This window comes from Watersipora subatra, chromosome 1, assembly GCF_963576615.1.
Source record: "Watersipora subatra chromosome 1, tzWatSuba1.1, whole genome shotgun sequence".
NCBI lineage: Eukaryota > Metazoa > Bryozoa > Gymnolaemata > Cheilostomatida > Watersiporidae > Watersipora > Watersipora subatra.
Window position 1 is genome coordinate 66,551,035 of NC_088708.1, and position 144,179 is coordinate 66,695,213.

A 144,179-nucleotide genomic window follows, 5' to 3' on the forward strand; every position below is an offset into this window, starting at 1 on the left:
TTGATCTCTACTAGACATTAAGATACTGTGTGTAGAACATATCATAGTGTGGAGTAATAGGATGTCAGCTCTTTATCTTCATCTATAGGACAACGCATTGTTAAATTATTTGAACACAATATGGAGGATGTATAAACAAATATTGGTAATCCTGCAATCTTACTATTTACGTGTAGGTTGTGTTTGAATGGCTCTTCAGACTAGAACCTGAGGGATGAGTGGCATACTGGGGCGTTTCATTAAGGGACGGAAAAGGGGAGAGACAGGTTCGAACCACCCGGAAGGTGAAGACACCTCAAGACAGGATAATGCCCTTGCGCTCACTCATCTTAAAAGAGTTTTTGCCGACTTTCAGCAGGCAGGTGGTGGTGCGAACATCCAGTCACCCGAAGATAAGCTCTACACTATGGTTCCCCTTTTTAACAGGGTAAGCCTTCTCTTACTGTCATCACCCTTCCATATTCATTTGGATCATGTGATGCTGCGTCAGTTGCCACTCAGCGATATCGTGTTGTCTCTGGTGCTAGCATTTGTAGTGGATTAGCTATAACATATGCTACGCAAGGTCGCACTGTGTAAAAACACAGTTTTTTGTCTGTGTACTATAGTCTGTGAGTGTGCAAACTCTATCAAAGTGTCTAGTGTATGTTTTATGATGCCGATGAAATGTTGAACATGTTTGGCGAGTGCTAAAATGGGTTGGTGTAGGTGTGTATGCTCTAGAGGAGTGTTCAGACTATCGCTAGGTGTTGTTGTTTGTACTAGCGCTTTGTGCCAGCAGGTGTTTAACAATGCTCCTGCCACCGATATGGTTGAACGGTTTCATGATGTGCACCAGTTCAGCTCTCATATTGCAAAGCTGATGGTGAATGAAATAAAGAAACGTGCTGTCAACCTCTCTACTGGTACGTCCTCATTATCAATTGCATTATATTGTACCTTACTCAGTTTACTCAAGGAGACAGCGTGTTATCTTCCCTAAAATAACCTATTCTTACTCTGCTTTATTCTATTAGTGAGATTATTATTATTAGCGGTTATTATTATATTATTTACTCTCCATATATTGCAGAACAAGAGTTGTATATACTCATGGTGTGTGGTGAATTTAATATTACTAAATTATATAATATCAGTTCACATTAAAATGTCCTTTTTATTAATTTTGTTTTCTTAATGTGAATAACACATCTGTTTGAAAATTTCTAAAAAGATAACTAACCTTTGTAATTGGTGTGTTCTGCTTAATGAAAGCCCTGAACGCTGTCCCACATTCAATTGGTAAAGCACCAGGTCGCTACAATAGCTGGAGGCATTGAATTAATGAGATAGCTGTGGGTTTTCATGTGCCGTATTGAAATAATTTGCATATCTACAAAATTTCTAGAAGACTCATCTCACATCGTGTAAAGCCAGACTTGCGCTGAGCTCTAAAATCTTTGTACATGCATGTCTTAGTTATGATCAGTGTATACAACCTTATCTTGAAAGGTCTGTACATTGCCAGCGCTTGATAACAATTGTACCCAAACTCTGTCTTCGAAGATGACTTGTTGTGATTAGGGCCGCTGCCGACAGTTACATCATGATTTCGCACTAATACAGTGTGATTTAGTTCATGATGCCCTTAATGCGAGGCCTCGAGTGCGCGTAGTCCTGTTCATACATCTCTGTCATCTTTCTGACTCCTGTGTTATGTTATTGATACTTATATCATGTCAAGTTATCTTCCGGAATTTGCAGCCTGTTTATAGATTATGTAAGGTTAGCCGTTGGGTTCGCTTCTTATTCATTCACCGGCAGCATTGTGACTTTACCTCCAGATGATGCCTGCTTGGCTATCGCTATTTTCTTGGAGATTGGACACACGCAAAAACCAAGCGATGGATGGCAGCTCTTCACAGCAGTTGACACATTGGCTTCTGGGTCTCCCGGCATCATAGACTGTATGTCAGCAGCCTACCTTGCTTCGACCTTAGTCAAATGTCTCTATCTGTTCTTTGACTTACCTCCTGTCGAAAAAGGTCAGGGCCGTGGTGACCTGACACCCGCTGAGAGCAGACTACTCCTACAGAAAACATTTGTGCAGGTCAGTTTTTGGTGCATCTTCTGATGCTTATGTTTGTTACTATGGTAATAAGTTTTAGTTAGTGTAATCATTTTTTTATGCATGTGTTGATACTGTTATGCATAAATTTAGGCTTGTCGGCATTGAGATTGCTCTACGATAATTATATTTCCGTGTGTCTGCTGATGTCTAAATGCTGACTTGCACAACTTGTGGCCGTCAGTCTAATCGAGTCATCATCTTGTCACTTTTATGCACTCTATTACTGTTAAAATCTCTTTGTAAAATGACTTTGTAGATGGTGCTTAATAAGTGTATTTGATTGCATTATATCAGACTGATCATAAGAGAACTTGCAAGAAGCAATGGTGTTCATGAAAACAACACTCTTAACTCAAGTTTCTTGGAAAATGAACAATAGTGAATATACCCTAGGACACTTATATTTCGCTAGTATTTAGTTTCGTGAGTAGCATACAGACTAAAATTTCGCCGCAACTTAATTTCGCGGCTTTGATGATTGCGAAAATATAGTGATGTGAAAATAAATGCAGTGGAACAAACATAATTAAATTTCTCAGGTCCAGTTCACTGTTAAGAAAAGATTTTCAATTTCGGACTAGTTTGTATTTGTGAACCGCAGGTAGAAATGTGTGGGCGAGATCGATAATGCAATTTGATCGCTTGCTGCCATTTGTTTCTTGGACTATCAATGATGTCTAGGTCCCTGCCGCCATGACTGATGAGGGACCAATATTGATCTCAAGTATTTATAGCACGTGATGGCCATGGCTCAGGGTTGTTATTGTTTTTGGTTGGTAATAAAATTCATCACTACAATAATTATTATTCAATTTTATGACTTTCCCCTACCAGACTTTCATCCCCATCAGCTACAAATTCAGTGACTAAACTAATATCATCATCTTCCTCATTTGTCTTGGCTTTTCCAAAAAAACTTGGTATCTTCATTTGCTTTGCCAAGCTGCTCAGTCGGTGTATTAGCTATAATGAGTTTAGCAAAATTTCCCAATGAGCCCAACCACACAAGAAAATTACCTGCATTTCTAATATGACGATTTTATTGTGGATATCAATGAACTAAGCTATTTAATTTCGCGTTTTTGCTTGTGCATTATGATAGTTTAGTTTCGCTCATGAAATTTTCATGAGAGGATGACTCCACGAAAATGCGAAAGTTAGATGACGCGAATACATAAGTGTCCTAGGGTAATGTCATAGACCTGTACTACCACAGATTGTCGGTTTTTAACATTTTCATGCACTTTTCACTTTCCGGCAATCAATTAAACACTTCATATTGTACCATACAATTTAACTACATATTATAACGTTTAACTACATTGTATAACATATAGAATTTAACTACATTGTATAACGGATGTGTTTAACTACATGGCGTAACATGTAACGTGTTTAACTACATAGTATAACCTATAATATGTTTAACTACATAGTATAACATAATATATGTTAAACTAGAGTTAAACACATTCTACATTATGTATATACCATGCAGTTAAACTCATCATATGGTCTTAGTTCCTACTGCCTCATGAATTCATATGTATGATATGGAGAGGCTCTGGTTGTCAAGTAAAGACCACTTGTTAACACTGACTGTTTAGAAGCTCTGACTGCAATATTTAATTATGTTGTCTCCCAGCAAACATGAACAGTTGGCAAAAATAATTGATCATTAAATCTTCTTACTGAGAATCACTACTGAATTGTTCAGTCTAAGCATTGATCAGAGCTTCAATCTATTACTGCTGTTTTGTTTCCGCTATGGTGCAACTAACCTTTGCATACAATATCTTAAACTCGTGTAGCAGTCTTCTCCAATATGCCTGTGGCCTGTGCACAAATTTCCATTTGAAACTCGATAATTTTTTGGTTTGCACGTATGTGATATACAACAAAGGCTTACACTGAAAATCTCAACCCTCTGTTGATAGAACATACCTTGTTAGCCTTTTTTCTACAAGATTTGGGTTGCTCTGTCTTATTTGTCTTGCAAATAGCAATTCCTTTAGTAGTATCTGGGGAGGGTAAGCTAATATTAGCTGACAGTTAGTAGAAGGGATTTGTTCGACTCAACTACTTCACATTGTCAGACTCTCGTAGAATCTTCTCGAGAGTGAGGATAGACTTTCAGACATCTCTAACGATAAGAAAAGAAGTGTGGAAAATACAAGTTTTGGTCAATTCTTTGTTAGAACAGTTCCTAAGTTGTTCATTGTTTGTTGTGAGTTGATTCATTTACCCTAGGACACTTATGTATTCGCGTCATTTATCTTTCGCGTTTTCGCGGAGTCATCCTCTCGCAAAAATTTCATGAGCAAAACTAAACTATCATAACGAACGAGCGAAAACGCGAAATTAAATAGGTTTTTTCATTGGTAGTCCAAGAAACAAATGGCAGCAAGCGATCAAATTGCATTATCGATCTCGCCCACACATTTCTACCTGCTGTTGGTTTACAAATACCAACTAGTCCCAAATTGAAAATTTTTACTTACTAGCGAACTGGACCTGACGATCTAATCTGTTTGTTCCACTGTATTTATTTTCACATCACTATATTTTTGCACTCACCAGAGCCGCGAAATTAAGTTGCAGTGAAATTTTACTCTGTGTGCTACTCACGAAACTAAATACTAGCGAAATAAATGTGTCCCAGGGTAGCTCATTTTTTGTGACATGAATTTGGCTGATTTCGGTCTAAAATTGAATGTGTAATGAGGCACTAGTGATGCCATGGTTCAGTAGCAACTTCAACATAGTTTAAATAAAAACTACTAATTGTGGCTAATCTTGTTATGTCTCTTTCTCTCGCTACATTTTATGTAAAAATACTAAGTTCTTTGGTCTCGCCATTTGAGAAACATTCTCAAAAAAAATCATCCTATAATCGCCGCCTATCTTTTGTTTATTTTAGATACAGCTTAACCAGATATTGTATTATTTAAAAGGATGTCCTACCAGCTGAGCACAACAAATTATGATATCACTAAATGCAGGCTAGAGAAAACAATCATTGTTTCCATACTTCATGTTCAATATCATCAATAAATGCTTCTGCCTGTGATTTTACACGCTATTTGTATCATACTACCAAGTCTTGTTGCTCAGTCAAGCTTTCAGGCTTTTTTTCAGATTTGTGTAGCTAATCAAAAAATTAATAATAATAGCAATAATAATATAACCTTTCTGTTAGCTGGTTTCATTTAGTTTCCAAATGAGGTACCAAGGTGTAATCAAAAGGCAATCAGACTGCGCTGAATAATGTTATATTTGGTTTGGCGAGAGTGAAAACCTTTTATGAGATCAAACGCTTCAGGTCCCTAGTGGGGCTGCAATCAACTTCTGCCAGCAAATAATTACTGCCATTGTTGTAATCCAAAAATATCTGAACCTTGGCCTTCTATGAATGGTACAGTATTCGTTGCTGCTATTCTAACCATGCAGACAATCATTTACTTCATTGCCCTGGTGCTTTGAGTCACAGAAGTTATTAAGATTAAGCTGGGTAGACAGCTGAGATAATGAATTGTCATGCTTCTTTGAGTGACCATGGAATTATGTCCACCTACCTACTGTACAATGTGCATACAATTTGCACTCTTCGTAGAAGTGATCTTTGTGTGGTTGAGCACTCATGTGAGTGCTGTGATCCTATATCCTATAGCATGGAAGTGCCCTTTGCCATCGAAGAGAAGTAAGACAAGATTTTCATGCAATGTCATGTGACAAAAATTGCTCTAAGATTTATGTGACCAGTTTGCAAAATGCTGCTAGTGAACTGTCTTGTTTTTTGGTTGCAAGCCTTTCTTGTTTCATCTTTGAACCACCTTCACAGATCATGGGTCTATGGTGGGATGATGTATGCAGTAAGCATTTATTAGCACCGTGCATGTCCATAAACCTGGAGTTATCTTCTACGTACTGCTTTCAGTTATGTGTAACGAAACAGTGATTACTCGATGAAAGACCTACAAATGAATCATAAAATATTTAGCATATACCGAAAGTGTTTGTTAAAAGGCCATCCTGCAGTTATTGTATCCTGAAAACATCGAAATATTTATTCATGTCCATATTCGCTGCCTATAGACCTTAGCTGACTCAGTTATTGTGTATAGTTCTGTACCTCCATTAAAGCATAAGCTAACATATTTCTCATAAGTTTATGAGGGCAGGCTGGTAGAATTTAAATGCCTCATGAGTACTCCTTTGTGTGCACCTAAATTGTCCTTTTTTATGATTTATGTGGCTGTCAAGCATAATCAGCACATAACAACTGTTTGTTACTTTATTTCAATAGGTACTCGTTAAGATGTGCACACACCAAACTCCTGCTGACGAGCTGGCTAGCAGCGATGATCTGAAGCTGCTATTCTCAGCCATATCGAGTCCCTGTCCAGCTTATAACCACATGTGGAGGAAGAGTGCTGCTGAAGTACTGATGACCCTCTCCAGACATGGTTTGACTCAGCGGGTTGTACAATATATTCACGGTGGGTACCTGCTATGAGCGTGAATTCCGTGGTCAGTTTATGCATATTTCTCTGTACCAAAGTTTTTAATTTTGCTTCATTGACACAATTTTTCTACAGATAAAGAATGCATCTCTGACTGCATTGGCAACATGCAAAACAACGCTGATTTATCTCCTCTGGAAATTGTGGAGATGTTTGTAACAGTATTCTGTTTTCTCAAGGACTCTAGTGAGGTAAGTCACCCAGCGCTGAGTTAGCTAATGTCTAGTTTCGGTAGTCCCTTTTATATTACTTTCACGGCAATGCTCAATAACCCTGTCAGCACTTCTCATCGACTTCTGCTTCATTATAGGGAATGTTGAATAATTAGATATTGTTTCAGTATTGGACTAACTTCTTCATGAACTTCTATTGCAACAACTCAAAGCATCATACGATAGACCTAAGAGTGTGTGATTTGTTAAAAGTTTGTGTATGGGCTTGTGAACTCACTCTGTATAACTAGTGAACGTTTCTACATGCTGTTATGCCAACTTTGTTGGATGAGGTAGTAGACATCACACAGATCTTGCATCATATTATTGAAAGATAACAAGCAAGTGAGTTGCAGCTAATGTCAAAATACCATGCACTTTGCTAGGTGAGTCAGGTGCTATTGGAAGACTTCCGCTGCTGCGATGGTTACATTTTCCTTATCCAGTTCCTTTTGAGGTTGGAGGAGGACGTCAGGGAAGAAACCGTTCAAGTAATTATCGAACATATCTTATGTTTCAGCTTTTGTAAGCTTTATTTGAATGAAACATTGTTACCCATTTTTGATGCTAAGAATTGTCTACTTCAGTTTGATTTGACAAGATGATTGCTAGTAGACAGAGATACTAATTGCTTATGTAATAGTCTACTTCAGTCTGATTTGACAAGATGGTTGCTAATAGACAGAGATACTACTAGCTTATACAGTAGTCTATTTCAGTTTGATTTGACAAGATGGTTGCTAGTAGACAGAGATACTACTAGCTTATATAGTAGTCTACTTCAGTTTGATTTGACAAGATAATTGCTAGTAGACAGAGATACTATTAGCTTATACAGTAGTCTACTTCAGTTTGATTTGACAAGATGGTTGCTAGTAGACAGAGATACTACTAGCTTATACAGTAGTCTACTTCAGTTTGATTTGACAAGATGGTTGCTAGTAGACAGAGATACTACTAGCTTATACAGTAGTCTACTTCAGTTTGATTTGACAAGATAATTGCTAGTAGACAGAGATACTAATTGCTTATGTAATAGTCTACTTCAGTCTGATTTGACAAGATGGTTGCTAATAGACAGAGATACTACTAGCTTATACAGTAGTCTATTTCAGTTTGATTTGACAAGATGGTTGCTAGTAGACAGAGATACTACTAGCTTATACAGTAGTCTACTTCAGTTTGATTTGACAAGATGGTTGCTAGTAGACAGAGATACTACTAGCTTATACAGTAGTCTAGTTCAGTTTGATTTGACAAGATGGTTGCTAGTAGACAGAGATACTACTAGCTTATACAGTAGTCTAGTTCAGTTTGATTTGACAAGATGGTTGCTAGTAGACAGAGATACTACTAGCTTATACAGTAGTCTAGTTCAGTTTGATTTGACAAGATGGTTGCTAGTAGACAGAGATACTACTAGCTTATACAGTAGTCTAGTTCAGTTTGATTTGACAAGATGGTTGCTAGTAGACAGAGATACTACTAGCTTATACAGTAGTCTAGTTCAGTTTGATTTGACAAGATGGTTGCTAGTAGACAGAGATACTACTAGCTTATACAGTAGTCTAGTTCAGTTTGATTTGACAAGATGGTTGCTAGTAGACAGAGATACTACTAGCTTATACAGTAGTCTACTTCAGTTTGATTTGACAAGATGGTTGCTAGTAGACAGAGATACTACTAGCTTATACAGTAGTCTAGTTCAGTTTGATTTGACAAGATGGTTGCTAGTAGACAGAGATACTACTAGCTTATACAGTAGTCTACTTCAGTTTGATTTGACAAGATAATTGCTAGTAGACAGAGATACTACTAGCTTATACAGTAGTATAGTTCAGTTTGATTTGACAAGATGGTTGCTAGTAGACATAGATACTACTAGCTTATACAGTAGTCTAGTTCAGTTTGATTTGACAAGATGGTTGCTAGTAGACAGAGATACTACTAGCTTATACAGTAGTCTAGTTCAGTTTGATTTGACAAGATGGTTGCTAGTAGACAGAGATACTACTAGCTTGTACAGTAGTCTACTTCAGTTTGATTTGACAAGATGGTTGCTAGTAGACAGAGATGCTACTAGCTTATACAGTAGTCTACTTCAGTTTGATTTGACAAAATGGTTGCTAGTAGACAGAGATACTACTAGCTTATACAGTAGTCTAGTTCAGTTTGATTTGACAAGATGGTTGCTAGTAGACAGATACTACTTGCTTATACAGTAGTCTATTTCAGTTTGATTTGACAAGATAATTGCTAGTAGACAGAGATACTATTAGCTTATACAGTAGTCTACTTCAGTTTGATTTGACAAGATGGTTGCTAGTAGACAGAGATACTACTAGCTTATATAGTAGTCTAGTTCAGTTTGATTTGACAAGATGGTTGCTAGTAGACAGAGATACTACTAGCTTATATAGTAGTCTACTTCAGTTTGATTTGACAAGATAATTGCTAGTAGACAGAGATACTATTAGCTTATACAGTAGTCTACTTCAGTTTGATTTGACAAGATGGTTGCTAGTAGACAAAGATACTACTAGCTTATACAGTAGTCTAGTTCAGTTTGATTTGACAAGATGGTTGCTAGTAGACAGAGATACTACTTGCTTATACAGTAGTCTATTTCAGTTTGATTTGACAAGATAATTGCTAGTAGACAGAGATACTATTAGCTTATACAGTAGTCTACTTCAGTTTGATTTGACAAGATGGTTGCTAGTAGACAGAGATACTACTAGCTTATACAGTAGTCTATTTCAGTTTGATTTGACAAGATGGTTGCTAGTAGACAGAGATACTACTAGCTTATATAGTAGTCTACTTCAGTTTGATTTGACAAGATAATTGCTAGTAGACAGAGATACTAATTGCTTATGTAATAGTCTACTTCAGTCTGATTTGACAAGATGGTTGCTAATAGACAGAGATACTACTAGCTTATACAGTAGTCTACTCCAGTTTGATTTGACAAGATAATTGCTAGTAGACAGAGATACTACTAGCTTATACAGTAGTCTAGTTCAGTTTGATTTGACAAGATGGTTGCTAGTAGACAGAGATACTACTAGCTTATACAGTAGTCTAGTTCAGTTTGATTTGACAAGATGGTTGCTAGTAGACAGAGATACTACTAGCTTATACAGTAGTCTAGTTCAGTTTGATTTGACAAGATGGTTGCTAGTAGACAGAGATACTACTAGCTTATACAGTAGTCTAGTTCAGTTTGATTTGACGAGATGGTTGCTAGTAGACAGAGATACTACTAGCTTATACAGTAGTCTACTTCAGTTTGATTTGACAAGATAATTGCTAGTAGACAGAGATACTACTAGCTTATACAGTAGTCTACTTCAGTTTGATTTGACAAGATGGTTGCTAGTAGACAGAGATACTACTAGCTTATACAGTAGTCTAGTTCAGTTTGATTTGACAAGATGGTTGCTAGTAGACAGAGATACTACTAGCTTATACAGTAGTCTACTTCAGTTTGATTTGACAAGATGGTTGCTAGTAGACAGAGATACTACTAGCTTATACAGTAGTCTAGTTCAGTTTGATTTGACAAGATGGTTGCTAGTAGACAGAGATACTACTTGCTTATACAGTAGTCTACTTCAGTTTGTTGACCCCGTGATATAGTTAACTGATATGTTTATTCAGGCATTGAGAAATCTGGTGCTATTGGTTGGGTCACTGACCACTTGTGGATATGTACAGATCAATCCTGTGTCCGATTCCAGTTCTGTGTTCAAGTTGGAGAATTTTACAGTTCCTAAGCCTCTGGGGAAAGGTTCGTGTGCGATACCAACAATGTAGTTTAAAAAATTGCTAATTCGATAGTAAGGAGACATTTGCTCGCTAGTGATTGCAAGATCAACTTTAATGAGCTAAATATGACCACATTCATGTAGTTTTAGGAAACTGTGTGTGACTAATCGAATTTCATGAGAGCTACAACATTTTGATGCTTATATTCTCTGATAGAAATAGTGCTCCCATAGCATATCACATTACAGTTTGTACGAGAGTATTTTGAGAGAAAGAATAATACCATATAGTGTGTGCCTTTTGTCATCATGCTAATTGGCAAAATTTGGTCTACACAGTATTCCAAGCAGAGGTACTGCTATAGTTTTAAATACATGTACTGATCTATCTTTGCAACGGAGAAATGATAAACATCTACTATTAAGTCTTGATTGGCTTAATGATTTTTTTACAAAATCTGTAAACTTTCACTATTGACTAGTAACATAATTATTTATTCTTGTAACTGTGACTGCAACTATATCTAACTGGCCTTCTTATTCAAACATCTTATTCATATACAGGTATCAGCGTAAGGAATGTGCAAGCTTTTAAAGTACTACAGACTGTCTTTATAAGGGTGAGTCATCTGCCTACCCAGTGGCACGTATGATTCTGAATATCCACAATGTTTTAAGCAAAGTTTTATATTTTTAGGCAGGCATTGCGCTATCTTCTTTCTCTATATTATAATTAAAGATTCAAGCCAAGGCCTAGTATTAATGATTCTCTCTTTTTTATATTAAAATATTCTGTCAATCTTCAACATATCTGTTACTCAAGTAAACAACAGAACTCACTCCTTGCGGAGTTCTTTCTTAATTTCAAACGGTTTCATCGTGTGACTGACAGCATAAATCTAAACTAATTTACAGCCAATTTAACACTATTGATCATCTGGGTGGAGTTATGCTCTCATCGTACTGACAACTACTAGATTTCTCTCTAAATAAAAAGTAAAGCCCTACAGTATATTTAAATTCCTTTGTCTCTGTGTTGAACCAGTAGTTTGAATCATAGGACACATATTACTGAACTTGTTTTCAGTCTAAAACCAGCCACATGGGTGGCATCATACTTGAGGTGATCAGCAGCCTCTTCCACCAGGACAATGCCAACTATTTCATTCTCGAGCCACAGTCAACTCTGCCCGAGTTTGCCGAGACTATCCACAGCAAGCCAGCTGATATACAGAACAAATACTTTGAACTCATCGAGTTTATAGTTACCAATCTTAATTTTGTGCCATGCAAGGAGCTGAATGGGATGTCTCTGCTGCTAAAGGCTAACAGGTGAGGCATCGTAGGTTCACCTCTACGCATTAGTGTGGCTTAGCGACTTCTGTGGTATTGCATGTAATTCGTTCATCAGCTATAGTGACCCTACGGTGTTAGTCTAAGAGACTGCTGCTACTCTGCCTGTTTAGCCACGACATGGAAAAGTGTTCACGTCATTATGAGTGTACGATCGTTCAACAGGGCCTCGTTATTTTTAAAAGTCTCTCCAAGAGCACACAACTTCTGCTGCTCAAGCAAACTGTAATAAGCTTACTTCATGCGCAGTTGTTATGGTTACTGTAAGAACTGAGTCTATCTTGCGTCTTGTGTAGGAACATCGACTGTAGCCTGATATGCATGAAGACTGTTTTGAGGATCCTCGATTATTCGGTTGTCTACAAGAAAGTATTCAGCGAGGTCGGCCTTCTCGAGGTGCTCATAACCTGTCTACACCGGTTTGCCAGCACTGTCAAAGAAATAGAGACTAGCAAAGGTGAGTCTTTCAGCTTTTATTTTCAACAGATTTTAATTTTTGTCACTGGTGCATGCCTAGATCTACATGAAAGGATTTTATAAAACAATCACAATGCCCTTGTGATGTGTGTGCGCGCGGCGGTGTGATGGTATTGTGGTGGTGTGCAGTGTAATGTGATGGTGTGGTCATGTGTGGTATGGTCATGGGCACTGTGATCGTGGGGAGTGTAGTCATGTGTGTGATTGCGCATTTGTGTGTTTTGTGAACATGGTCTTATCCACTTGTTTTGACAATTTCTTTACAAACATAAAATCTATATAAAAGTAGCACGATAGAAAGTTATTGAATATCCGAGAGTTGCGTGATGAAATGTGAGGCTGTAGCTCATATCCATAGCATAACTGTATTGCAGCATTAATCCATGCTGACTGCATCATAGCTCAAGGTATCACATGACTGTTGTATTATGTTGAAATAGCTAATATCCCTGTCACCATGATCTCAAATATTTCAAAAGTCCTGTAGCGGTAATCTTACTAGGAGTAATATCGTGTTTATCTTATAAAATAACTAGTACTTGCACCCTTCCTGATTGAAGGTGGGGAGGTGATGGATGGCAAAGAGAGAGATATGGGCTTTATGGTGATGAATGCCTTAGCTGTGCTCCTCAAGGGAACTAGTGGCAACAATGCTGGTGGGTTATCTCTAATCTCCTTACCAGTCTTTGCAATAATATGTATTCTTTTAAACTATTTTGTACAGTAGACGCTCCTACACAGTATACCTCCTATAACGTAAATTCCACATACATAATGTAAAGAATTTATGTAAAGCTTTTGCCTTGTACTACATAAAAATTCCATACAGCGTTAAGTGTGAAGTCCACGTAGGTTCACAAATTTGATTTGAATAACGCGCGTCTCGTTGTTTGCTTCAAAAATATCGCTTTTCCTCTTGTTGCATGCAAGAGAGAAATCGATTTGTAGGTTTATCCCTATTATATACCCTAGGACCCAGGCAGTCTAGTTCATCGTGAGAGATCGTCAGGTGTGTCGATAAAGCACAGATAACAAGTAGCTGTGCAAATATTCAGTTAGAGTGCCGGTCTACCGATCTGTGTGTCACGAGTTGGAGTATCGTTGAAAGCTATTTTTTATCATAACCTGGAACCTAATCGCCGGACAGACAGATGGACACCACTCTTATTATAGTAAAGTTATACTTTTGTTCTACTTTATTTTAAACACACAAAACATGGTTGTTTTCCTTTTACAAAATAAACTTTGCTGTCTAGAATTAAAAAAAATCGAGGTAAATTGACATTGAAGGTATGCGCTATCCTTAATTCATTGTAAAATTATCTCAATCATGGACGATGAACAAGTGAAAGTGATAAGAAAAGGAAGATTCAAAAGTTATCAGTGCAAACCAATAATACTACAGTTACTGAACAGTCATTGAATTAAAGGGTTAAGTCTAGTCTTTTTCCATGTGAAGAACCAAAGGGGTGCGTTCGGAAAGATTTAGGAACAGGTTAGGCAATTTACATGTATCTTACTGTTCGTATTATGTAAAATCCCTGTAACATAAACGTTTCCGAAATGGATTATTTACGTTGTAGGAACGTCTACTTTACTGATATTTTGCTCTCATTGTGTTCAACTATGTACGCCCAATCATCTCTAATTGTTAGGTGTACATATGTCTGTATGTCTGTAATGGTGGGTGGAGCAGCGTGTTACTGAGAGCATGACTTCTCGCAGAATTTGTCAGCATACATTTTTGTCATGTTATTGGATGTTTGCAATTGTGTAGTTACCAACTTGAACCAATCTACTGGCTGAATCTAAAACCTTTACCGGTCTTTGTTGATGGTCTAATGAGTTTGTCATTCGACAGTTTGCATGTTCTATGTCATTCCCTTCTATCACCTCTACTCAACCTTAAATCTTTGTGTTTATAGTTTCTAGTTATGGGCAGGATTATTTGCCTAGCGCACCACATTTTAGCACACCGCATGTAAACCTGAGCTAGGCTAGAATATGTAGAGTGTAGTTTCAATGTTGTAAGCCGCATGCTTAGCCTGGTGTATATGTATCTGGCATGATATCTGTTTGAAGCTAGAATGTTCTTTTCTGTTATTTTCTGGAATATTGTGCATATTGTTTGCTCTATTATCAACCGTACATGCAGAGTCTTACAACTGGTCTCAAGATGTCTATGGACAAAAGTTCAATGAAGGTAATCAGAGGGTTGGCAATAGTTGTCTCTGTGTGGTGAGAGAGCTGAGCCCACCTTTGGCTTTACGTTTTCTAAACAAATTTATAGCATTTGTAATGACTTCCTCCTTTCTATGTTAATATGTTCTTTTAAGCTAAAAAGTCACTGCCTCAATAAAACCACAGAACTCTCTCCACAAGGAGTTGCCTCACAATCTCACAATGCTGTCATTGCGTGACTGACAATGTAACTCTAAACTAGTTTACTGCTAATTTAACATTATGGTTTGACTGGTTGGAGTTATGTCCTCATTTTACTGACAACCACTTCTGATTTAGTTTCAAGCTCTAGCTTCCTAATGCATATGCCCTAGTGCCTCTATTTGCTTATGTGTGAAGATAGTCCTCCATCTGCTATTTCCTGTGTTGCCATTTTCTGATTTAACATTTGCTACAATTTAGGAGTTGTTTCCTCAATAGTTTCATCCCACTATCTTCAATGGATGTGTCACAATAGCTTGCGTTCTTCTAACATTAGCTTGTTGTTTCTGTTTGCTTTTCTTCTCATACATTATGCTAAAAGTTTATGTTTGTGCATACCGATGGGGCATATTATGGTTTACTTCAATGTTTAATTGGTTGATTTTTATCTAGCCCTTGCAGTCACAGGTATGTGTTGATTGTGTAATACTTCTATGGTTGTATCTATGGTACACCTTTAATTGTGTTGTCGTTATTCATGCTGTGCTGTAAAATTGTTGTATGCCAATTGGAAAGTACATGTATAAATGGTGGCAAACAAGACGGTGGATTTTTTGGCGTTTCTATTGTTTAGAATGTACATGTAAGTTTGCTATTAGATATCTGATGATATTAAATTAACTTTTTTCACTTTTTTGTAATGGCAGTTTGGTAAATGGCTTTCACCTTTTTAGATGTGTTCAGGCAATGTGGAGGGGCGAGATGTGCCCACAATCTCATCCCTTACGAATTCTCAAGGCGACAAGCTCTCAGTCTAGTCAAACAATTGCTCTTATCTAGTGGAGGCGATGATGACTTAGGGACGCTGCTCTGTCTCATGCAGAAAGATCCCATGGAGAATACTCATCTTAAGATCTCAGTTCTCAAGGTGCTGCTGGGATCCGTCTTTTATAATTTGGCCTAGCATGTGGTCCTCACAACCTAAGTTTGACAGACTTTGTTCCTTAGAGCTTAGCTTATTCTATTGGGAGTACTGGGTAGTTTAGATAGACTTAGCAGTACAGTAAAGGATAGAGCAGCTCTGTTAACCCTAATCTTTCTAAGTTTTGGCTTTTATATGTATGACACTCTTATAGTTTATCTATAGATTATTACATCTATTATCTAGATTATAGCATCTATTATCTACATTATAGCGTCTATTATCTAGATTATAGCATCTATTATCTAGATTATAGCATCTATCATCTAGATTATAGCATCTATTATCTAGATTATAGTATCTATTATCTAGATTATAGCATCTATTATCTAGATTATAGCATCTATTATCTAGATTATAGCATCTATTATCTAGATTATAGCATCTATTATTTAGATTATAGCATCTATCATCTAGATTATAGCATCTATCATCTAGATTATAGCATCTATTATCTAGATCTATTATCTGCCATAGATCTACAGTATTATCAACCTGTACATGCAGATGTACGGTTGATGTCCGTCGATGTCTTTATGGAATGCACAGCAGTTTATGGCGCATAACATTGATTTGTTGGTTAGCATCTGTATTCCTTTGGTAGGTAATATCATCAGCTATGGGAGAGAGTCATCGAACAAGGACTATGTTTAGGAAGGTAGATGGGTTTCAATATGTGATGTCTATTCTGGTGGCCATGGACGTTTGTCTAGGGGCTGCTCCAAAGGCTCCCTGGAGTGACCTTGAACGCCTTGCTAAACTCTCATTGCTTCAAGCTATATTCTGCACGCTGACTGTGGCTATGAGATATGAACCTGCCAACGTGAAGTTCTTCAAAGCTGAGGTAAATATTCTTAATTCCCAATTTCATCAGTAACACAGGTACAGGCAATTTTTATTACATCCAACTGGCTGTTTTCGACCAAGTAGCCCTGGTACTCCAATTTTGGTATCACAGAAAGGAATGGCTGCACCCATTTTTTCAGAATCATCTTTTTTCATATCAGAGGCTGATAGGTGGTTTAATGCAGCGATTTTCAACCTTTTTGAAATATTGCATATTATTAAATTCATAAAATCCTGGAACACACCACCAAACAAAATGACACAGAATGACACCCTAATGCAGTAAGACATATAGCTAATAAGTTGTGTAATGTATTTATACACCCATTCAGTGTGAAACCTGTTTTGATGAGCACGACGTGGATATCCTTGCAGGATTAGTAAAAAGTCAAAGCTTTTGGTCACCTTTTGAAGCCTTGAAATAATTGTGCCAATCCAGGAAAATAAATTGCTTTGTATGGGGCTCGAACTCATGGCACACCCAAGATGCACCGAAAACACATCCATGACACACCAGTGACATGTGAGCCACCTTACTGAGCTGAAGAATAATTGTGCAAATACATAGTCTCTGCGCTTTATGGCCCAAAAAAGTGCACTGGTGGAAAATCACTGGTATAATGTATATCCTACACCTGTTACATGGCTGAATACATTGGATTGTTGCAGTATACTAGCTCAGCTGTGTGCTTGACCTAGCCTCGTTGCTATGCTGATTATACCAACATTATATCCTTAGGTGCAGTACTCGAGTCTCCTCACAGTTCTCAGGCTTCTCGGCTGCTTCACTAACAACACAGAACTTGGCCAGTCTGATCCCGATACTACGCCATCATCTGACCCCGTGTTTCAGGAGTGCTTTGGCTCGGCCTCTCCTCTTCGTACGTTCTCAGCGCCAGCACCTGAGAATGTTCCAGTATCTTTGATGGACTGCTGCTTCTTGTTCAGGTGTCTGTATGATATGGCGGTCGACCATTTCGACAGGTTGGTTCAATAGAACAAGTACTTGTCAGTACTTGTCGCTGTTTCTCATTGCTCATGTTTTTTTGAAGCTAAACTAGATTTGTTAAAGCAGGTAAATGTCTCAGTTGTTATATTTAGTTACTATTAACACTCTGATAGACCTAAACAACTATACAGCAGGTACACGTAGACAATTATGATAGTTTAATACTATAAACAATTTTATGTAAACATTGGAAGTAAATTAGAAAAATTGGCATACTTCGCATGTATATACTAATATAATATATAATACTAAATAATAGTAATAATTTAGTAATAATACATATATATACTAAATTTCAAAAGCGTTGCAATACCATGTTTCATAAGTTCTGTTTTAAAGAGCAGCAAAAAGAGAAGACATACTTAAAGAGGGATTGGATTTAAATTGTATGACCAGTTAGTGCTGCCAAAGCCATCATAGAAATATTGGGGAAATCAGCTGACCTTGAGATAGTTTGCAGGTCATTGTGTAGTTTTAAGAAGTTGCTGAGGATTTTAGTAGTATCTAGATAAGACCTGTTATATTTGCTGCATTCGTAGCCAGCAATTCGTAGCCAGCAAGCAGATGGTTGGCTTCAGAATACTGCGTCCCCTCAATACGCATCACAAGAATTAGAGACTAGATAGTACATGAGCACTCACTGGTTCCTTGTCATAACTATGGTACTCTATTTAGCCATATGTAAGTCGTAGTCGTTTATACTTCTGTTGCAATATGAAGACATTACAATTTTGTCTGTTTAGTTCTTGCAAATAGGTAATTAGATTTGCTTGCGTTTTCTCCTCTCAAAATGAATGAGTTGTAAGTCTTCATATTATAAACCGCCTTTTTCCTTTGTTTGTTTACTGCACTTAACAGGCATACTTTCATTGCAGTCTCAAGAAAAGGTAAATAAGTTTAACTTCGCTCTCACCAACCTTTAAAATCTATATGCTAATTTGCTGACAGCGCTGCCGGTGCTGCTGGAGTGGTCTCTCCCTCAGAGACATGTCATTCGGCTGACACATGTGAACAAGCAGTCGCATACTTCAAACCATTCTTTGTATCTTTGTAAATATTTAGCTGCCTACTATTTGTTCATGTTCATCAGCCAAGTGCTCTTCATTCCCTGTGTCCGCAGCTGGTTGTTAACAATTATGCGTTTGGATATGAAAGCCGTTAATGCTTTGTTATCGTTTTTTCATCAGCAGCATGCTTTACTGTGTGACCACGCTGTCGTTAACATCGTTGTTAATCTGTGTGCCGTGACTTGCTACGTATTCCAGAGGTGATATGAATGACTTGTACCGGTACTTCCTCCCTGATTGGTTGTTCCGACACCAATATTCATGTTTTCTTGCCTAGCCTTGAAACTTGAGTTTATGAGATTTCCATGAAGATTCTTTTAAACATTGTGCTGAACACTTGGCAGTGCTCTCGACATCAAAACATGTATGAGCTGTGAAAAGATATCCTATGAATATGCCTAAACAACTTATGAACATAGTTGACATAGATTTGGTTAGTGAACAAAGCATATTAGTAGAGCAGGAACATAAACTTATCTTTCAGCCTTTTCCTTCGGAGGGTGGGCTACTCAAACAAAGATGTTTTATAGTCAGAAATTTATGCTGAATTCAATTATAATGTTTCTACACCTATGTGTTTGCACATTTCTGAGCTAGAGACCACTTTCGAAATGGGAGGGGGCAACTCCAAGTTTGGTTGGAAAACCTTATATATCAGACAAAGAAAACTATTTTATAATCTCAAAAATTAATAAATGTTTTTATTTGAGATTAAGTGAGTCAATTCTCAGCATTCCTTAACCCATGCCATGTTTCACTGTCTCGCTTAGTCTGTGAATGAAGCCCTAGTCAGAGTGACTAAACTTCAATATGAGACAGCCAAACAGTATTCAAACAGATGGTTAATATTAGAAGAAGAGAGCATTCAATGTGAAATTGCTCAAAGAGTGCTAAGCATTGAGAACTTCGATGAGAGTTCAGACTTGTTGTCATTATGCCTGTTATAAAAAGTATTGTAACAAACTCGTTATGGGAAGAGCTGAGAAAAGACATGAGAAGAGACAGAAAGAATGTGATACAGCAGAAGAGGTGAAATTAGATATTTATAACTTTACAAATTCATGATGATTACTCCATGATGATGGTACTTTGGTGGGAGAAAAAGAAAACATTTTCATTTTTGTCTGCATATTTTGTGAGCAGCAAAACTAACTCTTTGCAGTTTACATGACGTGTTATGGCCTACAATTTGGACATAAATTTATTGATAAATTACATGTATGATCCTTCCTTGGTTTTTTGCATATGACCACACAAACTACGCTAGATATGGCACGCTGTACTATGCAGAGATGACTAATTTGAAAGTATAGCGTAGCAAGGTGTATGAGGCTCTTATGAAGAAGGGGTATTTTACTTATCAATCACGACATGACTGTCCATTCAGCTCTATCGCTTGTGATCAATCTATTGAGCAAACAGTTAAAAGAGACTCAAAGTCTCATGTTGGAATCATAGGGTTTACCAAGAATCATCGGCCTCTCAATGCTGGACTCTATCTCACCCAGAATGAACAGTTGTACATACAGACATGAAGAAGATGCTAGTGCCTGGTGATTCGGATGCCGCAAGTTATGAGATGAGTGAAAAGGCTTGAAAGGCTGATGAGGAAATGAGGGAAGTCATGAAAGACTCATGTAACAGCAAGAATAAATCTGTTTGCGTTTCAAACCACCAAGCTATTACATATTACCAGTGGTGCAAAAGCCTCCATTGAAGTGAAACAGGATCTTGAAATGGCAAATGTGATAGGAGAGAAACAGCTTTCAGAATTGGTCCAGAAGAGATTAAGTACCCAAGAGATTGATTTCAATGCATCCATCAAGTCAAACAAGCTCAAAACCTTCACCACATTACTATCAGCTAAGAAAAAATCAGAAGAAAAAGTCCCAGAGTGTTCGCACAGACTGTTTGAGAATTTGTTAGTGATCAGCCAACAGCGTAACTTGGATTTGAGAAAAGTGTTATCATTCTCTTTTGGCAACATCAGCTGGTCCCTGGCTAACTCTGATGGCTCTATATTGAAGACTGCCAAGTCGGCTCTGATGGCTGCTTTGAGGAAGATGTCGATGATCAACTATCAATCTATGTTAAGCAGGATCAGCTACCAGTCTTTGATCTGTTGTGGTTGATGCTATGGCCGAAATTCAGACCCTAAAAGCTCCTCCAACTTTTGGCATGGTTGCAAGTCAGCTTTTGCAACGGATAGTTAGTATTACAAACGTATATCACACATTTCGTGTGGATTTTGTTTGTGACACATACCCTGATATCAGCATTAAAGGAGGTGAGAGAAGTCGTAGAAGTGTGAAAGGAAGGCAGAAGGTTGCTGTGTTTAGTCCGAACTAATTAGTGTCAAACAGGTCTGAATTTTTAGCAGATGGCTCAAACAAGACTGTTTTAGTGAAATTTTTAAAGGATACATGGAGGAAGTCAACTGTGAAGCAGATGGTAAAGAGACAAATTCCATCAATGAAGCACAGTGTAAGATCTTCTGCTCACTGTCTCGCACATCACAACCAAACCTACCACCCACACTAGATGAGTTAAATGTCCATATATCTAAGGCTGCATATCAGGCCGCGATATGGAGAAGAGCCAAGCAAATCATCATCAATGCCCCATCCCCCAGCAACATGGATGGTTTATGGAAGATGGAGAGCTTAAAGCTAGATAGATGACACAATAACCAGCACCTCCTGATGTGCTCGTGGACATGTTTTGTCGATGCAAAACTGGGTGTCAGTGTCGTCGCTGTCAGTGCTACAATACATATCTCTAGTGTACGGACATGTGCAGAAGCAGCTGCTGTGGCAATAGAAATAAAGAGGATGGAGATGAAAGTAGTGATGCCGAAGACTCAGATGACTGTGAATTAGAAGGTTAGTATTCGAGTGGTATTGTAACCAAAGGTGCACTTCATGTTTGATTAGAATACATATGTGTCACACTGTATAAAAGACTGACTAATTGCGATTTCACTTGCATAATAAAGTAAACGGTTCAACATAATAAGCATTAATGATGAATATATGTATATTAATATGTTATATATACATGGTCTGAGTCTTTAAAAATACTTTTCATTTTGTTTTGCAGATCTGTAATGATATACGAGTTGCGGAATAACAAGGACAAACTGTAAAGCTGCCACAATATCAACCAAACTGGGAATACATAATATTATATAATACACTTCTAATATTATAATATTTAAATAATAAATATTTGAATGTTATCAGAATTGATTCCAACTTAGGTTATTGCTAATTATTTAGTATTTATATGTCATTTTCATTATTACATTGTTGGTAGAAGCACATGAAACATTACAGACATTTATTTAATTAAAATAATATATTAATTATATTGCTCAAAAATGAACAATCTGAGAGGTGTAGAAACCAGATATTTGAAATCAGCTCAAAATTCTGATCTAGATGCCACTCTTATCACATAGCCCACCTCTAAAAGGAATAAATCACTTTTTTTGACAGCTTTTTGATGCCCTCCTGCTCTACTATATGTATTATCCAGTCGAGAGACAGAGGAAGGGAAACCACCGTACAGGCGAATGGCATCTCTCTATGTTACCTCTAGTGACAACCCCAGTCCTCACTTTTTAAGATCCAGTTGGAATGGTAATACTAGTGGTGGCGGGGGCTGTAAGGACAACCCATCTGAGCACACAATAGTTCACCCTGGGGCTCTGTCTGTCATGCTACGGCTGCTCCCTTCCCTTCCTGGAGATGTTGGAGATAAGGTAAGCATCTGCTCCGGTCTGCTATGCCAGACATCAAACATTTTTGAAAACTCTATTATTTTAATTAATTTTAGATTTTAATTATTTATTAACTCATAAATTAGTCATGCTGCGTTCAAATAGAAAACAACGAACAGACAAATCATCATTCAAGCTCTGAATGAAGATTTGGCTGTTCGTTGTTTTCTATTTGAACGCAGCATGAATAATTTATTAGTTTGTTGATGTTTGCGGTAGCATATCTGCTGGATAAGCATTCTTAAAAGCACCATCAGCCATTTACCATCATCAGTCATTTGGTTGTGCGGCGCCATACAACGTATGTCAAGGAATATGTCTGCATAGGAAGCATCAGGAAAGCAAGACCTATGCACACTCACAAGTGCGACGCCATTGGTCGCTACGGCTGTGGCCATGGCACAAAGATGGCTAATCGTATGAGTGTTTCGCTTTCGAGCAGCGATATTGAATCACAACAAAATGAGAGCGACACGGCTATTTCCATGAAAGCATTGTGGCGTCGTATTGGTGTTCCTTGATACGCTATCGCTGTATGAAAACTTGAAAAATGAGAACTAATTGTAGTTCTCTTTAGCAAGTAGATAATCAAAGCGAAACCAAAGTTATTAAAATTATTATATGTGAATCATGCTACTGAACAACACATTGAAATTTCAACTCCATCATTATGAATGGTGTTTTGACTGTTTTCTAATATTTTTTAGACCCCTAGAGGGTTTCTTACTTTAATTTTTTAGTATCTCATCATGGTTTACGATTAAAGTAGGAATCTGGAAATCATGACATGACAAACTGTTTTAGGAACTGAAGCTGGCCCTCCAATTACATATAGTTAAACTCCTGAATGACTTGCTCAGCTCTGAGCGCAATCTCCAGACAATGTGCAATGACGGCTTCGTAAGAGATCTCTTTTCCAACTGCTCACCAGCCTTGCTGGATGAGTCTCACTTCCTGCATTCTAGTGTACAGAATATGTTTGAGCTGATGGCTGCGCAATCTCTCAAACCCAATGACCTCAGGTACTCCCTAATCCTTATCAACCTCCAATCAATATTTGATCAGTGTAACTTCTTGACTTCTACAAAGCCAAGAATGCTAATTCTAGCCACCTATAAGGTCATTTGGTTATAGGTCTTTAGGTTATAGGTCATTAGGTTATAAGTCTCTAGGTTATAAGTCTTTAGGTTATAAGTCTTTAGGTTATAGGTCATTAGGGCATAGGTCATTAGGTTATAGGTCATTAGGTTATAGGTCATTAGGTTATAGGTCATTAGGTTATAGGTCATTAGGTTATAGGTCATTAGGTTATAGGTCATTAGGTTATAGGTCATTAGGTTATAGGTCATTAGGTTATAGGTCATTAGGTTATAGGTCATTAGGTTATAGGTCATTAGGTTATAGGTCATTATGTGATGTTTGTTTGTTCTTCCTCAATAACTTCAGTTATTTTAATTTAATCATGTCCTGTAATTTAGGATCTATGGTCGAATTTGTGTCATTTTCTTCAACCTGCAACTGATTGCTGCTGGTGGGTTCAGTTAACCATGCATGCATCTGAATATATATTTCCGACTGTTTTTTGATAAAGTGCAGTTTTTAACTATTTTTGTACTACATACCATCTATTCACATTGGAGTTCTCTAATAGCCTTCACATTCACACTTTTGCAGAGACTATTTGAGGCTAGGTGACCCCCTGTGTTGTAAGGCTTTGGACCAATTAGTAACGGATGGTGACCTCAACCAAGCAACATCTGGTGGTCCTATCCCAGTCAACAGAGTTCGTTGTATAGTCTCGATGACAACTCCAAGAGATGTCAACTTACATGGGGTGGCCATTACACCACCCTTTGTTGAGCTGGACATGAGCTATGAAGGCTTCGGGTGTTTATTCATCCCAAGCATAGCTCCTCAGGGCCCTCCGAATCCATCTGTTGTTGCCGCCACTGGCTCTACTGAAGTGACTATTGTTGGCGGCATAGGCTCAGGTGAGGTCTGCTCTTTACTTGCTTTACACAGAATGGTTTTGCAACGAGTTAAAAAAGGTCTTCTTGAGATTGGATCCGCTTCTGGCTAGATGCCTGTACATGTAGCTCACTGCGCCCTTTGTTTTACCTATTAATATTCTATGGAGATTCCATTTTGGCTATGTGATTGATATAGGTACAATAAAAATCTGGTAATACCTCGAGATTGAGTGTGTTGACATCTAACTGTTTTGTGATTTGCGAAACATGCTGTGATTCAAATGAATTTATACCTTAAAATTGTAAGCATTGTTTTTGGATACAAGCATAGCAGATGATGCTATGTATCTTACATAGTCTTCCAAATATTGTTACAGCAATTCGTGGAAATGATCAGAGACTTGCTCTTTGTTTATGGAGATAGTTACTTATGATTGGTTATCTCCTCACTGCAGAACGTCATTCATAACCGTTTTAGCTTTTGGAAGCTCCCTGGAAATTTCGATCTGTGTAAAGAGAACAATGGTGCTCTATTAGCTAGGTATTGAGAAGACATGGATTTTGTTTGATTGCCCCTGGGCGTGCCTTTGAAGAAAAATTTCTGACAGCTTTAGATTTTTCAAATATTGAGCCCCGTGAATGTAATTTTTACTTTGGGTTGTAGCGAAAAGGATACATTATTCAACAATGAAATTGTATAGAATATTATTAAAAGACTTTTTTGTTTAAAAACATGCTGATCAATGGTACTTGGGTGTAAATTCATAGAACACAGGCTTTAGTTGAAGTTTGACATACCAATTAGCATAAGCGCAATATGACACTCATTTCCTACAGAGATCATTGATGTACGAGCAGTGTATATATGTTATTTATAAAATAAATAACTCTCTGTTCAAAATTCACCAGTGATTAAAATTCCCACGAGGTTGCCAGCCGAGGTGGAATCAAAATCTCAGTGACACTTTAGAGAATACTAAGTATTAAAAACTCAGTTTGTGTTAGTTTTGGTTTTAGCCCTAAATTTTCATGCATGACTCTGAGGGTAACGTCAGCAGCCTCACCACGATTGTTGCCAGTTATACCAGCACTCCTCTTGCAACTGTGCTCTCTCCACGTGGGGTATACCCAGATGTATCTGCATGCCTAAAGCTGCCATAGCTGGTAACTTATAGTAGTACAACCTTTCTCCAGTCCCTCCTTGTTGGCTGCTCAGCTAGGCGACAATGAGTTCCTATTTTAGTAAACCAGTACCTCCCAGTCCTTAGATCTCCCAGTCTACGTTCCCAGTCCTCAGACCTTCCGATCTACAGACCTCCCAGTCCACAGACCTCCCAGTCCACAGACCTCCCAGTCTACAGACCTCCCAGTTTACAGACCTCCCAGTCTACAGACCTTCCAGTCTACAGACCTTCCAGTCTTTGGACCTCCCAGTCTTTGGACCTCCCAGTCCTTGAACCTCCCAGTTTACAGATGGGCACTAGATTAATGAAGGCAGTTTAAGAAAATTTGTCTATTGGAACTATACGAGTTTGCTTTAATGTGGGGATTTACCTTGGGGTGTGATTACTTGAGATACAAGCTGAGCCACAAAGTAAAGTGCCAATTACTAATGTAAAAGAATGGAGCGAATCAGCTCATTAGCAAAAAAGACTGCTGGTGGCATACATAGAACACCTATCAAAAATCCATGATTCTCATGCCTCTTGCCTGTGTATAAACGGAGGTTCACTGGTTTACTTGTGAGCCTCTCTGGTTTTTATGTACTTTGCGGAGCTTGTAGTCAGAGACCAGAACTGGTGTAACTTTAACTGGTTTACTTGTGAGCCTCTCTGGTTTTTATGTACTTTGCGGAGCTTGTAGTCAGAGACCAGAACTTTAACTTTAGTGTGTAAAGGCTTGTTTCAAGGTCAAAAGAGGAGTAATCTAAAAAGCTGTCTGGAAGTTAAAGGATCCGCAGACGATTGCATTCTTTATCTCTATGTATTCTTTTTTGTAAAGGAATAGTTTACTTTACATTTTTTATTAAACAGAGAGTGATTCGATTTCCTTGTAGGTGAACGAGTGTTTCCTCCATCGGCTGGCCTTAGTTATTCCACATGGATTTGCATTGACAAGTATACCATAGAGAACCCTCATCCTCTTTATCTCTTACAAATTGTCAGGAAACTTACTGACCAATCAGATTGTCTTATTTGCATGAGCATCCAATTGGATTGCAGAGATAAGGCCATCATCATATCAACACAGGAGCGGTTGATGTCTCCTACAGGTAAGATATTTAAATGAGCAGTATAGTGTGTTGGAGCAGGAAAGTAACAGACTTGTTGAGATGTTCTCAGGATTTTGGTTGTTTTGACTTTTTTGCACACAAGCCCCAGAATGCATTGCTGCACCAACTTACTGTAATATTCATCAGAGTTTCTAACATACAAGAACTTTTGTCTTATTCCTATAGTTCAGTTTCCGTGTATCCACTTTGTAACCATAAGCAAAACTGTAGAATAGGTTATACTTTGATATGAAATATGGACATTTGTGATGTACAGTTCGCTTTGTGTCTGTTTAGTTATATCATTAGTCACACTCAGCTGCCTACAGCCATCATATATAACATTTGCAACTAGTGGCCACATCAGTTGATTGAAGGTTGCTGTCCAAATATTGTGCATGTACTTCACAAGCATGATGTATAGTCTATGAAATATAATTCATCATAATTATATTCAACCCCTGCTACGTATTGTTTTGTTAGATATATATATAAATATATATTTTGTTCATATTATAAAAAGCTGTTTGTTTATAGCTATTGATGCCATTCAATGACTCCATATAATTTTTGGAGTTGACCTATACATGAATAATGTTTTTGGACATGTTGCTGCCGAGTCGATTAGAATGTGAATATGAAAAGAAAACCCTGTTATTATAGATAAAGTTTACACATAGTGGTATGAAGTCTTAACAAACACTCCTAATAATGCTGCTTCATCATATCAATATTGAGGTTACTTCACAGAATTACCAGTATCAAATATCATTGAAAATATGCTATATATTATCACTAAAAGTTTACAATGGCACTTTCAATCATAACCTGGCAGCCGCCATTGTTGTGCTGTACTGCCACTGGCCAGTTATAAATTTAACAAGTAATATATTTAGAAAATTGCTAAGCGAAATTTTGAAACAAAATTCCGAATAAACCTTGCTCTAAAAATAATCACTTTTATTTGTATAGTATCCGCAGAGTAGCAAACAGGTGATTGAAAACGGACAACGCTTTACACTCGTTTGAGCGTTCATTCATTGCACAAATAATATCGTAAGCGAGTCAACCCAAGGCTCGTTTAAAACACTCTGAAGAACTCTATTAATTGTATCAAATAAAAAACCTTAAATTTTGAAAGTAATGTTTTTATTCCAGATAGCAAAAATCGATTCAGATTCAATATAACTCCAGAATATTCTAAAATAATGGGATCGACTTATTAATACATGAGTAATTCCTATATTAATTTAATTTTTGTCTTTAAAATACCTATCGACTTATATATACGGTATCTGCAATGTCCACATCAAATGTTAAGATATATCTTTTCTGTCAACTACAATCAATGTATATATTATATATCTCAGTGTTTGTCGTTAGACTGTTTGTTGGTCTGTCGTTCATGTGTCTAGTTACTGCGATAAAGTTTTAGGAACCAATAGTCTGGTTTCCACTGGATTTAAACTCAGAATATCCAGGTCTGCAGACAGGCGTGCCAAACCACTAGGCACACAGCTACATTGCTATACAATGGAATAATTGTGCGCATCATACTTATTACATCTGCCAATATTGGATGCCGATTGGTTAAAATGCCTACTTTTCATGTTTGAACCAATTTACTAAAAGAAAAATTTTATTTAAAAAAAATGCCATCCCAGACTTCTCTAAAATGCTATAAATATATGTAGATATAGCATAAACTCAATTAAACTTATAGCACACACAGAAATAAACTAACACTTTCATTTAAAAGTTACTCGGTAAATAAATATTGGCTTTCTGTGCAAAAACTTATTTATTACTTGTGCAACGCTAGGCATTCACTTAGTAGGTATATGTAAACCACTTATCATAGCAGTAATCATTAAAGTCATTCGACTTTGCGATTCATCACTAGTGTAAACATGTTGCTATATTTCCTGTTTTGACTGCATTTAAGAAAAATATTTGTAGCTTCTGGTTTGAACTAAACATATATAGATGCTACACATTTATGTATATATTCACATGCTTCAGAATAATCCATCAGTGTGCGTGTGTATGTGTGGGCATGTCTTTACGTGTTAACGCATGTATGTTTGACGCTTCATGAGACACATGAGGCTTTTTGTCACAGATTAAACTACCATACTATCATTAATCGTTTCGGCTTCATCAATATTTGCTAGTTTAAAGGTTGACTTGCAACAAAATTCACATTACAGTTATTTGATATCAAAAGATTCACCATGTCTTACTCTGCTGTGTTGTAGGTGCAAAATATATGGAAAGGTGATTACAAGCTCTTGAAAGCTAAAAAACAAACATAAAATCGCAGCCATCACGAGACCGCCGTAGTTTGGATTCCCTTTCCAAAACGGCTCAAATGTGATGTAGTTGTGAGAGATGGTTTCTGTTTACACTTTCATGCAATCTTATTCGTCGAAATATTTTCGCAAATATACTTCATACATTCAATAAAACCATGTCTATTGTTCTTACGCGTCTGTTTTATCGTCATCGTAATGCTGTCACTTTTAGCACTGATATCTTATAACTTAACGTAAAAATTCATTAAACATTTTAACCTTACCTCAAAGGAGTACATATCATTGTCTGATAATCATGCCGAGCCTGTTGAATAAGATTGCATGAAAGTGTAAACAGAAACCATCTCTCACAACTACATCACATTTGAGCCGTTTTGGAAAGGGAATCCAAACTACGGCGGTCTCGTGGAGCTGCGATTTTATGTTCTTTTTTTATCTTTTAAGAGCTTGTAATCACCTTTCCACATATTTGGCACCTACAACACAACAGAGTAAGACATGGTGAATTTTTTCGTACGAAATAACTGTAATGTGAATTTTGTTGCAAGTCAACCTTTAAAATTATATTTTAGGGGATCCATAATTTAGTGAAAAGAAGCTTTCATTTTTTTTCACTAAATCTGGCTGCGCCTGTGAGGCTACCCTTGGGATGGGCTTTGTTCGTTCATCAAGCTACCAATATGCTGCCTTTTTGGATTTTTAGCTGACAGAATAATGCCAGTGTCGGACAGCAGAGCGAGAATCTGGTGCCCACAACTTGTGGCTGAGGAGTCCTGGCAGCATATTACCATTGTCTTCACTCGGTCTGGAATTCTGAAGAACTCCAGTGTAGCCTTGTATCTCAATGGAACTCACATATCTACTCACAAGGTTGTTACATGGCTGTTCAGTAATTGTTGGTGCTTGAGCTAAGACACTAAAAATGTTTTTCATGTTTGCTGAAAGCTGATATACTCTGCTGCAGTTACTGTTAGCTGTGAATGAAATGTCAGGAACTCACATTTATCTGATGTTTAGCAATCTTTTTGAAGGTTTTATGCATGGAGTTTTAAACCCAAATAGACTAGGCTCTTAGGAAATTGCACGCGTACCTAGTATGTGTAGTATTTGTGCAAATACCCTTTCTTTACCCTATACATAAGAACTGGTTCAGCTGTTGAGGATAGGGAAAACCTTGTAGAGATGTTTTTCATGTGCTAGTCAGGTAACCATTTGTACTCACATGTCTCATCTTGTATTACAGCTTCATTATATTTCACCAAACATCGGCACTACCGCGGGAACAGCCCAGAGTGCCACATCAATATTCGCGTACATAGGCACCCCCGCGCAGATGCGCCGCCCTCCATCAGTCCTGCTTTGGAAGCAAGGCCCATGCATGCTCATAGAGGAAGCACTTTCAGCATCTGTCATAGAGAAGATCTACTCCCTCGGTCCTAATTATGTCGGTTGTCTGCAGGCTGTCCCTCAAAACACTCAAGGTACTCTTCTTGCTTAGTCTTGTTGAAGGAAGTTACAGGTATTACCTGTGTCATTGCTATTTTAGGAGTTTAGTTCCCAACAATGATATCTCCAAACCTCACTGCCGTTTTCTACATGACTTAAAGCTTATCCTAGAAAACACTAAATTACTCTCAGTTATGACAAATATACCATAAAGTATTCCAATATCATCATATTGAACAAAAATACTGAAACAATCACATGTATTATGGCTATTTATTGCGAGGGGCCAGTTTACACAACAAAATGGCACCTTACGATGGTACCCTTTACAATAGCACCCTTCACGGGGGTGCCATCGTAAAGGGTGCTTTCGTAAAGGGTTCCATCATAAAAGGTTTTATTATAAAAGGTAAATTATAAAAGGTATCATAGAAATTATAATGCTAGCTTAGAAGAATTGATGTAGAGTCTTATTTTTTTAGAGAGGATCTGGTTGCTGCTCTTCATCTAATAGAATTTTGAAACTATACTATACAAAGAATTTTAACTCATTTATTGATGGTGCTAGGTAGCGGACTTTGGATGCTGTTGAAAGCATGCATCCAGCTTTAATTGTTTCATCTTGAAAGTTGAGATCTTGATACTCGCTATCCTTATACAGATGATCATTTGAAATGCCATTGCAATATCTAAAATGGCTTGTTCATCTTTGTGTATATGCCATTGTTAGTTAAAATTGGACCAATTAACTAGCTTGTAATGAATCCATCCAAAGACCATTTGTTTAGATGCGCTCACTGTTTTCATTTGTGCTGGTAGGAGAGTAATAACACTGTATTGATAGTTGTCTGATGCTTTATAGCTCTATTTAAAAGTGTCCGCAATGCTTTTCAGGTCTGTCAGACTATGAAACATCGGCCAAAACTGCTGAGGACAAGATGATGTTTGCCCTCCACGCTGATGCCTCATCCGTTATGACCGTCGCTAAGATACGCCGGGTCTATGATAAGTTTGATGGCAAGGCTGTAGCCTCAGAGCTTTCTACCGCTAGTCATGAAAGCAATACCCCGGTGCGGGTGCTTTTTAATTCTGCGTCACACCTTTCTGGAACTGCTCGAGCTTTTGGTGCTATACTCGTAGGGCACACCGGTGCACGAACATTTCATCCTCAGCCAGTAGCCAAAGTTCTCAATGATATCGGAGGCATGTCAATACTGTTAGGATTTGTGGCAATGGCGAACGATGTCGAAGGGCTGTATGCTGCCGTAAAAGCTCTTGTCTGTGTAATGAAGAGCACGAGCACGGCTTTGGAGGATATGCTCAGGATCAATGGCTATCAGGTAAAGCTCTTTGGCTCTATGATGGGATAACTCCAATTTTCTACCTTTGATTCAATGTGGCAATATCAAGTCATGTGGCCATTATTTCTTTTAGCTGCTGTCGATGCTTTACAAGAAGAAACAAACCTTACTCAACAGCCATATCTTGCATCTAACATTTTCTCTTATCGGCACTATCGACAGCAATAAGGAGATCACTATCATACCTCATCGTATGGCCTTTGAGGACCTTCTCTGTGACCTCGAGGTATCTTTGAACTTGACATTTCATTCTGTTTTTGTATTTAAAGGAAGTGTGACATGATAGTTCTACACACATTATACACTAATAGCTTTCCTTTTGTCATATACATGTATGTCAAAAGGAATTTATAGTTGTCCTTTGTGCTAAGGTACATTCACAATTTATCAATTATAGGTTTTACCTCATATACATATAAGTGGAGGTAACAAAAATGAATACTATGTTTTTCATATTGCAGATATCGCAGATAAAAGTTGTTTTTGTAATATTTAAATAAGTGTGATAAAAACAAAATGGAAAATTGTATACTGATACAGTTGGTAGACTTGGAAATATTTCAACGGCGCAATGCTATATCTGATAATGATAGACTGCTGTACAAGATAAACATGAAATCTTTCACAATACATAATCAAAGCAGAGAACTTTGTTCGACTTGTTCAATAGCTACACATCTACGATGATATCGTTAGCGTGATTAGTTTCTGTGGCTAATATTAAACTATTTTTAATGAGGTTCCACAAAATTCTTGAATATGAAAATAGACTTGGTAATCGACACCACACAATAGAGCGTAGTTTTTTAGTTAGCTGACTTTAGTCTGTTACCTAGCTATATTGGCATAGTCTGTGTTATCCATTGATATACCCTACTGCTCGTGTACCCAAGCCGAATGACTTACAAAGAATTTTAGAAGGTAACTATTGTTGATTAAAAGGTTTTTGCAAATTAAATAGACCTTGTCACCGTGAGACCTTCCTTAGATTCCAATGGTTACGTAATGCTGCAGAGCTGTTGCTCTTTCTTGTTACTGAAGGTAGCAAACCATCCGCTTTGATTTCTCCTACAGATAATGCCACCAGTCACTGTTCAACCCAATGTTTCTAAGAGAAGTTATGCCTTGTTATTCTAGTGCGTGAAACAGTTGTTTTGCATTATATCATTATTGCCATGCAGTTAGTTATGCGCTGTTCATTTTTGGTCAGGTGTGGCATGATGCCCCTTCCGATCTGCAGCGCTCCCTCTATGAGCATTTCTATGAACTGCTAACGGAGACCACAGGCTGTGAAATAAACAAGAGCATTATGAGAGAGGCCCGTCTTGTTAAGAAGATACTCTATGTGATGAAGGATAGTCAGTTGAGTCGTGCTACACTTGAAATACTCTGTCGGGTGCTCCGTATCCTCCTTCACAACAACAACGACAATAAGGATGTACTTAGGTGTGTTCCGTTGCTCGTTGTCATAGTCTCAGTGTTACTTCATATTATGGTAGTGTTTATATTGTGAAGGATGATGGTGACTGTTACCACTGCATCAGTTACACAAACAGTTAGTGTTCGGTTATCTTTTTATTTCTAGTTGCGTATTTTCAGGAAGGTTAAAGGACTCGGAGCGCCGTTTAAAAACTAGTTTTTGGTAATCTACACAAGTGGCCTAGATAGTGACCTAAATTGACAATCTTTACTATAATAAGAGCGGTGTTTGCTTGAATTCACTCTAAGTGCGATAGGAAAAAATTGCTCCGCACGGGAATTGATATCGGGTACTCTGGTTTACTAACCAGTGTGCTAGCCGCTACATCTCTTGGCCACCATGGCACTTTATTAATTATGTACATAGTGATTTTATGCTGCTGAAATGCCATGCTTGTCATCAGGGATGATGTAACAGTGGGATTTCATATGATAATAATTTTAGGTTTAATTCTGCATCCTCTTTTTTGGCACCTGCCACAACGTGCTTTTTCTCCAGTAGGAAGCCTCTTGTAAACCAAAAGGGTTTGCATTGACACCTAGTAGTGTATATGGATATGGAAGTCTCTCAGTATGTGCACATGATGACTTGACCTTTTGAACTTGTTCACTGTCACAATGATTTATATTTCAATGAACTGTTTATTATAAAATTCTTCCTTTACAGGTTTGGTCAATTCGTCGTATCTACTCTTCCGGAAATTTCGCTGACCGAAACTGACCAGGTTGAGGCTGAAGTGTACACATCTTCCTCAGGTTTGCTTTACTCTCATTTTGGCTTACAAAAAGTTGTTGTAGATAGAAAACAGCTTTAGGTACAACATAGTATTATATCTGTTGAACTCACCGACTAACTGATCAAGCATGCAGTGAATATGACTCTTTGTTCTCTTTGCCCACGAGTAATTATAATCTTTACTGTGGTCTCTCAGATTATGTTCCCTCTTGCATTAAAGTTAGTACTACATGTACATTATACATGTAGTTAGATTGTAAAAGTGGTATTATTTTTAATGTTCCACATTATCTTTATCTATAATATAGTATTTGAAGCTATATTGTAGCTTAACCTAGTTTCCATGACTTGATGATAATAAAAATATTCTATATTCTTGACTTTACCTTGATTAGATTTATTGCGTAATTATTGTGTCAGGTGTAGTTTGAATCTGTGTGGTAGGAATTTGACTTGATGGTAGTATCTCACTGTCAACTACTATTTTAAGTTTGTGTTTTATTTCTAACGACAGTCAAACCTTGACTTACAATGTTGGCTTTTTATGTTAGAGCTGTCAAATATATCTATAAGAATATATTGTGTCGTGTTTAATTTGTTCTACAGCTCCAAAATGGTGAAGATGAATACTTTACATAGTTACATATAAGATTAAAACTATGTAAGAAACTAAATGACTGAGGTAATAATAAATAAAATTAGTTTTTATTATTAGTTGGTTTTTACGTTGAAGATTGGAGAGTTCCTGTGTAACCTGTGCAATTCAGGAGATTCAAATTAAACTTACCGTAGCATAACTTGTTTATGGTTTTTGGTTTTCCTGTGTTCTTTGCATTCTACATTTAATTCTCTCAGCTAGTCTCTACTTTCACTAGTTTGATGTTTTCTTTGTCTCTTTTACATTTACACTTTTACATTCTTTCTCTCGATCACTACTAGACGGTTTTGGAGGTTTTTAAATAATTGATTCATAGATGTTCACTCATTTACATCCATTGTTTGCTTTTTAATTCTCAGAAAAGTATTGCTTCCTTTTTTCATCAATTTTTTCACTCGCACATGGCTTTTTGTGGTCCTGTAATTTTAACAGAAAAAAAGGTGTGAAGCTAAAAACGAAACATTCATAAAACTACACTAGTGAGGGAAACTATATATATATTCTACTACATATGTACATATTGGAAACTGTGATATTGTGAGAAGCTTTGAACTTTATATATTGGAAATTACTTCATACGCTGAGACAAATATTTGTCCAAAATTTACACAGCGTGTCAAAAAATTCATAGGTTGAGATCTAGGTATAGGTTGAGGTATGGGTTGAGGTAAGGGTTGAGGTCTCGGTATAGGTTGAGGTAAGGGTCTCGGTCTCGGTATAGGTTGAGGTAAGGGTCTCGGTCTCGGTATAGGTTGAGGTATGGGTATAGAGTTGAGGTCTAACTGTAGGTTGAAGTGGTTGTAAATCAAGGATTTGCTAGAGTTTTTTTACCGTAAAAAAGAAATTTCTCGGTCGCCGAATCGCGCTAACAGTACCATTAGGCTTCTGAAGTGAAATATGCGGCATTTTGTACCATTTATCAGCCATTGTGGGTAAGTTCAGGATATTATTTTTAAGACCGAAGTTTTTAGTTTTTGTGTACAGCTCGGAATTACCTTGAGTACCTTTCTATAGCTATTATAAAGGTTCAATTTCTTTATAGTGACAAGTTCGTCATCGAGCGCTGTCACGAGCAGCCACAATATCAGACTGCGAAACGCCTGTCTCAATATTCTCATGTCTATTCTCCATTCCTGCAGGGATGATGAAAAGCTAGACTCCTGGTAGGTCACAGACTCATGTCACACTTTAGTTGCACTCTGTTCTATCTTCTGTATGCTAATCGTATAAACTTGTAGTTGTGTCCTCTTTGCATTACGTATTGGTCATGTTAGCTCAACTAGTGCAACAGTTGTTTACTTGTTCCAGGCTGGCAGAAAAACTTCTTCCAGTGCTTGGATTTGATTGGCTGATGTTGTTTATGCAACCACATATTCACAAATCAACCGTTGTGCTTGCCGCCGAGTTGCTTCTATCCATCCTCAGTTCCCATGACCATCGCAACAAGTTCAGAGAAGGCATGCTGTGTGGTGGTTGGCTTAAAAACTGTCAGCAGGTGCTTGATGACAAGGTGCTTCATGGTATGTCGTTGACGACTCCTTTGAGTGCTCTCTGACTAGGTGCATAGGTTTTATGTTGATAAATTAAATTCAATATTTTAGGATCAACTTACAAACGCAATGGAACTTGAGATTTCTCATTTTTGTTGATGGTAGTAACTTCAGCCATAAAGTTTTCTTCAAGAAACATACAAGTGCTGTTTCCATGAAGTGACAGTCGATCAAAAGCTCTTGTGTCTGATGGTGCATCGATCACAGCGCCAAATCATTGTACACAAATACAATAGTGTTTAATAGTGTACAATTGATTGAATGTATGATTGAAACATAATCAACTATCTATGACATAACATGTGTAGAACCCAGTCTATATACTAGTGATAAAGCTATAGATTGTTTTAGCATTTTCTGCGTAATGCTTTTTTAATTCCTCTGGTTGATAAAAGTGACTCTGTAAACAGAGTACTCGCTACTTAATGAGTTTGAACTCAAAAAATTATGTTCGAAAGTTTATATACCGCTGTACGTCGAACAACTTTGGTTTTTCTAATAACTATTGTGCGTTGATGGATCATTCTTTGGCTCAGCAAGATATTACCATACTTTGATGGACCGAGTCTTTCATTACGTACTCTGAGCCGCATTACTATGAGTGCGGCTTACTGTACAGCGTTTGCGTATGGCCAAGAACCGTACGGCACAGTTTTAGTATACCTTTTACGAAACGCTTTTGATTAGTGAGTGGTTGCTTAATTAGCCTCTCGTGTCTGTACGTAAACAAAAGGAAACGCAATCGTCTGTGTTGAGCCAATACAAAATATACCTACAGCCTACGCTGAGCTTAGTATCGCCTTGTGAAAAGTTTGCTGTTCATAGTAATTTCTTTTTCGCAATGGCAAGCCGTGTCAGACACATTACAGCTGCGCAGATTTCACAAATTGTAGATCAATGGACTTCTGATGATTATTTATTGAGCGATAGTGTTAGTGATAATGATTAGTCTATTTTTAGCAGTAATAATAATGCTGTAAGCTATAGTAAAAGTGACAATTCATCAGATTAGGAACATGCTCAAGCCGTTACTCATGGTAGCAGCCGAATGGGCCGGAAAAGTGTCCGAGCTTCTTCTATAACACTTTTGTAGCCTTTTCATGGCATCAGCTGGTGCATAATTTTATGCTGATTTGGTACCCAAATATTTTTATAGACCTTGTGGCTCCAAATTTATGACAACTTACACAAGCAATTGTCACGTCGTAGGTTTTTTTGAGTATATAATTATGTTTAGGTAAAAAGATTAATTTAGTAGTGAAAGAGCTGTAGAATTCAGTTTATGTAGCACAGTATATGCCGTAGCTTATATTTGGGAACTGCTCAAATAGTATAGCCGTTTGTAGGAGTGAATATTGAGAGTGGAAGTAGTAGGAATTCTGGGAGAGAAGTGAACTTGGCTATCTGTCAGCTCCCAGGGTTCATCAGCCTGCAGTGGTCCCTAGAGCCTCATTGCTCAATTGCTGAGATATATTATCTGCTTGGCTGTCTTCTTGTCAACCATCCAATAAGTCTGCCAAAGGGCACAGTGCAGGTCAGTCTTAAAATCACAAGGTCAACTTTTCGTAGTAGCGGTTTTCTTTGTTCTGGAATCTTCTTTTTTCTTTATTCTCTGTACTGTTATTTGTTTTTTTTACTTCTTTCCTTATCCTGAAATCTATTTCACAGTTTAACTAACTATTTATTTTATCTTAAAAAGTGCCATCAGGAAAAGTGCCATCATAAAAGGTGCCATTGTGAAAGGTGCCATCGTAAAAGGTGTCATCATAAAAGGTGCCATCATAAAAGGTGCCATCGTAAAAGCTGCCATCATAAAAGTTTTTATTATTAAAGGTGTTATTATTAAAGGTGTTATTATAAAAGGTATCATTAGAACAATTTGCAGAATATCATTACTGGCATTTCCTGAATAAGTAACAGCTCAACTGAACATCCGTACTATTTTAAGATTTACGTAAATTCACCACCCATCTTTCCATAAAAGAGTTAAAGTAAACTAGCACAAATGAAAGAGTCTTCTCCTAAATTCTTAAGGAAATTCGTAAAACTAGACAACTTTGTAGTCATTGTTATATTTTACTAGAAAGTTCGCAGCTGGTAATCTAGTGAGAGAACCTGGCTCTGATTTGATGTTATCTTACCTTACACTAAGTTGAGCTGTTTTGCCTTATTTATGACCACATTTTTCAGTTACGCCTCCATGACCTTTGCTCTCACTTTCTAAAATCTGAAGAGAAAGGCAAGTCCCAATCTCATTCTAAAAAAGCTCCTGCTCCATGGAACCAGGAACCTGCAGTCATCATATTGGTTATGATTAGGACCATGATGAACATGGTGAGACGATTACTATTCTTCTGCTGACAGGCCAAATAATCTTTTATATTTTATACTGGTATAAATTTTTTAACATTTTTACATGATCTTTGGAGTTGTGCGTCTTCATGGACTACCTATCAAACAACTGCATACGATGTGGTGTATGTTCATTTGTGATATAGTAGGATTCCTATGCAGTCTATCTTGGTGCAGTGCTTCTCGCCTAGATGCACCCATGTATTTAATTTACTGCAATAGCCATTATCCAGATGGCCTACAGGTAACATAAATTGTTTTTTATCAACTAAACACAGTGCCATGAACTAATATGATATATGCTCACATAAACATTTCAGTTATTTTGTTTAAGATTTGGGTTTTAATAAAGAAAACTTATGACCTTTTTGCCGTAGACTATTTGGGAGTGCTTTAAACTGTCGAGTAGTATTGACCATTGCTTTAGAGTATAAAGCACTCACCAATTAGTACATCAGATTATAAATCAGTTGTGGGCAAGAGCAATGGACCAATCAGGTAGAAGTGTTTCAGACTATAATAGACCAATTATGTTGAAGTGTTTCAGACTATAGACCAATTATGTTGAAGTGTTTCAGACTATAAACCAATCATGTAGAAATGTTTCCGACCGTAGACCAATCATTGGTGAGAACTTTAGACAGGAGACTGACTAATCATGAGCTGTTCCGAATTTTTGGTTAAATACAGTTTTTGAAGGTGATCTTGAAATATATTTTTAGGTTATGAAATTATAACACAAACATTGATCAAGAAACGAATTCCCACGTAATATTATGGTGTCTTGCAGCAATGGCAGAATGAAGAAGAAGGCTCTTGGTTAAGAGAATATCCTATCACTTTGACGCAGCTTCTTCTTCTTATGTATCAAAAGCATTCGCAGCAATTCAAACCTATTGCCATGTCTAGTGACTTCCTCTCAGCCTTAGCCTCAGTGCTGTTTCAGAAGAAAGGGAGTTTGTTGGCCAGTAGTGAAGCCACACCGACTGATACACACTCTAGCCTCTACCAGTTTCAGGACAGTGTGGCCAATCGCTCATTGGATAATATGGTCAGTCCATCTCCACATTCCTAATACATAGCTCGCTCTTATGACCGCTTAAATAGCAAGTTATAGTAATTTATAAGCTATATAGCAAGTTATAGTAGGTTCTGCTAATGCACTTTATTCAGGTTGTTGGTTTTTGTTTGAAGTTATTTTAATAGGAAAATTTGGTGCCACTTTTTGTTTTCAGATTTTGTTGCTTATATTTCCTTCAGGTCAGCTGCCGACTAGCCATGGCCATCAACAGGCATCGCTTGTCTAGTTTTACATGGGAAGCAGCCAGATGTAGTTTGATTATTTAATGTATTACGTGCACAAGCTTTGAGTGCTTTCTGTGGTTTACGCAAAAGAAGAATAATCAGTTGAAAAAATAACTACTAGCATATCTATTTGAAGTTTCAATTTATACATTGAAACTGTAGCGGTTAAAGACATTTTGTCGTTAATATGTGCAGCCAGTTATGTATGCAAGCCTAGAGACTGGTGATTGGTGCCTAGTGCATGAGTGACAGGTGACTGGTAACAGGCACCTGTCACTCACACTCACCATCATTTAATAATTCACAGTCCGTAGCGTCAAACTGTTTGCATAGTTTTCTACTTTAACTAATATTAATAGTTTTATCAATTTATACCAAAAGATGTCTTGAAGCGTGCTATAAGGCCAAACTTATGAGTCTTTGGTTTGTTTCATGGACAGGTTTCCGATGACAGCTCTTCCACACTTCTGTCAGACCACCCAGCCAGACGGCAAATCATTGAACTTATCATGAAAATTATAATGGAAAGTTTTGCCATGGCTCCAACGAGGAACACCCAAGTGGTTGAGGTCATCTTGGAGGTGAGTAATCTTCAGGAATTTCTAAAGCTTCGCAGTATATTGAACAAAGTTGGCTTTTGCTGTGAGCAAGTCCTGTTTTAAGAAGTTCATAAGGAAAGACAAATCTAAAAGGACTTGTAGCTCTCTTATAACAATTTACAGGTCTTAATCAGCTAGCTGATTGCCGGCGCATGTTCAACTTGAATAAAAGGTCATTTATGCTGACAGGAAAGGCAGCGGTCTTAAATATTAATTCGTGTCATTATCATCAGTATCCAAAATTATTTGTTAGGTGTTGCTTGGTGTCAAATACTCTTCTACTTAAGAGAAGGTAATATTATTTGAGACGGTTAAATATTATTTTAATTAGCAATTTGCCTTTTTTATAACCACATTCAATGCTCGGCAGACGAGTTAAACTCATGCAGTTATTCTATATTTATATGTACTGTTTAGAGTGAGCTATTAACATCATGTAAAACAAGATCGATGTAGAATATGGGACTTAATTTTTTTAGTAAGTTATTATTTCACATTTTCCCTTTAGGAGACCCATGCACTGAAACAAGGTTTGTTTTGAGCATGTTTGCATTCATAGACTGATTATAATTAAAATTGAACAGGTCGGTAAATAACGGTTTTGGGAGCGCAAATAAAAATATTTTTTTCCGTCACTCAGTATGGAATAAAGTGAAGGTTATTGATCCGTTGAACTTGAAAGATGTCCTATTAGTATTACAAACATTGTTATGTTAGTGCTACAGCCTTTATGTACATGGTGATTCTCTGTGGTTATGAATGAATTATGGCTCAGATCTAAGTAAAAGAAGTATTGTATTTATTGGGGCATTTGACTGCCTTTTATTAAAATAATGATAATTCATGGGAAAGAAATGGAATGAACATGATTTGAAGGACTACATGTATTTTTGAGTATACAAGTTCAACACCTTTACTAACCTATCCGCACACATTCTGTTGGTTAGTAATTGTATTTCCTTTATTCTACGGGGAGTAGGACAGCTGGCTTAGTCGTGCATTTGATAGATCAAAGTACTAAATTTAATTATTTTTAAACTAATTGGTTAACGACCTTCTATAGAATTTGATTCCATGTTTCCAGCAACTTGCAAGCTTTATTTTCTACATAGAGTTGAGGATCCTTTTATATGGCAGATACATGTAGGTGTGGGTGTGGCAGATACATGTAGGTGTGGGTGTGGCAGGTATGTGTGGGTGTGGCAGATATGTGTGGGTGTGGGTGTACATGTAGGTGTGGGTGGATGAGATGTACATGTAGGTGATACATGTAGGTGTGGGTGGATGAGATGTACATGTAGGTGATACATGTAGGTGTGGGTGGATGAGATGTACATGTAGGTGATACATGTAGGTGTGGGTGGATGAGATGTACATGTAGAGGATACATGTAGGTGTGGGTGGATGAGATGTACATGTAGGTGATACATATAGGTGATACATGTAGGTGATACATGTAGGTGTGGGTGGATGAGATGTACATGTAGGGGATACATGTAGGTGTGGGTGGATGAGATGTACATGTAGGTGATACATATAGGTGATACATGTAGGTGATACATGTAGGTGTGGGTGGATGAGAAACAGCAGATCAAGCTTAACTTATTATTTGTAATACTTACAATCTGTTCACATACAAGTATTACTTCTTTTGAACGGATTTTTGTTTCTCATTGTGAACGATTCTCACTTCCTGCTGTGAACAACTCTCACTTCCTGCTGTGAACAATTTCTTGGAAAATATACGATTTTAAGTTTTACTAGTACCAAATGATCTTATATTTTTTTCACAGCACCATGTGTTATTTTTCGCCATAAAGACTTTGCTGGTTACAACCGTGTCTACCGATTTTCTATCTGAATATGACTCACCATTCAATGCCACGGATTTAGGACAGCTTAGAGCCCACGTAGTTTTGATTACTTGTAAGTCAAGAAGTTTATCTCCTAATAAATAAACCTCATGAAAAAATGTGGTTTACAAAGTTTATTTGTAGAGTGGCGTTAGTAACTAGTGTTTATATTCCCGGTTTTACCACAAGGTAATATAGTTTAGGTTTTCAAAACCTAGTAATGTTTTCAAGATACAATTTTTATACTTGTATCGGTTATAATCGGAAGGATCTGTTTGAAGAGGTGCATTCATGTTAGAAACAAGCGCGGTGCCTTAGTTTGTCCAGTGCCTTTGACTTTCCCCGTCTACTTTGTGATTTGTAGACGTGCCCTGCCTACTGCAGCAAGAATGAACAGGCCGAGTTCCAGACTGCTATACTTCATCTCATCATGGACCACCTTCTCGCTGCTGACATCCTTTTGGGGGAACAAGCTGCAGTACACCTTTACAGCTCTTCTGGCAGCTTCTCTCACATTGTGGCCCACGTTTTCTTTTTTACTAACCTTGTAGTAGACAAATTATGGCATGGTGAGTAGCTGCCATTATGTTTCGGTTACATGGGTAGCTCACTGCCGGTTTATTTCAACAGAGGTAATGGTTATCGTGTGCTCGGGGGTAGTGGAGACCCAGTGTCACGATAGTGTGTCTTATATAGTAGGTTAACATATTCTTTTTAACATAATATATATTTAAAATTACATATGTAACATATATAATAGGTTAATATATATTAGGTATGTAACATAGGCTAGTGAGCTGATACTCATGACATTCCGGGTAGTTGGCAAGTTATTCATAGTTTACTATTGTAATGTTGTACATTTTTGCATGGCCTGAATGTGCAGACATGAGTACCTACTCCTATATAAGATATCCTACCAGGTTTTTATGAAAGGGATTTCAATTGCTAAGTTACTAAACTCCAGCTCCTGGCAGTTAAGAACAAAGGTAAAATTTAAATATTAGTGGTTTGAGGCAATGGTATGACGCCATTATATTTGTCATCTAAATGATGTCACAATTCGAGACATTGACATTAAGTCAAACTCAAGGCGTTGATATTAACAGCATCAGTATGACGTGAATATTGAGAACTTTGCTACTATGATAATATTTGTATCACTGAGATGACTCATGCTGTTATATTATTGTGGAGTGTCTATCGGTTGAAACTAAACCAGACATATCTATAAACAGTCCCCTACGCTGTGTATTCTGAAATAAACAACAGGTATTTTATATTTGATTTTAACTTTATTTCACTAGCCAATGCTGAGACAAGCAAATCAGGTCGTGTTAAAAAACAATAGTGTTTAAAAAAGATATTAAGATGTTATAGATTTAAGATAGGTAAAGTTTTTGATCTGGTGTGTTCAGTGGTTCTTGCTATGAAGTGGGTGTTGGGTATACGGGATAATCTGTTATAGTACATGTTTTTGGTGACATATAGTTATCTCTGGGGTGTATTGCTGACTATACCATACCTTTATTTTTAGGTTCATACAACAAGGAGGCAAAGGACATATTTGAGTTTGTGAAAGAGCTGCTCGCGCAAGGAAAACGTCGCTCTTCCAGTCTCTCTTTAGACACTCTCTACAACTGCCTTAACCGCACAATTCTCTTTGAGCTGAGTCGACCAACGGACACGCTGGCTCGTCGCACAGCTGTTTTAGATGCCCTTCATCGTCTTAGGGATAATCGCAGCCTCGTATTCGGCCATGGCAACTTCGACTTGGAGTTTATTAGTTGCTTGACTCACTGTCTCCTCGAGTTGACATCGCCGAGACACCAGGTCTCGTGGGAGGAAGGCTCGACTACTCAGTGGCATGTAGAGAGGGAACATCCCGAAGCTAGCGGTGATAAAGAGAGTACACAACTCCTAGTTTCGGCTGCAACGCGAGTCTGGCAAGAGCTTTATGTGGCCAAAAAACCAGTGAGTTTCATATTGGTTAGTAGTATAAGTAGGTGAGGGGTTAGGCTACTGCTGATTACATGTGCTCGCACAGTTTTCTCTTGGTCTATATCATAGGCTTTAGTTAGTCTATATATATATATATATATATATATATATATATATATATATATATATATATGTAAATCCCAAAGTTTGTCAATTGTTTGGATGTCTACCTGTTTAGCTAGAGCTGTTAAAATCTTGGAATGGAGAATTTGTATCGCCGAAGATTCGATCTCTGAACCTCTCATTCCCCAGATGATATGCTAAACCATTGAGCTACGCGAGATGTATTGGATTCATTTGGCGATGTATGTCGCTATATGGGTGAAAATACTCATACCACCCTGCGTTACGGCGCAACATCATTTTATGCTTGCTCTCACAGTTCTTATTAGTAAGTTTAGCAATGCTAGCTCACTCAAATTCTCCATTGGTAATGCGCCAGGCTAATGGCAAGTGACAGGCAACTACATTACCTGCAACTGTTTGTAAGCTGTTTTTAAAGCCCGTGCGAAGCCGGGCATTTGACTAGTTTCTTCATATTAACATTGATACACTGATTGATACCCTGTCAGTTAGCGACCATTTTGACATTTTAACTATTTTCTGCTGTTTTTCTTTATGGTTAAGCATTGTATAAAACTACTATTTACAAATTATACATTCAGTGATGAATGGATGTAAAAGCATTTTATTATAAACCGACTGTAACAATGTTGAGATAAACAAAATTTATGTCCAAAACAGCGAACCACTCCTCTTAAAACTGGTTAGTAAAAAGGTTGAGTGAAAACTCACTTCAACTTTAACCTTTTACAATAGCTCATATAATGTTACCAGACATATATAACCATTATGTTACACCTAAGATAATCTCTGGGAAAGTCACTTAGTGTTCTCATATTTAGCAGCACGCTCTTTACCAGAAGAAAACTTACACTCGTGATCTTATGTATTAGATACGCAGGCACCTGTACGTGGCTTATTGTTGCAGACAGCACACTCTTTCAATAGCGTTTACATGATTTTTAAATCATCGATTGTCATGTAGAGATTTTCGGATCGCTTATGTTGAAAAAGACTTTTAACACCTTTCAATCACAAAATATATTTTGCCTTCAAGAAGTACTTATTGTTTTGTGAGTGTAATATTTGACCCTTCGGTATAAGTTTACATGTGTAAACAGTTTTTATCTTTGTATGTCAGATTATTTTCTTGGTTCCGCAGTAGTATCATTTGCATTTGATGTTTTAAAGAAAAAATGTTTTCATAGGCCATAGAAGAGGCTCTGAAGATATCACTGAGTATTCCTACAGAAACACATCCTTCTCCCAAAATCAGCACCCCAACGCTCGAGAGCCGCAGAGACCTTCTTCACTCTCCTGCTCTCAAGGCATGGATCGCCTTCCAAGAGTCACAGAAGAAAGCATCTGTTAGGGATGTTGAGAGGTGAGGGTGCTGTCAGGGATGTTGAGAGGTGAGGGTGCTGTCAGGGATGTTAAGAAATGAGGATGCTGTCGAACTCTAAAAGAGTCTAAAGCTCATTCAGCTGGTGGTTATATTGCATGTTCAAACTATCCGTAAGCAATGATAGCTTTTTAACAAGCATTCCATGCCCTTGGAGGAGAAAACGGTCTTGGGCGATCCTTGCTTCTTGGGAGACCCTGGCTCTCAGATACGTGCCTAACGATTTGCCTCAGTTTAGTTTTTATTTAGCCTATGTACCAATGTCTTGCAGGTTTCACACTCAGATTCAATCACGGCTGGAGAGAGTTGGTACGGGGGTGCTCAGACTCACCATAGGCAAGAAGGTAGTCAAGGATCTGCCAGCAATGAAGCAGACGTCAGTGAGTGTCGCTGACTACAAGATCTGGCGTGCAACTCACACGTCTATTGTTAGAGATCTAGTCGATTATCAGATGACTATCTATGAGCTGGTAAGTCTGTCAAGTAGACGTCACCAACCTGTTACAATTTCTCAGACTCACTATGGAATGCATGTGCAGTACATTGCTTTGAAAGTAATCTCTTCCTCGTAATCTTTTAAATAAACCCATAATAGTTGGTGACTTGTGAAAAGCATCAAACATGCGGTCTGTTCTCTATGCAAGGTAGTATAGCGTCTAACGTACTTTCATTGTTCATGCAAGGAAAGACAATTGCTTATATGATGCTTGTGTAGGATAACAATCACATGCATGAGTTTATACACGAAACGTGGCTGAGAACCGAGAGGGAGCTGCTGAGAGAAAGGGGCATATGGGGACCGCCCAGAGGCTCTTACCTAGACAAGTATCAGCTGGACATGACAGAGGGTCCACTTAGAATGAGAATAAAGATGGAGAGGAATGAGGAGTTCTATCAGCACTACCCTTATCGGGTGAAGACAGACGTAAGGACCAGTTTTCTCTTTTCATTGAGCTATTATTAGCAACAAAGCGCTAGCATTAATTCGAATCTACGTAACAGTCTTGGCCATGTTTGCTAGTTTATCTACAGAAAATGAGCCACACATGAATGTGAATGCTGTTACTCGGTTTGCTGCTGTCTTTTAACACGTCTGCAGCTCTGAGCATGTTAGTCCAGTGCACTACATCTCTGTGCAGAAGCCCAAATTATCACGCTGTAATCACATTTGTAATCACCTACTTACACTTTTTTTATGGAGATTATGGTCGCATTCAGGCAGTGGCCTCTGTATTTGCTTACACATTTGCTGGCATATCCTGTAGTCCTGCTGTCCTGTAGCTGTTCATGAGATTCTTACTGTTACTACATACATTGACAGTTGAAGCCAACCAAATACCAGTCCCCTGTGAGCAGGGACAGCGAGTCCTTCTACAGAATGAAGCGAATTGAGAGTCTGATAGAAGACGATTCCACGGCTAATAAAACAGTCAGTGCTTCTGCGGCGGGAAGCATAGACATGGAGTCTGATTTTGCTAGCACTGAAAATAACTGTAAGAATACGTGTGTTACTGCTGAAAAGTGTCTGTGAATATGTGTTGCTGATGAGTTGTCCGGAATATCTTAAATAACCTGTTACGCTGCCAACTTGATCAGTGCCTACTAAAAAGGAGCTGATCAGTTATAACTTGTGTGCTGCTGAAAGTGCAATTGATTTACAGATTTGTAGTTTTTAAAGTTGTAGTTGCTGCTGCTCTTTCATCTGATTCATCGTAATCTGATTCATGTAATCAATGCTAGTCCTCAAGCTATATATTTTGATGATACTCAGGCTACTGCTATTACTAGTACTTGGGCATGTCTTTTGCGTGTTACTTAGCTTTCTTATCTGGTACTAAGCCTACTCTTTCCTCTGGTAATGAGGCTATTCTCACTGCTGGTACAGCCCTCCTCTGTCACTGATATTGATGTCAAGCTCATTTTCTTCACTAGTAGCTCAGCGTTACTCCTCATATTCTAGTGATGAAGGCACCAAGTCTGCTGCCCAGGAATTCTATAGTCGCCAGAACTGACACAGAAGATGATGATATGCTAGACGCTGATGTGTCATCTAATCCAAATGACGATACGACTCAATCAGATCTGAATACTTCTAGTCAATCTGGCAGCAGCTTGGAAGAGTCTGTGAGGACCAGCCTTGACAACCACCAGACACTCACACGTCTGCTGGACGAAGGCGAGAAGGTTAGCTAATGCTCTCGCTGTTATTGGCTACTCAAATTTCTAGTAGTCATCTGTCTAGCTGCTAAAATCTTGTCTCACACTTTTGATGCCATTGACCTCTACACTCAGGTGTGAAAATTGGTTTTAAATGCTTTTTCATAACTAGTTTAGTAATCTGATCGCATAGTAATTTTAGTGCACGAGTTGACTTCAAAACATTTTATTTGTGTTGGTATAAGCATGAATACTAGCAGGTCTTTTCAGTACAGTATTTAAAGTGCATAGGTAGTATCTAGAGAAGTATTGAGAGGTTGATAGAGCTGTAGGCTGTTTATGTTGTAGATCGGTCAGATGTTCAGGTGCGCACGAGTCCAAGGTCTTGAGTCCTTTGAAGGTATTATGTTGCTCGGCAGAGACAGGTATTACATACTTGATGGCTTCACACTCCCATCTCCCAATCAGATACAAGATATTGACAGCATACCGGAGGAATACCGAAACCCTATCATTCCCAAAGTGCAACACTACACCTCGAGTAGCTCAATGGCTAGCCAAAAGACGACTAAGAAATTGTAGGCAAACTTGTTGTGCAGCTAACCCCTTTTATGCTGTTAATGAAAATGAAGTTTATTTGTATTTTTGTCTTTTTGGTTTTCCTTATTTTATCAATTCTGATGTCAGGTGTGGCATTAGGTATGGTATCAGATATGGCGTTTTAGGCGCCATTAGGCAATGCTTGCAGCGATTTCAGTGTATTTTCAGATTTTCAGTGTGATTTCAGATATCAAGGGTGGTGTCAATGGTAGTATCAGGTGTGATTTCTGGTGGTGTCAGGTATGACATCAATTGTGGTGTAAACTGTGGTGTGAGGTATGTTGTTAGGCTTGTGTTAGGTATGGTATCAAATGTAGTGTCAGGTGTGGTGTCAGTTTGTGTCCGGGGCAGTGTCAGTTGTAGTGTCAGCGGTGTTAGGAGATGTATGAACATAGCTCTTTTTGTATACTAGAAGAGTCACTAAGATCCAGTGTGATACGTGTAGTTGTAACATTTAAAATGTATTAAAGGGAAAGGTGAATGATGACACTTGTTTCTTATCTCCCTCTCGGAGACTATTTAATAGTAATGCAACAACAAATGTAGATGACTGATGTTGTCATATGGCATTTCAGGTGTTTGAAGTTCTATTATAGCGACATTAGAGAAGTGCTGAAGAGACGCTACCTCCTGCAGCCGATAGCGCTTGAACTCTTTAATTCTGATGGTAGGAATGTGCTTCTAGCCTTTCCTCCTAAGACAAGGAACAAAGTTATGACAAAGTGAGTTATTATCACTTCATTCATCCCTCTACAGGGGCCAGACTTCCGATTTATTTGAGTTATACCTACTGTCTTCCTGGACAGAAGCTGACTAAATATACTTTCATTGTCAACATCTTTTCTTAGTACATTTATGCCTTTGTTTATTCCTCTGAACATTATGCCGTACGTTGGATTGATTGGAAGCTCGCTCTGTTTTTTACTGCTTATCATCTTTGTTTATGACCAGGCTGATGTCTATGGCATCCTCCATTACCAACCACTCCCTCCATTCTGTAGCAGGCCAAAAGCAAGGGACTAAAATGGAGCAGGGAACAGGAATCATAAGTTCTCTTATAAGCGAAAGATCAGTGACTAGCAGATGGGAGGCGAGTTAATGCTTTGATACTCTTTATAACTGGAGTCATCCTCTCCTTAGCTTATGCATTCCTTGATGGACTGGTCTTTTTATTCCTCTATTGCTTCTTACCATTTTAACTTAGAAAAACTAGAAGGTTAGAGAATAGATAAGTCTATCGCTTCCTTCTTACAGAGAGGAGAGATAAGTAACTTCCAGTATTTGATGTACCTGAACACGCTGGCGGGGAGGTCTTACAACGACCTCATGCAATACCCAGTTTTTCCGTGGGTTCTTGCCGACTACAGCTCACCTACCCTTGACCTCACCGATCCTCAGACTTTCAGAGACTTGAGCAAGCCTATGGGTGCGCTCACTGAAAACAGACTTACGCAGTTTCAGAAGCGCTTTAAAGACTGGGATGATCCAACAGGTTAGTCTATCTTTTGGTGTAGGAATATAGTCATCCGACTACTAACTACTAACGCAGCAAAGGATAGCGGTGGTTGCTCTTCTCAGCAGGATGTTAGTGTATTCTCTGACAAACAAGATAGTAGCATGTACTCTCTTAGGCAGTACAGTTATTACTGGTGTCTTCCGGAATATCAAGTAGTACATGAACCATTTTTCTTACACTGACAGCATATAGCTTGAAGATGCACTTTGACACATTTTTTCACACTTTGCTGTTGCTATGAAAAGTTAGTAGCTTATTCAATTCTATTCATTTCAGTTGTTTCTTATTTTCCTATGATCTATTGAGTTGATGGAGACGTTATGTTTGCTACTTAGGAAAGCATTATATACTGCTACAATTCAATAGATTGTCTCTTTATCGTAACGAATTATTACATATTACAATACTTCTTTTAATTAGTTACATTATTGATAGCTTTTAAATTGTCAGATGTTCTATTATGAGATAAATTATGCAATTCTAAAGCCATTCCTTACACTATTTCAGGCTCCAAAATGGACATGGGTAAAGTAGTAGAGTTTAGATGATGTGTAACACAATATGTGTTAGTCTGGTCACATGATCATCATGGCCAAGTCTCCACATTATGTTTATAACTGACACAAAGTTGCTTAATGTTAGTCAATTCGCCACTCTTTGGTTTTCATGTGTGACTCATCTCTTATGCTCCATTAGTGTGTTAGTCATCTGCCACAACCACTTTACATGTGACTCATCATTCTGTCGGTCTCATGTGTGATTCACCTGCTCAGCCTCCTTCCACTTGTATTTATCTGCCATACCCCCTCGCAAGGCAGAGGCAGACGGGTAGTAGAGTAAACTTGCTGGTGAATCCTCAAGGATTGCTGTTGCGGCTGACATTATTGTTGAAGGCTAGGCTATTCGAATGTATTTAGGAATGCTTTACATTTATACCTGCTGCTTTGTTCGTTTGGCTTGCTGATCGTCAACTCATATGTTTTAAAATGAAATCTGAATCTTACTGAAGAAACCAGTTAGATTTATAGTAATAAGTGAGTTGCTCACAAATAATATATATTTATCAAAATATCCAATTTTATTACAAACATAAAAGAAATTTAAATTGATGTCGTGAAGTGTCAATGGCAAAAGATTTTACTCATTTTTTCTTTCTCCAGTATGACTTGAAAAGCGTTGGTTGCATGGCTGATGTGAGTACTAGTGTACTAATACTAGTATTCCGTAATGTTGTTTGTCTCTGGTGTCTTCGAGCCTTCATGCTTGTTCATCTGTGGGTCCATCTCTTAAGTAGTTCCTCTGTTCTGAACCTTTTCAAGTGTGACTCACCTTTTTATCCCTCTCATATGTGATATACCTGTAATTCTCTCACTCATTTCTAATTAATCTCCCATGACCCTCTCAACTCACCTATCTGTCTCGCCATTTTCATATGTTACTCATCTGTAATGGCCCTCTCCTTGTCAAGCCTTTTTCTTATTCCCAGTAGCACAGCTAGTATTCATAAGATGAATATTATGGTCGTTTCATGGCTGGGCTCTTTAGACTGGCTGGTGCTCTCTTTCTCTCTTATACAAGCATGGTCACGGCGATGTGCTTTCGTGCCTCAATTGTTACGCTAACTGAATCGCTGTATTCTACATGTCATTATACCATGTGTACACAGGTGAGACCCCGGCCTACCACTACGGCACCCATTACTCCAGCGCTATGATTGTTGCTTCCTACCTTGTCAGAATGGAGCCATTTACTCAGCACTTTCTCAGCCTGCAGGGTGGCCATTTTGACCTTGCTGATCGCATGTTTCACACGATCAAGGAAGCGTATGAGTCGGCTTCAAGGACCAACATGACGGATGTGAAAGAGTTGATTCCTGAATTTTTCTATCTGCCTGACTTTCTCCTCAATTCCAATAAGTTTGAATTGGGTACGTCTCTTGTAGACACTTGTTATAGGTAATTAGATGCTTGTAGATACTTCTGGTAGTTACTTATTCAGTAAACAGGTTCATTAGGTAAGTACCTTGTAAACAGGTTCATTAAGTAACTTGCAGACTTTTAGTAGGTAAGTTATAAACACTTTATAAACACTTTCATTCGGTAAGTACCTTGTAAACAGGTTCATTAAGTACTCTGCAGAGACTTCTGGTAGGTAAGTACTTTGTGAAATATTTTATTACGCGGCTTGCAACTACTTTTATTACATAAGTACCTTGTAAACATATTTACTCTACTCTCATACCAAACGCGACTAAGCATTTGATTTTTTTACTTCTGTTAACTCATCCTTGTGCGCCTTTTGAGTATTTGCTCCTAGTGTATTAACATGTGTGCTGAGGGGGCTTCAGTGCGGTAAGATTGGTAGTTGTGTGGAGTTTTGTCAAAGTGGTTGGAGTTTCCAGCCAATTTGACAAAAAGATTTCTGATGTCATTGCTTCCAGACAGAATAGCCAACTCACTTCACGCAATGATTTGAAAAATCTGTTCTCATTTTTTCAGGAGAGAAGCAGAGCGGAGTGAGGCTCAACCATGTAGGACTGCCCCCATGGGCCAAAGGTGATCCGAGAGAGTTTGTGCGAATGCACAGAGAGGCCCTCGAGTGTGACTACGTCAGCGCCCACTTGCACGAGTGGATTGACTTGATCTTTGGCTACAAACAGCAAGGCAAAGCGGCTATTGAGGCCCATAATGTCTTCCATTATCTGTTTTATGAGGGGAATGTGGATATCTACAGCATTGATGACCCACTTAAGCGTAACGCTATCATTGGTTTCATCAACAACTTTGGACAGGTTCCTAAGCAGGTGATGGATGGGCCTCCCATGTCTTTTACTCCATGTTTGCATGTTGATTAGTTGGCAGACATTTCAATGCTGTGCTGCAAGTATTTACACCTGTATAGATGGAAGCTCTAAATATAAAAAGATGGTAAAGCTTACCAAGTAGAATACTGGCAGTCATCATACATGGCTACAACTAATGGAACAGTTTCCAGTGTTCATCATATATGTCTTTCGCATTTTCATTTGTTAGTTGTGCAAGGCTTGTGCTTCAATTGTCAGGCTCGGTCAATATAGCAAGCTTATGAGTTTCAAGGAGTTATGAGTACCAAGTAGGAGTTTGGAATGCTGAAGAGTAGTTATGAGTAGCTAGTAGGAGTTTGGATTGCTCAGGAGGAGTGATGAGTACCAAGTAGGAGTTTGGAATGCTGAGGATAATTTATGAATAGCTAGTAGGTGTTGCGAGTACCAAAGCACTAAAACCACCAACTGTCGGTCGATCAACCTTTCACACCTCCCTTTACAGCTCTTTAACAAGCCACACCCTCAGAAAAAGGTCAAGCGAACGGATCTGTCAGCCTCCGGGCCATCTGCCACCACTCCCTCAACAAGTTCTTACGCTGTTAACCCTGACACATTCTTTTTCACTAACCCGGAGTGCCTCAATCCTTGCATGTCTCCCCTCAAAGGTGATGTAACTCTCTGACAGCAAGTCAGGTTCAATTGGAACCAGTTGGTGTCTATAAGTGTATACATGGAGGACCAGTTGGTGTCTATAAGTGTATACATGGAGGACCAGTTGGTGTCTTTAAGTGTATACATGGAGGACCAATTTGTGTTTAGATCGTAAAACCTCTATTTAAATGCCACATCCATTTGAGTGCCACCTTTATTTGAGCGCCATTTGTATTTGATTACCATTTCTTTTTGTGTGCCACCTTTGTTTGAATGCCACTATAGGAGAAGGATTGAAAAAATAGCGCGACATCTTTTAATCGAACGCCACCTCAAGTTGAGCGTCACTTTGACATTATTTAACCTTTCTAAACCCACTAGCCGAATGCCCGGCGTTGCACGGGTGTTAAAAAACAGCTTATGAACAATGGCAGGTAGTGTAGTTGCCATTGGCTAATTTGAGTATGCTGCATGTAGTACATGTATCTGTATTGCTAAACTTACTAATAAGAACTGGAAGAGCAAGCTTTAGTGATGTTGCGCATATTGCAGAGTCGCTATCCGTATTTAACCAAGATAATGACTCTGCTTGTTTAACGGTCTTGATACTTTGACGTATATGAAAAACCGTTTAACATTTATGATGGAATATGTACTACTAATTAAAGGCTAAAACTTTTGCTTAGAATGCATGTGCAAGATTAGATGTGGTTTTTCTTTTTTTTGCACGTATTATTAGTATGGTTTGTTTGTCATTTGTTCTTGAATATACATTTGTAGCATTTGATAGATTATCATTATATACATATATCATAAATTTGCAGATTTATAGCATATTATTTGATAGCATCATTGCGGTTATCTAAACTTGGCTCACAATGGATCGACGCTCATAACTCCTCATCTAATACACATAAAAAGCCAACTGTCATGCAAGTGCCAAGTATTACTGGTACTTTGCCAACAAACATTATGCTTTTTAGCTAAAGCTTTATACAAGCTAATATTATATAGTACTGTCTCATTATAGCTATTAATAATGCTTGTAGCTTTTTACAAAGCTTTTCTATGACCAAACATATAAATACTTGGGTTTTCTGTTATCAAATCAGTTGTCTCTGGAGTGTGCAATAAACCATTTCTCTAATTTAATACTCTATTTAATTGCTTCTGTGCAGAAACATAACAGAAGCTAATTGGCGACAAGGATTTCTCTTTTGAACAATTACAAAGAGTTTTGTTCAGATTTTATCATTGATAAAATCGATACAAAGAGTTCTAGTTTATTACAAGAGTAACTGTTCAAAAAAATTGCACCACTACAATGGCAGAAGTAGCAGACCTGATCAAGCTAATGCAGAAGCAGCAGGAGGACCAGAGACAGCAGCAAGAGGAGCAGAGAAAGCAGCAAGAAGAGCATAGACCACAGCAGCATGAGGAGTTCAAGCAGCAACAAGAGGAATACAGACGTCAGCAAGATGAAAGAATGGAGGAGAATAAGAAACTGATGGAGCTACTACTACAAAACCTACAACGGAAACAAGAAACAGCTGCAACCGCTGTTCCAGCCTTCCCAGGTTTTGACCCAACAGCAGAGCTACTAACAGATTACATAGACAGATTCAGCACATTCATTGCAGCAAATTCTATTCATCAAGACAAGATTGCTGGCACTTTTCTCACCAACCAACAGCCTACACTCTACAAGCAGCTTAGTAATATGGCAGCTCAGCTTTCAACACCCAAGCAGATCAACGACCTCAACATGGATGAAATACTGGAATTTCTCAAAGACCAGTATGACCCTAAGCGCTTCATTGTTAGAGAGCGTTACAAGTATTGGAGTGACATGCAGAGGAAACCTGGAGAAACTATTCAAGAGTTAGCTGCCAGAATTCGTCAAGATGCAACTACATGTGCCTTCATAGACATTACAGATCCATTAGATGAGGCTCTCAGAACAAGATTTATCTGCTCTGTAAACAATGAAGCAGTTCTCAAATCTCTCTTCAAGGTCAAGGACAATGAACTCAACTTCAACAAAGCTATACAGGTAGCACAGGAAACAGAAGAAGCAGCTAAAGTTGCCAAAGAGACAGTTTATGGAAACTCGTCTAAAGTCAACAAGGTTGCTCAACAGAAATCAAGATACAAACCAATCCAGAAAAACAACTCTACACCTGACAAGCAGAAGGAAGGAAAGCTATGCTACAGATGTGACCGAACTAACCATACAGCGGATGACTGCAGATTCAAAGCAGCCACCTGCAACTTTTGTTCTAAACAAGGTCACATAGAAAGAGCATGCAAGAAAAAGAAATCATCTGCAACAGAAAAACCAGTAAAGATGATAGAATGCACATCAACCAAGATGGTGAAACTTGCTGAAAACATCAAACTGGAGGGAGACAACTTCACACTTGAACTGGACACTGGAGCATGTGACAACTTCATCTGTAAATCAATATGGGAGAAGCTAGGAAAGCCAAACCTAAAACCTACTACAGTTAACTACAAATCAGCCTCAGGACATCTCATAGAGACGCTTGGCAGATGTGAGCTAACTGCCCAATTGGATGCACAGAAAGAAGTCAGACTACCATTTGTGATTAGTGCTGTACAAGATCTCAACCTACTAGGAAGAACTGCTATACAGCAACTAGGCATCTCTATTGATGACAAGCTACAACAGAACCTTGTATCAACAATCACAGAGAACCAGCCAGATGGGAGGTTACAAATCAAGTGTAAGGAGATGTGCAAAGAATTTCCAGAAATATTCAAAGACGAGCTAGGATGTCTCAAGAACTTTGAACTAGAGATAAACTTCAAACCTTCAACAAAGCCAGTCTTCTGCCGACCCAGACCAGTTCCTATTGCCTTGACATAAGAGCTCAACCAAGCATACGAAGCAGGTGTAGCTAAAGGCATATGGGAACCAACTCAATTCAACCAGTATGGAACACCAGTTGTACCTGTACGCAAATCTACAACAGGTCAAGCTGCAGGGAAGATCAGAGTATGTGGAGACTACTCCAAGACTATCAATAATCAGCTAGAAACACATAGGAAACCTATCCCACTACCAGAAGATCTAATCAGAAAACTAGGTGGAGGCTATTGCTACACAAAGATTGATTTAGCAGATGCCTACAATCAAATATTGTTGGCACCAGAAAGTCAACGACGACTAGCACTATCAACACACCGAGGAGTACTACTACAGAAGAGGTTGCCCTTTGGCATAAGCTCAGCACCAGGGTATTTTCAAGAAATCATGGAGCAACTGACACAAGACCTCCCAGGAGTAGCAGTATACCTAGATGATATACTAGTGAGTGGAGCCAATGCAGAGAGCCATCTACAAAACTTACGTCGACTTCTTCAAAGATTAGAAGAAAGAGGGCTCAGATGTAGAAAAGACAAGTGCTGTTTTGCTCAACCTACAGTAGAGTATCTGGGACACAAACTCACTTCAAAGGGAATCACTAAAGGAAAGAAGGCAGATGCAGTACAACAGATGCCAGTCCCAACAGACTTAACTCAGCTAAGATCTTTCTTAGGAGCTACACAATTCTACAGCAAGTTCATACCCAATCTGTCACAACTCACAGGACCATTGCACAAACTGACACGCAAAGGAGAGACCTGGAAGTGGGGCACTGAACAAGAAAAGAGCTTCAACAAACTGAAAGATATGCTATCAACTGATAGTGTCTTAGCACACTTCAACCCAGATCTTGACATTGGAATCTCATGTGATGCTTCAGAAACTGGACTGGGAGCTGTACTATTTCATCGTTATCCTGATGGAAGTGAGAGACCAATAGCCAATGTTTCAAAAACACTGACCAGCACACAGAGGAAATATGGACAAATACAAAAAGAAGCTCTCTCAATCATATTTGCTCTAAAGAAGTATCACCAGTACCTGTATGGTCGACGGTTTATCTTGGTAACTGACCACAGACCTCTTCTCACACTTCTAGGACCTACCAAAGGAGTTCCAGCTCTAGCAGCCAACAGACTAGCAAGATGGGCACTGGTACTAAATCAGTATGACTACACCATAGAATACAGATCTACCCAGCATCATCAAAATGCAGATGTCCTCTCAAGACTGCCAGTTGGACCTGATAAAGAGTTTGATGCAAGAGAAGATGAGGATGATGTTGATACAGTATGCACTATTCACACTATTGGACAACAGCTCAACTCTACAGACTACAACTGTAACAGAGCAACCTCCGTCTAGAAGAAGACCACGCAACCCTCGTCTACCTGATGGAGATGAGTAATAGCAGAGACAAACCCCGAAGGTCTAAGAGAACCAGAAAGAACCTTTAGCTTAGTGAGGAGGTGTCATGCAAGTGCCAAGTATTACTGGTACTTTGCCAACAAACATTATGCTTTTTAGCTAAAGCTTTATACAAGCTAATATTATATAGTACTGTCTCATTATAGCTATTAATAATGCTTGTAGCTTTTTACAAAGCTTTTCTATGACCAAACATATAAATACTTGGGTTTTCTGTTATCAAATCAGTTGTCTCTGGAGTGTGCAATAAACCATTTCTCTAATTTAATACTCTATTTAATTGCTTCTGTGCAGAAACATAACACCAACTTTGGCTATAAACATGTCAATGAGTGCAATGAGCTTATGCAACATTGTTAAACATAGTTATAAATAAAAATATGCCTTCAAAGTTAGAATAAAATTAAAAATTGAAAGCTCCAACAAATTGCAACGCAAGCCACAAGATCATTGTAAGTTAATTGCAAGCAATAGATATCAACTGGTAAAGATATTACTCAGCTTCCTAATGCATATTTATTTAGCGATCTACAATAAGTTGGAGGTAAGTTATAGAAGATTTATTGCATTAAACAAGGTTGAATGTCGCTCGCCCAAAGGAGAGTACAAAATGTAGGCGACATTTGCTTTGTCTGTAAATGGGTTAAATTTATCTTTTCAAACTTCTGACGGGCTAGTTGAAAAATAATGGCGCCACCCTTTATTTGAACGTCACCTCTAATAAAGCGCCACTAAAGGGGAAGGATTAAAAAGTATAGCGCCATGACATTCAAATACAGGTTTTACAGTAAGTTTATACACATAGGATCAGTTCGTGTTCGAGTTTATGACCAGTTTGTGTTTTTACGAGAAAGAAGAAATTTCAATCGTTGCTGTAGAGTGTAGATAATCGCTTTGCCTTCGCTAAGAAAATATTTTTAATTGCTTATTTTTTTAATCTTTATTGTATTCACAGAGCAGAAATGACATTATGGTCCACAGTCAAGATTTATGGATAAGGATTGGTTCTATTCACCTTACTACTGAACGTAGTTCAATTCTTGTTAACAGATAGAATACTCTGTTGATCGATTATCTAACCTTTTGTTACAGAGCTGCAGGACACAGTCGGTCAAATCATACAAACAGAAAAACAAGTTGTGCTAGCTGTCGAGCAAAACAAGATACTTCTCCCACCATCATACAGTCGATATTTAGCTTGGGGATTCTCTGATCACAGTCTACGCATCTGTAATTATGACTCCGAGAAAGCACAAGCTGTCTTTGAGAATTTGGAAAGCAGCGAGATCCTGTGCGCTTGTTCTCCAGATTCGAGGACAATTGTGACTGCAGGCTGCAGCACAGTATGTAAAACATGCTAGAATTCTATCAGAATGAAGATTACTCGATAAATTATTTTTGGCCGGCCTCTCTGTATTACCGTCTTAATGAATGGAACCTTAAAATATGTTATTGGGGTTTAAAAGGTCACTGAAAGGCTTGTAATATAAAGACATTTGAGAATATGTTACAGTGAGTTTTCTAAATAGGAAAGTTAGACTTTCATGACGAACCCTAAAATATTATCAGTGCAAATTCTTTTCATTTTTGTGATACACTATATTTTTACTTTCCCTTCTCTTACAGGTGGTAAACATCTGGAAGCTTTCAGAAGGTCGAGGTCGTAGCACAGTGACCCTACGGCGACCTTTATATGGTCACACAGCACCAGTCCTGTGTCTAGCCGTGTCTTCAGCTTTTAACATATTAGTCTCTGGCTCATGTGATAAAACTTGCATCATCTGGGACCTTTCGAGGTTGCTTTATGTGACACAACTGCCTCAACATAAGGCATCCGTAGCAGCTGTCACCATTAATGACTTGACAGGTGTCATTGCATCGTGTGCAAGTAGCTGGCTTTATCTTTGGACAGTGAACGGAGAGCCTCTGGCTAGTCTAGATACTGCTGGCAACGGTTCCAGTCCCCTGCAGATAAACTGCCTGCACATGACTCAAGCCAACGAGTGGGATACAAATAATCTTATTCTAACTGGCAGCAGTGATGGAGTGGTTAGGATGTACTCATTAGAAATGATTAAACATAGCAGGTCATCTAGTAATCAGCTTCATCGACTTGCCGTTTCTGACAAGCTTATCGGTCAATCTAAATCTTTTGACCAATCAGACCTGAATACTCAACAAGAAAAGACAACCTTGAGAGGAGCTCTCTCCGACGATTATGTAGATATCACCAGTGAATCTCTAAACGGTCGTTCGCCTTCTGCTGAACTAGGCTCTGCTCGACCTGTTCCTACTGCAAGGTTTGTTTCAAGGGTGATGTGGTATACTGTTACCTACATGGAGGTGTTTGTTTCAAGGGTGATGTGGTATACTGTTACCTACATGGAGGTGTTTGTTTCAAGGGTGATGTGGTATACTGTTACCTACATGGAGGTGTTTGTTTCAAGGGTGATGTGGTATACTGTTACCTACATGGAGGTGTTTGTTTCAAGGGTGATGTGGTATACTGTTACCTACATGGAGGTGTTTGTTTCAAGGGTGATGTGGTATACTGTTACCTACATGGAGGTGTTCTCTAAAAAGTAACATCAATGTTGATTGAGAGAGGAATGGTATGGCACCGGATTATGAGGTGTGGGCTGATGAGGTTTGGGCTGAGGCTGATGTGGGCTGATGAGATGTGGGCTGATGAGGCGTGAGCTGATGAGGTGTGGGCTGAGGCTGATGTGAGCTGATGAGGTGTGGGCTGAGGCTGTGAGCTGATGAGGTGTGGGCTGATGAAGTGTGAGCTGATGAGGTGTGGGCTGATGAGGCGTGGGCTGATGAGGTGGGGGCTGATGTAGCGTGGGCTGATGAGGTGTGGGCTGAGGCTGTTGTGGGCTGATGAGTCATCGACCGGTGAGGTGTTGTCTGATGAAGAGGCTGATTAAGTGCAGATGGACGAGGTGTGGGCTGAAGAGGTGTTAGCTCAGGGGTTTCCAACCTTTTTCATTCAATTCTCCTCCTTTTGCCTTTTCATAAATTTGATTCCCCTCCCCTCGCACTTTTAACTCACATGACTAAAAACAACTGATACAAATTATACTCCCATTTTATTGTACATTTCTAAACACATAACAAAATAATATTAATTTTTATGCAGCACGCATACATGGCAGTGGGTGGTTTATGACTAGCTTAACGTACTATCCAATAAAAGTCTGGATGGATGTGTTCACATATATCTGGGTTCTGACTAGTAGCTCATTATTAGCAACTAGTGTTCTAGATAAAACCAAAATGTTAAATGATGAAACCCAAACTCACACGGCACTGCAGGACATAAATTAAAAAATTTATCAAATCCGACACCTCTCTGTTCCCCCCTTGTATATTCAAAATTTCCCCCTAGGGAGGAATTCCTCTCTGGTTGGAAAGGTTCCTTTCTGGTTGTGTTAGCTGAAAACCTGAGGGATGAAGAGGCGTGGGCTGATGAGGGGTGAGCTGATGAGGTGTGGCCTGAGGTGTAAGTTGATGAGTTGTAGGCTGATGAGAGGTAGGCTGATATGGTGTAGGATTTTGAGAGTTGTCCTGTACCTTATCTAGCTTATATCTTTTGGTAGATTCCTTCTTTTTTCATGTAGCTTGTAAGCTTCTTACAATGACAGGACACTAAAGAGTAAGTGAATACAGTCAGGGTTTCAGCAAGTTAGGTCAATAGTATTTGAATAGGTAAATGGACACACACTCAGTAAGATTTTAAAGACCCACCCTTTTCTTATTAAAACATACTGTTATTTATTTGATATACATTTTGCAAGGTTTTATAATTGGTAAGCATCTTCACGAATTCAGGTGTTATCTTCGCATATTAGTCAATTAAGTTTCTCTTACCCATGAACTGCGCGAGTTTATTGGATAGCATCAGCCATTTATCAGTTAAAGAACTGATTAGACTCGGTTCAACTCTCTGCACATCCTGTTATCACTTGGTCGCAGTCTACATGTATTTCTGACCTGTACTTTTTTTACACCGATGTTGTTGCATCAGCATTGGAGTCAACATTTTGTTATTCTGTAGGCTCTCTGTCCAGTCACACAGTGTTGACAGTGCGAAGCCTCCTGTGCCAGCTGAGAGGCACTCAAAAGCTGGTCGTCACTGGAGTCGCCAGTTGATATTTAAAAGCAAGCTAACCATGCACACGGCTTATGAAAGGAAGGATAACAAGGAGCCTGCCGCTGTGCATGCCATCACCTGCTCTAGGTTTGTACCATTTGCTTTTAACGCTATTTCACTTCTGTCTCCTTTTTTATACACTACCCTATGGGAGTTTGTTCATGAGTCTATAAGTCATAGTTTTGTATGCTGACAAAGCTGTGACTAATGAGAGCTGCGCGAAGTTACTATAAATTTGGAGTTGTTTTACTTTTAACATTTAGACAACTTCAAATATAATTTTGCTTCGCACAATGTTTATGGCTTGGTAATGGTGTTAGCTTGATTCTTTCATATATTATAGCTTTGAGTTTTTTCTATGACTTCGATTGTTATCATATTTCTGCGGGTCTAAAGAATAGTTCACAAACAACAGAATCTTTTATAAAATAGTACCATAAGTATGCGATTTTCAGCTTGAAGTTGGTAGTACTGTATTATGTATCACAAACAGTTCTGTGTTTGTGTATTCCTTATCGAACCTTTCACTCAGGATACACATCTCAAAAAATAGAAATATTTATCGACTTGAGCTATGTAATAGGATGTTGAAACAGAAGTAAATAAACAAGACCAAGAAAACAGAATGGTGATTTCATGTAGGATCTACAGCGGATGCTAACACGGTTGTAACAGACTCTTCCCAACTTATTATTTTTCACTAATTCCTCAAAGTGTCAAGCTGTTTCTTTCAAGTTCTAAATGAAAACTAAGTAAATGACAGATTCTTTTGACATTCGTACAAGTCTAACCATTGATGGCCGGCAGTCGTGTTCATTCCGTTATAGTTTGCTTCTTCTGCGCCACTCACAATGTATGCTGGGTAATTGTTGTATCAAGGGGTTCCTCAGACCAAACTTGTTTTCAATCCAAAATAATCGTCGGTATTCACTCTCCAAATATTAAATACTTTTTTGCTTGTGTAATTATTTTATTTAAGTGTGTAAGATGTTTGTGCTACCTAAAGGTTGTCTTGCCAGTACTCTCTTTGTTGCATGTCATGGTATCTCATGAAGTTAACATAAATTTTTTAAATTTTCATAGTGACAGCTCATAGATATTAGTATTGTGTTTTATCAATGACAGTCGAGAAGTCATACATAATAATTCTAGAGCTAATATCATTGATATTAAACTCTGGCTCTCCAATATGCGCCTGGCTGTAAAAGTTCATTTGAGACTGCTCGTTATTTGTTATGTACAAAAGGCCTGTTTGTCTGTGATCTAGAGTTCAGTGGGAAGGCCTTTCATCAAGCCACCAACTGGTTTCAGATTCCCTCTTTCGTAAGCTGTCATGGGGATGTTTAAAAAACAATATGAAACTTGCTGTAGAGATCACCGAAGTGTCTTTGTCGGGGATGCAAAAGGACGACTTTTGTCTTGGTCTATGAGTGAATTGAATGGCCCAGCTGATCACTGGGTCAAGGATGAACTACATGACTCCTGCACTCAGTGTGACAATAGGTTCACCACAACCAACCGAAGACATCATTGCAGACACTGTGGCCAGCTGTTCTGTGGCAGGTAAGTAGGTAGACAAGTGATTATAATTTGCCATTTGATAATTTGGACTCAAAAGCTGTATGCTATTGCTTGGCCTATGATAACTGAGAGACCTAAATCTTGAGGGGGCATGTGGAAACGAGTAACTATAACTAATCACTCATTTTACAGGCTTGTTCAGACTGCATGTGAAATGCAACATAAATGTTTATCATTGAAGGAGTTGTTCGATGAGCATCCTATGTATTCAAATACTTATCAAAACTAATATTGGTCAAAGGCACTTCCTGAATGGCCTTCACCTATTCCTCTCATTAGCCATTCTTCTGATGGTTTACACCAGATTGTTTATTTGCCTGCACCGACTAGATTTGTGCGCATGTCTGTTTCAGATGCAGCAAGCATGAGATTGAGCTGCCACAACAAAGATCATCTAAGCCAGTGAGAGTTTGTTATATTTGCTACTCATCTATTAAAAAGGGTGCCCAGAACACTGAACTATCTGTGCCCTAGCGACACCAATTCTATCAATCACATTTACATATCTTTTTTCCCCTGCTCAAGCTTTATCGAGAGCTCTACTTCCACAATTCACAGACACAGCGAGTCAATCATTCAATGCTTAGTATATTTAGGTTATATTTATTTTCTCAATTTAGTCTATACGTGCCTGATGCAGAGCCGCGGATGTTGTTGCGCGGTCAAGGTTTCTAGTCTCATACCTTTTGTTGTACAGTTAAATGACTAGTGTAATGTTTTTATATTGTATCAATGAACACGTGTCAAAATTCGTTCTTATGGAGGTTTGTTGTTATACATCAATTCTATACATTAACATAAATCATGTAATCGGAAAATGTTTTGTATAAATGCTTAATGGTTTATTGCTATATTGTATTCAATGAAAATAAAATGAGGCATGCCCATGGCACAGCTAACATTTCTAATAATATTAACATGTCCTTTTTATTAAATACACATGGTTCACCAATATTTAAGTCTTGTAAACATTTAATAACTGTAAAATAGATTATTGTGAAAAATATAGAATTCAACAAAAAGGAAATGCATTAAAATGACAATATGTTGAGACGAGGATGACCAATGACAGACCTCATTCCCAAATATAAATATATGTTATGATAGAATGCTAAACTATTTATGCTCGTGTGTAGACAGCTCGTAAGGTATGATAAAAGTACGGTCTCTCCGATCAACTCTTGCACTACTGATTGAGCTTTACGGAATGATTGCAACCAATATTAAAAGTTGATATAATTACACTGCATGCGAGACTCTCACAAGCGCAAAATATTTTAATAGTAATTGCATCATGAAATGTACGAGTGAGAGTAAACAACCATGCGTGAACATAAGTTTGTATGCACAAAGACTTTCTCGCTGCCAAGTAGTGATTCATAAAAGCTACATCTACATCATGAAATGACGCAACAACCTTTCGCTTTTTTGTCACCTTCAATTGGCTGACCATAAGATGTGAAGCGTCGGACAGGTGGATCGTGTGCGTGATGAGCTGGATGATTTGAATTGGCACCATGGCTTTGTTTATATTTGGAGTTGCCTTCTGCTGTGTCACCACCGTGAACTGGAGTGTCAGTGGAATGCTTCAGTATGCCAACCTTCATACTAACTGTATTGCCATTTCTGCCATGCTCACCGCCGCTACCTGTCTCGCCATTCATGTGTGGCTCCACTTGTGCAGCTCCTTCAGGAGGTTCCCGCCTAGGCGGTGTCGGCGACACCTCTCCTTCGTCAGTCACCGAGATGGTTGCGATCAAATTTGGCTTCACAGCAAGGTCAGAGATGGCCGTTTCTGCGTTTTCCTTAGATGGAGGCTGGTTGATGTGTATCGTGGTAACATTGTCATCAGAGATAACTACCTCAAGGTCATCAATATTAGTCACTGGCATGGCAGGCGCTTCAACCTGCTAACAAAAGTGATAACAAAGTCAGGGGTAAAAATTTTGTTATACGGTTCAAATCTATCTAGTGTGGCTTTTGTTAACTAAGTGCAGTGCACCCTTAGGATACGATTACCCTGATATATGATTTTTTCACCTTACGAAGTAGACCATGATAATTTTTCCCTCACCATACGAATTTTATTCCACCATACAAATTCAACAAAATTTTCGCCGAAATTAAAATTTGGCAGTCGGTGTGCTTATTACATACGTCAAAATAACAAAAATCCTAAAATGGTGTTCATCAAAAACATTTTCACAACGCCTAAAAGTGACACGATGACCGTGTTCTCTCAATTCCACGATTCTCGTGTGTAAAACCGTAATATTTATGTACTTTCTCAACATGATACATTCTAATGTTACATGTTATCGCAGATCATAATCACTAACCACAATAAAGCTACTGTAGGTAACTATAGTTACTAAGGCCAACATATCATTTTTTCACTAATTTTCAATATGTACCGTACTTATATAAAATTTTGACGATTTTTAGCAGGGAATGTTTGCATTATATAATTACTATGGTTTCTATACCTCTACATATGATTTTTTCACCATACGATGCCAACCCTGGAACAGATCAGAATCGTATTCTGAGGGTACACTGTACTAGTTGGTAGCCATATATGGCATATTGGGAACACCTGAGCTCTAACCCTGTACAAGTACAAAGAACTAACAAACAGTTCACAAGATTAAAAGACAAGCAAGAGCAATTGTGAGAAACGAATGGTTTTGAAAGCGAGGAAGTTTGCCCTTCAAAGGCAACTGTGATGGGATACTTTTTTAAAGTTTACTGATTCTCATAAACCTAGGATGAGGCAGGTTAAAAGACAGTTTTGAGAGACTAAATCTCCAAAGATAGAATTTTCAAACAACTAATTTGTAGAGTTGTTTGCCCTTCATAGTACAGTTTCTGCTATCAGCAAAATTTATTTTTTTTAACTAAACGCTGACTTACATCAGTTTCTTTTGAACAACTCTTATCAAAAACAATGACATCTAGATCTGAGCTCAATGATTACAATTGAGCCTAGATTTTTAATTTTACAAAAATTCCGTTTCAATTGGCTTTGGGTAAAGGTAAAACACTCATGAATAAGCTTTGCTTGCTTTATACAGGTTGCGTATACCTTGCAGAAGATACTTACATATTATATATGCCATGCTAGATGGCTACACTTATTTTACTGCAGGGAAATATGTTTATTTGTTAATAGAGCCACATGACAACCAGTATAGAACAACGGTGCCTTCCAAAGGTTTTAGTAGAATTTCCATAACTAATTCACTTAAAAGTATGAGTAAAGTTTAGAGAAATTTCAAGTGTAGTATATTGGAAATTACTTAGGGTATAGAATCAAGTATTTGGCCAAGTTTCAAATTATATATTAAAAAGATTGTTAGTTGAGGTTTGACTATGCTGATGTGTGACTTTTTCACCAGAAAGGAGGAGCATATATAGAGTTTAACCTTTCAAATGAATCTGTTTCAAAAGTTTCAATAAATGGAAAGTTTTGATCTATACATTAAAACTTCTGATCACAAATAATAAATCATTTATGTCTAGTTTTATAAGTGCCTCTTCACGAAATGCTAATTTCTCTATTCAGCTTTCAAATGTGTTAGAATTTTCTAAGTTCCTTGATGAGGTGACAAGTAAATTAACGATGAATGTTGATTCAGTATTTCAAAGGAATAAACACAAAGTTCCAGTAAAAGGAATTACGTAATTATTTCATTGCAACCTACAAACTTCTGTATTCAGCTTTAAAATTGATTAAAATGTATTTTATCGTTTGGTGCTAAGTTTGACAATGAAAAATATGTCAAGTGTAGTCAAAGTGTTTCATCAAAGGAATGTAAAAATTGTAGCTGAAAGAATAGGTTTGCGCAAATTATTAAAATTTGTTATTACAACATTCTATAAAAAGATATTTGAATAAAATTTCAATTCAAGATGTTTGTAATGGGGTTAGGCGCATGGCACTGTATATAATTTGAAACCCATGACATTCATGGCTGAATAAAATAGATAATTAGAACCATGAGATTGTTCAACTGTATATCGAGAGCAAACATGTGACTGACAGTTGATCAGCTACCGTTGGAGAAGCTTTCAAAAAAGACATAATTTCGATTGCATTGTGTAAGTCATCGATACGAGAGCCAACCTATTAAGGGGTATTCACCACTGAGATGCTTACTAACACTTATACAAGTTATGGTGAGACAACTGCGAACAGAAATAGTTGCCCCCTCAACATACTAATACGCTCTAGTACACTAGATGAGATCGCAAGGACTCCATAAGATGTACTATTTCCAACTAGCATGGAAAGAAGTTGTTTACTCACGTCACCATGACTCAAAAGAAGGACTGATAAACAATGAAACTTGTACAGAGTGGACATTTTTATAATTTTTCCTTAAATTAAGCTGATTGGACGATGCGTGCATTTATTAAAAATCTTAACCAATGTTACTTCAACAAACAGGAATTTATAAAATGGTTAATTTGCCAGCTCTAAATTTTGATTGCACCTAATTTGGTGAAATGTGCAGAATAATAGCAGAGTCATGGGGTACTAATGTGTTAAATTAACATTAATTTATGAAATCTGTACTTTACAACAAGGCTTCTTAGAGCGCGAGACGACCAGTTAAAAAGGGGGCATAGCAACTTAGTTTGAATATACTGAATATCAAGCTCTATTTTAGAAAATCCAAATTTGACAATCGCGATATGAGGACAATATACATTTAAATATGGCAATGAACACGTTTTCAGAGTGATGAAAATAAATTTATCGATTAAAATAGTCAAACGAGATTAAATAATTAGGTTTGAGGTTGCTTTTGTCATCGGTCATGAACAGACAACTCCGGTATAGCTTAAAATAACCTGAGCAAAACTACCTTGTCACCCTGTCCTATTGGAAGATCATTGGGAGAAGACGGCACAGAGCTGTCCTCATTGTCAGTATTTATAGTAATCCTAATTTGGGCTTCATCACGAGCCTCCCTCATTGACATCCGATGCTTTTCCCTCATGCTATGCCGGTGGATGGAAGAGCTGAAAACATGTAAGCAGCCATACCTATAGACTCATCAACCGAGCAGACTAGACATCAATGAAGTTACCAATTAGCCTATAAGTGCCATGCAAGGAGTCTTATTAGCTGTAATCACTCAAACTTATGAGATATGAGTAGACCTCCTAACCACCATATAGTGTGCTAGCCGTGTTCAAGGTCTTACATAACCAACCACGCAGATAGACACGCTATGCTTATCCACATAAGGTTTAACCAACTACAAGACTCTTACATGAAATGCTCAAACATTTTTTTCGATGACTTTGATTAATTAGGATTCCAATCTAATTAAAAGGTTGGTTCTGTTTGAGCGTCAGGCTCAGCTTCGACAGAACTGTCGATCTTCAAAATGTCAGCAATAGCTCAACTCGGTCATAAATAGTCATAACAGTCGCTAAAGTTTAGTTTTCATGGAAAATTTTGGTATAAATTAATTACTGAAGTAAAGTTAGGAAAGTAATCAATCATATTCAAATCAATCATTCTTCCAATACTTCACCACTATGATGGTCATGAAATACAGAGTATGAAACTAAACACGTGTTCTTCTGTTTATGTACCAGCTACAACTATTATAATGTTAGGAAACTGAAACAGAATGTCTAAATATGCTGTTATCAACTGAATGCTTGCTATAGCAGAGCAAATCAGGCAAGAAAGATAAATATTGTACACACACGCCACATATGGCATATTACAGCGGGGAGGAGGACCCATCCTTTCACAAGTGTATTTCAAATAATTTAAATTAATTGTGAATTTAGCAAACAATGTACATAAAAAGAAATTTGTTAGTTAAGATAAAGTCAAACGAAAAACTTTAGTACTATATTCAATGTTAGAATAACATGAGACAGGATCGATAGTCTCTTGTAGGAGCAGAGGGGAGTACTAATCATAACTAAAGGAACGGTTCACTGGAGGGTTTTAAATAGACCAAAAACTAAAGCAAATAAGCTTTGCTTGCCTTCTACAGGTTATGACCACCTTGCACAAGATATGTAAATATCACATGTACCCTGCTAGGTGGCTAGAGACCAATTTTACAACTAGAAAATATGAGTATTTGTTAAGAGAGCCACATGACAGCCAGTACAGAACATTGGTGCCTCCCAAAAGTTTTAGTGGATTTTCCATAACTAATTACCATAATTTCAGTAAAACAGCCAAATGAAACACATATGTATGAAATAAATAAATTCACAATTTTTATAGCGTAGCTGTTATGTATAACACACTGGCTGTTGGCTTAACATTTATAAAAAAATTGCAGGAATACTAATACATTGCAGACACTGCAATGCTGATAGCTTGCCACCTGATGATGGTGCAAGCCTCATTATCTTTTACTATATTCAAGTGAAGTAGAAATAGAATCAAATGAGACTTCTCATCTTATTAACTGAACTTTATTTGGAAACTGACTGATGACTGGTTTTAACCATCTTTATGTGAGAGTTTCAACTTAGCTCGTCCGCCTGCCAAAGATGCTCTTAAAGTTTTGAATACTGTCAGAGTGTACACAGTGTCTATGTGTCTCGGTCTCATCAAATGGAATGTAGTGAGATACCCACTATTAACCATAAACCACCATATTTAAATTTACAACAAATTGACGGAATACTAGATGACTAGATGATACACTGTGGATAATGACTTGTTTTATCTACTAGGTGCTTCCACAACTCTGTGTTATAATACTAAATAACTGATCACGGTTTACTGGGATTTATCCGAGTTGGCTGACTGGTGTCTGCAAAAGTTTTTACATAAAAATGGCCGGATTTGCATTTGTTGACCAATATCTAGAGGGTGCTGAATCCTGTAGCCGCTGTTCAGAGGTTTGTTAAAGGACTAATCAACTGCCATGGGCGCAGCGTGAAACACTAAATTGTTATTCTAACTTTACTTTAGCCATTTTCTAACAAACATACTTAAGTCTGTGTGTACGACGAATAAAAAATGATTTGTTATGATGGGTATTATCTGAGGCTATTCATGAAAAAAAACAAAAACAACTGTTTTATTTCATATCTATGATGCAAATTTCATTTGACTTGAAGCTAAAACAATGATTTACAGGTTTTTCACCAAAAAACCTTGGGTGTTTTAGTATCAAACTGATAAGGTATTTTAAGAAAAGCGCAGGTCTGCCTCCCGACTACAACATCCAACAGCGGGGAGGTTGAATAATAGCGGAGCAGCGAAAGAAACAGGAAGCAAGAACACAGAGCAAGCATAGTAACACTGCAGCAGCATTAAAGCAGTTAAATTCACACAGATTGTAGCATCACTGCGATGATTAAAGTGAAAGGGAATAGTATGGGCTCCACAGGGTTTAACGAGAATGTTTACTGAGATCTATTGCAGTAACTACTGTCATTTTGGGCGTTCACCAATAGACTAGGAAATTTACTACTCTTATCAGCTGTGATAAGATAGGAGGGTCGTTATGCAGCAGAAACAAAGAGCTAATTGCTACAAGCTTAGTATACTACACGACATAAACAGAGCTTACCGAAAATCCAATTGGCTATGAAGTTGAAAGCAAAGATAATTGCTAACTATTTCATCTTGAGCAATAGTTCTCCATGTCACTACATTAGCTATTCCATTTTTGCTCTTTCCAGATCAGTCGTAATATAATATTTGAACAGTGTTTGGAATAGCTATTGCAATGGGTTATGCAGTTATTTCATCCAGGCTACAAGGTGAAGGAGAGGACAAATCCATCACTCGCGTTGCAAATTAAATATGGTTGTCGACAGCGGCAGTACCAATAACCTTCACCTCGAAGCCTTTTTGAGACACTGCTAACTTGTTGGATGGGATGTTTAGCAACCAGCACAAGGTGCATCAGATATTATACCTGAAGGGATTGTGATCTGTAAGTGACGCGTTAGAATTATAGATTGAAGCCGTTCCCACGCTAGCCCTTTGAAGTAGACAAATATCGCTAACACATGTGTAGAGCTATGACTAGGCATTGCCTCAGCTCTCCCTTATCAAAAAACCAATTTTATGCATATCCGTGCTGGCTTGTTTGCTGACAGGAAGCTGAGGCTATGCATAGAAAAGATTGACAAGTGCTGTACACAGATATTGATAATTAGAGACACAGATGGACCACCGCTCTTGTGAGACATACAGCATTAGTCTGTAGGCTTTCCTTGTACCAAACCGAGATGGTGTGAGATATAAAGTCATATTACAAAAAGCAAGACAAGAGCTAAGGCTATAATCACAGTTGCCTTCATTTTGCAGCCTGCCTTAACGGGGCCTAAGGCTGTCATGACTAGATTTAGTTTTAGTGAATATTAAAGCACATGCGCAGCGTGTCAGGGTATGAGCTATCATTAGAAATGTTTAACTTCCAGCAAACATAACTCTGAGCCTGCTTTATATTGAACACCCTTCACACCCTGTCAAAGTATGTCCTTATCTATGCTCACACACAGAGTTTTTCTTTAAACTGTCTACTCTTAGCTCTAATCTAGACTTTGACCATAGCAACAAATTTCTGGACAGACCGAGACTTTTTCAGGTACACTCCTGGGACTTCCATTAAGAGTAGTTTTACGGTTTTAAATGCTTTTCTACTTGGTTTAGCGTTAGAAGATTAAAAAATGCACAAAAGTTGAACCGCTAAAAATATTGGTAAATGTATAGAAATATAAATAAACCTCAAAGGTTGACTTGCAACAAAATTCCCATTAGTTATTTGATATCAAAAGATTCACCATGTCTTACTCTGCTGTGTTGTAAGTGCAAAATATGTGGGAATGTGATTACAAGCTCTTAAAAGCTAAAAAACGAACAGTTAATCGCAGTCATCACAAAGCCGCCGTAGATTAGAATCCCTTTCCAAAACGGCTCAAATAAGACGTAGTTGTACAAGATGGCTTCGGTTTACATTTTCACGCAACCTCATTCGTCGAAATATTTTCGCAAATATACTTCATGCATTCAATAAAACCATGTCTATTGTTCTTACGCGTCTATTTTATCGTCATCGTAATACTGGCACTTTCAGCACTGATATCTTATAACCTACCGTAAAAATTCGTTTAATTTTTAGCTCGAAGGAGTACATATCATTGTCTGATAAACATGACGAGCCTGTTGGTCACCTGTGATAATCGAAAACTGCTGCAGAAATTATTCGTGAAGTATGGGTCACATGATCAGATTACGACTAGACGATTAGACCAAGCCGAAACAAAACTGTAAAGTAGCGAGCATCTATATTTGATAAGGGTCTTCGATGAAACCCAGTGTTTGTCATAAACTAGTGCTACGGGAAGTTTTATATTGAGCCTTTTATTGGCCATTCAACTCACGTGAGAACATCCCGTGACAAAACAATAACCAAATGTAATGACTACGTCAGAGAAATAAACTGATTCCGATCTACAGTGGTTCCATGATGGCTGCGATCAACTGTTCGTTTTTTAGCTTTTAAGAGCTTGTAATCACATTTCCACATATTTTGCACCTACAACACAGCAGAGTAAGATATGGTGAATCTTTTGATACCAAATAACTGTAATGTGAATTTTGTTGCAAGTCAACCTTCAAACATTTTAGATGTTTAACATTCATTGTCTTTAGCGAAAGTAATGTAATTCTACCCACAAAGACGCTGTCTGATTTAGCCATAGTTCACATTATCCAAGCGCGGGGTGAATAGGTTAAAACGTGCCGAAAATCACTGCTGACATCATCAGACAGGTGTATGCCTTTTAGACTGTAATTTGTTTAATTTTGTCAGTACTGCTGGTTGGCAGCTCTTAAAATGCACCAGGCGTTACAAATGGTATGTTTAAGGTCATCAAGCGTCTATGAGGTAACAAATGCTATCTCATCTTGGATTCAAACCTTAAATGCACGTTTGATGACATTCTCAGCGTTTGCATGGACACTGACCAGCTGGCAAGAGGGTCAAAAACAACACATAAAACAAATAGCGTACAAGCGTTACTCGGTTAAGTGAGGAAAGGAAGGATATCCAAAAGCATCTAGTCTTTGCACCTGTAATACTTCAAATGAGGGAACAGGTCTAGTAAAAGGTAAAGCAATGCTGAAACAAAGGCCAGCTATTTAAAGTCAACAGCTCAAATTGATAATAACCCTGTTAGAATGGTGATCAGAAGAACTGCTTGAAAATTGATAGTTGGACAAGGTAAGTTTTACTTTAACAACAAATAGTATTAAAGTGATCAAGTCTATGTCCGATCATTACACGAATTATAATACACGAACATAATTGATATTTTGTTTGAATAACAATATATGGGCGTTCTTATACAGATTTCTCAATGGTAATCACAAAGATTCCGCCTGAAGCACTCAGATTGGAAGCCTAAGATTTGGCACTTCTACCGAGACAATAGTTTCTACTGTTATCTCATGTATTGGTGAGGCACCGATACACGGTTTATTTTTGTAAATGTAATGTACTGTTACGGTTATGTTTACTTCAGCTTGCACAAAAGCAACTTCGAATTGGAGTTTTTCCAATATCTATTATGGAAAAGGTTGGCTTCTCAGACAAACATAATAGCAACATTAACTATTCACAACTGACTGCAATGTTGGTCAAGGACAGTCTAGTACCTGCGAATGCTCGTACTGCTGCGTCTCTTTAGATCCCCTTGGGCTCTCCTAAACCTTTCTAAATCTACTTTCACCTCCATCTTTATTTCTGTTATTTGTTCTTTAACGTCGACGTCTTCGACCAGATCTGAATGAATCATACCAAGCACTCCCAATTTAATATTTATTTTTTAATTATGAGCTAAAGTGTCGATGAGTGAGAGTGAGATACCACATGAACCTACCACATGAACCTATCTAGACTATCAAGAGTGATTCAAATACTGGCAATGGGTATGGAGTGAATTGCCTCAAAGGTTTTATCATAATAACGCTAATAACAATAGCACTACATGTACTAGCATTATAGCCTGTGCTCTCAGAAATAGATACAATCAGAACCTACTGAGAACAGTGTAAATCAGAGGTCAGTTAAGGCACATATAAATAGAGCTATGATGAGAGAGACCTAGGAGAATCATTAATAACAAGACATGGTATATTGCTATTGACTGGATATCAATATGTAAACCAGTCATGCACTCATCTGTGATAAACAAGATAATGGGCGCTGATGAGGCTCTGATGAGACAGCCAGACCTAGATAGATATGGCATTAGCTAGACCAACTGAAAAGCTATGATAAGATAAAGAGCTCTCTTATCTCAAGATGACGCAGAGAAACTGCATGATAGAACTTCGTCACATGGAAATAGGTGACAAGGTCCTACATGTATATTCTACTCTCCCACCAATGCTGGTAAACTGCATGGTGACATCCATGACAAGTAAGCCTACTCAACCGCCTGACATCTCATGACAGGTGGTTTAGAATAGCAGTCCCGCAATGAACTGTACTTACCGATTAAGGTTTTGTTGTCACGAGTTTTAACTTCGAGGTCAGCACCATTTTTCGCAAGGAGTTCTAAAACTGGTACTTGACCCCAACACGCGGCAGCCATTGCCGGTGTCCAGCCATCTGAATCCATGGCATTGACATCATTTCTTTTGCTTAGGAGGTAGGAAGTGACATCTGCGTAGCCATAGGCGGCCGCTATATGAAGCTGCAGCGAAGACAAGAGAGCATCACGAGTTGGTTAAAAAAATATAATAAAGTTGACCGTAGCCACAGCTGTACAACTATGAGTCTCTCAGCTATCTAACAAAACAATGAAAATATGACAAACTCTATGGTCAGTTTACAATAGAGTCTAATTACATCCTCTCACAACCATAAAAATAACAGACTTTTATGACATATACAAGCATGATGATTCACACTAGGAGAGAGCAACACACTGAATCCATGCATGAGTGAATATGACTCTGTCAGCTAAGCTTATCGAAAAGTACATGTAGGTTATGAGGAAAGGTTCAAGGTTACAGCTCAAACATTCTACTCGAATCACCCTAAACTTTAGCAGAACATTTCAAATGTTTTAGTTGGACACGCTGAGAATGTGCCACCTTTATTTGTTGCAGAGTTCATTCTGAATGCATACAATTATACCAAAGAGACATGGGGATTTCTTTAGTTTGTTTTAAAAAAATCAAAATACAGTCAAACATGGATAACTCGCCCACGGATAGCTCGAACACATGGTTAACTCAAACGGTTTTTTTGGTCCGTTCCCACGTAATGATAAATTGCTTTAGATAACTCGACCTCAACTCTGTTAACTTGAACAGTTTTTTGCCCAACGGCTACCGAGACGGTTGTTATCGCTTTAGAAAATCACTTTATTCCAAGTCATAGAGGTAAACCTCAACTTTTCGTAAATCATAGGCGTCGTTATTACCACCGTCGGCAAAATATTCTTGTCGACGACTTTTCTAAAGGTTTGGTGAATTTTGATTTTTACCAAACATCCTCTTAGCGATCGCCTTTCGGAAGCATGGAAAAGTGAAGTGACCTTCGCATGAACTTCAAGAAAAATCAGCAAAATTGATCTCGGTTAAAACGCTCAAAAGAAAAAGATGTCTTTTCTTCTGAGCATTTCAACAACGATCAAGTTTTGCCAATTTTAATCTAAAAAACGTCCTGGCAATAACATCACCTCAAACAACAAAACAATCTCAAGTGATAGAAAAATCTCCTATACTTTTTGATAAAAAAGTTTTAAACTTTACATTAGAAGCATTTAATTTGAAACAAGCCATTTATGCTTTTGATTTCTATTATAGTTTGTATATGTGCATGTATCTACTAATAAATAAATAAATGGACTTGTGACAGTGCTCTGATAACTTGAACGCTCTGATAACTCGAACACTTTCGCTTGGTCCCGTGAAGTTCGAGTTATCCATGTTTGACTGTATATATTTCTCAAACTTTGTGTGTATGTTTGTCCAGCTATAGCTGACTATAACTATTAAAATCTTGGAATTAAAATTTCACACTCTGATGGACTTGAACCCACAGAAATTGTAATCCGAAGTTTGAAAACCATGTGCTCTACCACTGAGCTATTCAAGGCGTATTGATCATAGACATTATCATATACCATATAGCATATGTACACGCTAAATGAAGTATTATATGAAACTATGCATTTTATCAACTCTATGAAACACGATGCTTTTTCGTGTTTTCTTGAACTTTTAATTTCGGTTTTTCATAAGGTTCAATTACTACTATATTGCGGTCAAGGCCGATTCTTTTCACGCGGACAATTGTATAATCTCCGTAGAAAGGGCCTCGACATTCTCTCTCCGTTTGGTCAGACAAAGACAGTACGATATCCCATTTTTAAATTTGTACCAGTATCGACGGGTACCAGTATCGCCGTATTCAAAGTTTTGATAGATAGCTTCTGCTGGAACAGTAACCTTTTTTATACACACATACACACTTCTATGCAAGAATTGTTATTATTAATTCAACATATTCAGGATTTCTAGTTTGTTTTCTCAGTTCGTATTAATTGTATCACTATCAAATCATCTTTTATTGTAATCGTAGCAAAACAGACTTAATTTAGATATTACTTGCTAATTATTTCACTTTTACATTTAAACCCTTCTAAAGTTGTTTAACCTTTTTAAACAACCATTTACCTTTCAAAACCTCCCGAAATGAAGTTTGAAAGTTACAGTTGTTTGATAAAGTTTGAAAACCTCTACAGTTGTTTTTATTTTCTCCCTTAATTTATTTCGACTACACAAAACACTTTTCACATGATATACGTAGTTTGAAAGTTAGAATGATAAATGTTGTTATATGTTAAATACAAATCAATTTTCTGTCCAAAGACTTTTTTATTACCCGGGCAACGCCGGATAGTACAACTGCTTAGTTTTATAAAATTAGTTGAAATACAGTATATCAATAAGATTGAAACCAGCTAAGTTAGTCACATAAATGCTTTCATAGTGCCACCTTTCCATTTACAACGCAACTTAAAACTTCATCTAAAGGTTAGTCTTTTGACAACAAATACATAAATATCCAGCAGCCTCAGCTAGCGCTGGCCGTAGTCAGTTGAGATGTCTCGACTAGCACAGACCTCAAAAACGAACAGAAAACTGGTGTGTCATGTGAACCTTGTCTAACCCTCATATTCCTTACAAGCACCCAAACAGGAAACCTTTCGCATATTCACAAACTTTACAAACAAGTGTTCCTGGTCAATTAATACCCAACTAAAGATAAATTAATTTTATGTTGTAAAATTGAAAAAAAAAACAAATTTCATAAAAAAGTTAGTAAAATTATTCAACAGTATGCCACATAACATGCATCTAACAACTTAAAGTCAAGCTCCAGAAGGAAAGTATTTGACTACTATTTCAAGATTTCTGTTGAAAGACAACGGCACACCCACTCTATTTTAATCCTTTCCAAATGGTTTTTTTTTTCTTTGTTTTTTTTTTCAAGTTTTCTGGTATATTATGGAAAATATCCCAGAGATGATATTGTCTGCCAAATGAAATCTTTATATAAATACATAAGGGGTAGCGGAGCCTTGAGATCATTCGAAGGCCTTGGATCCTAAGCTATTGTTATGGGGAGAGGAAGCAGTAGTTTCAGAAAAGTCAATGTTATCTGTTATTGGTCAGCTGTCTATCAGTGTGTGATAATATATCTTTCAGTACAAATTGATGTCTGAAGATTATCGAAAGCACCTTCAGTCTGACTGTTTACATATAGAACACTTTGTAGACTTACGTGAATTTGTCACAAGTTTACAGAATTACCTGCAGTCCTAAAGCATTATTCCGAGGAGGCAACAAGAAACTGACCTATTTAGTGAACCGAGGTAAACCGTTAGCCAAAATCATTTGACGCATAGTTTGTGCATTGTAGTTTTGGGCCTGAAATATAACACGAGTGATAGATAAACATAAACAAATCATTAGATGACTTGTTCATTTTCTGATGCTGTGAGAAATCTGAAAATGGGATTCGGGTCTGTTCAACTACTCCGGGACCAATCATGTTTTACAGACACTATCTTTTTTGAGTAATAACTCACTTTTGGCAAATTAATGATCTATCATCAGTATACTAACCAGAAAACACAGAAAACCTTGGGTAACACCATTGTTACATTTAGTTATAACAATATTATCGTGATATCTGTTTGTTTAGTAATGATGTTAATGTTAGAAACCAGTTTTGCAGAAAAGAAACACTCGAGATGCGAGCTCCAAGCTGTGACATAAGTAAACCATAGGACTGCATGAATCCGCTTGTGTCTACAACTTGTCGAGTGCGCAAAAAAATATTTTTTTACGCAAATAGGAAATTCAAAACATTTTCTGTAAAAATTAGTTATTCTTGGAAATCATGTTTACAACCTGCTAACGCGCGCTCTGCTTATGCGGATAAAGATTTTGAATGAACGATTTTAAGATCAAGCTAAAAAATGAGCAGATTCAGTATAATTATACAGCTATGCAAAACAGCGGTTTCCAGTAGATATTTTACAAAGATCACAACTCTTTCACTCCATTTTCAATGGTGACAATGTTGATCAAACCTGTTGTTTGATTGAAATTACACAAAAACATGGTTGCAACCTCAAGCTGTAATGGATCTACGGCTGTTAAAACATGGTTGCTACCCCAAGCTGTAATGGATCTACGGCTGTTAATGCAATAAAAATTGATAAGACAGAATTGTGACATTTTGGACACTTCATATTAGCCACATTAGCCAAAGCGGTAGTTATTGTTCTATCCTTGCCTAGCTATCAATTTATCAAAATTTCAAACAGACCAAGACAGTTGTCATTTTGGATCTTTACTGTGCTTCACGTCAACAAAACAAAAATGTTTTATTTTTAAACGAGCATAAACCCCTTAGTTGTTTATTTATTATTCTATCAATGGTTATGAGATCTCTGATGAATAAGCCTCCTTCGGGGTACAGCGCTAAGTTAAATAATATAGTTGCAAGATAGTAACAAATCCGTCATTTATAACTGAGACTATGCGTCGATGTGACAAATATGCGCGGGAAGAGAATCATGGGTATCACGAGTATTAATTGACATGTAATTTAGGTCACTCCACGATTAGGTTCCAGATGGAGCTCATCTATTTTATGCTGTTATTCTCAGACTTACTCAGCCTATTAAATTAAGTTTTAATTGTCAACTGTTAATATAAACATTATCTGTGCCATGCAATATTGTTTTGTGGTATGATATTTGACCAATCACCATAGTTATTGCTATGGCAATTTGTATTGTTTTGTGGTATGGTATTTAACATGTCCATATAGTCACAGCTATAGCCATCTGTATTGTTTTGCGGTATGATATTTGACACATCCATATAGTCACTGCTGTTAACATCTGTTAGCCGTCTGTTAACACTTTAAAACCTGGACCCGAGATAATTTGGAAAATTGTTATCCTGCCTGATTCTACGATCGACCGAGTAAACTTGGCTGCATAGAATAGCTTTGGTTTTCTGTACTTACGGTTTACGTGGGATTAGGATATTGTGGTCGATATGTGAGTAGCATGTTTTCAGTATAATTCCCAAATTTCAAGTAGATTGGGCTATTAGTTTTTGAAATACCGTCAAAATACTGAGGCCACTTCTAACGGAGAAATGAACTGCGACCATTATATTTATTCAGTTGCTTCTAAAACATCGTTTCTTCGAAAGGTTGTGAAAAAAACCTGTTAGCTCTATTTGATTTCCGTTTCCATAAATGAGTTCTACAAGCTTACAGCTACAAAATCATATTCAGTTCAAAAGGAAATGTGATATTTCGTGTTCTTTCATAGTAGAAGGAAAGTTGTAAATACGGTCTAGGATCAGGGCACCTGCTTGTATATACAAGATTAGACTTGGAAGTGTTAATAATGCAGTCACACTTAGTCATTGCTGACATAAACTTGAGAATCTAGAAATGCCATAATACAACTATTATAAAAAGGTTTCAGGCACTCAACTATATGAAGTGTCTCAAACTAGTAATTCGGACGTGCAATGTTGATAAGGATTACATAATGAATGCAGCATCAGGCACAAAATTAGATATATGTATACAACAATTGGCATTTATAATATACCATCTTTACATAGGTCAAACTATAGGACTACTTCAACTAACACCTTATGTCCGGTTCACATTGGGACAGTAAGACCTGCTAGGGCATCTAGTACAGTACAGTAGGCAGCCAAATCAAAGTGAACACGTTTCTCGCATGACACAGTTAATCCTTCTCTATTACTATGTTTACATGACACAGTTAATCCTTCTCTATCACTATGTTTACATGACACAGTTAATCCTTCTCTATTACTATGTTTACGTGACACAGTTAATCCTTCTCTATTACTATGTTTACATGACACAGTTAATCCTTCTCTATTACTATGTTTACATGACACAGTTAATCCTTCTCTATCACTATGTTTACATGACACAGTTAATCCTTCTCTATTACTATGTTTACATGACACAGTTAATCCTTCTCTATTACTATGTTTACATGACACAGTTAATCCTTCTCTATTACTATGTTTACATGACACAGTTAATCCTTCTCTATCACTATGTTTACATGACACAGTTAATCCTTCTCTATCACTATGTTTACATGACACAGTTAATCCTTCTCTATTACTATGTTTACATGACACAGTTAATCCTTCTCTATCACTATGTTTACATGACACAGTTAATCCTTCTCTATTACTATGTTTACATGACACAGTTAATCCTTCTCTATTACTATGTTTACACGACACAGTTAATCCTTCTCTATTACTATGTTTACATGACACAGTTAATCCTTCTCTATTACTATGTTTACATGACACAGTTAATCCTTCTCTATTACTATGTTTACATGACACAGTTAATCCTTCTCTATTACTATGTTTACATGACACAGTTAATCCTTCTCTATTACTATGTTTACATGACACAGTTAATCCGCAAGTTTGAGTCATCGGCAAGATGGAAAAGGCACTTGTGTGTCGCGCAAGAAAATGTAGCGGAAGTAAATGTGATGCAAGGAAAACATCAAGCAAGGAAAATGTCATACAAGGTATTCCGGTTCAACCATGTTCAACACTTTGGTCACTCCTATTTCGAAAGCATGCTGCTAAAGCTGGTTCAGACCATATCGTCGTATGTCGGAGTTGTCCTTTCGGCATTTATGGTCGATTATGTACACCATAAATCGATAGCACTGATGAATCAATGCAAATACAGGGGAAAGTTTGCAGCTGTCAAACTTTCCTGATATTTTGCCGAGCATCGGCGATAACCTGTACAATGTGAACCATTTCGGCGACAGAAATTTACTGTCGCAGATAGCGTGATTTATTTCCATTTATAATAGTTGCTGCGGGACTAGTACTTGATTTGAGAACGCGAAAACAAAAAAGTTTAAACACTGATGCAAATGCGGATGGGTTTGTGAGTGTGAACACTGATATCATCGACGATCACCTAAGTATTGTGGCATCAATGCCGAGATATGACGATATAGTGTGAACCAGCCTGCTGATTTTTTCATTAAAGCTTCATTGTTAACCCTTTCGTAAGTGAAGCGACATTAATGTCCCCCGGAGTTTTGAGCAAAGAGACATTTATGTCGTTTGGGAAATCCCAAAAGCCGTTATTCGTCAGCCGTTTTGTTATGGGCTATTTTTGTTTAGTTCTTCAAATATTCTTTTAGGTTTATATTACTAAACATAATATTATTGTGTTCGCTATAATAGTCATTCAAACTTAACAAAAGAACAAAGTTCTTATGGTCACTACGGCGATCAACTACCACCGAAACATCTTCTATCGCGAACTACTACTACGCCTAAAACTACTATCGAAACGAAACAATGGCAAGTCAAACGAACGACTGCGTCGAAAAGTTGCTACTAGAACCAACTACGAGAAAGATATTGCTGATTATGTGGTTGAAACTGATGAACCTTGTTCCAGTGAAAGCGATATTGATGCCAATGATTTCGATGTAGAGTCAGAAACCGGTAGCGATAGTGATGAATCTGAACGTGCCGACGGTCATGATCTACGACGACGGTGGGGTTATGCAAAGGTGACTGCTTCAAGAAATATTAAATGTAGTGACTTGTATGTGTGTGAGTTACATGTATTTTACATTTCATGTAGTTATTCCTGTAAATAAAAAAGTTATGACGTTTTATGTATCCCTATGTACAAATTGCTAGTCGTTTTGCAAATATATTCACTCTGTACACAAAGGTTTAAATGATTAATATACTTGCGAAAGGGTTAATCCGCAGCACATGAGTGTCCATTGAAACAATTATCGCATCGTAACTCAACGTGCACACAACTCCACATCAGCAGCATCCGCGCAATGAAGACATGGTGAGTATCCCTGAGACGCGTTGTACACTAGGCGAAAACACCTGGGAGATGACCTGCAACATCCTGCCAGTCATTCACAGCAGAGCGAGTACCCGACTTTGGAAAAGGGCTCGTCGAGGCAGAATTTTACTCACCAACGTAGCACCCGTTCTGTCCCGCCAGAGAGTGAGGTCATTTCCATCTCTCTCATATTCCTTCATGTCCTGCATCATTGTCTTTTCAGTTGAAAGCCTTGTTTCGTCTATCAATTCCTGGGTAATGCCATGACGGGCCATTTCTGTTTCTATGTACTCTAAGGTTTTCTCATCTTCACAAATGTCATAAGGCATGTTTCCATCGGCGTTCACTGCCAGTGTGTCAGCATCCCTGATAAGATAGTATAGGTCAGGTCAGCACACAAACACATTTCCTATGTCGCATTTCTCTATACCAGTTTATATGATGGACTAATGAGCTAATGTGAAGCAATAACCACATGCTGACTGAAGCAGTTTTCAATGCTGACAGATGTCATTGCGGAGATGAGTCACTGCTGCCCCAGCCACAAAGCTTCAATTTGTTAACAAAACCTTGTCTTACAGAGTAATCCCCACTAAGTTTCCATCTATTTCTTTATTTAAAATGGTGGCAAACAATGGATATTGACAAGAATTATTTTGTTTATGCTTGTGATAAATGCTAAGCTCGTAGGCACACAAACCCAAAACTTTGAAGACGACCCACTGAAGATATGAACTAACCTACTCGTAATGCTGCTACTGGTATTACAGCAACAACAACAAAATAATATTGTCATGTCTGTGTATCTAATAAAGGACATCTAACCAACAGACATCAAAATATTGGAGCTATTTTGAGTCAAACCTGATAAACAGACGACGAACTCTTTTAATATGATTAGAGAAGTGGTGAGACGAAGAGGAAAGAGTTGAGAGCATGGAGAGAAGTTGTCACATAATGTACAATTGCAGAAACATATGTAAGCATTCTCCAAATAGCAATTTTATCTTATCTTTCAACCTATTCTGACCTCTCATTACACAATATGGAAGCTATAACTGGCCCAGCACTCGCTAACATGTAGCGGATATCAATGCCCATTGTGAATCTACTAATATGTCCATCGTCTGAGAGACTAGATGGCATTTGGTCTCCGATTCAGATTGTCTGCCATGGTAGGACTCTCACCAACCATTTACTAACATGTAGGAGCTATTGAACAGACTGAAACTGACCAATCCCATTCACACAGTTCACTACACAATTCACTACTTATGCTTAAAATGGTATGATGGGGTATGATGTAGACAAAAATATTTGGTTTGGTCAAGGATTCCATCTGTAGCATACGTTTTCACACTTGAACTTTTACCAATGTGAAGTTAAACTAGAGCGTACAGATCTGACAGGGGCTGGGCTAGTTCTGATATTGTGCCAGGAAGCTACTAGCTGTGCATTAATTATGGCTGCCTTATAAAACCAAATAACTCGCAGAGAAACAACTCATTTTTCAAAAGAAAGCATTTAAGCGAACACAACATGAGAAATTATAATATTTTGTAATATGAAGAAATCAGACAATTGCTCAACACTGTATAGCATAAACAGCGAGAAGTTCTTTTTGCTGATCATATAAAATATGATAGTTTTTGCAAACCGTTAAGCGGTTTACACTTAGTACACCTTGAGTAGATTCATGATAAAATATCAGCAATTTCCAAAAGGAAATGCATCATGAAATATAAAAACCTTAGAGATAATAAATAGGTAGACATGGCAAACATCTGATGTATAACCATTATATATTGTATTTGTTCATCGTTCACTTGAGCGGCGCTGCCAGTGTTCATACCAGTAGTCCTTGATGTAACATTAATGTCTCTGTCAATGTTAGAAAAGCCATCCTTATGTGCCAGAATATTATCACTATTCGATAATAGTATAATTATACTGAACTAATATTGGAAGAGAGAGGTGACTGGCAGCAACATCCTCAGCAACTACTCATTTGTAGGTAATTATGGTTGTAGACAAAGAGGAAAGGGATGCAACTGAAGGAGAATGGGCCTTAATGAGTGATGAATGAAGGGCCAGCTGTTCAATAAGTGTTTATAAAGCTGCTTATAAAGTTAATAAGTACACAAGCGCATGAAAACACCAGCTGACTAAACCAGAACTATTTCGACTGAAAGAACTATTTCGACTGACTAATATACATATATTATTTATATAATTTTAATGTGATCGAGTTCATCCTTTAAAAAATTAATTAAGCTCAGCCAGAGTTGCGCAATACTAGCGATGAATTGCTGAAAGTTTACAAAATTATTGCAGAAATGCAACTGGTTGCGCCTTAATATCCTAAATGGTGTGTGTTCGTTCATCTAAGCTGGTGAGGGCAGGTATAGTAACCTCAGTTGTTATATTGTAGTAGTAACACACATGTAGCTACCATCAAATCTGTAATTGAACGCCACCTCTATTTGAACGCCACCTCTATTTGAACGCCACTATATAAATAGGGTTGAAAAATGGAGTGCCACCATTTAATTGAATGCTACCTCTACTCGATCACATTAATAACAATTAATTTTTTCTTTGTTGCAGTTTGTATTAAAAGTTCATTTTGAACTCTGAAGCTTTATGATTTTTGGATAAAGCTTTGAAAGCAACACCGCAGCAATAATTAATAACTGTATTAGGCTAATAGTAGTTCCTTGTTTAACGCAGTCTTGATATTTCGACGTATGCAAAACACCATTGAACATTTACGATGAAATTCTGTGGCTAAATATTGTGCTAAGCGCGTATGCGACTAAAAGTTTATCATTATTTCCATAAAAATTATTTTAAATAGCTAAAGGTAAGTTTTGCTCTGCTAAAACAATAGTTTAGACGCGGAAAAGTTGATGTCAGCAGACACTCAGGAAGGTATTGACCAGCCAGAAGGTTCCAAACGAATACAACAATCATAACGTAACTGGCCGAGCAAATGATGCAAATAATTTTCTTTCAAAAATGTTAATTTTTGTTTCTGCTTGTATTATAAATATGGTTTGTTTTTGTCACTTGTTCTTGAATATATATTTGTAGCAGTTGATAGCTTGTTATTATATAACTTACAAATTTGTAGATTTAAAGCATATTATGTGATACTATCATTGCGATTATTTAAACTCGGCTCACAACAGATCGATGCTCATAACTCTTCTTTTATTGCACAAAAAAGCTAGTTTCGGCTGCAAACTGTAGCAAACATCGATATGTCCAAGAGTTCTTATGCAACATTCTTGAATATAGTTACAAAATTAAAAAACATGCCTACAAATTTAGAAATAATTATAGATAAAAACAAATAATAAAAATTACCGTAAAACTTTTAATTGAACGCCACCTCTATTTGAACGCCACTTTGACTATCTTTGATCTTTATGAACCCATAATATTAAGTGATCAATAGAAAAGAGTCCACAAAATCGTATTAATGATGGATCATTTACATTAATAACGATGAATTCTCTCGTTGTCGAACTCCAAAGCTTTTGGCTTTTTTCTCGTTAAAACTTTTAAAGCAACACTGTAGAAATAATTAATAACTGTCTCAGGTTAATAGTAGTTCCTTGTTTAACCTGGTCTTAATACTCTGAAGATCATGCATATAAAAACGATTAGCAAGTTTTGGGCCAGAGGTTACGTTTAACGAGCGAACTTTTACGCGTTGCAATTGTGCTAAATGCGAAGCGTAAAAGTTTTGATCTGCCAAAAATCGTTTGGATGGTAATATCAACTAGTTCAGTAGTGCAGAAGAAAATTTGAGGCCAGAAGATATTGCGGAAAGTATTGGACAACTAGAAGATGTTCGTTCCATCAAAAGCAACAATCAGAACGCAGCTATCCGAGCAAACGATGGAAATATTTTTGTTTTAAAAATGTTAATTTATGTTTGTGCATGCAATATAAGTATGGTTCGTTTATGTCCCATGTTCCTAAAAATATATTTGAACCATTTGATAGATTATCATTATGCAACTTATAAATATGCAGATTTATAGTAAGTTATTTAATAGCATCCTTGTGGCTATCTTATTACGGCTTACAATGAATCGATGTTCATAATTCTACTTCCACTGCGTGTACAAAAGCTAATTTTGGCTGCAAACTGTAACAAACATATCAATGAGTGCAATGAGCTTTTATGCAACATTGTTAAATATAGATATGAAATGAAAATATGGTTTTACATTTAGAATGAAGTAAAAATTGAAAATACCAACAAATTGAAAAGAAGGACACAGGCTATAATATCATCGCAGGTCAATTGCGAGCAATAGATATCAACTGGTAGAAATATTTTTCGGTTTCTCAATGCATATTTATTACGAGATTTTTGACAAGTTGGAGGCCGCCTCCAATTGACTGCCACTATAGAAGAAGGGTTGAAAAATAGAGCGCCATGGCGTTCAAAAAGAGGTTTTACGGTAACTGAAAGCTTGAACAAATTGCAACACAGACTATAATATCATTGTAAGTTAATTGCAAGCAATAGATATCAACTGATAGAGATATTACTCAGCTTCCTAATGCATATTTATTTAGAGATCTACAATACGTTGGAAGTTATAGCAGACTTATTGCATTCAAAAAGGTCAAATGTTGCTCGCCCGAAGGAGAGTGCAAAACATAGACGACACTCGCTTTGTCCGCAAATTCATCTTCACAAAATTCGGATGACCTATTTGAAGAATACAACACCACCCTTCATTTGAACGTCGCCTCTAATAAACCGCCACTCTAAGAGAAGGGTTGAAAAGTAGAGCGCCATGGCGTTCAAATAGAGACTTTATGGTACATGTCCTTTGTCAAAGCACGCATTGCAGGGTAATCGAGCATGCCGAAACCAACATGAAGAGGCAAGCGTTTGAGCCAGCTCTGATTTGTCAATGTCTGGTTGTAGGTACCACCCTTAAGCAGAAACCTAATCATTTGGTTTGCTGCGAGCTCTAGACATACCCATGATATGAAAAAGTGGCTGCTCGTGCTAAGTTACACAGGGTAATGTAAATGTGCCTTTAACCAAGTTTTTGATACATACCCTTTCAATTTTTGTATAGCATGAAAAATGTATGTTAGTCAATAAAAGAGAAGAAAAACATTCAATGCAGTTTCAGAAATGAGAAACTTGGCACAAAGAGTCGTTGAGCCCGTTTGCGTAGATGACGCTATACAGTTACAAACCTTTAGATAGTTCTCTCTATAGTAAACTTTTACCAATTGTATCATGAATTAACACTTTGATTTTCAAGGGAAAGAATTAAAATAGGCAGAGGTAGTCAGCGATGTTTAAGGAAGTTGCAAATTAACTTATAACCAAGTATGTGGATATAGTATCAGCTTGTATTAATGGATGCTCTTTCTAACACTTCACAGATTGAGAATTCAACTGGGACGCTGTGCGGCAAGCCATCAGCACAGACCGACTTGACACAATTTGGTGAATTCACGGACAAGCGTAAATAATTGGAGATGCTTTCAAATGTATATCACAGACACCACCAAGCTGATAGCCTACAGGAATGAACTATCACTTATCATGGCCTAGCATGTGCTTCTAAACATGAAATTAGTAATCATTGGTCACTAAACATTTTAGCTGCCAAGAGCTGAACCCACGGCATAGCAGAAGGCTGGCCAACCTTACTTGCTGAGTAGGTGCTGACATATCCTGAGGTTAGCGCAAGTGGAAGCGGCGTGGAGAGGGGTCCACAACTCACTGTCTTTAGCATTGACATTAGCACCGTACTCTAGGAGTAGCAGAACCATATCTTCACTGTCATCAATAGAGCACTGGTGCAGGGCTGTCAGTCCGTCCTCATTGGCCACATCAGGATTTACTCCCTCCTCTAGCAAGGCTCGAACTGGCAATATTATTCACAATCATATACTGATAGAGCATATGGTCAACATAGGCACATCATCATAGTCAAAGACATTAATGTGCCAGCAACTATTTGAAATGCCTGATTATAAAATGACAGAGTGATGCAACCTTGCCACACATGAATCTGGGGCAGCGGTGTTTACAAAATGGAGAAAAGATAAAAAGTGCTAGAACATGCATTGCACCATTTGAAAAATGAATAGAATTAATCTGTATTAGTCCTGCAACAATAGAGACGGTCTCTACTAACATCTGACATACACGGTGACCGGGTTAAGCAACTTCCTCAAAAGGAGATGATTTATCAGTCAAGTTCCATGAACACAATACGACTAGACGAAAACAGTCCAAGAAGGAAGATCACTACCACTTCAATAGGTGGCACAAAATCAAATTCTATTAAATTTCGTCTTAGGTAGACAAGTAGCTGCAGCGGCTGTTAATGTCTCAGCGTTTGCAGAGATGACATTTGACTATTATTACAACATGTCCTCAACTTCTTGGATAGGCTCTCCCTTTACCACATCTGGCATTTTTATTAACCAACAATACTAACTAGTCACTAGTAGGAGTATGACCAACCACGCCTACTGCAATAAATATTAACCTACTAGTGCTAGAATTACTACCGCCTCACCACATATACTAGTATTGTCATTACTACTCTATCAAGTCTGCTAGATTTACTACTACCTCACCACATATGCTAGTATTGTTGTTATTACTCTACCAAGTCTGCTAGAATTACTACTATCTCACCACATATGCTAGTATTGTTATTACTCTACTAATTCTGCTAGAATTACTACTACCTCACCACATATGCTAGTATTGTTGTTATTCCTCTACTAAGTCTGCTAGAATTACTACTACCTCACCACATATGCTAGTATTGTTGTTACTACTCCACCAAGTCTGCTAGAATTACTACTACCTCTCCACATATGCTAGTACAGACACAAGCAACTCTCTTCCTAGTTAACTAAGAACAATGTCTATCTAATAACTTCGTAATTCTTAGGCCAGCCTTGACTTGGGTCGGGTGTGGTTTGACTTAGAGCCCACACCGATATGAGTATTACTTGAACCAAGCTTGTAAGATAAACATACAATCACTACATCAATATGATACCATGGAACACCCATAACCGAGTGATTCACCATATTTAATTTATCAGCCCACAATGTGGCATTGACAGAAGTGGCAATATTAATAACAGTTAGACAGGAGCAGTAATTGGTTCTCACGAACTCCCCCATTGAACATTCGCTATTCTTCCAATAGTCAGTACGGGTTTGAGCAAAAAAGGGATATCGGGAGTTACCTTACAACAATAGTTACAACTTACAAGACGTTAACAGTGGTAGTTAGGCTATTTTATAACGATATCTACACCGAGCAACATGCAGGCAGGAGAGGCGAATAGAGAAAAAATACATGGCAGAATATGGTTCACGGCAGGAATAAATCATAATCAATAACTTTAAGGTCAATGGCGCACGGTTGGCGTGATTTGGTTGCACAGAGAGGTCACTGATCCCCAAGCTTGTTCTAAAGCCTTAGCTAGGCTAATGTTATGCTCTACCAATTCGCTCGGAGTCATAGAGTGAAGATTACCTATATGGCAGCATCATTGGAGCCGACCAAAGCGCTGCCATACAAGTCATATGGTGAAACAGCATTTGAAGATACAGTGGGAGCATAGTAGTTCTACTCCTAGATAAACAAGATAAACAGTAAACCTATGACATACATCCACATCCCATACATAGATTATCGTTTTACCACTTTCACAGTGTAACCTACATAATGCATACACAACGTGACTGCTGAGGCTTTTGACTAAATTACACACGGTAAGCACCAATCTGTACGCGTAAATAAATTAAATATTTTGGGTTAAAAATGCTTGACATAGCTTGTTTGCATATCTCTTAAAAGTCAAAGAATAAAATTGACATTCATGGAAACAAATAGTGCATAACTATGATATTTGAAAATGAATGCCACTGTGGCAGGAATATTTTAAAACGAAAGCAAAGCAAAAGCGGTTGTCACATGTAATAATTGAAACAAAAATACTTAAGCATATTTAAATTTTAAAGATATTAAAAGTCAGTATTAACAACATTGCATGAATATTCAAGGAAAAGGGGATGCTAAATTATACAAAGAAAGCTTACTAATTCTGTGAGAATAGCCAATCACAGCTTACTAATTGTGTGAGAATAGCCAATCACAGATCTAGTTTGTGAGTCATCATAACATAAACTGGCTAGAAAAAAGTCTCTCATCTTTTGTTAGAAGAAAACAAGCACATTATTTACTGCAACAACCTGAAGAACTGAGGCTAGGTTACAAGATGCTACAGATACAGCAGTTCACTATGCAGCCTTCTCAATTAATGATATATTTATGACACATTTTGTGTGCTTTATAAATGTGTATCGTCTTTTTAATATATATTTTACAGCTTCGAATCATATGAAGATGGTTAAAAGTTGTTTCCTTGTTTGCGAACAGATTGAAATTATTTACATTTTTAGTAATGGTAAAATAATTTCAGAAGTTCAACAATTTTTTTCAAACAACCTTCTGGGATGAATAATAGCAACGTTGGTAACTGCCATTACACAAACTCAACAAGTTACGAATAAATAAATACTTGAAGATTTTGTAACCGAAGTTGATAGTCGACTGAGATCACATCAAGGGTTTGTGTATATGTCTCAATGTAACCGTAGTTGATAGTCGACTGAGATCACATCAAGGGTTTATGTATACGACTCAATGTAACCGTAGTTGATAGTCAACTGAGATCACATCACGGGTTTATGTATATGTCTCATATAACCGTAGTTGATAGTCGACTGAGACCACATCAAGGGTTTATGTATACGAATCAATGTAACCGTAGTTGATAGTCGACTGAGATCACATCGAGGGTTTATGTATGTCTCAATGTAACCGTAGTTGATAGTCGACTGAGATCACATCGAGGGTTTATGTATATGTCTCAATGTAACCGTAGTTGATAGTCGACTGAGATCACATCAAGGGTTTATGTATACGACTCAATGTAACTGTAGTTGATAGTCGACTGAGATCACATCGAGGGTTTATGTATATGTCTCAATGTAACCGTAGTTGATAGTCGACTGAGATCACATCAAGGGTTTATGTATATGTCTCAATGTAACCGTAGTTGATAGTCGACTGAGATCACATCAAGGGTTTATGTATACGACTCAATGTAACTGTAGTTGATAGTCGACTGAGATCACATCGAGGGTTTATGTATATGTCTCAATGTAACCGTAGTTGATAGTCGACTGAGATCACATCAAGGGTTTATGTATATGCCTCAATGTAACCGTGGTTGATAGTCGACTGAGATCACATCAAGGGTTTATGTATACATCTCAATGTAACCGTAGTTGATAGTCGACTGAGATCACATCAAGGGTTTATGTATACGTCTCAATGAATGAGGATGAGAAATATAGAACTTCTCGAACTGATTGCTTCCTGGTTTACTTTAGTAAGATTAACGTCACACTGATAGTAGCTATGGTGATAATAACATATATAGTATAGCAAACATAGATAGCCTATATTAGGAAAGAAAAACAAAATTGGAGTGCAGCTGTAGCCAAGAGTAATCAACCTTGAAAATAAGATTGTATCAACACCGACTGCAGCTATCACCCTAGCATCTAAACAGATGGGTCATAGATACTAGTAGTTACAAATATCAGCACCAACATATACGGAGTACATTCCACCCAGAGTCATCACAATTAGCCTTCAACACAAACCTTCATTGACATCATTTCTTGCAGCTGCCTCTAGCAACATAATTCCCTTGTCGAAGCGAACTCTTGACGTCCTCGTACTCTCTAGCCTGCTTGGCGGTGGGTGAGAGAGGCCATGCATCACTGACTGAGCCTTGCTCTTCCTTTTCTGAGCCTGCTTTTCATACTTTTCTTGCTTCTTTTCCGACTCCAGACATTTCTTCAGCTGCAACCGAGGTGAAAGAAATAACGTTGGTCATCTAGGAGATGCCGGGTTGACACATATTTCTCAAATACTGACAAATGAAGGCATCGTATTGCTCAGTGATACACCCATATACTGAACATGTGAGAGCAAAACTGCAACCTCCTCTACCGCAAGCATGCACTCACTCATTGTAAACTCATGCTGCAGGGCTATTCATCACCATAATTCATGCAACCACCAAGGTTAGCGCTATGACTGAATCTTACACGACTTGTACAGTTTTAGTCCCATACCATTCAGCGGACTTTTAAACAGAAAGCAACATTCCGTCGTAGACCACAAGAATTTGTTGTTTTGAATTGTAAAGCTAGTAGGCTATCGAGTAGATGGCCCTTAATGGGAAAATGAATTGGAAAATGAAATGAGAAATGAAGTCCCAATTTACTTCTCTCTACAAAAGATGATCTTCAAGCTGGACTATGATGGAAAATGCTGGATAAGACAAATTCGTATCATGAAGTATTGTGGACCTTCGGGAAGATCTTGAGAGATAGATCAACCTAACTGGTGCATTGATTACTGTTGCATCATGGGAAGATTGGCTGCAACTCCAACCAACATAATTATTCATTAGATGCAGATGTTTGAAGGCAATTAGCTTACCTGCCTTCAAACCATGGCTAAACTAAGGGATGGTCGGTGATTCCCAGCTTCACAACAGGGAATATCGACTCCCTGATTGTGCATACAATTACTGCAGCGTGTCCCTCCCAGATTTGATCAAGCTGACCCAATATCGCCTGAGAACTAAAGTGAAAATCTACCCATAAGAGTCAACTGGTGATAGACCAAAACTAAGGAAAAAACAATTTCAAAAACAATATGGAACTATTTTGCTATTTCGCATTTTAGTCACTACTATGGGTGAAACAATAGCTTCGGTGATTATAGCCTATACAGCCTAATGTACTCTTAATAAATCGCAAAACAAAACCTTAAAATAGCACCATTTCATTTCACTAAAAACAAATTCTCCTTTATCTCACTTGATAACATGACCTATATGGCCATATCTATGCCTATTGACCTATATCTACCTAACACGCTGTGTAGGTTCAAACATATAACTATACATTCACTGATGGCAGCATGATGTGAGCAGAGGCAGCTTGATGTGGGCAGAGGCAGCTTACCAAAATACTTTTTCAAAAAGTTTGTCTTGGGGTCATTGTAAGATCGATCATCATTCCTTTACGATCCTCCAGGTCATTAATACCATGATAAACAAAAGAATAATGAAGTTTCAATAAGCTACACTATTCTAGTCAAAGTAAAAATTTAAAACTCACACAAACTGAATAATCAATACTTACCCTTATTCAAACATGTCCATTATAAAATGCATGCCCAACCAACTGCAGCTTCATGAATACATTGATGTTTGCTTCTTGTCCACTTAATGCATAGCTCATGCTGACTAGAGCATGTAGAGGAATACAGCGATTAGAGCATTTTGTGCTGATATCACCGCCATAAAACCATAGCTTAATAACGAAAGGGTGTACAAATTTTCAAATAACTTTATTTAAAAACATTTTGAATTATCACAAAAAACTGTTAGCTCTGTCCTAAATTGGGACTTTTCTGCCGACTATTCAAAAGCCAACAAAAGATTCTACCAACTGCAATCTGTACTATAGCAAAAGCTTCGTTCGTTTGTCCAAAGCCGCAGTTCAAGGTTGGGGAAAAGCTTGTCCTAACGACATCCCTATTTCTTATACGTACTAACAGTCATCATTTGGCCTATATCCTGACAAATACAACTGCTAAGGAGCAAAGTCCACTAAGTGTACAGTCGCCAACAGTCCTCTCCACATTAATCATAATGCACGATTAAGGGAAACTGACATTTTCTAGTGACATGCATCAGAAGACATTTTCATCTCACACATGTATGCGTACATCCGTTTTAGAATTCTTTGCTTTAGCGCAGAATTTGAGACGAACCAAAAAGAATCACGTTCCGTCAATGTTGCAAAGCTAGCAGAAATAACAAAAGACCTCTGAACCTACAAAATTAGAATAGAAACAAACTTACTTGTGACTGACGTCTCTTTTTGGCCAGCTTCAACCGATCCTGAGAGGGCATCTTTTCCAACTCCACCATTTCTTTAATGAGCTCAGAATGCTCAGCCATCGTTAAGAGAAATTGGAGTACACGGGCTCAGTTCTCTTACATAGCCTTTGTTACAAGGCAGCTCCGTCTCTCCAATACTAAGCAAGCCTTGATCCTGATGATAGCATTTCAAACCTGATTGCAAAAAAGGCTTTGAATTTTACCCATATGACTAAGAATTCAAAAGGTTATGGTTGTGTATTTTTTACTCAATAGTGTCTCCACTGCAGTCGCATATGTTTACATCTAAGTTCAACTTCAAACACTAGAAGGATTTCATGCGATATTTTACTATGACTCACAATTAACTTGAACAGACCATAATAACAGCTGAATGTACTGGCAGTAGACATTGAGTCTCGCGATGACTATTGGGCCTACATTCTACTAGGTGTTTATATTTGTCCTACGTGGATTCAATCTTCTTCAACATTTAGTGTAGAACTCCTATATGTTTATTCCAATATTCAAGTGTCTGACTAGGCTGCCAGAAGTTTACCAGTAATGCTACATGCCTTTTACTGTGTGCCACATATCCCAGGCTACCCAGCCAACCCAACTACAGCATTGCTTGGTATTAAGATAAGCCAAATGGCACAAACTTATGTGTAAAAACAAACAGCCTTGTGCTATTAAAATGTATTGAAATTTATAAACAACTCTCAAGACTTATAACTGTTCATATGTTTTAATCTGAAGTGTTAATCGGCTGCCAAACCTTACTGACTTGGAGATAAGATCAATGTTGGCACTACACAAAATTTTGATATTCTGCTAGCTTTAACAGTTCTGAAGTCAGATTTCAGTATATCCTATTGCATGCCACTAGATAAGAGACAGCTTAAGGCAGGAGCATTCACAACATTGGAACAACTCGAAGGAACACAGTTTCCTAATACTTAGCATCAAATAAATTTAGAACAGACAGAACTATATCATAATTGTAATTCACATCTAATGAAATTGCATACAAACTACGACATGAGGAAGTTAAGTCATAAGGATGTTATTTAAAATAGGCGTGTAACGGGCGACCAAAAAACGTGTTAAAAACTAATGGCGATTATAGCATGTAATAAACTATTTTTCTCTGATAGACCAAGCGAATAGAAGAACATACCAATACTTACTTTATGCAAAAATCTAGTACACGCATTTATGTAAGTATATGGATCAGTTTACCAGTTTAAATGGTAATGCTAAAGAGAACGCGCACACTCCATTGCTTTGCACACACTATGAACTAAAGGGGCTAGCACAACATGTAAACATTAGCGCGAATATACACTATGCATTTTATCTTATGCAACACTTTAATTACAACAGAAGCCTTACTTAAATGCCTTACCTAAACGTTCCTACATTATTATCAAGTTAACAGTGACAAGCGACAACACGGAAGGTTTATCGTTCAGAAATAATAATAATAATCGGTCCCTCGTTATTTCCCTTGCCTTCGTTCGTATCCTAATTTCCGGTAGGGCGTAGCGTACGCCGTATATATAATTAATTGGATATACAAAGTTCGAACTGATAATGCGACTATCTTAGCATAACATTTGAATACATACATGTACGTACTGAGGTTTTCGGACCTTGGCGATAAAATGTAGCGACTCTAAAAGAAAAACACAAGAGTAAACAACTCGTATAAAATTGATTTTCACCACAGCGTTGTAAGCTACCTAACCTTGTGAGGAAAAACCTTTTTTGTAAATGTTGATGCAGTAAATGCAAAGTGCAGCTACAATTTGATTACACGCGTGTCACAGAACATCAACTGAAAAAAACCGGTCTTCATTTATTTCCGCAATCAACGATAACAGAAAAAACAACAATAACACGTATGACTTAGCACGCGGACCCAGTGGTACAAAGACACATGCGTAATACCAAACATCCTCATGGTTGGAAAGTGTATGTGGTTATGCTGGAATATAGTTTTTCATCCAAGTGGGCGATTTGCGAGTTCTCATTGAACGTCTTAGGTTGGCCTGTGCATTGGCGTTGCAGTTGGAATGTTCAGTTTCAGTGTGGTTGCTAATGGAAGTTTCCGCGTCGTGACTAGTGTTCTCAGGGCTGATTTGTGAAGTTGCTAATTCAGGTTCTCCAGGTGGTGGTGCACTATGTTCTTCTAGTAGTGGTCTAATGTCTCGCTTATTCCTGCATGTAAGGTCATTGTCGAGTTGTACGGCATACGATCGGCTGGCCAGTTGTTTGTTGATATGTGCCTCTCGCTATTGCTGTTTGTGGTGTTTCTAATCTTTAACCAAGACTGGCTGGCCTTCCGCTAATGGTGTAAGATCTTTGGCTTTAGCGTTGTACCTCTCTTGACGCTTTTGATTTCGGGTTTGTTTCTCCCAATATCCATTGTTCGCTACGGACACAATACATTGTGGCAGCACTGACCTGGTTGGTCGGCCGATTAGTTGCTGAATTGGGCTTGTGGTAATATGCACTTTTGTTGTGTTTCTGTATTCTAATAGCGCTAGTTCGGCACAGCTGTTCAGGCTCAGCACATCTGCGCAGTATCCTTTCGATGATCTCCACAGCTGATTCCACTTTTACATTTGATTGTGGGTAATAGGGTGAGCTGGTAGTGTGCTTAAAGTTCTAGGTTTTGCTGAAAATAGCAAATTGATTAGATGTAAATTGAGGTCCATTGTCAGTCACAACCTCTTCAGGAATGCTTAGTCGTTCAAAACAACTTCTGACGCTTCGAATTATAGTCTCAGCAGTCTGGTTATACAGTAGCTCGTACTCTAAATAGTCAGTAGTATAGTCAACAGTGGCCAGATAGTGTGTATTGTCGTTTTCAAATAAGTCGACCCCTACCTTAGTCCATGGTTTGATGGGATTGTTTATTTCTGTGAACTGTGATAATTATGTTTACTGTGTTTATTTCTGTGTAATTCATACCGTACCAGCTGCAGTGCCTACTACAGATCTATACTGATTGCAATAGTCTTGTTGGCTACATGAGTTTTAGCATTTTTCTTCACTTATGGCCATGCATTTTTCTTCTGGTATGGCTTCACGTTTTTTCTTCTTGTACGGCGTCAAGTATTTTTCTTCTGGTATGGCTTTAGGCATAACGCTAGCTGCAGTGTTTAACGTAAGCCATGAAAGTTTGGCATGTATTACAAGCATGTGTCAAATTTATTCTATAGTACAGGCAGTTGGACAGTGTAGTGTATTGGATAAATTGATTTCAGGAAAACTGGTGGTTGTGAGTTCAAATCTCGTTCGCAGCTGATTTCTTATTCTTAAAAGTTTATTGCTATAATAGTGGGACAGATAGAAATACAGGTGAATGAACAGACGGATAAACATAAAGAGTCATAAAGATAGGTGAGGATATGTCTGGCAATAAAGGCTTTAGTCACCACATAGTATCTTAGGATGCTGACATGTGTTCCTCTGTTAGCATGCATGTCTAAATCTTTGATTGGGGGAAAAGAAGCGGGTATTAATGACACCCACTAAACGTATACTGAAGATATTAAAATTTTGTGCTTTTTGGATCCAACAGCATTGAAGCAATGTTTAAACACAGACGATGCAAGCAGACCACTTTATTACAAACTATGCAGGGCAGAACAGATGAAAGTTCAGTTGTCAAGAATTAAAGCTAATGTAACTTTTACTTGTTACACTAGGTTTTAAAAAAGAGATGAGCAAAAGACTATAATAAATGAATACGGTTTTTCTCAAAGTTAAATTTTTTGTAATACTTTAAGACTGAGCTCACAACTGACTTTCATTAAAGCTATTAACTTACATAAAACATGATCAACAACACATGATAATGTCGCATTGTCAAATGATCATCAAGGAAAGATACCTTTTAAAATTTTGTCTATGATGCTTTATGTTTGTTATCAAAAAGATTAACTAGCAGAAAGTTATACATATAGGGTTATTATTATTACCATCAGTTGTAATGAGATGATTGCATTGATTTCTTAAACATTTTAGTGAGTTCAATTCCTTCCTGCCTAAAAGCTGAACTCTTTTACCATGTAATACAAATATAACTATTTATAATCTTCACCTGTAAGATTGTGAAGTCAATTCTCAAATATCAGAAATGTTAAGCTTTCAAATAATGAACAGAGTCACAAGTAGTCAGGGTTGGGTAGAGAACAACTGTAACTAGTAATAGATAAAGGCATGCTAGTCGCTCCGCTCAACACTGTCCATCCTACTGAACATTGGCATCACAATATACAGCAACTACATGTAACCAAAGCTTAGGGTAAATGTGCATATGTTTGAGAAGTTATTTGTTCAAAAATGTCTGTCTAGAGATCGCTGATTATGCTTTGCAAGCTATCAAACTAATGAAGATAGTAAAAAACTTATAAAAAATCCATGAAGAACAGGAAATAGTCTGATTCTCATCAGGTGACAGGCTAACATATAAAATTACTGCCAATGCTTTATATAATGCTACTAGACATGAATAGGAATGTCTCTTTTTCCTCTATATGACAGTGATATCTACAAAGTCTGTTACTCAGTCAAGAGTATTCTATTTATAGCTCAAGTCACAACTGAACGCAGCGTGCATAGAAGATCAATAAAATCAGCAACACGGGAGTTAAAACACGCTTCTAAATCCTTTCCGCATCTTGTTATGGCCTGGTTAAAAAACAGTTATTGTCATCTAGCGAAAACTGATGCGGTATGATTAGTATTGTTGTATTTAACTATTTCCAATAACGAATTAAACCTGCTGCAGCAACATCCTTTTTGTTTAAGACAACTCAGTAAACTGTGGAGACAACTCTAGTGTGGTTTCACTCACACTGGAGACATATTTATAAATAAGCTGATTCACTCATCTCATAGCACTATATTGTCAATAATAGATATGATACTACAGAGTAAACAAATCTGTGTTAATATAATTTGTTGTAAACTAAGAAACAAAACTAAAATTATGCAAAGATATTGTTACCTGACAGAGGCACTTGCATTCTCATAGAAATGAATAACTGACTCTTAATATTTACCCATTAATATGTAAGATTGGACAACTCCTTGCACAATTGACTGTTCTCTCAAAACAAACTTTAGCACATGAAAAGGCATATGAGAAGTTTGTAAAAGTCAATGTACCTGCTAGATCAGGATTGTGGCATCAAAAATTTGTAATCATGGAATCAAGGCAGCAGGCATGTTTCAGGAAATCCATGTCATTCAAATAAGAGCCCACCTTTTTAGTCCAACTCTAGGCTAGCTGCTGAACAAATCTGAGGTCTTTCAATAACAAAAGAGTTGTCATATTTTACATTACAATACTTTATATAGATCACATCTCTTCTGCCAACATGTTAAGTTATTGCCATTTTAAAAGCTTCATTTGTTAAAAAACATTTTTATCTGTGAAATATAAAATATTTCCATGAAAAAAAATTAATATTTCATGATACAGAAACATTGGGAAAAGATATTTTTCTATTCCTATGATTATTGTTCTTTCGATATAAAAATAGGAACATTTGCGAGAGTAGATAAAATCAAATACTATTTTGTAATGATAAGGTTTCTTTTATTTATAAAGTATAGGCCTACTAACATTTATGCACTGCGAGATAAAGACTAAATTTTGTTGTTCGGACTTACATGCTATGACTAGCTCAATAGTTCAACCTGTTATACTTTTCTACTTGCAAACCATAGCTTAAGGAAACATCGAGATTAGAAAGAACATGGATCTAAAGCTAACAATTCAAATACTCTCTAAAGTACGCTAAACATAACATATTAATCAGCAAAGATTAAATTGGAGACAAGCATTACTTCTATTTCAGGCTTCTCCAAGGATCACTGGGGTTTCATTGAATATTTTGTGCAAAAAGCATTAATGTGCAATAATATTCAAGCAAAACTTATTAATCAGCAAAAATTAAGTTGGAAGAAAGCTTAATTATATTTTGAGTCTATTTATAGAACAACAGGATTTCAATGATTATTGTCACAAGAAGCAACAATGTGACCAAAAACTGTGATACTGATGGGATATTCCTTTCTGTATTATTGCTTATACAAAAATCTAAACCTTGAAGAAAGTTTTATGCATTAAAAGTGGAATCAGTCCAATAACCTCAAATCAAATCTTGCATAAATGCACGTCAGTCTCCAAAGATTTTCTGCTAGAATGCAATAAGATACTCTACATTCAACACTGCAAGAACAGATAACTCTTAAGAATTATCATACATCTATCATGAGTTAGAGCTCTAAAATTGGAAAGGGCCTAATTAACAAGAACAAACTGAAAAGATCAAATAAAATTGGAATGACTCCAAGACTGCCTAGCTTGAAGAAGAGGCTGCCAGCTAAGGAAGACTTGCCATATGTATTTGTAGAATGAACTATTTTTTCTTGTTATCGCTTTTTACTAATATTGCATCAGCTTATGATTATCTGCTGAATACTATAAGAGTTTTCATGTGAATTTAATCAGGAAATTTAATCAGTTTTCTTGTGAATTTAAACTGCCAGTTCGGAGCTAACAGTGTATTCAGTTTATCACTAGCATCATAGCTGACAACTGTGAAGCAAAAACATCATGTACGCTGTCAGGAGTAGCCAAACAAGTCTAACTAATTTTTCAATTGATAAACAATTACATATTAAACAGAGGCTGTTTATCAAAACCTTAGTTTGTATCATGAATAAAAGGTACATATTCATAAACACCAAACTGCTTATAGAAGGATAAATAGGTTGAAACCGCACAAAGATGGGGGCGCTGTTATATATTTATAACAGATGGAGACTATTTATAATGATAGTTGCAAGATAATTTTGCTATAGTAGTTCTTGATAGAACAAGTAACTTTTTTAAAATGGTTGAACATGCTTCTAGTACATAGAAAATATGAGATGACTGCCAAAATTATTATATAGTAACAAGAACATAGAGGGCCAAAATCTTGAGTTACTTTTTTTGCAGATAATAATCTAGCAATTCTGTCCTTTGGTGGTCAAGTGAGAGTGTTAATTATTAGTCTTATACACCTCTATGTTCCGATGTATTATACACCTCTATAGCCTGATGTATTATACACCTCTATGGCCTGATGTATTATACACCTCTATGGCCTGATATATTATACACCTCTATAGCCTGATATATTATACACCTCTATGGCCTGATATATTATACACCTTTATGGCCTGATGTATTATACACCTTTATGGACTGATGTATTATACACCTCTATAGCCTGATATATTATAGACCTCTATGGCCTGATATATTATACACCTCTATGAACTGATGTATTATACACCTCTATGACCTGATGTATTATACACCTCTATGGCCTGATGTATTATACACTTCTATGAACTGATGTATTATACACCTCTATGACCTGATATATTATATACTTCTATGTTCCGATGTATTATACACCTCTATAGCCTGATATATTATACACCTCCATGGCCTGATGTATTATACACCTTTATGGACTGATGTATTATACACCTTTATGGACTGATGTATTATACACCTCTATGGCCTGATGTATTATACACTTCTATGAACTGATGTATTATACACCTCCATGAACTGATGTATTATACACCTCTATGACCTGATGTATTGTACACCTCTATAGCCTGATATATTATACACCTTATGGCCTGATGTATTATACACCTCTATGGACTGATGTATTATACACCTTTATGACCTGATATATTATACACCTCTATGACCAGATGTATTATACACCTCTGTGGACTGATGTATTATACACTTCTATGACCTGGTGTATTATACACCTCTATGAGCAGATGTATTTTTTATCAGTGATAAAGTATACTGAGGTTATTTATACAAGTAATAAACATATCATTAGAAATGCCACGATGAATTATTTTAATGATGCAGTTGATGTTATGGCAAAAATCAACTAAAATGAATATTCATTGATTAACAGCATTAGGCAAGAACTATTTGATAGGCTGTCAAAAAATAAATACTGGGGTAGAATTTTTTTCTCACAAAAAACTTTGAAACTTAAAAAAGTTTTTATTTAGTTTCATACATGGTCAAAATCATTTGTATGCAATAAGCCTTGACAAGGTGGGTTTTGAGAAGAGATTTGAACTTGAGTGATTCGCTGAAGTACAAAAATATAGGGCTGCACGTAGACAAGCAGATTTCAATCAAATTTCCGATCAACATAGTAACTTACTTCTTTTGACAGGATTTTTGAAAAAATAGGTTGGGCATACACGTACATGTAAATCTGTAAGATCAACATGCAACAAACTTGCACGGCATTCAGGGATGACCTTTAAACTTTCAAAGACAATTCAGCTTCTTCTTTGTTGCAGTTATGGAAACTGAGCTTAGCCAAAACTGATCTTGATCTTTGAGACATCATAGTTTGAAAGTTGTTCATGAGACAGCCGTGAGAATAAAAAATAAATCGTTAACCTGGTAACAGCTCATGCAAGAAAGTGCAACACAATATGATTTATCGGACATTGTGAAAGAAGTTTTAGTTTTTGATTTTTAACTTTACTGTAGGGTTTAGAAAAAATGAGTTTAAAAATAGCCTGAAGTAAGTTAAATATATATTCTCAAAAATATAATATGCTGATTTAAAAACCTATAAAACAGGCAAAAGTAAAGCCTACAAAAAAGTCTAACAAAATCGCAAATCCTATCCAACAGTCAGAGGTACTTTGAAAGATGTGCTTGTTGGAACCTAGAGCGAAATATATTCACACAACAAAAGAAAAACTTCCAAAGCACTTCTGGTAACTTCAGGTTCATTGCTAAAGACTAGCGAGTGAGCAGATGAGGAATAAATTAGCTTCAAACTTTAAAAAAAAGTGTACTGGTTGCTGGCGATTGTCTCAGTAGATTGTTCAGCTGACTCAATCAAATAAAAGATCTTAAACTGCATTGGAAATTTCATAGTATATCAACTTCGGCACACTAGAGTCAATAGCAGCTTCGAATGTTAAATAATTGAACTTCCGAAGCAGGCTTACTATGATGGGTCAGCACTCATCACAAGGAAAGAATAAAAGCAAGTAAAATAACAATGATTAAAAATAACATAAAGTAGTATATTCGGTTCAGCTTGAAAAGGCACAAATATAAAGTCAGCGACACTTCTCCAGAAAAATTTTAGAGTAGATTAGAAAGCTGCCTCAGGTTCACCCCTGAATATTTCCTGAACAATCAGCAAAAGTTGAAAAATGTTAGGAAAGACAACTTCTCTTCTGCTAAAAGTCTCTCTGCCAACTCAAGTGACGGTGATCAAGAAAACTTCATTACGATGTAAGTGTACTGCTAATGCTACTTCATCAAATACATAGTAGGAACTCGATTTATATTGCAAAATCTGCTACTTGTTCTCTCTATAATAAGTGTATTACTTATATTGGCATACCATAGAGTAATGCTGAAGACTTAAGTTTGAACTAGCAGATAATATGTACAGGCTTTTAAGTTGACATCTTGAACAAATCAGTAGAAGACAACTTCTACAGTTCATATTTCATAACATTTACCAGGAACTAATCAATTAATAATGAGGCAGGAAATTCCATAATGAATTGTTACAGTAGTTTTGTACACACCAGTTACACTATACGCCCAATCCTTCACTTCTGTCGAGCTGTTTAGGAGTTTTTACCCTTCTACTATTTCATATTTTTATTACACGGTTTATTTCCTGTTTTTGCCTAATATTTTTTTACATAAATGAAAATGATTGAGACTTTACCTTGGAACATGTTGATAACTATGATAAGTGAGATTACTGAGAAATACAATCTTCCTTGAATGTAATCATCAACCACAACAAGGCAGTTAATAAGCTTCTTCCCTCTCAAGATAACAAGTTGAGAACCAAAAACATTCAAAACATAAAAATTATGGCAAACCAAAAACACAAACTAGATATCAAATAGACAAACCCTGACTAGACTTAAAGCTTCAGAATACTACTGCTGTTCTTTCTTAATCTCTATACCTATGAACAATCATGGCTACACAGTATCTTTCTTTTATCTACACACTCCTCTGTCTACATGTACATTTACTGACAAATCTGATGCCGTTTGCCTTGATAAATAGAGGTGAGCTATTGTTGCTCTTGATGTTTGTTATGCCTGATGTCTCATAATCTATACAACAATGATCAAAAGCAAATCTAGCATTGCTACCGTGCCGATCAACCCAAGTGACTTTAAAATAACATTTACCCCAAAGAGACGTAACCCAAATAAAAAGCGACGATGGCGAGCTGCCCAACAGCCTCGTGACCCATTCACAGGTATATATGCCTTCAATGTTTTATGCTGCTCGTGTGAAACTTGTTAAAGAATTTCTAAACTTAAGATACCGGTAGGTGTAGTAGTACTACATCAAACTGAGAATTCTATTCTACTTACAATGCTACAGGTTTTAGAGCATTTTGTCTAATAGGAAATATTGGAGAAGTATAAAAAGATAAAAAAGCATTTTTGACAGTTTACTTTCCGACTTTCGGTACTTTGAAATGATCATATTGTATTGCATTTCATTAAAGCTTTGAGGTTATGGCTCACTGATAAACAGACAAACGTTCTTATTCTTGTTAACTCTATTGAGCAATAAAAAACAACAAAAGGGTCACTTAATCTGTCCCGAAATATGTACATGCTCGTGAGCAATCTCTCAAAGATCAAGTATGATGTCAGCTTAGCTTACAGCAAGCGGCGGTTCTGTGTGTTTTTAAGAGCATCATTGTACACACACTGACTCTGTGATCTTGGCTGGACATGTCTGAGTCCAGTGAAAAAAGAATCCTGATTAATGAAAACATGTCTAGCTACAAAAAGCAGTTTATGGTTGGATATCATTCCTGTCATTCCTGTTCCTTTTTTGGACATTGAACCCCATCCTGTTGTTTGTACTACCTATTTGTTTATTTATGTTTGTTTATGTTTGTTTATTCTAGACCACTAGGTCTCATCTGCTCTCACATCTACGTGTACACGCAGATATTCTGTTATTACTAACACAATGAAGATTCTGTACACTTCTTTTATGCTCAAACATTATAATTCAAGTTAAAAAACTTACTTCTGACATATAAACTCCAGAGCATGAGCTCTTAACATAAAAAAATTGTCTCTAGCATTACATACAGATACTGCAGCAACTAAAATAAACTTGTTGCAATAGCACTTGACTGCAAACCCATGCGATGAAGCAATTTATCTGAAAGATATTCATATTTAAATGGTTGAATGATTTGCATTTAGGAAATATTTAACTTTGATATACGCGTATACTGAAATTTGGCATCTTTTAGCTAAGTTACTTGCTTGTAATACTTTCAACTTTCTCATATGACAGAATAACTACTAATAACTACTAATAATATATATATAAATATTATGATTCCAAAGCAATCAGCGAACGGGTATCTAATAACAAAAGAACACAAACATTAAGCATGTTCTCACACTCACTTATACTAGAGACACTGATGCTATCTGTGCTAATGCTCTTACTGCCACTAGTACTATCTGTGCTAAGACTACTAATGCCACTAGTACTGTCTGTACTAAGACTACTTCTGCCACTAGTACTGTCTGTACTAAAACTACTACTGCCACTAGTACTGTCTGTACTAAGACTACTACTGCCATTAGTACTGTCTGTACTAAGACTAATACTGCCACTAGTACTATCTGTACTAAGAATAGTACTGCCACTAGTACTATTTGTACTTAGACTACTAGTGACACTAATACTATCTGTACTAAGACTGCTACTGCCACGAGTACTATCTATACTAAGACTACTACTGACACTAGCACTATCTGTACGAAGACTACTACTCCACTAGTACTGTCTGTACTAAGACTACTGCTACAAGTACTCTCTGCACTAAGAATCTTACTGATGCTAATGGCTGCCACTGCTGATAGCCTGACCTAAATGTTTCTGCTGCCTCTGATATGACAGTTTCACCATAGCACCCAAACAGCCATATGCTATCAGTACTACACCCATAGCATACTGATTTATGAAAATAGGAAATACTCACACGGAGAAAAAGTCAATAGAACAATGACACACATGATGATTGGCTGTAGAACAATGACTCGCATGATGATTGGCTGTAACAAACAATGACTCACATGATCATTGGCTGTAGCAAACTTTGATTACACATGATGATTGGCTGTAGCAAACTTTGATTTCAAAGCCACCCATAATTTAATGTCTTTGCTCAGTTTTTATATCTGTGTATTTTATATATTGTCATGAGTCCTGTTTTTCTCTTAGAGATTTGTCAAGCTTACTTTCACCTGCAAAACTAGATGTTGTGTATTATAAATATATACAGTTTTGGATTTTATCTCAAGCTTATCTCGGCTTGTTACTTTTTAGACTTCAGTCATTTACTGCTTGGAGTCTAAAGCACTGCCTTTAATTAGGGTTTCAGATAAATATTCGCAACTCTTGGTCCTGCGCTAAAGACAGATATGGATCCTGAACCGTATTAAAAACTATTACCATTGGCATTCTACAACAAGTATTTAAGCTGTTTCTGCACACTGTGTCTGCCCGTGCACTGACAATTGGCTACAAAATGTAGCTGCTAGTCATATATTTCCCTTACAGGAAGGTTTGTAAAACAAAACAGGAATGCCTCAGAACAAAGAACTCCAAGTAAAGCCTTGACACGTACTCGCAGTCTGTGCTCACTCTGTATTGAAACTTGCAAAAGGTCCTTCCCAAAGCAACGGCAGCCTCCCTCTGGTATAAAATTCAATATCTTGATTTAGACTGACCTTCACCTAGATCATGAATGCGATATTGAAACACTAATTTATTGTTTGTCAAGTTTGTCAATGTATGTTTATACTAGTTGAAAGCTCTGTGGTGACTGGGTAATAAAAGTCTTTGCACAAAAAATTTATTTTTATTTAGCATATGACAACAGTTACTATTTTAACTTTCAAATTTCATATCATGAGAAAAGTGTTTTGTGCAGTTTAAATAAATTAAGAAAAAAAATAAAACAACTGTAAAGGTTTTCAAATTTTGTCAAACAACTGTAATTTTCAAACTTCATATCATGAGAAAAATGTTCTGTGCAGGTTAAATAAATTAAGAAACAAAATGAAACAACTATAAAAGTGTTTAAACGTAAATGTGAAACAGTTAGCAAGTAATAGCTAAATTAATTCTGTTTGGCTACGATTACAATAAAAGATGATTCGGTAATGATACAATTATCACGAACTAAAAAAACAAAACAAAAATCCTGAATATGTTGAACTATTAATAACAATTCTTGCATAGAAGTGTGCGTGTATATAGAGGTTACTGTTCCACCAGAAGCAATCCATCCAACCTTTGAATACAAAGATACTGGTACCTCTCGATACTGGTACAAATGTAAAAATGAGATGTCAGACTGTTTTTATCTGATCGAACAGAAAGAGAATAAAGAGGCTATTCCTCCTCAAGATAACTCAATTGTCTGTGTGAAAAGTATTGGCCTTTACCAATTTAGCAATTGAACCTTACGTTAAACCAAAAAGAGAGGTGTAATGGCTTATTTAGAATTGAAACGGCATGTCTAACAATTACAAATTAAAAAAACTAGGTAATGGTAGCGAAAACTTAGTTTTTTAAACATTTTCAATGCCAATGACTAAATGCACGGTTCGAAAATTGCGGTTGCAATCTTCTTGAGTTCAAATCTAGCAGAATGCGAGCTTAGTAAAGTATACCAACATAGTCAGGGTTTTTATTTTGCTTTTGCAGTTTGTAGTAATTGTATCATTACCAAATCATCTTTTATTGTAACTGTAGCAAACATACTTAATTTAGCTATTACTTACTTATTATTTCACATTTACATTTAAACACATTTATAGTTGTTTTACTTTGTTTCTTAATTTATTTGACCTGCACAACACATTTTCCTCATGATACAAAGTTTGAAAGTTACAGTTGTTTGACAAAGTTTTACAACCTTTACAGTTGTTTATATTTTCTCTCTTAATTTATTTAAACTGAACAAAACACTCTTCTTATGATATAGAAGTTTAAAAGTCCTAGGCCACCAAAAGTGGCCTATTTTTGGAAATTGAACTTCAAGTTGTTGTTTGAAGCTCAGACATGTCAGACCACTAGGCATCAGCTGCTTTCTAGCGGGTACAACGATATGCTTTCTACCTCATATACAATGAGCTTCATTATAATAAAACTAAGAAAGGAAAATGGCTGATAGTTTATAAGCAAAAACTTTGAAAATAATTCTGTAAACATTATTTAAACTGTGGTTTTTGGCCTAATGTAGCAAGTAGCACTTTTTTGCATTTGCTTGAAGCTTAGCCACAAATAGTTCCTGAAACCAATGGCGACTGGTTATAAAATCTGCAACGCAAAAATTTCCAGCAGCTGTCTGGACAGTTTTATTAAATGTTCTAATTATCTATTTGTCACATATCAATCTAATTTACTGAAATATTCTGTTCATCTTTGCTGTGTGTGTCACCATGTTTACAGAAAGGAAAAGTTGGTGCTGTTCGATTCACTGCTGCAACCGCGAGCCTCGTCTCTGTCAAGTAAACAAAAGCTGCCACAAATGTGAAAGCAGCACCACTGTCTCATCCAATGACTGCTACGAGGATGACAGCTGTGAAGGTACTAAAAATGAGCCTTGGTGAGTTTGCCACCACAAAATGCTCTTATAAACATGCTACATTTTGATTCATAGATTCAGGTAAAATGATATTTGCTCTATTTGATAGTCTGTTTAGGATTGATTATATGATATTCAAAGCTGAGAGTAAATCCATGGCAATGACAACAGAGTGTCTGATTCAACAAAACAACTGAAGAATTAAAACTTGCAGCCAAATGACTTCAGCCAACTTGAATTTGTTTGGCCAGGCACAATGGAAGCTGTTATTTAATTGGATTACATATTATTAGCAATTGTAATATTCACTTCATTTCATGAAAAAAGATTGATTCAATGGTGACTCAATGATGAGATTGCAGCAAATAAAATAGTGTGACTATGAAACAGACTATAACTAAAACTATGGTAATTATCCGTGTCCACCTTTGGCCCAAGTAGCTGTTCTTTATGAAATTTATTGCTTTGGCTGAAATATGCATACGGTTTATAAGCACCAGAGACAATTTATTATGCAAGGCGGTTAATAGCGGCTGCGTATACATTTGGTAAAGTAATGCCTGATAACTACATTGTTACTCCTAATCTATTATATTAATAGCTGTCAGAACCAGTGTGGTCTAAAAGAAAATATTTATTGAAATAACCTTACATTTTGTTAGGTTTTTGTCTGCTGCGTCAAATTCGGTATTACAATATATTGATCGGAGAAAAGTTTGACTAATATGTGATATTCTTTCGCACAATCACAAGAGAGTTTTAGATTATACAATTAAACTAACTAAATTTAGGATTATTTGTAGCATCTTGTAACAAAACAAAACTATTACAAGATGCTAAGTATCTAAGAACTTGCTAATAATAATTTTTCCGTGGTTGCTGTTGCTAGCTATATAATGGTTTGTGATAACAAATATGCACACTTCAATTAATTTATGGTTGACAGCCACGCCATATACATGTAATCATGTCAGCACCCCATGTTAGATGATACAAAATAACACAGCGGTAAACAAGAGCAACGGGAAGTGTAAACATCCCATGAGATGATGTGATTCTTATTTTTAGCGCGGAGAAAGCCAAGGAGACCGGAGGCATCTGTGGACCAGAGATAGCGAAGGTCTTAGAGTGCTTTGTAGGAGAGCCTTTTAAAGGCAGCCATGAGACATTAGAACTACTCTGTGCCAACACAGTGTGTCTGCTGCCTCTTGTTCTCTCTATTGTTGTTGTTTGTAAGTATGCCGATTGCTGTATGCTAGTAGAAAGTGTATTTGTGTTGCTATGAAATAGACAAGGTGCCCTAGCTAAAGAGAGAGGTATTTGTGTTGCTATGAAATAGTCAAGGTGCTCTAGCTAAAGAGAGAGGTATTTGAATTATAAAAATTTTTTAATCAGCCTTGGGAGCAGCTTGTTTAACCTCAGCTACCTATTCTATTTATTAAGATTTTATACAGCGACAGCGTAGTTACAGCACAGCGACAGCGTAGTGAAACACTCCCATATGGTGCTGCAATACTATCATGGAAACGACCATGTCGCTCTTATTCTGTTACGATTCAGTGTCACTGTTTGGAAGCAAAACACCTGTGTGATGCGCCATCTTTGTGCCGTGGTGAAGGCCTTAGCGACCAATGGCAGCTCCTTCGTGTGCGCGCATAGACTGCTTCATATGCAGACATCTGCCTTGACATAAGGCGTAGCACAACCATCGCTCTCCTATAGCACCCTATAGAAAAATGAGCTGGTTGTCAGCCCAGCATAGAGTTTTGGCACTGGCGCATCTACGTGTCACAGCACTATCGCTGTATAGAAACTTAATACATGTAACACTGATTTCTATTGTGATTGATCTCTCGACACGCTCCACCTTGAGGTATCAGCTAGGGTGCCAAACTTTACAATGTTGTTCAAGTTTCAGACTAACTACGGCAGTTAGTATAAAAGGTTATCAAGTAAAGCTGGACTTTTTATATAAGGTCATGGACTAACCAGCAGCACCCTTTAATTAAATGTTGTGTATTATGTTGTATCATTGTTTTAAAAATATATTACCATTTTATATATGGTGATTATTAACTATTAAAATTTATGTTCAGCGTGTTATTAAAATAACCCCCAAAGGTTAATCAAAAAACTGTTTTTTTGTAAAGTTTTTAAAACTTAAATAACAAAACGTTTAAGCCTTGTTTACGTTCAATCATTTTTACCATTTTGTCGTTTGAAAATAAATAAACAAATTTAGTTGGAGTCAACTAAACCAATTATCACAAAAAAATTAGTTAGCAATTCATATTTTAATCCACTGGTTTCAAGAGGCATTTATTTTTAGCAAGATCTGTTTAAAAGGATCTATGATTTAAAAAAAATTCTGAGTTTGAAAATTAGTGTCAATAGTAGAAATTATTGTCAAATCTGTGATAACTGTAAAAACTACTGTATGGGCGAGGCTATACTATACTCAACATTGTGATGAAGCAACTGACGGGTAAAAAACTGTGCTTCTCCAACAAACTGTTTGTGTATTGTTTACGATTTACTTTTTAAGAAGCACGTTAGACCAGCAGCATGAGTGGTTGGCTTTAAGAAACCACTTAACTTAGAAACAGTGTATGTAAATTATTAAGGCAACTCGATACATCTGTGTACAACTGTATACATCTGTGTACGACTCTATACATCTGTATACAACTCTATACATCTGTGTTAGAGTGTTATTCATGCATGCCATCACTTTCATACAGATCCATCAAGTCTGCATGACATAACATGACATGACATGACATAACTTTCTAATATCTAAAGAGAAAGATATGAAATACTTTCTCAAGTTTCATGGTGCTTGGTTTTGTTTAAAAAGTTTAATTTTGCAGCGCCTGTATGACATCAGACATCTCGAGTTGTATGTTTTACTCAGCTGCTGTTTGCCAAGGCAGCATGAATATATTAATCAGAACAAATTAATGCTGCCACCTACCACCATCCTAATAATAATAGTCACCCTTATTCCTTGGTGATGAAGATGAAAATATGGTACTGCTGATACAGGCTTACATATTTAATTAATTATTTTAGTTGAGATTTTATTTGATTCTATTATTACTTTAAAACCTCACTTTACTATAATAAAACATTTTTATTATATCTAAATATAAACTTTCCTAAATCATCTCCATGTATATTTGAATGAATCAAAATGAGCACCACTAAAGGTCATAGTTTTACTGTTGGAACAAATACTTCACTGTTTGTTGCTAGCATAAAGTTGTTGATAGCCATAGCAACACATCCAGAGCTAGCTAGCTAACATGACTTGATTTGACAATAAACCATGACACAACTGTTGGTTCGGAAAATCGAAATTTTCAACTTTTGGCTAAAGCATTATTAGTATCACAAGTCTTATTCACAGGTAGTTTCCAGGTACCACTACTGCTCTCCATTATTAAATTTTACAAACATCAACGTAAGAGCTTTTGCGCATGTATAAAGAAATTTTTAGCTATATCAGTAAATTTTTATAGGAAAGAGTCCAAAAAACAATACTTAGATGCAAAGAAAAAACTGACTTGAACAATAGTTAAGATGACATAAAATGATTTTAAGCTGTGTAGAAAATAAATTACATTATTTAATCAGAAAATGCTCTCCTAATACAATATTTAGACAGCGGAATGGATTTGGTTTGTTACCTTTATTTCAATGCTGATTGTTGCAGCTTTGATGTTCTTCTGGATGTCAGAAACAAACCGAATATGGACTGACTCGTACACAGCGTATTACAACTACTGGGACTAGGCAGAGAAAAATGATAAACTTTTTACATCTTTTTATATGGCAATAAAAGTAGAATGAACCATGTTCACGATGTCGCAACTCTTATTTATAAAAGATTTGGGCTCATAAATATTTTAAATACTAACTTATTGAAGCATTTTAGGGTCACTCTTCAAACTTAGATTTAACTATTAAGTTTGTTGCATAGTAAGTGTTTAGCGTTGTTTTTAGAACCAGTCTTGCATAGAAGGCTGGTACGGGGTGGCTCCGAAAGCCCCCAATTGTATGTAATGACAAGTAGCTATGACAAATGAATGGCAATGGTGCGTATTGTATATATATATATAATCCTGTTGCAACCCCTGCTCATGGGTTAGACAAATTAGTGTGGACCAGTTTGCATGACTTATTTGAAGCTTCTTTAGGCTCACCGCTAAAATTTTCATGATCGCACTGAGCTGGTGCACTTGTAATAGTCGGTCACATATTGAGAAACTAAAAATGATGCCAAGGCCTACCTCATGGTTTATAAAGCAGTATTGTTGACAAACCCATCATATTTTTGTTTGTAGCACCAATCAAAATATTAAATTTCCAGTTCAAAAGGAAATAGTAAACACATAAGACTCATAGTTTGTTTGTTATCATAATAGTGCCATTGCAGAGCATGGAGCTATTATGATAACTAACAAACTACCGGTAATCTTTCGTTTGTTAGTAATCGACTATCGTTTGCATCTAGGATAGCTCTATGGCCTTCACACGACTTCAAGAAGTATGAAACAAGCCATCACCTTCAAAAACCTTTAATTATTACTTAGGCTAAAAATCTGCATGCTGATGTGGCTTCAGTACATCATGCGAAAACAATAATTGTCTGCACATGATCAGAAAACTAGTCAAAATATAGCAGTACCAGATATCAGTTGACTCGTCTCAATATTTAGGTGAAGAAACATAAGTGTGCCGCAATATTTACTATAATCAGAGCCAAACTGCATGAGTGTATGGAGTGAAGTTTGGAGGTTGGAAGATAAATAATTGCTTAGTATGAGGTTCAAACTTATGGCATTCAGCTCAGCAGTCCGACACCCCAACATCTTAGCCAATCATCTTGTAGTGTTTCAGAATAGTTATACATATAGTCTCTGTGTTTTATCGGCACATGTAACAATCTCTCACAGCACACTAAATTGATAGAAAATTACTTGTATTTGCTATTTGCAAATAAGTTTTGTTTCAATTTCATATTAAAGCAGGACTTTAGTTATTTGATGAAAATTGAGTTCAATTAACAATAACCTTTCATTACAGTTAATGGCCAACTGGATACATAAGTCAATGATCAACTGGAGGAGCTTATGATGTTTGTGATATTTTATGCAAAACTTAGCTTTATATTTAAAGCTTGCTTTATTAGTTTCAGTTTTGATTGCTTTTAAGTTAGACATTGATTAGTTTGACCACCCACAGTCGCACTTCCTGCAACTCATCTCATTTTTGTCTCTGTTCCAGCAACACTAAAGGCCTCTAAATATATTTACCAGGGCTCACAGCAATAGTTTTACAACTCAGCTATGTTACAAAGATTGTACTTGTCCTACCACTACAGCTATTTTCTGAATAAGTACAGACAACTCTACGTACAGGAGGCTGTACACATTACTAGTTGTACAGCTATTTTTTGAGCAATTATTGACAATTTTATTAAATAAGGAAGCTTGGAATCATTGAAATGGCTGTAGCTATTTTTAAAGCAAGTGCATGCAACTCTATGACGTAAAGAAGATTGTACTCCTTACTGCTGCTGAAACCGTTCTCCAGAGCAAGTACAGACAACTCTGTTATGTAAGGGAGATTGTACTCATCAGTGCTGCAGGACTCTTCAGAGCAAGTGCAGACAACTCTATCATATAAGGCAGCTTTGTACTCACCGCCACTCCTGTAGCTATTGCCTATTAATAATTGACACAAATTACAAACCAGATTTAAAGCTTGTCCAGCCGTTTTTATCAATGCGGGGCTAAAAATAACCTGTCAGAAAAAACAAACCCAACTTGACTGTTTAGGGAGAACTAGTAAAGTTAATAATTATGTGGTCAAAAGGGCATTATAATTAATTTGACTAAAAATGAGTTTGCAGATAAAACTGCGCTTTACAGAGTGGTGCTTTACAATAGTGGGCAGCGTTTCACTTAAGACTTGTTTAGATAGTCTGCGCACATGCATGTATGACTTATGTGTACGTGCGTGCGTGCGTGCGTGCGTGTGTGTATAAAAAAGGTGTTCATCAAAACTTTGAATTTGATGATACTGGTACAACACATGTAACAATGAGATATCGTACTGCCTTTGTCTGACCAAACCGATGAAGAATGTTGAGGCTGTTCCTATGTGAAATAATACAATTGTCCGCGCGAAAAGTATTGGCTTTTACCGACTTAGCAATCAAACCTTTTGAAAAACCGGAAAAAGCATTGTATCATGTTTCATAGGGATAATCGAGGTCATAGAGCTTTGAGAAAAGAGTATAAGATGTGTTAAAAGCAACAAAATCGTAAGAACAGACTAGTTTGGTGGCTAAATACACGGTCGGAAACTTGCGGTCTCGATCTTTGTGAGTTCAAATCCAGCAGAAAGCGAGCATTAAATTTCAAAATTTTATTAGCTGTAGCCGGACATATCAAAGGACATGCACACATATAGACACACCAACTTAAAATAATATATATAGATTATCATTAATCAATGAAACTTTTTATTTTTCTAACCAATAAAAGAAGATATGTAAGGAAAGCCTTTTCTAATAGTGTGTAAATGCTACATGTCTTGTCACTTAGCTACAATAACCTTGGCTTGAACACCTGGTGTTCAGAAGGTATGAGTACATGAACACTAGTGTGTGTAGCTGACCTTGCCTAAGGATAGAAACTCATGTTACTTTTGTTAGGAGTTCAGTAATATATAGACATGGATGAGAAGTTTCAAGTCTTCATATTGACACACATTGGAGATAGTTCATTGCCTATTCTGTAGCCGCCTGGAAATCAGAGTCTACAGGTGAGAGTTTCTTACAACAAAACATAACTCTTACTAGTAAGTACAGTCTGTGTTGTCAGCATGTAAGCACAGTCTATGTTGTGGTTAGCATGTAAGTAACATGTGTTGTTGTTAACATTCTGTGTTGTTAACATGTAAGTACAGTATGTGTTGTTGTAAGCATGTAAGTACAGTCTGTGTTTTTAACAAGTAAGTATAGTTTGTGTTGTTGTTAGCATGTAAGTACAGTCTGCGTTGTTGTTAACATGTTATTATTGCTGTTGCTGTTGCTAGCCTTTACTGTTCTACACATGTATATAACAGGGTAATCTTGAAAAAAGGAAGTTATTTGGTCAACAAAAATATGTACAGCAGGTTTTAATATTTAACATAAAAGGCCAATTAATGCAGAATTCTTTGACATAAAGTAACTAAGAATACAGTGCTTTCGATTTACTTAATATACTGATTTAAATTACGTATCTTTTAATACAAACATAGTTACAAATATAATGAATTTAATTTAGTTAAATCATATAGCCTTCTGATTTACTTGTTTTTCAACACTAATGAATTTAATCTATGCTCTGAGTGTAATGAAAAACTGTTTAAACAAATATGCTGATATTTACAGGTGAAAAACATGGTGTCTTTGCTGACCATTGCTGTTCTCTTACTAGGTCTCAAGGACTCAGCGGGTAAGGTTTTGTAACCGTTCAATAGGGCCATCTCGCAGCACTAATAAATTTATCTGTAAAACTGCAAGTTTCAACTGTACTTTCTTTTCTGAATCTTTTTTACTCAAACGGTTTAATTAAGTCAACAAGTCCTGGTTCAACTACTATTACAGCCTTTTTAATTTTCTGCTTCAATGAAGCGGCAATACAAACAGTAATATGTTTCTGTTTGTGTGCGTGACCGAATAGTAGTAACATAAAACAAACAGTAATATGTTTATGTTTGCGTGTGTGACCAAATAGTAGTAACATAAAACAAACAGTAATATGTTTATGTTTGTGTGTGTGACCAAATAGTAGTAACATAAAACAAACAGTAATATGTTTATGTTTGTGCATGTTACCGAATAGTAGTAACATAAAACAAACAGTAATATGTTTATGTTTGTGTGTGTGACCGAATAGTAGTAAGATAAAGAGTTAAAAAAAGTCAGATCTAAAGCAACTACTATGTCTTCAAGCAATATGACAGCAGAACCTTTTTTGCCAGCAAAACAAGAGAAGGCGGAAGATATTTTAGTCCATAAGCCTGGAGCAGCAAATGATGAGGTGGTTGATGTAAAAATTGAGAAACTACGCAATGAAGAACTTCGCATGGAGTTTACCTCACATGGCAGGGTACATGAGCTAAACCTGCAGGAAAGCAAAAGGAAACTGGCTGACATACCCGTTCACGTCTTTGGAGGCGCTGAAGATGACTTGGAGGCTGCTAGAATTAAACTCAAGGTTTGTGGCTTGTACAGTAAAATAGCTTCTACAGTTGTAATTTAGTTTTACAAATTTCCCAAAATATTCTGGTCTTTACAGCCACAATTTATTTTCTATTTGTTTAAAGATCACATCATTAATACTCTGCCTGTCTTGATACACAAAAACTTATTTAGGTTTGATCTGTCACAATCCTAAACCTTTTCAATGTTTTTTAATATTTAGTAAATCTGTTATTAGTTTTTAAACTTGTCTTGCTGGTAATATGCGGGTTCAGTTTTAAATCTGCAACCATTTTGTATTATAGAATCAACTGTAACTAGGAGAGTTAGTGGATTTATAGCACCTTTTTACCTAATCTAGTTCTTTATATTACTAATAACTCTAATCAAATTGTAAACTCTTCAGTAACAGATGGCCTATCATGGTCCTGTCTGCAATGTAATCAGAACTCAGAATATTATAGAATATCAGATTGATGAGAGATGAGAGGTATGGAGCTACAGTAGCCATTCAAATAGATTCAGAAGATCAAGCTGAGCCAACATTGCAGGTAAAGTGACAGCATATAAGTATTTTGATTTGATCAATGGGTAGTTTTATTTATTCATTTTCAGACCTTTTAAAAACCTGTCTAGAGTCAACACTATCTTTTACGATATGCATTTGTTTTTTTTCTCCACTGATAAAATTAATGCAGTAACAACCAAAGTTGAGACGTTAGTCTAAAGTATGATTATATTGAGTCAGAATAAAATTCGATGTCAAGAAAACAATGATATGCAGTTTTGTTGATAGCGATATTTCAAGGTTGAGCATAATTATGTTACAATGTGGCTCTTTCTTACAATATAAATTTGACAAGTTCACATTTCAAACATATTTTAGACTACTGGTACTTAAGAAAACCTACTCAATATTAGTCTAGCAGCAGTCATCAGTACTTATAAAGATACAATCAAACTATTTCTTAAAATCCGTTCTATCTACTGACGGTTTTATCTAATTGAATTAGAGACAGCAGTGAGAGCAGCGCATTCTGTCTTGACCAACCCTACTCAAAGGTAAACTTTGGGCTATTCTGCATAGATTGGAGGCTATAAAACTAGTTCATTATAATTAACACCAATTGTTAACAGTGTCTTTATCAACCAATCTAAGCTTTTAATCTCCAGTGCTATGCTGTCTCAGCAGCACAGCTGTCCGTTTATTACAGAGTGGTGTCTTCACCTTGGGTAACCAGGAGTTTAGCATCACTAGGCACAGCAACACTATGGCAAAGATCAGCAAAGGTTTTACAGATGAAAAGCAATTTGTCAAAGCAAAAGGTAAAACCATTCTCAATAGGTTTAGTATTTAATAGCTATTTGTCAGACCAAAAACCATGTTAAGAAAAGAGAAAGTACAAATGCTACTATCTCTTGTAGTTTATCTGTATACAGTTAAAGATTTTAATCTCTACTTATGGTAGTACTAGTAGAATGCTTGGCGTTGCACTGGTATTAAAAATCAGCTTATAAGCAGTGCTAGCAATGCCACATTTATAAACTCAGCTTATAAACAATGCCACTTCACTTGCCATTAGCCTGGCGCATTGCCAATGGCTAATTTAAGTAAGCTCTTACAAATACATAGAATGACGTTGTGCCGTAACGGAAAGTGGTTGAGTATTTGCACCCACATAGCGACATATATTGCCCAATGAATCCATCAATCTCGCGTAGCTAAATTAGTAAGGCATTTGCCTGGTGAATGGGAAGTTTTGAGATCAAATCTTCTGCGATACGGAGTCTTCATTCCAAGATTTTAATAACTACGTATAACTGGACATACCGAACTACACAAGTATACACAAACTTTGAGACTCATTGTTATAGATTCTGAGTGCTGTATATAGTATCATAAACAAAGTTATAGCAATTACAATAGTTATTGCGCAATACGCTGATGAGTCATGTTCATAAATTTAGAAGCATTGTTCTATTACTAGATTTTTTCTGAATGGATTTTCTGGAAGTTTCTAGAATAATTGTAAGGAGGCATAAATAGCCTGACTGCAGCAGTTGAATTCAATTCAGTTTACATTATACATGTCTACAAGTCAGCAATAAAGGATTACTTTATACTCTCACAGCAATCCTCGGCATATAATTATATAGACACTATATTACTTATACATAGTTAGCCGCAGTATTACACCTGGACGTCTTAACTCTTAGCATTGTGCAGACATCAGGATACAATCACAACACCAGATATCTCGAACCTGTCGCATTGCATCACCACTTTGTGACACTCACATATAAAAATGTGGGCACGAAAGAATGTAACAGGATCATGTAGATATTTTATGACATTGGCCAAGGCACATCAATTCCTATTGATGCACAGGATGCTGTCAATTGCCTTTTGCATTCAGACACATTATCCTGAAGGACACCTTGACATTGATGCATTTCATTGATTGTATACATGTGCATTCAGCAGTGTGTTTGTTTTTTATTGTCTGGACAATATCCTGTTTTACGTTATCTGCAAAGTTTGTGCATGGGTTAACCTTGCATCATGGCTGCTGAAGCCTGTCGTCCAACAACTACTACCATTGATGCTAATCTAAAAAAAAAACACCATATGTGCCGTGTTTGAGCAACTTAAGCTAAATGCATATAATACAGGTTGAGTGCTATATATACTTTAAAAAATGAGCATTTTTAGTAAATGCGTCAGCTAACAAATAGAAAAACGCACGTAACACTGGGTAGCAGGTAAAACTCTTATGATTGTTCATCATTAAGGCTACCGAGTAGCTCTCTCTTCTGTAGAGCAACTTAATAGTCAAAGTTAATTTGCAAAGTTGAACAACCAATAGGTGTAACTAGTTGAATACACAGTATAATAGTAATGAAGTATACAAGTCTGCTTATGTTTTTTTGTATGACAAAAGTGCAGAAAACATTATTACACATATTTGATAACGGATAAATTGCTGCTCCTTTAACTTGTAGAGAAGTATCAGCTAGTAATTTCTAGATTATTTATTATCACATTTACATTTATATTCATTTATTCTATGTAAGCAACAAGCAAAATTATAATTTTAATTTTTTTCATATATTTCATGGGGTTCAAGTATTTGTGAGCTATAGTTATACCACTAAAAGCTTTGATACGGTATATATATATGTACATGTATAGGTATTACAGTTATGTAATGACAAAGGGTGGTATAAAAATAATGATAATGCTTTCATCTTTACTATAACAAGAGTCGTGCTTGCCTTTGCGCCTGTCCGAAGACACGCTTAGAAAATTAGAACAAAAAATATTTTTATTAGGGTTCAAACTCTTAGCTTAATACGGCAACACTGTATCCCCCCGCACCTGTTCTTGCATGATTACATCTATTATAGATCTCTATAGATCTATAGATGTATAGATCTATAGATCTATACATCTGGCGCACTGGACCACAAGGCTACTAATAACATAATAATAAGGAAATACTAATAACAAAAGTAATTACAATCAGAGAAGTGTTGAAATCGTGATATACATGTAGTTAACCTTCTCTCAGGCACAAGGGCAGTGCAGTAATTGCAAGATATTGACAACTAATTATTGGTAAAACAGCCACTTTACGAGTAGGTAATAGAGTCAACATTTAGCAATTCATAGTCACATGATAGTCAAGTTTGTTTTATAAGTCTTAGCCGTTTAGCAAGTGGGTGACAAAAAAAGCATGTGATTACAAGAATTGCCCTTGACCCTTGCCCTTGACCCTTGCCCTTGACTATGCAAAAGATAAAATTATAAATTTCTATTGACTTGTACAGATCAGTGTAACCCTTAATAAGAAATCATTGCAAGAAGTCACTGAAAAATGTCCAGCGTCCTTTCTGGCCTCTGTGCTTAATAGCTGCATGCTGCCTGAATTTTGTGCCTCGCTATTTTACTCTCATACCAGATTAAATGATATTAAGAATTCTGTCTCAATGTTGTTATAAGTGTGATATAAATTTACTTTACATGGGGCATTCCAATTTTTAAAAACAACATTCCATGTTGTCATCTTTTAAATCTTTGGTTGTTTAGAATTAGTTACACTAATGCGAAGCTGAGGCACAGGTAAAGTCTCCCAGCGTGTCAGCGTGTGCTGACTGCTTCATTTTAAAATCATTATTATCCAGATTTATTCAACAGGAAACTTGTAAAGTATAAATCTCTTTTTCAGAATTAGTGTCTAGTAAACTCTAGCAATTATATCTGCTTTGTGCCTTTTAGATATCAATCTTGCGGTAGGTTATTGGTCAAAATAATTAAAGTGCTTTTTTATAGAAAATGCAAGGGCAGCTGATTAGAAGGTCCCAGAAATAGTTTGCTTTACAGAGCAATAGTTTTCTGCAGGTAATTTGGAGTTATCTTCCTATGATTTTTTTCTAAATTTTTGATGTAATAAGAGCTGTGTTCAGCTGTCTGTTTGTCAGAAGCCCCAGTAAAAGCATTAGCGAAAAAATTTACTTTTCACGGGAATTGAACCAAGAACCCTTTCCCACATACTGGCGCACTAACCACTACTCCGCAACCTTACCATTTTATAGAATGCTTATGCACATACCGATTACTCATAATGATGAGTATACAAGACTGCCAAGGGTACGAGTACTTTTAATCTGAAGGTGGCTAAAATCAAATAGCTTTGGTTACTCTAAACTCTTCAAACTACTGTGTAACAGTCTGTACACTTTATTAAAAACAAAATCAGTTAATCACATAGATGGTGAAAAGACACAATTTGGTTGCATTTTTTGGCTTGGCTAGCAATCAACTGATAATCTATTTGAGCATGCCAATTAAAAATGTTCTAGCCTAGTGCATTCTAGCCACTGCTCATAGCAAAAATTTAGCTGTTCACCTACACACTTTGACACATTATGGGTAGGATTAAAAAAGAACACATTTGTAAATTGCCATACATGTAGATCAACTGACAAATATAACAAGTTCCCCAAGTTACTAAGAACAATTTTTCACCAGAATGATCATGTTTTAGTGTTAGTTAGCAGCCCTTTGTTGCTCTAGCTCAACTCTTTTTGCCTAAAATACTGCTTTTTTGCAGATTTCAAGGCAGCTTCGTCAAGAGCAGCAATGTCAGCAGACCCATTTATAGATGTAACACCGATGAGTGGACTAATAGAGTTAGTAATGCTAGCGGATTACTCTATGTGGGTAAAGTTCAGTTCAACAGGCTCTGACACACCCTTGCTCGATGAGATGCTCTATCTTGCACATATGGCAGAAATCGTTAGTATCCCTGTTACAATTGCTTGTCGGCCTACTGTAGTTTTTTAACAGATATAAATAAAAATGTATTATTTCAGCACTTGGGTGTACAGAAGCTTGTCGAATTAGTTCTTTGACAAATTCTGATTAATAGGACAAAAGAGCTCATTATAAAAAATATGAATGTATTTTATGAAGTCAGTTTCAGTTTTCTCTCTATATTGGGCGACTTGTCATTGGCTACAATAGTTCATCATATTTTCTTGACACATTCATGACATTTGATTATAGAAATTCACCAGCATTTATCAATGTGTTGCTAGGTAACTGCTTATGTCATGGTATCCGCTGCCTTACAGTGCCCAAATGAACTGGTGTCTTATTATGATTACTGCAGGTTATTTCAACATGCAACAGCAAAATTCAAAATTCTCAAAACAGTCACTTTTTAAGTTGGTTAGGCAATTCACCAATTCACACCAGATTAATACAAAATACAATTTGCTTACATTCAATATTGAGCAATAGCTCAATCAGTAATAGCCAATAGTCTTATGCCTATTTTAATCATGGTTTTATTTGAAATCAAACAATAAGTTATAAAGCAATTAGATTAAGTACAATTAAAAATGTTGAGTTATGAGAATGAGGCTAGAAATAGAAAAAACTTTACTATAGCAAACTCAAAGTAATATCTTGCTAGTCAGTCAACTGTTGCTAAAAGTTTTTATTATAGTTTTTTATTTATTTTATTGTTTTTATTATAGAAGCCATAATACCGTTACTGAACAAGCAGTATTTGGACAAATAGTTGAAGACATATAATAGCAGTGTGACCTAGTGTAATATTACCCTTATGTGTGTGACATATTTTATTATCTATTCACTAACTAACTTATACATGTAAACTCATTGCCTAGTCATATGAACCATTGTAATTTTTCTAGATGGACATTTCTTATAAAAACATGAGGAATGCTTTTGTGCAGCTGAGAGTCGACCTGACTGGACTGGTGATGATTAGGGTAAGGTTTCATCATGCTAATAATTGTGTCATTTTTTTCAAATTGTTTTTTAATTTCAAACAGAATTGGTAAATATCCATGTAGGCAGAAGCTTTATTAGTAACAGTAGTACACATATATTAGTAACATACTTTTTTAAATGATGGTAATTTTTTTAAATATCATTTAATTATCAAGATTTATTCCCTCTCTGCTGCATGTGTGGCACTTTATTCCGAACCAGATTTATTCTGAAGCTAAATATACTGTGACTATCTGTGCATGGGATTTAACACAGGAGGAATTGTGGCTGGATGCCCTTTCCTAACACCACCAATGGTCCTTCTGTGATTTGAACCACTGACCTATTGATTATATTCCAGTGCACTAAGACCTGAACCACAGCTGCTGCACAGATCAGGACTTACTGCATATTTGCATTTCACTGGGGAAAACCGAGTTGTTCGAGATCTGAAACAATTATTTCCATTAGAATCAATTTATGTAAATTTTAATCCGTTCAAAGTCGAGAAAACAACTTTGGTGAAGTATTTTTTAACATTTTACACCATAAACTGTACTGTATATTACACACTATAAATAAAAATGGGTAGATATAGATCGTATTTAATTTTAATAAAATATTTTTTATCTATGATGATGAAAAAAAAAACAAAAAGTAAACATTTCGTATGTTTTGCTCTTAAAACATCAAAAATATTTTAGGTTAAGATACAATACAAAAAATTGCAGAAATTGATAATGAAACAGCAAAAATGCAACAAATCACTTACACCAAAAATCGTGTGAAAAAGAAAAAAATAAACACCAATGGCACGTTTACTTCACATCTTTGAAGGAGAATCCGCCCCAAAATAATTTAGGGTAACTCGACTGGAAGAGTTGTCTCCCTAGCAAATCTCTGCGGTAAAGGAATGTCGTCTGAGATGGTTCCTTTTTTTTGTAAAAATTTTTTAAGGCGTAACTTGATTTTCCCTTTGTTAACAAATGTTTCCGAATGTTTCATGCTATTTCCGGAGCGGTTCCGAACATTTAATTCAAACGCGCATGCTCAGGTTTGGTCGAGAACCGATTTTACGTTTGAGATTAGAGACCAACAAATCTCAAATTTTTTGGTCGAAAACCGAATTGGTCGAGAACCAAAGCATTCAAGAACCGAGGTTTCATTGTATTGCCAATTAAGTAATAAAAAAAACTGAAGCTAAGCAAGGCAAGTGTTTGTTACTCATTATTTCAAGTGCTCCTTACAATAAATTAGGCTCAATATTAGTTTCTTAATAGCTATAACATGTATTACATTTGTCATTATTAGGTTTATATAATTAAATACTTGTCATAACATAAAATAGATTTGTTAAAGACAATTTTAACTAGAAAAGTGATCAATGGCTGTAAATAAGCTCAATAAATTTCCGTTCCCTTAGCAGGGATTTTAGGCACTATTTGTCAGACTATTTATTCGATTTTAATGGCTAGCTGTTGCCCTTTTTTCTTTTCTTGTTTGTTTTACAATTGTTGTATAGCCTAATTTGAAAAAATATTCAATTTGAAATGAAATTATTGCCAATAAAGTAATATAATAATAATAATAATAGTGTTAAAACACTAATGAGGATTTATTATTGGCCAAAGTATTTACGTCTTAGTTTATTGTGCATTTTGTGCTTTCAGAATGATTCTTTCCTCTCATTCCTTACTGAAGAAAACAAGATAGAACTCGCACCTGGCTACTTTGCGGTAGATTCAATAGCACACGATAATTTAACTTCTTGGTTAGACAGAAACGATTCCAATTTCCTACCTCCATATGATCACATCATGCTGGTAACCAAGTAAGTCTAAGAGACTCCATATTGTAATTTGTAGGTCGGTTTAGGTAAAATAATCTTTATTAAAGCAATGTCATCTGGTACTACTGAAAACTTGCTAAAATTGTTTGCTACTAGAATTTTATATACAAATGTATAAGCTATGTAGGAGTTGTTTTTGCTATCCTTATTGGTCATTATTAGCACTAAATAATGGTCTATGATTTATACATTCTGCGGACGACTAGGAGTTTTTAGCTAGTGCAGAGTTGGCATTTATTATTGTCAATTACCTTCATTTAATTGTATTATACTAGATGTGCTTCCCAACGTTGCCCTGGTATTAAAAATCAGCTTATAAACAATGAGAAGTAATGAAAGTTGCCTGCCACTTCTTATTAGCCTGGCACATTGCCAATAGGAAATTTGAGTAAGCTTACTACTGAAAGCTTTTCGTCTCCGTTAGCAATCACTTTCCTTAGTACGCAAAGCCGTTGGGTATTTGCTATCATATAGCGACATATATCGGCAATAGAACAGATCAATCTCTGTGGCCTAATTGGTGCGACGTCGGACTGGTGAACGAGAAGGTCTGAAATCAAGTCTTTTTCAGTACGAATTCTTTATTCCAAGATTTTCATAACTATAGCTGAAGGGACACACATACCCACAAACTTTGAAAAATACATACATAGATATGGGAATTTTTCTCTTCGCTGACATTTAGACTCAATGATGATAAGCATCGAAAAGGAAATACGTCTGCTGGGCACTAGTAAATTATCTCCATTACCTAGTTCACACTGATTTCTAATAGACAAATTAAAAAGTAACTACCGTAAGTTAAAAAGCTCCATTAGTTAAGCATTTGTCACGTAAGCCATCAGAATGACTTCTTTAAATCTCGCAACCAGAAATTTTTCAGCCTTAACCTCAGCAGGTAGATATATTAGTTAGTGATGCAGCTACTAACAACCTGATAAGGTTTGCGAACTTGATAATTGATGACCTATGGATTATCTGAAATAGGTCACACACTCACTAGACTTACTGATAAATGCTTTTTACAGCGGTTTGTGAAGTACCTAGATTATTACTTGCCACCTAACTAGAAAATTATTTCTTCTGTATTGTTTCTCTAGAAGTCTTTGTTTTATTATTCTTATGTTGTCTAATGACTAGAATACGAGTCATTACGACTTACCCAAACTACTTATAATGCTAATCTACTTAGGAGGTGATGAACTGTTTTTCAAAGCTTAATGTTGTTTACCATCTGTTGAACACTAGGAGGTCTTCTACTTTTCCCTTTCATAGTTGTTTAAATCAGATTTGCCTTCTCTTGGATTTAGTTTCAGCACAGATTTAGATTAGCTCACAAATGTGTTTCTTTAATAATACATTGCTCACTAGGTTATCTAATTTCATTATCTCAAACTTTACTAAAACTCACTTGAACTTTAATGTCTGCATCTCAGCCAAGTCTCATAGGCTCCATAGTCAGCATCACATTCAGTAAACGAGATTTAAACAAAAACGACAGTGAAAAGAAAGCAACTGCATTCTGTGCTAATTTCCTAGACTGTTCTGTTAACTGCATCAATTATGGGGTTAGGAGTTGCCTTCTATTTAAACAATATTGCTCTATTTTTCTAACAATTTTATATTTGCAGTTATGATATGTATGAAGGTGCAATAGAGCTGGCTATCAAAGGTATGAATTTTCCCACGGTTGCAGGTTTTTCTTGTTCTACTAATTTTTGATCTCAATAATTTTTATGTCAAATATAAATTTAATATGTAATCTTCCAAAACTTTCACTGTTTGTTCATCAAGTATGTGGGATTGTTGCTTGCATCGTACAAGTGTTCAATAATTAGTTAGCACCGAAGCTGAAATTAACATCCACAGAGAATCACCTGTAGAATATAGTGCATTCTCTATAACTGATATTTTAATCTTTGATAGTTGAACTTTGATAATTTTATTTGATTATTCATTGATAATTCTAACAATTGATAAATCTATGTGAGACATACTGTATACACGTGTGACATAGATATGGAGTCTATATACACGCCTCACATAGAATTATCCATCATTTCTCACATTAACTAGATTACCTATATAGAGCTAGCTCAGACACCATTTGCTAAAGAAGACCTTGTCATGCTAATCTTGCCTTGAACTAAAATGCCATGCCAAAAGACAGTATGTAAAAAAATGCATCATATGCATTGAACCGGAGAGATTAGTAAATGTGTGACAGCATACATTTGTATGTGTGACAGCATTGTTACTATATCTGTGCTCATTGTAGGTTTGGCTTGGACTGACTCCATCTGCCTCAGAGCTTTTTCCTCCTCATTTGTTGAAGCAAGAGGTTTGCTTACAGATGCAAGTCTAACAGCAACTCATGAACTTAGTCACAGGTGCCCAAAACTGATATTCACCCTCACTATAGAGTGTTTTGTACAAGCTGGTAGTTGCTCTCACTATAGAATGTTTTGTACAATCTGGTAGATGCTCTCACTATAGAGTGTTTATTGCGAGCTGGTAGATGCTTTCACTATAAATTGTTTTGTACAAGCTGGTAGTTGCTCTCACTATAGAATGTTTTGTACAAGCTGGTAGTTGCTCTCACTATAGAATGTTTTGTACAATCTGGTAGATGCTCTCACTATAGAGTGTTTTGTACAATCTGGTAGTTGCTCTCACCATAGAGTGTTTTGTACAAGCTGATAGATGCTCTCACCATAGAGTGGTTTGTACAAGCTGATAGTTGCTCTCACCATAAAGTGGTTTGTATAATCTGGTAGATGCTCCCCCCTATTGAGTGTTTTATACAAGCTGGTAGATGCTCTCACTATAGAGTGGTTTGTACAAGCTGGTAGATGCTGTCACTATAGAGTGGTTTGTACAAGCTGGTAGATGCTCTCACTATAGAGTGGTTTGTACAAGCTGGTAGATGCTCTCACTATAGAGTGGTTTGTACAAGCTGGTAGATGCTCTCACCATAGAGTGGTTTGTACAAGCTGGTAGATGCTGTCACTATAGAGTGGTTTGTACAAGCTGGTAGATGCTCTCACTATAGAGTGGTTTGTACAAGCTGGTAGATGCTCTCACCATAGAGTGGTTTGTACAAGCTGGTAGATGCTCTCACCATAGAGTGGTTTGTACAAGCTGGTAGATGCTCTCACCATAGAGGGGTTTGTACAAGTTGGTAGTTGCTCTCACCATAGAGTGGTTTGTACAAGCTGGTAGATGCTCTCACTATAGAGTGGTTTGTACAACCTGGTAGTTACTCTCACCATAAAGTGGTTTGTACAAGTTGGTAGTTGCTCTCACCATAAAGTGGTTTGTACAAGTTGGTAGTTTACCACGTGCATCTTGAATAAGCGATAGAGTTGAGATAATGCCAAGTTGGTGCATGCTGCACTGTTGTACCGAAATTAATAAAAATGGAAGACATAGAAATCAACAGCTCCTGCAAGTTAAAAGGTTTTTCGTACAATAGGCTAATAGGTAACAAAAATAGCAGCAAGCAAATAATATAAGCTAATATTTACAGCTTGGGGGCTCTGCACGATGGAGAGATGTTTACCTCTTCAGAAGCATGTCCAGATGAAAACTTCATTATGGCTGCTTTTTCCAATCAGAATCGCTCACTCGCCAATAGATTTCGCTTTTCCTGCTGCAGTCAAAGGTCTTTCTATGTTCAACTTGTCTTGAGAAGGTAAACTCAATTTTTAAGAGGAACAAAATTTTATAAAACTTTTATCATTTATATATGTATTTATCTTTTACAGCTTGTTTGTAAGGAAGTTTAAATCATTTTAGTTTTGATCCATCACCTTGCTTGGAAATCACTTCAGCTCTTCCAAACTACAATTCAACAGTTGATGACAGAGTGGCTGAGCAATTACCAGGTCAACTGTACGATGCTGATGACCAATGTTACCTGGCTTTTGGAACCAGTGCCTGCAGCTATGTAAGCCACTCTACCTTAGTTACTGATAACATCTAAAAGCTCTCATTTATGTGTTTTGATGCAAAAAGTAAAAAAAAAACTATGTCTACTTTTTAGAAGTGGAAACGGGTTATGCATTAAATGTACAATTATTATAGGGCAGTGCCGCTAGCAGTAACTGGTGATATGCAATATAATTATGCTAATCAGTACCATATCAGCAAAACTATTTCAGTTGTTCATTTTTTACAGTGCATATTTATTTGTTAAATTCATTTTGTAGTGCTTTTTTTTAATTCTCAATTCATATAAAATAATTCAGCTTTTCAGAAACCATAAAAACTGTATACATAATGTACATGTATTTTTGTGCATATTTACAAGTAAGTATTCGGAATGTTTATCGGTATTATTGTAAAACTTACCAAAAGCAGTTTAGTAGGAATATAACCTTTTTTATAACTTTTTTCTAGCAAGAAAATATATGCTTAGTAATCTATTGTGTGGACCCAGACGATAGCAACGCCTGCGTTACCAACTTCGCCGCTGCCGCTGATGGTACAAGTTGTGACGTGGGAAAATGGTGTTATCAGTCTGCGTGTGTTTCTAACGAAACTGTCTACAATCTCCCACCTCAGCACTGTGACAGTAAGATTAAATTTATACTCTCATAATCTTTCAGAGAAGCTACCAGGTTGGTTTTAATCTGAATGTAGTTTAACCCGGTGGGTACTCAATTTAGGATTTGTTAGAGAAGGAAACTGAGATGAATAACTTCCCGTTTAAAACAATGTGTTATACAGGGTAGAGCTGCAGACCTGTTATAGGCATAGTTGCCATTGTAATAAATAACAGTTAAAGCCAAAGGTAGATGGCAACTAAAAATTATAATAAATGAACTCCAATAGGCTAATAAAAACATGCAGTATTACATAAACATGAAAAAGTTTCATGATATTTTGAAAACATCAAGTACTGGTGACAGCAAAGCAAAATTTATCATTTCAAATTTTAGCCTGAAAAGTGCTAAGGTAATCTCGAAATTTTAGTTTTATTTCTTGATTTTCTGCCTTGCAATAAAGTTAGGTAACAGCTTTGCTTTAAGTATATACAGCAAACAAACTATTAAGTCTATGTGATTTATTCTCCTGCAATATGAAATCTACTCATTGCTTACCAATAGAAGCCACTTCTTTATGATAATTTCGACAATAACTAAAACATTTATTCAAGAATGCAAAAATAGTAATCTTTATGTGAGGTTTTTATTTTGTATGTTCTATGTATTCTTATACAAGAAACACAGGCCAAATTAGACTGAATGAAAACAAAGTTGTCTGCTCACAACCATAATCATAAAACGCTGCTGTTGCTGTCACAACTCCTAAGGCAGCTTTAGACTCACATTTTAACTCACAAAATGATAGTGACTAATTGTAATAAACCTGCTAAAGATTATGTTGCTAGGGTGACCTTGTTAAAGATTATGTTGCTAGGGTGACCTTGTTAAAGATTATGTTGCTAGGGTGACCTTGTTAAAGATTATGTTGATAGGGTGACCTTGTTAAAGATTACGTTGCTAGGGTGACCTTGTTAAAGATTATGTTGCTAGGGTGACCTTGTTAAAGATTATGTTGCTAGGGTGACTTTGTTAAAGATTATTTTGCTAGGGTGACCTTGTTAAAGATTATTTTGCTAGGGTGACCTTGTTAAACATTACATTGCTAGGATGACCTTGTTAAACATTACGTTGCTGTGGTGAACTTTCGAATCCCTCAGTTCTGTTGCTAGCTCTATATTTGTAAAGATTTCTACCTAAAATATATTTGTGCTGTTAGATGACTTATTATGAGCCCTGTGCCATTCTCAGCTGCAGTTCTAGATTAGTTTTATGGCAGCTATCCCTAACCTTTTGAGGATGATATCTAATAGCTTACAAGGCTATTTTGACTCATGTTGAGAGCTAGAAACACATTCCTTTAATTAAATGTCCTTGAAGTTTAACTTTCAAAACTTTAATGTGTGAGAGAGAGAGATCTACGAGGTTAACTTTGAATTTCAACACAGGCTTTCATTAGGTCCTCTAAATTGTGGGATAAAATAGTTCAAACAGATACAGAATATTTGTCGCCTCGTAAAAACACAAAATGATAAAACTACTACTTTACAATCACAGTCATCTTATTTTATGTGATAAATTGTTCTAACAGTACTAATCAATAATTCCATCACTACCTTTACAAGCAGAAAACACTTTGACATTTACTAGCATCTTTGAGCTTCTAAACCAAATATTTTTTGACAAAGCTCTTTTATCTGTAACTCAAAGTACAAAAGCATGTTCCAACTTTTTTACATGAAATTATCTATTTGTGGTTCACCTATGTTTATATTGCAAGCCTCAGGCCTAGTAAGATTCAAAAGTGATTTAAAAAACCTTTCTTCTCACTCAATTAAATGCCATACAAAACTGATGTTTCCTGAGTATCTCAGTTTAACATTGCAAATACATGTATGTATGTCTACTTGTAACTGTGCTTAGATGTGTAAGGTCTATTGCCTACTTGTCAGTGTATAGCCCGCTTGTATAGCCCGCTGGTATAGCCCGCTGGTATAGCTCGCTGGTATAGCCTGCTGGTATAGCCCGATGGTATAGCCAGCTGGTATAGCCTGCGTTGATAGACAGGCATGAGCATGTACTCTATTTGAATTAGTGCTAAAGTTGATAGACACATGATAGCACAAGCTGTGCTCATTCTAGTTAGTCAGCATATCAGACAGTGGGTTGAAGGCGATGGAACAAGCACTTCTTTCGATAACTTAAGACAAGGACCAATAGCTATATACATCTGAAAAAGTGGCCACAATTAGCCTTCAGGTTGCTATTTTATGATAAGTTACCAGCAGCCATGAAGTAGTAGGCCTGCTACACAGACTCTCTATCAAGAGCATAACTGGTGGGCATTTGCTCAGACTTACACTCATGTTTAAAGTAAGTCAGACTTACACTCATGTTTAAAGTAAGTCATCTCATGAATTCTATTCATTATAGTTAGAGACTGCTATGGTTCGGAGTTCCGCTGCAAGAATGGCACCAACCAATTTGACAATTTTATGCTCACCTGCTTCTCCGCTCAGTTTCAATGTGATGATTTTCCGGATTGCTCAGATGGCTCTGATGAAATGGGCTGTGCCAATCAGAACTTGACTCCATGTAATGAATCTGTGCTGGCAGAAAAAAGAATGATCATGTCACCTTCATATCCGATGAACTACCCTGATCTTTCCAACTGTTTTTGGAGAATACAAGTCGCACCCTTCTCGTGTGTTGCAGTAGAATTCATTGCACCATCGACGCTTGAATATGACAACACTTGCTCATTTGACTGGCTGCAGGTAACATGATGAGTAAATGCTTGAGTATTTTATTGTTTTGTCTCAAGATGTGTTCCTTGTGTTTGTTAGGACATTTCTTTCTTACATTTAATTTATGTAAGACTGAAGCAATGAATTAACAAAATTGATTCAACGGAATTTCAATATACAATGTTTTAGATTATCAGTAGCTTGTCAGACAGTCTAGTCAGACAGTTTGTATAGCACGAGAACAATAATAATGATAATAATAATTATAATAATAATAGTGATAATAATAATGATAATTATAGTAATAGTGATAATAATAATAGTGATAATAATAATAATAGTGATAATAATAATAATTATAGTAATAATGATAATTATAATAATAGTGATAATAATAATAGTGATAATAATAATAATTATAGTAATAGTGATAATAATAATAATGATAATAATGAGGTGTAACAAAGTAGCCAAGCCTATGCGTCTTGCAAAGATCGTTACAAGATCAACGCCTCTATTAATCTGTATTAGTTTAGTCATAAAAAATTGTAATTGTTTAGAATACTTGTACATAAGCAGTAGAGCAGGTCAATGTGACCAACTATCTACTAAGCTAATGGAAAATATAACATTACATGCCTGATAACTATAATTAATATAATAACCTGTAATAACCTGCCAATAACTAAAAATTTGCGCTTGTCAGATAATTTAGTTTAGTATAACCTAATATTTACTACAAGAGTAAATCTTACTTTGAATACAATTATTAAAATCAATGCACTGCCCAAACTTAAATTTTTAGGTGTGTATTGCTACAGACCTTAAAGCTGTTTGGTGCTGTATCTCGAGTAGAGGAATATTCCACTACTATTGCAATATTTCAAAAACCAGCAAAGCCTAATGTTACTTTTATGTAACACTTATTTAAATTTATAAAAGCTGCAAATGAAAAATTAATAATTTTTTTGCATCTGAAGTAAGAAAAAGGTTTTGGCAGCATTTGATTTCAGCAGATTAGGAGGCAATTATAAAATTGGTGTAAACATAAATCCAGTAATAAAAATTTACCACTGTATAACAGTTGTAGACCTATCATTTCACACCTCTGAAAATAGTCACTGTTCATTAAATATATAATTTACCAAGTCTATTTTCTACCATTCCAGTTTCTTGATGAAAATGATAATGAAATCACAAGGTTATGTGGAAACATTGGAGGCGGTACAAAAGTTCTTGCTCCTAGCAACATCATGATTGTCAACTTTAGATCAGACGCGTCAGTAAATTTTCCAGGATGGAAGATTAGATGGACAGGTATGTAACAACAACTATTTCTAGTAAGTGCTAAACATGTTTTTAGGATTTGAAAATTGACTTGATTCAATTCAATTCTCTTCAAGAAATTAACAATTCAATTTTCAGTTTTTTTCCATTAGGATCGTGTAAGAATCAATTCAATTCAGTATTTAAACGCAAAACACTACAATCAATTCCCAATTCTTTAGCTATCTTAACTTCAATGAATCAGTTCAATTCAATTCACCTATACATAGGCAAAATCAAATCTTCATCAATTCTTACCAGAAATTGACTTATAGCAATATATAAAAATAACGATAAACTGCAATCACTAACTTAGCTACACACATTAGCTCAGCATCTCTACTGTTTATTTAGTATATATTAACTTTTTCATTCTTGAACTGTCCAAACTTTGCTTGTTTGGACAGAATTAAATTATGCCAAAAATCTTATGCTGACATACGCTCAGTGTTTTTGCTGACATACTCTTTGTGTTTTTGCTGTTAGGCACTCAGTGTTTTTGCTGTAAAATGTAGAGTTTTTATCAAAGAGCTTTAATTTGAAGTTCTTTTGACTCAACAGAAGATTTTGTGCAATAAATTCGGCAAACACAAGCTATGCTTAATACTTCTTTGCAGTTAAGGAAAATCGGCTGTAAAAGAAAAACGCCATCGTTTTTACAGTTTGACCAGAACGCTGACCTAAACTGTATAATATAAAAATATATTGTCAGAAGTATCTTAAGCCAAATTTTGATTAATTGTACTAGCAGAAATTCGTTTAGATCGCTGTTCACAATGTTTTTTATCTATCCAAAACCTGAAATAGGAGAATTCGAAAACCCTGATTATATTCTGCGAATTCTGAGTAAAAGAAAAACTAACTGGTTTACTTTTTGGCAAAAATATAATCCAATAACTTAAATTTATTGTGACAAGGCTTTGGATGAATCTGTTAACTCTGTGAGTCATGATCAATGTTTTGTATAGGTACTAAGGTCAGCCATCAGAAAATCTTTTCGGCATAATAAATGGTATGCGCGAGCCATTATAAAGGCTTTCCGAAGCGACAAAGTTAAGGCGAGTATTCATAAAATACAAAACAATAAATATAAGTGTGACAATATAAACATAAAAATAAACATCTTTTTCTGGATTACTAACGCATATATGCCTAACAATATTACATTTATTTGTATTGCAATAAAATTTACATAACTATGCTTTTTTTCAATACACAGGCAAACCATAGAGCTACATGTATACTATATTAGCGCAGAGAACATATTATCAACCAATGAAACATACACCATAATGTCAAAGTCTCGGGAAAACATGTGCAGCTGGTAATATTGGACTGCACTGACATCTACACGTCAGCGCCGATCAAATAACTGATTGGTTTACTTAGGATATCACTGTCTGCGACAGATTGTACATGTTCATTGTTCATTATTAATATAGAAAAGCATTGATGCATTTTGACTCGAGTCATTGCCCTTATTGGAAATAGTGATGCGAGTCAATTCATCTATAGTGACAGTAAAAAGCCGATTCAATAAAATTTTTACTAGTAAGAGGTGTTGAGTCAATTCAATTTTTCAGTTAGTAAAAGATACAGGAGAATCGATTCGATTCAATCCATTTTTGAGTTGAGCCTTAAAGGTTGACTTGCAGCAAAATTCACATTACAGTTATTTGATATGAAAAGATTCACCATGTCTTACTTTGTTGTGTTGTAGGTGCAAAATATGTGGAAAGGTGATTACAAGCTTTTAAAAGCTCAAAAACGAACAGAAAATCGCAGCCACGCGAGACCGCCGTAGTTTGGATTCTCTTTCCAAAATGGCTCAAATGTAATGTAGTTGTGAGAGATGGTTTCTGTTTACACTTTCATGCAACCTTATTCATCGAAATATTTTCACAAATATACTTCACGCATTCAATAAAAACATTGTAATGCTGTCACTTTTAGCAGTGATATCTTATAAATTACCGTAAAAATTCGTTTAATTTTTTAGCCTTAGCTTGAAGGAGTACATATCATTGTCTGATAATCATGACGAGCCTGTTGGTCACTTGTGATAATCGAAAAGTGCTGCAGAAATTATTTGCGAAGTATTGGGTCACATGATCAGATAACGACTTGCCAATTAGACCAAACCGAAACAAAACTGTAAAGTAGCGAGCATCTATATTTGATACGGGGTCTTCGGTCAAACCCGAAGTGTTTGTCATAAACTAGTGCTACGATAAGTTTTATATTGAGCTTTTTATTGGCCTTTCAATTCATGTGAAAACATCACGTGACAAGACAATAATCAAATTTCATGGCTACGTCATCGAAATAAAGAGATTCCAATCTACGGCGGCTTTTCGTTTTTGAGCTTTTAAGAGCTTTTAATCACATTTCTACATATTTGGCTCCTTAAACACAACAGAGTAAGACATGGTGAATCTTTTGATACCAAATAACTGTAATGTGACTTTTATTGCAAGTCAACCTTTAAGGCTTGTTCGAGCAAGTGTGCTAACTCAAGTGCCCATCTCTTTTCAGTGTTCTATCAACTTGCAGTTTGTCAGTTGAATGTTTTTAAACAAGTTTTCAATTCAGTTTAAGAGTTGTGAAGTCATTTTAAATACCTGACAGGCATCATTCATCCTCATGTAAACATCAGATCAATCAAGTGCCCGGGGTTTGATTTCCATGCGAGGTAATCTTTTTTCTAACGCTCTTCTCCAATTCGATAAAACCTAATATTTGTCAAGGATGCTTACAAATGTGGTTCAAATTGTCATAATATTTGAACCACAAAGTCTATAAAAATATTTTGATGACAAATTAACCATCATAAATTTTTAAATTAGCTGATGCCTTGAAAAATACCACATATGCGTTTAAAAAGAGAACAAACACTTTTTCGGTCATTTTTGAAAAACTGTGAGCATGTACAAGTCAGATGATTTATCAATATTATTACAGTTTAAGGCATTATTATCGCCATATATAATTAATAACTTCAAGTAGTACTACTATTCAATAAAAACCACCCAAAGTTCATAATTCTAAAATTAGTAAAAATTCGTAGCTGTAATGCGTCTAGCACAACTGGTCATTGCTAACAATAAATTGTGATAGAAAGTAAAAGATTTTGCAAAGCAAAACTACGCTGAGGATGGGTTATTAACATATTTTATTGGCTCAACGCCTGCAGATAATTGTTTCCTTTTGCTAAAAGTACAGACACGTTAGGTTACTTTATTAACTACTCACTAATCAGAAACGATTTGTACGAAGCCTGCTAAAGTCGCATCATGCGACTCTTGGCCATACGGAAATGCTTTCCCGAGCCATACTACGCCAGTCAAAAGTTAAAGAGTTAAAATGGCTCAACGCATGCAGATAATTGTTTTCTTTTGTTTAAGTACAGATATGAAAGGGTAATTTAGTGGTCTAGTGGTTAGAGCCTGGACTTTAAATCGGAGTACATAAGTTCAATTCCGGCGTGAGGCAATTTTATTCCTAATGCTTTTGGCGTGGCTTTGGATAGACGGACAGACACTGCTCTTATTATAGTACTAGCCAAATTCCCAGTGTTGCACGGGTATTAAAAACAGCTTATAAACAGTTGCATGTAATGTAGTTGTCTGCCACTTGTCATTAGCCTGGCACATTGCCAATGACTAGTTTGAGTAAGCTAGTATTGCTACACTTACTAATAAGAGCCGTGAGAGCAAGCATAAAATGTTATGCTTGCTCTCATAGCTCATATATATTAATTGCTACATTGTTACGTTATACTACATAGTGCTATATCATGTTATATTACATCATATATAATATATCATGATATTTTATATATGCGCTACATTATACTATTGTATACTAACTCACATTGCAGTACATTAGAATATATTATGGTATATTTTATTATATAATCTTATATCTTATCATAAAGTACTGTATCTATTGTATTTGGTTGTGTTTTGTTAATTTACACTATTTTACAAATAGTATAGCGTGAAATATTATATTCCAATATATTTCATTTTGTTGCACTTTTGTTCTATTGCATCATAGTGTATTGCATAATATGATATGATATTAAATTTATTGTAAATATATATTATGTTTTAGAAATATGTGAAGATAGTGAAGATTCTACTGAATGCAGTAAAATATGTACAGACTGCAAACACCCAAAATCTAAAAATGAGCTCATGGCATGTAGAAACAGGTGTTATGAACATGGAAAAAATTGCTGCTCAAGTTGCTGTCGTTTGTTTCCCGATATGTGTGACAAAGAAGACATTGTTCAGACTTTTTAAACACCTGCTGGCACTTGCATGGCTCTTGCTTCATATTGGCTCTGACAGTTGGCGCTCTGTTTCACAACTAGTTTTCATGATTTATTGACTACTGCAGATTTTCTTCATAAATATTAGACAAAAACTGTTTTCCTTTTTAGCATTTGAACACTATCTGTACTTTTTAAAACTTTCATAATATTAATAGCGATCAGATTTTATTCTTTCCAGGTTGGTGTCAGTTTATTATTTCAATACCTAGACTGGTTAATGTCAAATACATCTGTCTCTGTTGCGGCTAAATCTATTTAACATGCTCATTATTTAAACATTGATCAAAACAGACTGAATGATGCATTATTCGTATTAAAACAATGACTATTGATACAAGTAACGGTGTGCGCCAAAGTGCTTGGCGCATTGTGATATCATTTTTTACAAGCTTGTTCATTGATAAATGTAAGCACCTTGGTGGCACTTTAAGGTATAACCAAAGTTTTCGCAGCTCAAATAAACTAAATAAATATCTTTTGTTTTAGTAGCAACATATAGTAAAAACCTCTATTTGAGCCCGATGGCACTTTATTTTTCAATCTTTCCCTAACAGTGAGTTTCCATTAGAGGCGACGTTAAAATTGGTGGCGCTTTATTTTCCGATTAGCTGGTTCGAACATTGGAAAAACACATTAAACCCTTTTAAGGGCGAAGCGAGAATAATCTCGCCTATATTTTGCATACTCTTTTGGCAAAAGCGACATTAATGCAGTCAGTCTCTGTTTTTTTGCTAAACAGTTCTTTGTATACATCAAAGTATCAGACTGAGTTAAGCAAGAAAAACTACTTTGAGTAAAGCATATTGAATGGATAAAGTTATTACTTACTTCGATGGTGTTGCTTTCAAAGTTAGAAAAAAGACTTTGATACGCCGTAATAATGGTTGTTATTACATCATTCGTTGTTCCTGAAGAGAATTCTAATCGCTCATCAAAAAGTTTTAAAGTCTTCAGATCAGGTTGTAAACCACCTTTTGGATGAATCTGAAAACAATGGATCAAATATAGACCTTGGAGACTTCGAATCAGTGTGTAGTTCTGATTATTGTGGCGATCGACTTTTTCATGTACACCATCACTAAAACCATGGCAACCACTACAGCAACAATGAAAGAATTAATTGTTATCGATGTAACCGATTCATTATTAGTACTACTTTGTGGGAACTTTTCTACTGATCACTTTCTATTATTATTTCATAAAAATCAAAGAATGTCAAAGTGACGGTCTAATGGAGTTGGCGTTAAATTAATGAGTGGCGCTGTATTTTTCACGCCGTCTCTAATAGTGGCGTTCTATTAGAGGTGGTGTTCTATTAGAGATGGCGTTAAAGTAGAAGTCTTATGCTATGTTGCTCAAATAAAGGCATCAAACCAGATAAAATAAATTTTTATTCAAGTATACAATCACCTCTGAAAGTTTTCTACAAGTCATCAAATTTATCTAGCATAAAACAACGCTTGTGGGAATCTATACTTTACTACTACATTTTCTAGGGAGTGGATGTTTCAATATTTTATTTGGTTGTAAGCACTGGGTTCGATTTTTGTAAAAAAATTTTAAGCAAAAGGTTGTTTTGCCTATTCCCTCTGACTGTTGCTGTTAAAGTAGCAAAACCGAACAATGCAGAGGTTCAGCTTCAAAATAAATAATCATCATAAAAAATCTTCATAAATTTTTTACTATTTTTAATAATTAAAAATTAAATTATTTTAGTTTTTTTAATCTTCAATTATTTTTTACTACTTTTTTACACATTGTGTAAAAATCACACAATATGAAGATAATTACAATGCAATGGAGCAATTATTTTAACTGAAATACCTAGTTTTACTAGGTGTTTTGTTAGTGACTACGCTGTATAGTTATGAAAACTGTGGTTTTTTTTGATGAAGAGTTTCTAATAGTTTGGGTAAATCATACATGTTTATATTTCAAGTCTGAAATACCAAGCTACTCTGATGACGAAAATTCTTTGTTAGGGAAAAAGCTTCTTTTATAAACAATTTTTGTGTGCTTTCCCTTCTGGAGCCAAAACAAACGAGATGTTGCAAGTTGAAACTCTATAATAACCAGCAAAAAGGTGTTTTTGCGAAAGTCAAGATTCTTCCAAGTAGAGTTCGGCTTGTGTTGATGACTGGGTTTGAGATGTGTTTGTGGACTTAGATGACATAGATGGCAAAACTTAGATGAATGGAAAATTGCAATTTTGAAATTCTTGGAAAAGACATGCTTGTAGAAATTATTGGCTTAAAGACAGCTTCTCTTACGTCTCATCATGTGAGTGTAGTCGCTTTAATGGTGTGGTGCAAGAACTTCTTTATAACTAATCTCGTGTCATTGCAAAGCTTTGGTGTATCAAACCTTTGAGGTAACACAACAAAAACTCCTACTTGTCATGCCAGATAATACCAAGCCACCTTTGGTTGTTTGAGAGAGCTTAGAAACTTTACAAAGAAGTGTATAACTTTTTGTGATGTGAGATGCATCTACAGATTGTTAGAGTTATAGAGACATATTCCACAAACTTAATAAAAGATTCTCTAATATATAGTAGATTTGGGAGGTGACCTGTTTATAAAATTAAACTATGAATTATTATGAGATTAAAAACATGCCAATAGTTTAGTAAAAACAGAACTCTCACTGCCGGTAAAACCCAAACCTAAAACTCTCTAGCTTAGGAGGGCGTTACCATATTCTTTAAGCTAAAAAGGTACTTGTGGTTATGACTGTAAACATATACAGTGGATGTCACTACAATGTAGATAATCTACTCAAGAACATTCACGTTATAGGGATTTTATGTTATACAAAGGGTAAAATACATGTAAATAGCCTAATCTGCTCCAAGATCTGGCCAAACTCGACTTTTTTGCCCTTCTAAAAGGAAAAAACCAAAGTTAACTTTTTAGCTTAATGAATGTACAGTAACTGTAGCATTATTGGTTGGTATCGACAACTTTTCTTTTATCACTTTCCTTTGGTTTAGGATTTAACTTGACTCACCTAAATTTTCATTAGGTTAAGGGGAGCGCGCACCTTCAATGTCAATTTAAATCGATTTTCTTCACTTTTTTACACAAGGTCTAAAAATACTGCGAGAAAAAAGAAAAAATATTGTATACATCTAAAAAAGAATAAAACAAAACAAAAATGTATATTGACTTTAATAAGAGCAGTGTCTGTCTGTTCGTTCACTTTTCCAAAGCCAGGGTTAGAGGTTAAAAATGTTTTTAAGAAGACTCCAACTCATGACATTCAGTTTGGTAGCCCGACACTAACAACCACACCAATCGACCTCCTTTAGGTATTTCTGAATACTTGTGCAGCTGCTTATTCTCCACACTTTACTGGCGAACTGGTGCACCTGACAATCTCTCATAACGCGCTAGACTGCTAGGTTGTAGTGATACCAGTATATGTCATTTTATCTTCCAAGTACAGCAAAAGAAAAAACAACATTTTTAGGCTAACTATGGACCCTCGTTACTCAAAAAAAATTTGACAACTTTCACTGACTTCACTTTAAGTTATATGAAATTTCTTACATAATACAAAGCAAAACCTTTACATAATTTCCTCACATCGAGTGAAATTTATGTGAAAGAAGGTTAAAATTATATGCTGTATTTACATGTGTAATCATCATCTATGCAAGCAGACATCAATACAAAAGCTAATAAACACTTTCTCTCTAGATGACCTTGAACCAATTGAGTTCTGTGTTACATTCCAACCTTCTCAAAAAATGTAAGTAGACCACAAGCCAGTTTCCAAGAAAAACTGGCCAACAGTTGCAAAGTTTATATAACATCAAGAACAAACAGACACAAAGACATGGACACACAGACATAGACACACAGATATGGACACACAGGAATAGTCTTTTATAAGTAGACCAGCTAAATGTCCAGCATTGCATAGGTAATAAAAAGTTATTAGTTGCAGGTAATGCAGTTGCCATTGGCTAAGTTTCTTTACCCAATAAATTTTAGTAACTTAAGCTAGTCTAAATTTTTACTGTAATAAGAGTCATGACCATCCGTCTGTAACTATAGCGTTAGGAAAAAAATTGCATCTCACAGAAATCGAACCCGTATATTTGGCATCTGCACAGATGTGAAGAGAAGCATACTACATTCAAGCGACGCTGCCAGCGTGGCGTGAACGGCTTGAGCGGGTTCTACATAACAAAAATCATTATGTAGAAAAACGTTATGCATCATGACCTCTCACGCAATTATGATCTTCAAGCGTGTTAGATTATTAGCTTGCTTAGATATGCATCAATATTCCATAGTATTACAAGAGGGTTGTGTAGTGTAGTGGATAGCATGCGTGCCTGTAGAGCTGCTATATATGAGTTCAATTCCAGTGCACAGCGGTTTTTTGTTCCTAAAATTTTATAACTAGCACTATAACTGGACATACAGACGACAGACAAACGAGCAAACAACAAAAAACTGCTTGCGAGATTTATATATATAGATTATTATGCTTTGAATATAGGTACATGTAGGTTAAGGTTTGAATATAGGTACATGTAGGTTAAGTTTGAATATAGGTACATGTAGGTTAAGGTTTGAATATAGGTACATGTAGGTTAAGGTTTGAATATAGGTACATGTAGGTTAAGGTTTGAATATAGGTACATGTAGGTTAAGTTTGAATATAGGTACATGTAGGTTAAGGTTTGAATATAGGTACATGTAGGTTAAGTTTGAATATAGGTACATGTAGGTTAAGGTTTGAATATAGGTACATGTAGGTTAAGTTTGAATATAGGTACATGTAGGTTAAGGTTTGAATATAGGTACATGTAGGTTAAGGTTTGAATATAGGTACATGTAGGTTAAGGTT

At 36.6% G+C, this 144,179-nt stretch overlaps 2 protein-coding genes across 5 annotated transcripts; one reads left to right on the plus strand and one right to left on the minus strand.

The window, feature by feature from the left end:
- The first annotated feature begins 391 nt into the window (after nucleotides 1-391).
- LOC137390617 (WD repeat and FYVE domain-containing protein 3-like) lies at nucleotides 392-64,347 on the plus strand. Its single transcript, XM_068076945.1, is given in 51 exon segments — nucleotides 392-427; nucleotides 782-905; nucleotides 1,824-2,089; nucleotides 6,417-6,609; nucleotides 6,709-6,824; nucleotides 7,232-7,336; nucleotides 10,509-10,638; nucleotides 11,180-11,235; nucleotides 11,703-11,947; nucleotides 12,265-12,425; nucleotides 13,006-13,101; nucleotides 14,601-14,648; nucleotides 15,562-15,755; nucleotides 16,414-16,653; nucleotides 17,395-17,639; nucleotides 22,269-22,482; nucleotides 23,317-23,534; nucleotides 24,187-24,503; nucleotides 26,539-26,754; nucleotides 29,773-29,939; nucleotides 30,313-30,550; nucleotides 31,410-31,855; nucleotides 31,950-32,102; nucleotides 33,087-33,322; nucleotides 34,023-34,111; nucleotides 35,591-35,600; nucleotides 35,811-35,989; nucleotides 36,033-36,269; nucleotides 37,646-37,833; nucleotides 38,490-38,633; nucleotides 39,451-39,702; nucleotides 40,397-40,537; nucleotides 42,773-42,977; nucleotides 43,946-44,382; nucleotides 45,681-45,856; nucleotides 46,146-46,344; nucleotides 46,590-46,799; nucleotides 47,196-47,367; nucleotides 47,835-48,058; nucleotides 48,380-48,609; nucleotides 49,207-49,353; nucleotides 49,583-49,721; nucleotides 49,886-50,123; nucleotides 51,814-52,074; nucleotides 52,646-52,950; nucleotides 53,453-53,615; nucleotides 59,012-59,262; nucleotides 59,546-60,219; nucleotides 61,980-62,162; nucleotides 63,447-63,638; nucleotides 64,010-64,347. Coding segments are annotated over 51 exon segments (10,212 nt in total). The 5' UTR covers nucleotides 392-406; the 3' UTR covers nucleotides 64,131-64,347.
- Nucleotides 64,348-64,472: 125 nt separating this feature from the next.
- Nucleotides 64,473-96,711, minus strand: LOC137408068 (protein phosphatase 1 regulatory subunit 16A-like). 4 transcript variants are annotated; one of them, XM_068094471.1, is made up of 10 exons: nucleotides 96,591-96,711; nucleotides 95,165-95,377; nucleotides 92,883-93,084; nucleotides 88,824-89,040; nucleotides 83,260-83,491; nucleotides 75,164-75,365; nucleotides 74,323-74,449; nucleotides 71,225-71,239; nucleotides 68,528-68,684; nucleotides 64,473-65,566 (listed from the first exon to the last, which is right to left on the minus strand). In XM_068094471.1, exons 2-10 carry the CDS (start codon nucleotides 95,261-95,263, stop codon nucleotides 65,054-65,056), a joined length of 1,764 nt encoding a protein of 587 aa, XP_067950572.1. In that variant the 5' UTR covers nucleotides 95,264-95,377; nucleotides 96,591-96,711; the 3' UTR covers nucleotides 64,473-65,053. The 4 variants fall into 4 exon arrangements, with proteins under 4 accessions (XP_067950572.1, XP_067950569.1, XP_067950561.1 ...); XM_068094468.1 differs by lacking the exon at nucleotides 71,225-71,239 and adding an exon at nucleotides 71,576-71,641 and having other exon boundaries at nucleotides 64,473-65,563; XM_068094460.1 differs by lacking the exon at nucleotides 71,225-71,239 and adding an exon at nucleotides 71,576-71,641.
- Between the last annotated feature and the right edge of the window lie 47,468 nt (nucleotides 96,712-144,179).

Excerpts from the sequence above, each read along its gene's own strand:
- LOC137408068 (XM_068094460.1), bottom strand. The coding sequence starts at position 95,263 with ATGGCTGAGCATTCTGAGCTCATTAAAGAAATGGTGGAGTTGGAAAAG. Across the intron at positions 83,492-88,823 it reads TGTCAGCACCTACTCAGCAA|GGATGCTGACACACTGGCAG; the intron begins GTAAGGTTGGCC and ends CTATCTTATCAG. Across the intron at positions 74,450-75,163 it reads TGACAACAAAACCTTAATCG|ATCTGGTCGAAGACGTCGAC; the intron begins GTAAGTACAGTT and ends TGATTCATTCAG.